Source organism: Coregonus clupeaformis, chromosome 11, assembly GCF_020615455.1.
Source record: "Coregonus clupeaformis isolate EN_2021a chromosome 11, ASM2061545v1, whole genome shotgun sequence".
Classification (NCBI taxonomy): Eukaryota; Metazoa; Chordata; class Actinopteri; order Salmoniformes; family Salmonidae; genus Coregonus; species Coregonus clupeaformis.
Genome location: NC_059202.1, coordinates 15,168,813 through 15,312,991, shown reverse-complemented (window position 1 = coordinate 15,312,991; position 144,179 = coordinate 15,168,813). Strand labels below are relative to the sequence as shown.

The 144,179-nt window shown below is 43.7% G+C and overlaps 2 protein-coding genes across 2 annotated transcripts; both read right to left on the bottom strand.

Moving 5' to 3' along the window:
- Positions 1–41,493: 41,493 nt before the first annotated feature.
- On the bottom strand, positions 41,494–56,790 carry LOC121577271 (alpha-2,8-sialyltransferase 8B-like). Its single transcript, XM_041891035.1, has 6 exons — positions 56,416–56,790; positions 52,764–52,820; positions 52,056–52,199; positions 51,703–51,960; positions 42,995–43,288; positions 41,494–41,861 (listed from the first exon to the last, which is right to left on the bottom strand). The coding sequence occupies exons 1-6, from the start codon at positions 56,511–56,513 to the stop codon at positions 41,576–41,578; spliced, it is 1,137 nt and encodes a 378-aa protein (XP_041746969.1). The 5' UTR covers positions 56,514–56,790; the 3' UTR covers positions 41,494–41,575.
- A 6,285-nt stretch (positions 56,791–63,075) lies between these two features.
- On the bottom strand, positions 63,076–129,208 carry LOC121576619 (solute carrier organic anion transporter family member 3A1). The gene is made up of 10 exons (XM_041889909.2): positions 128,482–129,208; positions 118,826–119,285; positions 72,694–72,792; positions 72,140–72,427; positions 70,647–70,811; positions 70,291–70,489; positions 69,890–70,025; positions 65,339–65,511; positions 65,131–65,195; positions 63,076–64,920 (listed from the first exon to the last, which is right to left on the bottom strand). The coding sequence occupies exons 1-10, from the start codon at positions 128,623–128,625 to the stop codon at positions 64,550–64,552; spliced, it is 2,100 nt and encodes a 699-aa protein (XP_041745843.1). The 5' UTR covers positions 128,626–129,208; the 3' UTR covers positions 63,076–64,549.
- Positions 129,209–144,179: the final 14,971 nt, after the last annotated feature.

Genomic DNA, 144,179 nt, shown 5'->3' with positions numbered 1-144,179 from the left:
ATGTAAAATGTGGCAAATAAAATTTGATTTGATAAAATGAACAGATATTTAGATGTCTAGATTGCTAAAATAATGTGGTCCCAAATATTACATTCCTATAGATTTCAGACAGCTACATGCAACTAACTATCTGAGTGAGAAGACTAGTGGTGCTTTCAAGACAACTGGGAACTGGGAAAAAGAGGTCAAATCATGACGTCAGTGAACTTCAGGTCAGAAAGTCGGAGCTCTATAAAGATGCCCAAGTTTCCGAGTTGGATGACCATTCAAAACGATTTTTCCCAGTTAGAGTTCCCAGTTGTCTTGAACACACTGAAGTCTGAGATTTTCGAGTTCCCAGTTGTTTTGAACGCCACATATCCAGCACCATCAGAAGGGTCATACAAGGATAGTTCACCCAAATTACGAAATGACATATTGGTTTCCTTACGATCTATAGACAAGGTATGACAGCAATCCATACTTTAGTTTTTCTGGCACTGTTTCCACATGCTAACGTTTTAGCATTTGTGGCACAAATACCATGACATGGGCTGATATTATCATTTATCATGCATCATGTTCAAATAATCAGTGACTTTGTTGAGTTTTTAAATTAATTGTGCGAAAAATGCTAATATCAATCCCATGACTTGAATGGGATTTGTGTTACAAATGCTAAACTGTTAGCATGTGGAAACAGTGCCAGGGAAACTAAACCAAAGCATGGATCACTGTCATACCTTGTCCATAGACTGCTTACAGAGTAAGGAATCCAATGTGTAATCTGGGTGAAATATCACTTTAAAGACATTTCAATCGATGTACTCTCAATATAAGGCTCCCTACTGATCAAAGTGTCTGGGGCGCCCACAATACTCAGAATGTTATGTTTGTCGCCTTTATTTAATGCATGAAAAAGAAAATGTCCAGATTCCCTCTCTCCAGCAGGGCTCCAGCATCATTTTAAAAACATTTTAGTCATTTTAGCAGACGCTCTTATCCAGAGCGACTTACAGTTAGTGAGTGCATAATTTTTTTTTTTTTCATACTGAACAGTTTTCGAACTACACATAACAGGGCTCAGTCTTCCAGCTGTAGATGATCCCCATTCCGTCTTCCCTGCAACATTCCAAATGAAATCAAGAAAGGATTGTAGGCTACATGGAGCAACGCGCCTTGACAGTACTGATTTTGCGCCGTTTCGTGGGGTCGTCACTATTTACCACAGCCACAAAGTCAGAAGGCCCGCCTACTCAACCAATCAGATGAGGGAGTGTGATGCGTATGCCCGCCGGTTTACAGGGGCAGATGAGGGACATTCATTTATTTTATCTAGTTATCCAGCAATGATTTGGTTATTTATTAGCTATAATAAAACCAACCGTTCTAAATGCAAAGTGGTAATCCGATGTGTTATTCAAATGTAGCTTGCAAGCTTATCATGATGTTTGCCCTTACTCATAGTTACTTGTCTCAACATTTACATTTTAGTCATTTAGCAGATGCTCTTATCCAGAGCGACTTACAGTTAGTGAGTGCATACATTTTCATACTGAAATAGGTTTACTCCAATATCTGCATTGTTTTTGGCATGTAGACAAACAAATCGACACATCTTGATTTTATTTTTATTTTCAAATTCAACAAGTAATCCACAAGTAAAACGTACACAGTTTCACAGAAATTGGTTGCTTTAAGATTGAACTTCAACACTGTTACTTTATTTGGCACCTAGGCACTTACTATAGTCACTTATTTATTTAACTTAACATAGCCTTGTAGTCTACCTTTTTGGTATTTTGTGCCAGTTTCTGTCTACAAAAGCATGGTCTTCAAGCTATGGAAGATGGCTAAACATTTAATAATAATAATTGATTGGACTCAGTGTAAGGGGAAACTCACCACCCTAACCCCACTTACATACTCTTTATTTTATTGTCCCATCCACCCCCCTCTTTTTACAGATATTTTGTTACATATACATTATTCAAACACTTTACACACATGGTACTTTTATACACAGTATTACATGATAGGAATACAGTTTGATATACATATTACACCTAAAATGGTACTCATCATTACATACTCTTGCAATAAGTGCCATGGGATCTTTAGTGACCACAGAGTTATGACAACCGTTTAAAGTCCCATCTTCTTAAATTTTATTGAGGAACATTCCATTTTTAGTTAGGAATTCAACATGATTACAATTCAATTAATGTTGTAAAAGTGTTTGGTATAAATTACAATGTTCAGTCTTTGAACTTACTGCCTTGTTCATTTCAGCAGGATATTTCTCTTTGGCTTTTGTTTGTCTCTTTCCCTTGGTGGCATTCATACGTCTTTGTGCCCTCAACTTGAAACAGAACACCATTGAATGGGAGACTTTTTTTTTTACCAAACACATGCCATTTTGATTGGTCAGGTAGGCGAGCCTTCTGAGCTGGCATACGCATCATCATACTCCCTCATCTGATTGGTTGGGTAGGCGAGCGTTCTGACTTTGTGGCTGTGGTAACTAGTGACGACCGTTTCGTGGCTGCTGCCATCTTGCTAGTTCCGGTTTTACTGGGACTACTCCACTCCGCCTGCGTAAGCAGCTTTTGGGCATTCTGCCAATGTTGCCATTGACGTGGATCTGCATGGCTACAACTAGTTAGGGAGAGGAAATCTGCTTTTTCACCACCAGTGGGGAAGGGGAAATCTGCAGGCACTACAACCACTCTAATGATGAAAAGTAATTTTGTGTATGCAGTTGTGTGCAAGTGTCAGGAGTGCTGTATGTGGAAGGTGCGGGAATCAGGCGCAGGACACAGAAGCTTCGTTCAACGGTCTTTAGTGAATCAATACGAGCAAAAGTGCCCGGAGACGAGCGATACGCACACAGGCGTAAACGAACAGGAAAAATACTAACGCGCACAACAAGTGCGAAAACCTCTCCTAAAACACAAGGAGGAAAAACCAAAACAGACACGAAGACAGGAAGCTCAATAACACACAACACATGACTAACAAAACGAGAACTTATAGGACACATAATCAACGCTAACTAACCACAGGTGTACAACAATCAGACAAAAGCAAACGAACATAGAAACATACAACGGTGGTAGCTAGTACTCCGGGGACGACGACCGCCGAAACCTGCCCGAGCAAGGAGGAGGAGCAGCCTCGGCAGATTCCGTGACAGTACCCCCCCCTTGACGCGCGGCTCCAGCCGTGCGCCGACCCCGGCCTCGGGGACGACCAGGAGGACGCGGTGCAGGGCGCGTAGGGTGACTATGGTGAAACTCAGTCAGGAGAGACGGATCTAGGATGTCCCTCCTCGGCACACAGCACCGCTCCTCCGGGCCGTACCCCTCCCACTCCACAAGATATTGGAGACCCCCCATCCGACGTCTCGAATCCAAGATGGACCGAACTGTGTACGCCGGAGCCCCCTCGATGTCCAATGGGGGCGGAGGAGTCTCTGCTATCTCACCTTCCTGGAGTGGACCAGCTACCACCGGCCTGAGAAGAGACACATGGAACGAGGGGTTAATATTCTTATACTCAATAGGTAGTAGTAACCTGTAACACACCTCGTTCAATCTCCTCAGGACTTTAAAGGGCCCTACAAACCGCCGACCCAGCTTCCGGCAGGGCAGGCGGAGGGGTAGGTTTCTGGTCGAGAGCCAGACTCGATCTCCAGGTGCGTACACCGGCCCCTCACTGCGGTGGAGATCGGCGCTCGCTTTTTGTCGACGGATGGCCCGCTGCAGATGGACGTGTGCAGCGTTCCACGTCTCCTCCGAGCGCCCTACCCACTCATCCACCGCAGGGGCCTCGATCTGGCTCTGATGCCACGGTGCCAGAACCGGCTGGTAACCTAACACACATTGGAAAGGGGTTAGGTTGGTGGAGGAGTGGCGAAGAGAATTCTGGGCCATCTCTGCCCAGGGAATATACCTCGCCCACTCCTCCGGCCGGCCCTGGCAATACGACCTCAGAAACCTACCCACATCCTGGTTCACACGTTCTACCTGCCCATTACTCTCCGGGTGGTACCCCGAGGTAAGGCTCACCGAGACCCCCAGGCGCTCCATGAACGCTCTCCAGACTCGGGAGGTGAACTGGGGACCTCGATCAGACACTATATCCTCGGGTACCCCGTAATGCCGGAAGACGTGGGTGAATAGTGCCTCAGCGGTCTGCAAGGCAGTGGGAAGACCTGGCATTGGGAGAAGACGACAGGCGGTTTAGAGAACCGATCCACAACGACCAGTATAGTGGTATTCCCCTGAGAGGGGGGAAGGTCTGTAACAAAGTCCACCGAGAGGTGAGACCAGGGTCGTTGTGGAACGGGCAGGGGTTGTAACTTACCCCTGGGCAGATGTCTGGGCGCCTTACACTGGGCGCACACCGAACAGGAGGAGACATAAACCCTCACATCCCTGGCTAACGTTGGCCACCAGTACTTAGCGCTAAGGCAGTGCACAGTCCGGCCAATACCTGGATGTCCAGAGGAGGGTGACGTGTGAGCCCAATAAATAAGTCGATCCCGAACCTCGAGCGGAACGTACGTCCGACCCACCGGACACTGTGGAGGGCTAGGGTCGGTACGCAACGCCCGCTCGATTTCAGCATCGACCTCCCACACTACCGGTGCTACTAGACAAGACTCCGGCAGTATGGAAGTGGGCTCAACGGACCTCTCCTCTGTGTCATACCGCCGGGACAGGGCGTCTGCCTTACCGTTCTGGGACCCAGGGATGTACGTGATTTTAAATACAAACCGGGTTAGAAACATGTTCCACCGAGCCTGGCGAGGGTTCAGTCTCCTAGCTGCCCGAATGTACTCCAGGTTACGGTGGTCAGTCAAAATGAGAAAAGGGTGTTGAGCCCCCTCAAGCCAATGTCTCCACACCTTTAGGGCTTGAACCACGGCTAACAGCTCCCTGTCTCCTACGTCATAATTACGCTCCGCAGGGCTGAGCTTTTTAGAGTAGAAAGCACAGGGGCGGAGTTTGGGTGGCGTGCCGGACCGTTGTGATAGCACAGCCCCTATACCGGCCTCAGACGCGTCCACCTCTACCTGAAATGGTAAGGCGGGATCCGGATGCGCAAGCACTGGAGCCGAGGTAAACAGGGCCTTCAGTCTCCCAAATGCCCCGTCCGCCTCCGCTGACCACTGCAATCGCACCGGACCCCCCTTCAGAAGAGACGTTATGGGAGCTGCCACCTGTCCAAAACCCCGGATAAACCTCCGGTAGTAATTCGCAAAACCCAAGAACTGCTGCACCTCTTTCACGGTGGTTGGGGTTTGCCAATTACGCACGGCTGACACCCGGTCAACCTCCATCTTCACCCCTGACGCGGACAACTGATAACCCAGAAAGGAGACCGACTCCTGGAAAAACAGACATTTCTCTGCCTTGACATACAGGTCGTGCTCCAACAGCCTACCCAACACACGACGCACCAGGGCTACATGCTCGTCTCGGGTAGGCGAGTAAACCAGGATGTCATCTATGTACACGACCACACCCTGCCCCTGCATGTCCCTGAAAATCTCATCCACGAAGGATTGGAAGACTGAAGGAGCATTCATCAACCCGTATGGCATGACGAGATACTCGTAATGACCCGAGGTGGTACTAAATGCCGTTTTCCATTCATCGCCCTCCTTAATGCGCACCAAGTTATATGCGCTCCTGAGATCCAGTTTCGTGAAGAAACGGGCTCCGTGCAAAGACTCAGTCATAGTCGCAATCAGAGGGAGTGGATAACTGTACTTCACAGTGATCTGATTGAGACTACGGTAATCTATGCACGGGCGCAACCCTCCATCCTTTTTCTTCACAAAAAAGAAGCTTGAGGACGCAGGAGAAGTGGAGGGCCGTATGTATCCTTGTCTTAGAGATTCGGCTATGTAAGTTTCCATAGCCCTCTTCTCCTCTTGGGACAGAGGATACACATGGCTCCGCGGAAGCGCTGCTCCTGCCTGGAGGTCTATCGCACAATCCCCCTGTCTATGAGGAGGCAAACGCGTTGCCCTCGATTTACTAAACACAAGTGCCAAATCCTCATACTCAGTGGGAATGCGCAGTGAGGACACCTGGTTTGGACTCTCCATCGAGGTCGCCCCCACGGAAACACCTAAACATCTCCTCTCACACTGGGCAGACCACTCCTTAAGAGCCCTCTCTTGCCACGAAATAGAAGGATCATGGGTACTCAACCAGGGAATTCCCAGCACCACCGGATACGCAGGAGAGTCGATAAGATATAGCTGGTTAGTCTCCTCATGACCCCCCTGCGTACACATCCTAAGTGGCGCTGTGACTTCCCTGATCAACCCCGATCCCAACGGACGGCTATCTAGGGCATGAACAGGAAATGGGATGTCAACAGGAAGTAGGGGAATCCCTAATTCTAAACAAAATTTACGATCAACAAAATTCCCAGCTGCGCCTGAATCTACTAGCACCTTATGCTGGGAATGAGGTGCAACCTGTGGAAATCGCACAGGTATACAGAAGTGCACAACAGAGAGCTCTGGGTAAGTGGGACGCCTACTCACCTGGAAGGACTCCCCAGTGCAGGGCCTGCCGTCCTCTCCCCTAGGAGACCCTCCCCAACACCTGGCCGCGGTGTGTCCTCCACGGCCACAGTTGGTGCAGGGGATGGCCCCCCTCGTGCTCCTTCCCCTCTTCTCTCTAGCGCCAGCACCCCCGAGCTCCATATGGCTCGGCTCGGAGGTGCTGGAGGGTGGAATGGACGAACCCCACTCGGAACGTCCGCAGGTGGCCAGCAGGGTGTCCAGCCGGATGGACATGTCCACCAACTGGTCGAACGTGAGACTGGTATCCCTGCAGGCCAGCTCTCGACGGACGTCCTCCCGAAGACTACAACGATAATGATCGATGAGGGCCCGCTCATTCCACCCTGCGTCAGCCGCTAGAGTCCGGAACTCCAGTGCAAATTCCTGGGCGCTCCTCCTCCCCTGCCGGAGGTAGAATAGACGCTCCCCCGCCGCTTTCCCCTCAGGTGGGTGGTCGAACACAGCCCTGAAGCGGCGGGAGAACTCCGCGTATGTGATCGTGGCGGCATCTATCCTCCTCCATTCGGCGTTGGCCCACTCCAACGCCTTGCCGGTGAGACAGGAGATGAGGGGCGGAAACGCTCTCGTGTCCCGAGGGCGCCGGGTGTACGGTGGCCAGGTATAGTTCCACCTGCAGGAGGAACCCTGACACCCGGCAGCGGTACCATCATACGCCCTCGGGAGCGAGAGCCGAATCCCACTGGGTTCCGGAGCTTGGATGGGCGGACTGGCCGATGGTGATGGCAAGGTAGGGGGAGATGTGGGTGCCCCTCTGTTCTCCCATCGGTGCAGAGTGTTTATTACGTCCTGAAGGGCGGTCCCGATGCGGTTGATCTGGTCGTTCTGCTCGCGGACGCGCTCCTCCAGGGACTCGGATGCTAGTGCTGCTCCTGCTGATTCCATCTTGGTGTGTTATTCTGTCAGGAGTGCTGTATGTGGAAGGTGCGGGAATCAGGCGCAGGACACAGAAGCTTCGTTCAACAGTCTTTAGTGAATCAATACGAGCAAAAGTGCCCGGAGACGAGCGATACGCACACAGGCGTAAACGAACAGGAAAAATACTAACGCGCACAACAAGTGCGAAAACCTCTCCTAAAACACAAGGAGGGAAAACCAAAACAGACACGAAGACAGGTAGCTCAATAACACACAACACATGACTAACAAAACGAGAACTTATAGGACACATAATCAACGCTAACTAACCACAGGTGTACAACAATCAGACAAAAGCAAACGAACATAGAAACATACAACGGTGGTAGCTAGTACTCCGGGGACGACGACCGCCGAAACCTGCCCGAGCAAGGAGGAGGAGCAGCCTCGGCAGATTCCGTGACAGCAAGTAACTTATTGAGGACTAAATCATACATGCTCTAGTTAGCACTACATGTGCACCTCAGGAGACCTAGCAGTTGTATGATACTTTCTATTCAACACAACGCAATCACAACAATACATGCCACTTGTTACAAAATGAAAAGTTGGTGAAAGAAGTTTCTGCAAAAGTTATGCCGTTATGATTTGCCTGGTAATAATTCGAGCTGTGTCCCAATTAATCAGTCAATTAATCAGTAAAGTTGTGTTGTATAACAACATTTACACAAATTGTAAATTAGACAGTATTTGATACAAGCGTTATGTACAAGTAGTATAATATACCAACTCCAGGATTCTATAAGACGCTCACAACATTATGTATTTACTGAGCCACTGACATTGTGAGTTATGACAGATATACTTTTTGCTGTGACATTAGGGGGTCCATCCTTTCTAACCCCTGCCAAGAGATCTCTTTGACCTGTCTTTTCAACATGAGTACAGCATGAGGTACTTTATTTCTGTCCTGCTATTCAAAAACAATCAAGTGCTTCAACAGAGTAAGAATGACAAAATAAAGAACCCCTTACAGAAGTGGAAGGTTGTGCATCCTGATGTAACTATATTCTAATCTGCTCCTACTTATATTAATTCGTTTGTATATGTTATCTCTAAATAGTTCAATAAAGTTTTCTACTTGTACTGGCCGCCTACTTGTTGTTTTCTTTCTTGTTCTACACAAATACCATCAAGACCTCCAATGGTGTCAGGTTACATACCGACTTCAGCTGGTCCACTGTATCAGTTCACCTCAGTTTATAAGAGAATGGAGTTTGACTTTTAACATTGCAGCCCTGAGGGATTGATGGAAGAGGAACTCCACTTTATACGACTACAGGATATGATTAGAGATTGGTCGGAGAGTTACAAAGCAATCACACCATAGAGTGGAAAATTCCACAGCTAATCTTTTCATATGTAATAACTGATAACTAATTATGAGCAGATATTAAACAATGAAACTGTTTAATAACCTGCCAGCTTCTAAGAAATACACACAACAATGTTAAAATGCAATAGCTAAAGGATTTGTGCATTAAAATGCTATTTTGTTTGTCTGGGTAGCAAATTGGCCAAATCAAGCGCAGATTGAGCAATGTTTCTGTTGTCCCCTCCAGAAATTGGACAGCTGAGCTGGTAATCCCTCTTCTCTGCATCTGGGGACATAGTGTCCATCAACAGGGCATGGATATCATCAGCCTGAAGGAGGAGGAGGAGTTACTAGGTGATAAGGGGTGATAAGGGGTTTCCCCAGGCATGCATGTAAAAATATATTGGATGGGAATTATAGTGAGCAGATTATGTCATTGTAAGTCAGAAATTTAGTTGTGCAACTAGAAAGAAATAACACATGCATACATCCACCATGTCTACCATTATGAGCAAAAAACATACACTGAGTATACAAAACATTAAGAACACCTGCTCTTTCCATGACATAGACTGACCAGGTGAATCCAGGTGAAAGCTATGATCCCTTATTGATGTCACTTGTTAAATCCACTTCAATCTGTGTAGATGAAGGGGAGGAGACAGGTTAAAGAAGGATTTTCAAGCCTTGACACAACTGAGACATATATTGTGTATATGTGCCATTCAGAGGGTGAATGGGCAAGACAAACTAATTAAGTGCCTTTGAACAGAGTATGGTAGTAGGTCTCAGGCGCATCGGTTTGTGTCAAGAACTGTAACACTGCTGGGTTTTTCATGCTCAACAGTTTCCCATGTGTATCAAGAATGGTCTACCACCCAAAGGACATCCAGCCAACTTGATACAACTGTGGGAAGCATTGGAGTCAACATTGGCCAGCATCCCTGTGGAACGCTTTCGACACCTTGTAGAGTCCATGCCCCGATGAATTGAGGCTGTTCTGAGGGCAAAAGGGGGTGCAACTCAATAATAGTAGGAAGGTATTCCAAATGTTTGGTATGCTCAGTGTATGAGAGCTCTCTTGCTTATGTTGAGAATCATCAGAGAATACTGAACACTTGTGTAGGTGGAGTTGGAGTGAGTAGTCATGCTGTACTTCGCTCCGCAGGTAATATGACACACATTACATTACAATGGAACGATTTGATTAGTGTAATGTTAGCTAGCTACAGAGTTGTCTTTGTATCAAAGATAAAGGTGTAGTATAGAGAAACTATCGAGGTTAGCTAGCCAGCTACATTCGTTCGCAGTGATGCCGTTTTTCAAACAAAGTCAACACCGCAGTCATCGCTAGCTAGCCAACACTACCAGCTACCAGTACTGTAGCAACTAAATACAATATCATTTTTAGTCAATGAGAATTTTACAACGTAAAGCTTCACTTTCTGAACATTTGAGATGTGTAGTCCACTTGTGTACATAGCATGACTGACTTTGTGCTAGCTAGCCAACGTTTAATTATTTCTGCGTTGTGAAAGGACACAAATTATCTGTTTAGTGTGTTAACTCTCTATTGGTAGTTTGTTGTAACCAAGTATTGGTGCTAAACCGTGTGTTATTGGATGCTAGCATGCTAGTTAGCTATGGCGTCATAGGATACGTTGCCCTGGGCGGTTTTCACGGAAGAATACTGTACCAAGTTAGCTAGCTGAATAAACTAAGTTAGAGTCTATTCCTAGAAAACATTGAACCGCTGTAGTTTGCAACAATTATAATTTCTAAAGTGGAAGTTGGGAGAGTTATATTTGAGTGTTTCAGTGAAAGGTAAGTGAGGGAGGCCCCGTTCTTTCGCTTCCCCAGATGTTTAGTTAATTTTATTCCGATCTCTTTTGCATCATTGTAGCCTTTTATGTAGCCTGTCAACTATGTGTCTGTCTATCCCTGTTCTCTCCTCTCTGCCCAGGCCATACAAACGCTTCACACCTCGTGGCTGCTGCCACAATAATCTGGTGGTCCTTGCACGCACGACCCATTTGGAGTTCCAGGTCTCCGGCAGCCTCTGGAACTGCTGTTCTGCGACCAACAAGGCAGTGTTCATCTCAGCCTATGCTACCCTCCAGTCCCTTGACTTCTTGGCGCTGACGGAAACATGGATTACCACAGAAAACACTGCTACTCCTACTGCTCTTTCCTCATCTGATCATGTGTTTTCGCATACCCCGAGAGCATCTGGTCAGCGCGGCAGTGGCACAGGAATCCTCATCTCTCCCAAGTGGACATTCTCTCTTTTCCCCCTGACTCATCTGCCTATCTCCTCATTTGAATTCCATGCTGTCACAGTCACTAGCCCATTCAAGCTTAACATCCTTATCATTTATCGCCCTCCAGGTTCCTTTGGAGAGTTCATCAATGAGCTTGACGCCTTGATAAGTTCCTTTCCTGAGGATGGCTCACCCCTCACAGTTCTGGGTGACTTTAACCTCCCTACGTCTGCCTTTGACTAATTTCTCTCTGCCTCCTTCTTTCCACTCCTTTCCTCCAATACGCTTGACCTCATCTTTACTAGATGCTGTTCTTCTACTATTCTCACTGCAACTCCCCTCCAAGTCTCCGACCACTACTTTGTATCCTTTTCTCTCTTGCTCTCCTCCAACACTACTCACTCTGCCCCTACTCAGATGGTAATGTGCAGTCGCAACCTTCACTCTCTCTCTCCCACTACTTTCTCCTCTTCCATCCTATCATCTCTTCCCTCTGCTAAATCCTTCTCCCTCCGATCTCCTGATTCTGCCTCCTCAACCCTCCTCTCCTCCCTTTCTGCATCTTTTGACTCTCTATGTCCCCTATCCTCCTGGCCGGCTCAGTCCTCCCCTCCTGCTCCGTGGCTTGATGACTCATTGCGAGCTCACAGAACAGGGCTCCGGGCAGCCAAGCAGAAATGGAGGAAAACTAGGCTCCCTGCAGACCTGTCATCTTTTCACTCCCTCCTCTCTACATTTTCTTCCTCTGTTTCTGCTGCTAAAGCCACTTTCTACCACTCTAAATTTCAAGCCTCTGCCTCTAACCCTAGGAAGCTCTTTGCCACCTTCTCCTCCCTGCTGAATCCTCCTTGTCCTCCCCCCTCCCTCCTCCCTCTCTGTGGATGACATCCGATCCTCATTTATTAAGTCAAATGACACCGCTGGTCCTGCTCACACTGCCCTACCCTATGCGTTGACTTCTTTCTCCCCTCTCTCTCCAGATGAAATCTTGCGACTTGTGATGGCCGGCCGCCCAACAACCTGCCCGCTTGACCCTATCCCCTCCTCTCTTCTCCAGACCATTTCCGGAGACCTTCTCCCTTACCTCACCTCGCTCATCAACTCATCCTTGACCGCTGGCTATGTCCCTTCCGTCTTCAAGAGAGCGAGAGTTGCACCCCTCCTCAAAAAACCTACACTCGATCCATCCGATGTCAACAACTACAGACCAGTATCCCTTCTTTCTTTACTCTCCAAAACTCTTGAGCGTGCCGTCTCTAGCCAACTCTCCTGCTATCTCTATCAGAATTACCTTCTTGATCCAAACCAGTCAGGTTTCAAGACTGGTCATTCAACTGAGACTGCTCTTCTCTGTGTCACGGAGGCTCTCCACACTGCTGAAGCTAACTCTCTCTTCTCTGCTCTTATCCTTCTAGACCTATCTGCTGCCTTTGATACTGTGAACCATCAGATCCTCCTCTCCACCCTCTCCGAGTTGGGCATCTCCGCGCTGCTCACTCTTGGATTGCGTCCTACCTGACAGGTCGCTCCTACCAGGTGGCGTGGCGAGAATCTGTCTCTGCACCACGTGCTCTCACCACTGGTGTCCCACATGGCTCAGTTCTAGGCCCTCTCTTATTCTCTCTATACACCAAGTCACTTGGCTCTGTCATATCCTCACATGGTCTCTCCTATCATTGCTACGCAGACGACACACAATTAATTTTCTCCTTTCCCCCTTCTAATAACCAGGTGGCGAATCGCATCTCTGCATGTCTGGCATATCAGTGTGGATGTCGGATCACCACCTCAAGCTGAACCTCGGCAAGACGGAGCTGCTCTTCCTCCCAGGGAAGGACTGCCCGCTCCATGATCTCACCATCACGGTTGACAACTCCATTGTGTCCTCCTCCCAGAGTGCAAAGAACCTTGGCGAGACCCTGGACAACACCCTGTCGTTCTCCGCTAACATCAAAGCGGTGACCCGATCCTGCAGGTTCATGCTCTACAACATTCGCAGAGTACGACCCTACCTTAAACAGAAAGCGGCACAGGTCCTAATCCAGATACTTGTCGTCTCCCGTCTGGATTACTGCAATTCGCTGTTGGCTGGGCTCCCTGCCTGTGCCATTAAACCCCTACAACTTATCCAGAACGCTGCAGCCCGTCTGGTGTTCAACCTTCCCAAGTTCTCTCATGTCACCCCGCTCCTCCGCACACTCCACTGGCTTCCAGTTGAAGCTCACATCTACTACAAAACCATGGTGCTTGCCTACGGAGCTGTGAGGGGAACGGCACCTCCTTACCTTCAGGCTCTGATCAGACCCTACACCCAAACGAGGGCACTACGTTCATCCACCTCTGGCCTGCTAGCCCCCCTACCTCTACGGAAGCACAGTTCCCACTCAGCCCAGTCAAAGCTATTCGCTGCTCGGGCACCTCAATGGTGGAACAAGCTCCCCCACGATGCCAGGACAGCGGAGTCACTGACCATCTTCCGGAGACACTTGAAACCCTACCTCTTTAAGGAATACCTGGAATAGTATACCAGTAATCCTTCTACACACCCCTCCCCCAGTGGTGGTTGTCCCACTGGCTATCCTAAGTTGAATGCACCAATTTGTATGTCGCTCTGGATAAGAGCGTCTGCTAAATGACTTAAATGTAAATGTAAACACTTCATTTGAACTTGATCAGGAGGGCCGCGATGTCCACGTGCTGTAGAGGAGAGACAGGGGAGAGAAGTGACGGAGAGGAGTGACAGAGAGGAGAGGAGTGAGAGAGACAGAGGACCTGATTTAACCTCATCATGACTTGCCCAAAGACTGATGACATCCAAGCTGTTCCATATCTAGGCTTTCCACACGGTCACTTTCATCACAGTGTGGGTGTTTTCACAGAAACCGGTAGTCCAAATCAGAGTTACGAGTTGGATTATTTTCTTTAGGAAAGGGACCAACAACAGTTTTTAAATAACTTTTAGAAAACAGTATGTAAGATTTATGGATACCATTCTCAATAGTTTCTGTGTTATACTTCTAAAGCCATATGGTTATGCTTCTACTCAAAGCTCATAAAATATCTTAGATGCACACAAGCACCATTGTCAATCCAAATTTAGAGGAGAAAATAAAAGAGAATCTTTGTATTTAACCAAGACGCTATACTACTGTACCATTGAGAAACTGCTGCATGGTTTGTCGTATTGGATCCTCTGCTCAGCTGAGATGTGGCAACATCGCCTGGTGACGTTAGCGGCTTGCAGCCCCACTGTAGTCAGCCAGGTAGCTCTCTGGTTAGAGAGGCAAGGAATCAGCAGCGGCCGGCCTGGAACACACAAGTGGAATTTGATAAATAGCATGCGATTAACAACGTTAGCTGGAACACACAGGAAGACCTCAGGTAAGTGTCATGTGAAAACAAATGGTAAATGACACTCATGCCAATAAAGAAGTATGGAAAGAATTGCGGGCAAACTGGGATAGAGAGCGTGGGTTTGTCTGTATTGGGTTTAGATCCTCTCTGCTCAGCTGATGTGTGGGAACATTGTCTGGTGACGTCAGCAGCCTGCGGTGGCTGTGTTCAGGAACACAGGGGTGTCTTCAACAGCGTAAACATGATCTTTAATCTGACGCCATACTTTCCTCACATCCACTATCACAGCTATATCATTGTGATGTAGGCCTACATCTGACACACAACTGGTGTCATCATGCACATCCAGCATCACAGTGATATCGCTGTGATCAACATCTCCATAATCAACAAGTACCTCAACAATGTTACTTACACAGTAAGTTTGATCATGTGCAGCAGACACTTTCGAATGATCAGCGTTGCCACTTACCTCTGTACCTACAGTATTCATTCGTCTTTCCCTGGGGCATTGTGAATGCTTTTGAAGACAATCAGGGAAGGAGAAAATGGTGGGCACAGCAGAAGGGGTGAGGCGGACCTTTCCCTTGTCATCATGCTGAAAACACTCATCTTCAAAGTGATGGGCACAGAGACAAGAGTGTTGGGTTGGTTTCCAATTCATCCGCCTGACATTTGCTACAAACTGCTGCAGACTGGGCTTGTCATGAAATGGAAACCTGTGGAAAAAGGTAATGCAGCCAAGTGTAAACAGTAAACGACAAATATACTAATCAGCTGTTAAACATTGCACAAATAAAGTAGGCCAACATCCCTAGTGAGAAATTAAACACAGTGAAATGGTTTCTAGTAAAAGTTCAATAGTGTGTCTTTGTACATTTAAACATTAAAACCATTAAAAGAGATCGTTAGAGACCTATGAAAACCACATACACCACCAATTGAATCAACCACTACACCACCAATAGATGGCCTAGTTCAGGAGTTCTTCAATGTTTTCTGCACCACCAATAGATGGCCTAGTTCAGGAGTTCTTAAATGTTTTCTGCACACGACCCCAAATTATACTAGAAAATGCAGTGGACCCCACTTGGAGAAATGATATTCCCTAGTTAAAGCTGTATGTTCATATTCACTAAATGTTAGGTCCCACAGGACTCTTCCAACACAAAATAATAACCTGAAAGCACATTCTAATAGTGTAAACGGTCCTTAATTGACACTAAAAGGTTGTATTCTATACCCATTTGAAGATAAGAAAAATGTAATAATTTGTTTGATAAGATTACAGATCTTCTCAGGGGACCCCATTTGGAGAAGCCTGGCTTCACTTGGCCTCCATGAATACACGCCACTGGCTCCTTGACCTACATTACATTTATGCACGAGCAGGTCCCGATCAAGAGCTGGCTAGTTTTCCCTTCAGTGTGTGCATGTGACATAAGCTCGTCAATATCACAGCAATGATGGGCTGCAATGCCCATCATGCTGTGAAACATGTTTTCCAGTTTCTTGAAATATACTGAACAAAAATATAAATGCAACATGTAAAATGTTAGCCTCATGTTTCATGAGCTGAAATAAAAGATTCCAGAAATGTTCCATACGCACAAAAAGCTTATTTCTCTTACATTTTGTGAACAAATTTGTTTACATTCCTGTTAGTGAGAATTTCTCCTTTGCCAAGATAATCCATCCACCTGACAGATGTGGCATATCAAGAAGATGATTAAACAGCATGATCATTATACAGGTGCACCTTGTGCTGGGTACAATAAATGGCCACTCTAAAATGTGCAGTTGTGTCACACAACACAATGCCACAGATGTCTCAAATTTTGAGGGAGCGTGCAATTGGCATGCTGACTGCAGGAATGTCCACCAGAGCTGTTGCCAGATAATTGAATGTTAATTTCTCTACCATAAGCTGCCTCCAACTTCGTTTTAGAGAATTTGGTAGTATGTCCAACCGGCCTCACAAACGCAGACCACATAAAACCACGCCAACCAGGACCTCCACATCCGGCTTCTTACCTGCGGGATCGTCTTTGACCAGAGAGACAGCTGATGAAACTAAGGAGTATTTCTGTCTGTAATAAAACCCTTATGTGGAGAAAAACTCATTCTGACTGGCTGGGTCTGGCTCCCCAGTGGGTGGGCCTGGCTCCCAAGTCGGTGGGCCTATGTCCTCCCAGGCCCACCCATGGCTGCACCCCTGCCCAGTCATGTGAAATCCATAGATTAGGGTTTAATGAATTTATTCAAATTGACAGATTTCCTTATATGAATAGTAACGCCGTAAAATTGTGTTTATATTTTTGTTCAGTATACTTTGCAAATGCAACTTACTTACGTGAAAACTGAAACGGTCTACTCATTCCTTTCACATTTTAGTAGACGCTCTTATCCAGATCAACTTACAGTAGTGAGTGCATACATTTCTATACTGGTGGCCCGTGGGAGTTGAACCCACAACTCTAGTGTTTCAAGTGCCATGCTCTACCATCTGGGCCACATAATTATTTCTGCGTTGTGAAAGGACACAAATTATCTGTTTAGTGTGTTAACTCTCTATTGGTAGTTTGTTGTAACCAAGTATTGGTGCTAAACCGTGTGTTATTAGATGCTAGCATGCTAGTTAGCTATGGCGTCATAGGATACGTTGCCCTGGGCGGTTTTCACGGAAGAATACTGTACCAAGTTAGCTAGCTGAATAAACTAAGTTAGAGTCTATTCCTAGAAAACATTGAACCGCTGTAGTTTGCAACAATTATAATTTCTAAAGTGGAAGTTGGGAGAGTTATATTTGAGTGTTTCAGTGAAAGGTAAGTGAGGGAGGCCCCGTTCTTTCGCTTCCCCAGATGTTTAGTTAATTTTATTCCGATCTCTTTTGCATCATTGTAGCCTTTTATGTAGCCTGTCAACTATGTGTCTGTCTATCCCTGTTCTCTCCTCTCTGCACAGGCCATACAAACGCTTCACACCTCGTGGCTGCTGCCACAATAATCTGGTGGTCCTTGCACGCACAACCCATTTGGAGTTCCAGGTCTCCGGCAGCCTCTGGAACTGCTGTTCTGCGACCAACAAGGCAGTGTTCATCTCAGCCTATGCTACCCTCCAGTCCCTTGACTTCTTGGCGCTGACGGAAACATGGATTACCACAGAAAACACTGCTACTCCTACTGCTCTTTCCTCATCTGATCATGTGTTTTCGCATACCCCGAGAGCATCTGGTCAGCGCGGCGGTGGCACAGGAATCCTCATCTCTCCCAAGTGGACATTCTCTCTTTTCCCCCTGACTCATCTGCCTATCTCCTCATTTGAATTCCATGCTGTCACAGTCACTAGCCCATTCAAGCTTAACATCCTTATCATTTATCGCCCTCCAGGTTCCTTTGGAGAGTTCATCAATGAGCTTGACGCCTTGATAAGTTCCTTTCCTGAGGATGGCTCACCCCTCACAGTTCTGGGTGACTTTAACCTCCCTACGTCTGCCTTTGACTAATTTCTCTCTGCCTCCTTCTTTCCACTCCTTTCCTCCAATACGCTTGACCTCATCTTTACTAGATGCTGTTCTTCTACTATTCTCACTGCAACTCCCCTCCAAGTCTCCGACCACTACTTTGTATCCTTTTCTCTCTTGCTCTCCTCCAACACTACTCACTCTGCCCCTACTCAGATGGTAATGTGCAGTCGCAACCTTCACTCTCTCTCTCCCACTACTTTCTCCTCTTCCATCCTATCATCTCTTCCCTCTGCTAAATCCTTCTCCCTCCGATCTCCTGATTCTGCCTCCTCAACCCTCCTCTCCTCCCTTTCTGCATCTTTTGACTCTCTATGTCCCCTATCCTCCTGGCCGGCTCAGTCCTCCCCTCCTGCTCCGTGGCTTGATGACTCATTGCGAGCTCACAGAACAGGGCTCCGGGCAGCCAAGCAGAAATGGAGGAAAACTAGGCTCCCTGCAGACCTGTCATCTTTTCACTCCCTCCTCTCTACATTTTCTTCCTCTGTTTCTGCTGCTAAAGCCACTTTCTACCACTCTAAATTTCAAGCCTCTGCCTCTAACCCTAGGAAGCTCTTTGCCACCTTCTCCTCCCTGCTGAATCCTCCTTGTCCTCCCCCTCCCTCCTCCCTCTCTGTGGATGACATCCGATCCTCATTTATTAAGTCAAATGACACCGCTGGTCCTGCTCACACTGCCCTACCCTATGCGTTGACTTCTTTCTCCCCTCTCTCTCCAGATGAAATATTGCGACTTGTGATGGCCGGCCGCCCAACAACCTGCCCGCTTGACCCTATCCCCTCCTCTCTTCTCCAGACCATTTCCGGAGACCTTCTCCCTTACCTCACCTCGCTCATCAACTCATCCTTGACCGCTGGCTATGTCCCTTCCGTCTTCAAGAGAGCGAGAGTTGCACCCCTCCTCAAAAAACCTACACTCGATCCATCCGATGTCAACAACTACAGACCAGTATCCCTTCTTTCTTTACTCTCCAAAACTCTTGAGCGTGCCGTCTCTAGCCAACTCTCCTGCTATCTCTATCAGAATTACCTTCTTGATCCAAACCAGTCAGGTTTCAAGACTGGTCATTCAACTGAGACTGCTCTTCTCTGTGTCACGGAGGCTCTCCACACTGCTGAAGCTAACTCTCTCTTCTCTGCTCTTATCCTTCTAGACCTATCTGCTGCCTTTGATACTGTGAACCATCAGATCCTCCTCTCCACCCTCTCCGAGTTGGGCATCTCCGGCGCTGCTCACTCTTGGATTGCGTCCTACCTGACAGGTCGCTCCTACCAGGTGGCGTGGCGAGAATCTGTCTCTGCACCACGTGCTCTCACCACTGGTGTCCCACATGGCTCAGTTCTAGGCCCTCTCTTATTCTCTCTATACACCAAGTCACTTGGCTCTGTCATATCCTCACATGGTCTCTCCTATCATTGCTACGCAGACGACACACAATTAATTTTCTCCTTTCCCCCTTCTAATAACCAGGTGGCGAATCGCATCTCTGCATGTCTGGCATATCAGTGTGGATGTCGGATCACCACCTCAAGCTGAACCTCGGCAAGACGGAGCTGCTCTTCCTCCCAGGGAAGGACTGCCCGCTCCATGATCTCACCATCACGGTTGACAACTCCATTGTGTCCTCCTCCCAGAGTGCAAAGAACCTTGGCGAGACCCTGGACAACACCCTGTCGTTCTCCGCTAACATCAAAGCGGTGACCCGATCCTGCAGGTTCATGCTCTACAACATTCGCAGAGTACGACCCTACCTTAAACAGAAAGCGGCACAGGTCCTAATCCAGATACTTGTCGTCTCCCGTCTGGATTACTGCAATTCGCTGTTGGCTGGGCTCCCTGCCTGTGCCATTAAACCCCTACAACTTATCCAGAACGCTGCAGCCCGTCTGGTGTTCAACCTTCCCAAGTTCTCTCATGTCACCCCGCTCCTCCGCACACTCCACTGGCTTCCAGTTGAAGCTCACATCTACTACAAAACCATGGTGCTTGCCTACGGAGCTGTGAGGGGAACGGCACCTCCTTACCTTCAGGCTCTGATCAGACCCTACACCCAAACGAGGGCACTACGTTCATCCACCTCTGGCCTGCTAGCCCCCCTACCTCTACGGAAGCACAGTTCCCACTCAGCCCAGTCAAAGCTATTCGCTGCTCGGGCACCTCAATGGTGGAACAAGCTCCCCCACGATGCCAGGACAGCGGAGTCACTGACCATCTTCCGGAGACACTTGAAACCCTACCTCTTTAAGGAATACCTGGAATAGTATACCAGTAATCCTTCTACACACCCCTCCCCCAGTGGTGGTTGTCCCACTGGCTATCCTAAGTTGAATGCACCAATTTGTATGTCGCTCTGGATAAGAGCGTCTGCTAAATGACTTAAATGTAAATGTAAACACTTCATTTGAACTTGATCAGGAGGGCTGCGATGTCCACGTGCTGTAGAGGAGAGACAGGGGAGAGAAGTGACAGAGGAGAGGACAGGAGAGACAGGAGAGGAGTGACGGAGAGGAGTGACAGAGAGGAGAGGAGTGAGAGAGACAGAGGACCTGATTTAACCTCATCATGACTTGCCCAAAGACTGATGACATCCAAGCTGTTCCATATCTAGGCTTTCCACACGGTCACTTTCATCACAGTGTGGGTGTTTTGACAGAAACCGGTAGTCCAAATCAGAGTTACGAGTTGGATTATTTTCTTTAGGAAAGGGACCAACAACAGTTTTTAAATAACTTTTAGAAAACAGTATGTAAGATTTATGGATACCATTCTCAATAGTTTCTGTGTTATACTTCTAAAGCCATATGGTTATGCTTCTACTCAAAGCTCATAAAATATCTTAGATGCACACAAGCACCATTGTCAATCCAAATTTAGAGGAGAAAATAAAAGAGAATCTTTGTATTTAACCAAGACGCTATACTACTGTACCATTGAGAAACTGCTGCATGGTTTGTCGTATTGGATCCTCTGCTCAGCTGAGATGTGGCAACATCGCCTGGTGACGTTAGCGGCTTGCAGCCCCACTGTAGTCAGCCAGGTAGCTCTCTGGTTAGAGAGGCAAGGAATCAGCAGCGGCCGGCCTGGAACACACAAGTGGAATTTGATAAATAGCATGCGATTAACAACGTTAGCTGGAACACACAGGAAGACCTCAGGTAAGTGTCATGTGAAAACAAATGGTAAATGACACTCATGCCAATAAAGAAGTATGGAAAGAATTGCGGGCAAACTGGGATAGAGAGCGTGGGTTTGTCTGTATTGGGTTTAGATCCTCTCTGCTCAGCTGATGTGTGGGAACATTGTCTGGTGACGTCAGCAGCCTGCGGTGGCTGTGTTCAGGAACACAGGGGTGTCTTCAACAGCGTAAACATGATCTTTAATCTGACGCCATACTTTCCTCACATCCACTATCACAGCTATATCATTGTGATGTAGGCCTACATCTGACACACAACTGGTGTCATCATGCACATCCAGCATCACAGTGATATCGCTGTGATCAACATCTCCATAATCAACAAGTACCTCAACAATGTTACTTACACAGTAAGTTTGATCATGTGCAGCAGACACTTTCGAATGATCAGCGTTGCCACTTACCTCTGTACCTACAGTATTCATTCGTCTTTCCCTGGGGCATTGTGAATGCTTTTGAAGACAATCAGGGAAGGAGAAAATGGTGGGCACAGCAGAAGGGGTGAGGCGGACCTTTCCCTTGTCATCATGCTGAAAACACTCATCTTCAAAGTGATGGGCACAGAGACATGAGTGTTGGGTTGGTTTCCAATTCATCCGCCTGACATTTGCTACAAACTGCTGCAGACTGGGCTTGTCATGAAATGGAAACCTGTGGAAAAAGGTAATGCAGCCAAGTGTAAACAGTAAACGACAAATATACTAATCAGCTGTTAAACATTGCACAAATAAAGTAGGCCAACATCCCTAGTGAGAAATTAAACACAGTGAAATGGTTTCTAGTAAAAGTTCAATAGTGTGTCTTTGTACATTTAAACATTAAAACCATTAAAAGAGATCGTTAGAGACCTATGAAAACCACATACACCACCAATTGAATCAACCACTACACCACCAATAGATGGCCTAGTTCAGGAGTTCTTCAATGTTTTCTGCACCACCAATAGATGGCCTAGTTCAGGAGTTCTTAAATGTTTTCTGCACACAACCCCAAATTATACTAGAAAATGCAGTGGACCCCACTTGGAGAAATGATATTCCCTAGTTAAAGCTGTATGTTCATATTCACTAAATGTTAGGTCCCACAGGACTCTTCCAACACAAAATAATAACCTGAAAGCACATTCTAATAGTGTAAACGGTCCTTAATTGACACTAAAAGGTTGTATTCTATACCCATTTGAAGATAAGAAAAATGTAATAATTTGTTTGATAAGATTACAGATCTTCTCAGGGGACCCCATTTGGAGAAGCCTGGCTTCACTTGGCCTCCATGAATACACGCCACTGGCTCCTTGACCTACATTACATTTATGCACGAGCAGGTCCCGATCAAGAGCTGGCTAGTTTTCCCTTCAGTGTGTGCATGTGACATAAGCTCGTCAATATCACAGCATGATGGGCTGCAATGCCCATCATGCTGTGAAACATGTTTTCCAGTTTCTTGAAATATACTGAACAAAAATATAAATGCAACATGTAAAATGTTAGCCTCATGTTTCATGAGCTGAAATAAAAGATTCCAGAAATGTTCCATACGCACAAAAAGCTTATTTCTCTTACATTTTGTGAACAAATTTGTTTACATTCCTGTTAGTGAGAATTTCTCCTTTGCCAAGATAATCCATCCACCTGACAGATGTGGCATATCAAGAAGATGATTAAACAGCATGATCATTATACAGGTGCACCTTGTGCTGGGTACAATAAATGGCCACTCTAAAATGTGCAGTTGTGTCACACAACACAATGCCACAGATGTCTCAAATTTTGAGGGAGCGTGCAATTGGCATGCTGACTGCAGGAATGTCCACCAGAGCTGTTGCCAGATAATTGAATGTTAATTTCTCTACCATAAGCTGCCTCCAACTTCGTTTTAGAGAATTTGGTAGTATGTCCAACCGGCCTCACAAACGCAGACCACATAAAACCACGCCAACCAGGACCTCCACATCCGGCTTCTTACCTGCGGGATCGTCTTTGACCAGAGAGACAGCTGATGAAACTAAGGAGTATTTCTGTCTGTAATAAAACCCTTATGTGGAGAAAAACTCATTCTGACTGGCTGGGTCTGGCTCCCCAGTGGGTGGGCCTGGCTCCCAAGTCGGTGGGCCTATGTCCTCCCAGGCCCACCCATGGCTGCACCCCTGCCCAGTCATGTGAAATCCATAGATTAGGGTTTAATGAATTTATTCAAATTGACAGATTTCCTTATATGAATAGTAACGCCGTAAAATTGTGTTTATATTTTTGTTCAGTATACTTTGCAAATGCAACTTACTTACGTGAAAACTGAAACGGTCTACTCATTCCTTTCACATTTTAGTAGACGCTCTTATCCAGATCAACTTACAGTAGTGAGTGCATACATTTCTATACTGGTGGCCCGTGGGAGTTGAACCCACAACCCTAGTGTTTCAAGTGCCATGCTCTACCATCTGGGCCACATCATCACATCACATCCTCACAAACCACTTGCTGTGTCAATGTACTCAATTACTGTATTGTGCATTGTTTTTCCTTCATGGTGATGGAAAGTCTGCATGTACAAACCTAGATGACCAGCCTATGTACAATATAGTAATGTACAGTGCATTCAGAAATTGTTCAGACCACTTGACGTTTTTCACATTTTACAGCCTTATTAAAAAAAATAACATTCTCATCAATCTACACACAATACCCCATAATGACAAAGCAAAAATTGGTATTTTAGACATTTTTGCAAATTTATAAAAAATAAAAAAATGAAATATGACATTTACATAAATATTCAGACCATTTACTCAGTACTTTGTTGAAGCACCTTTGGCAGTGATTACAGCCTCGAGTCTTCTTGTGTATGATGCTACAAGCTTGGCACACCTTTATTTGGGGAGTTTCTCCCATTCTTCTCTGCAGATCCTCTCAAGCTCTGTCAGGTTGGATGGGGAGCGTCGCTGCACAGCTATTTTCAGGTCTCTCCAGAGATGTTCGATTGGGTTCAAGTCCGGGCTCTGGCTGGGCCACTCAAGGACATTCAGAGACTTGTCCCAAAGCCACTCCTGCGTTGTCTTGGCTGTGTGCTTAGGGTCAATATCCTGTTGGAAGGTGAACCTTCGCCCCAGTCTCAGGTCCTGAGCGCTCTGGAGCAGGTTTTCATCAAGGATCTCTCTGTACTTTGCTCCATTCATCTTTCCCTTGATCCTGACAAGTCTCCCAGTCCCTGCCGCTGAAAAACATCCCCACAGCATGATGCTGCCACCACCATGCTTCACCGTAGGGATGGTGCCAGGTTTCCTCCAGACGTGACGCTTGGCATTCAGGCCAAAGAGATCAATCTTGGTTTCATCAGACCAGAGAATCTTGTTTCTCATGGTCTGAGAGTCTTTAGGTGCCTTTTGGCAAACTCCAAGCGGGCTGTCATGTGCCTTTTACTGAGGAGTGGCCTCCGTCTGGCCACTCTGCAATAAAGGCCTGGTTGGTGGAGTGCTGCAGAGATGGTTGTCCTTCTGGAAAGTTCTCCCATCTCCACAGGGGAACTCTGGAGCTCAGTCAGAGTGACCATCAGGTTCTTGGTCACCTCCCTGACCAAGGCTCTTCTCACCCGATTGCTCAGTTTGGCCGGGCGGCCAGCTCAATTGAACTTACCACAGGTGGACTCCAATCAAGTTGTAGAAACATTTCAAGGATGATCAATGGAAGCATGATGCAACTGAGCTCAATTTCAAGTCTCATAGCAAAGGGTGGATGACGCAGGTGCTTCAACAAAGTACTGATTTAAGGTTCTGAATACTTATGTAAATGTTAATATGTCAGTTTTAAATTAATTAGAAATTATAATAAAAAAAAAAAAAAAAGTTTTTGCTTTGTCATTATGGGGTATTGTGTGTAGATTGATGAGGAAAAAAACAATTTAATCAATTTTAGAATAAGGTTTTAACGTAACAAAATGTGGAAAAGGTCAAGGGGTCTGAATACTTTCCGAAGGCACATGATTTGGAAAGGCACACAGGTGTGTACCTTTCCAAATAATGTCCAATCAATTGAATTTACCACAGGTGGACTCCAATCAAGTTGTAGAAACATCTCAAGGATGATCAATGGAAACAGGATGCACATGAGCTCAATTTCAAGTCTCATAGCAAGGGTCTATGACGCAGATGCTAAGCGACAGGACTGTTTTGCTAGCACAGACTGGAAAATGTTCGGGGATTCTTCCGATGGCATTGAGGAGTACACCACATCAGTCACTGGCTTCATCAATAAGTGCATATCGTCCCCACAGTGACCATACGTACATACCCCAACCTGAAGCCATGGATTACAGGCAACATCCGCACTGAGCTAAAGGGTAGAGCTGCCGCTTTCAAGGAGTGGGATTCTAACCTGGATGCTTATAAGAAATCCTGCTATGCCCTCCGACGACCCATCAATCAGGCAAAGAGTCAATATAGGACTAAGATTGAATCGTACTACACCGGCTCCGATGCTCGTCGGATGTGGCAGGGCTTGCAAACTATTAAGCACAGCCGCGAGCTGCCCAGTGACACGAGCCTACCAGACAAGCTAAATTACTTCTCGGCTCGCTTCGAGGCAAACAATACTGAAGCATGCGTGAGAGCATCAGCTGTTCCGGATGACTATGTGATCATGCTCTCCGTAGCCGATGTGAGTAAGACTTTTAAGCAGGTCAACATTCACAAGGCCGCAGGGCCAGAGGGATTACCAGGAGGCGTACTCCGAGCATGTGCTGACCAACTGGCAAGTGTCTTCACTGACATTTCCAACCTGTCCCTGACTGAGTCTGTAATACCAACATGTTTCAAGCAAACCACCACAGTCCCTGTGCCCAAGAACACTAAGATAACCTGCCTAAATGACTACCGACCCGTAGCACTCACGTCTGTAGCCATGAAGTGCTTTGAAAGGCTGGTCATGGCTCACATCAACACCATTATCCCAGAAACCCTAGACCCACTCCAATTTGCATACCGCCCCAACAGATCCACAGATTATGCAATCTCTATTGCATTCCACACTGCCCTTTCCCACCTGGACAAGAGGAACACCTACGTGAGAATGCTATTCATTGACTACAGCTCAGCGTTCAACACCATAGTGACCTCAAAGCTAAGCATAGTGCCCTCATCACTAAGCTAAGGACCCTGGAACTAAACACCTCCCTCTGCAACTGGATCCTGGACTTCCTGACGGGCCACTCCCAGGTGGTAAGGGTAGGTAACAACACATCTGCCACGCTGATCCTCAACACGTGGGCCCCTCAGGGGTGCGTGCTCAGTCCCCTCCTGTACTCCCTGTTCACCCATGACTGCATGGCCAGACACGACTCCAACACCATCATTAAGTTTGAGGACGACACAACAGCGGTAGGCCTGATCACCGACAATGATGAGACACCCTATAGGGAGGAGGTCAGAGACCTGGCCGTGTGGTGCCAGGCTAACAACCTCTCCTTCAACATGATCAAGACAAAGGAGATGATTGTGGACTTCAGGAAAAAAAAGAGGACTGAGCACGCCCACATTCTCATCGACGGGGCTGTAGTGGAACAGGTTGAGAGCTTCAAGTTCCTTGGTGTCCACATCACCAACAAACTATCATGGTCCAAACACACCAAGACATTTGTGAAGAGGGCACAACAAAGCCTATTCCCCCTCAGGAGACTGAAAAGATTTGTCATGGGTCCTCAGATCCTCAAAAAGTTATACAGCTGCGCCATCGAGAGCATCCTGACCGGTTGCATCACTGCCTGGTGTGGCAACTGCTCGGCCTCTGACCGCAAGGCACTACAGAGGGTAGTGCGTATGGCCCAGTACATCACTGGGGCCAAGCTTCCTGCCATCCAGGATCTCTATACCAGGCGGTGTCAGAGGAAGGCCCTAAAAATGGTCAAAGAATCCAGCCACCCTAGTCATAGACTGTTCTCTCTGCTACCGCAAGGCAAGCGGTACCGGAGCGTGAAGTTTAGGTCCAAAAGGCTTCTTACCAGCTTCTACCCCCAAGCCATCAGCTAATCATGGCTACCCGGACAATTTGCATTGTCCCCCCACCCCACCCCCTCTTTTACTCTGCTGCTACTCTCTGTTTATCATCTATGCATAGTCACTTTAACTCTACCCACATGTACATATTACCTCAATTACCTCGACTAACCTGTGCCCCCGCACATTGACTCTGTACCGGTACCCCCTATATATAGCCTCCCTACTGTTATTTTATTTCACTGTTGCTCTTTAATTATTTGTTATTTATATTTTTTTACTTAACACTTATTTTTTCTTAAAACTGCATTTTGGTTAAGGGCTTGTAAGTAAGCATTTCACTGTGAGGTCTACTCCTGTTGTATTCGGCGCATGTGGCAAAGAAAACTTGATTGGATTTGATAAGGTATTTCTGTTTTTTATTTGTAATACATTTGCAAAAATTAAAAAAAAAAACTGTTTTCGCTTTGTCATTATGGGGTATTGTGTGTAGATTGATGAGGACTTTACATTTAAAAAAAATCCATTTTAGAATAAGGCTGTAATGTAACAAAATGTGGAAAAAGTCAAGGGGTCTACTTTCGGAATGCATAGGTCCGCTATTACAGGACTAATAAAGGCCCAGTGCACTACTTTTGTGAAAAAATATTGTTTTCAAAAAATTTAAATTTTCTCCATATGTTTCAGGGGATGCTGCAGCATCCTCAGCACCCCTACTTCACGTGGCTATTGAAGGGTTATCTAAAAGGTTAAGGTTAGGGTTAGGTGATGGGTTAGCTAACATGCTAAGTAGTTGCTAATTAGCTAAAATGCTAAAATCGTCAGTGATGAGATTCAAATTCACAACCTTTGGGTTGCTAGGTTGCTAGACATTCACATTATATGCCCACCCATCTGTCTTATGTAACAATACCAAATGTAACAAATAATAGAAAGTTTAGTGTCTTATGTACGTTTACTATGTGACGTCTAGTATATGAGACCAGGCTGTCCAGACCGGAAGCCTGGCACCTTTTGCTTGACAGCAGCTAGGAGAAGCAGCGAGCAGCGAAAGAAGCAGTCCGCAAACATTCAGGAGATATTATTGTTGGGTTATACAGATGGATATTTACACCGTTTTATGGAATCGTTTAAATTTCGTTTGGCGAGCTGAGGCGCAATTTTAAACAGCTTTCCTGAGATGTCACAGAATATCATCATTGCATATCTTCAATCGCATATCTTCCTTGGCTTCGTGAAAGGAATTTAGATAGAAATAACAGACGATCATTTTCACAAGAAATTTGCTCTTATTCATTCAAGCAGGATGGTGTCAAACAGTTTCATATTCACTTTGGTTATTGCTGTGGCATGGGAAGTTATAGGTGAACCACAAACTCTACCTTCACCCTCAACGCAGATAAATTCAACATCATCCATCCACGGAGGAGATTTGTCAAATAATGGCACAGATCAGACCGAATCAAGAATTTCATCAATATTACAATATCTTCCTACTCTTAAAAATATTGTAATTATTATCTGCGCGCTAACAGCTGTTCTCATCACGTGCTTGGTAATCAAAGTGATCAGGTAGGCTGATTTATGTTTACACCAATAGGCTACCAATAACTCTATAGGCAACTGTATTATCCTAATTATATATATATATATATATATATATATATATATATATATATATATATATATATATATATATATATATATATATATATATATACTTCTACTGTAATATACTATACTATTCTTCTATGAAATCGAATTGAAGCATTCATAAAGATCTTACTTAGATAACCTAGTATGTGCGTCATTATTGATTCTGATCAGTCAGTATGTAATAGGCAAACAGGGGATGTGTCTTGGTGTTCTTTATATTGCAGCAACTATCATATTGTGTCAGTAATTGATTTGGTAATGTCTAAATATGTTAAACAACACTACATTAGGCTACATCAGCGATGCCATAATCAGTCCCCACACCAGGTGGGCAGTAGGCCTTAACCACAATGCAGGTTCACATTTATTGTCATGATTCTTACCCTGGAGGCACAACTGAGCGATTTCCGCTGGATGGGCCAGCTGCAAAGTAAAAATGGGCTATTTTGTAAAAATGCATGAAAACAAGCTTTTTGGTCTTAATTTAAGGTTAGGCATTAGGGTTAGCAGATTTCATGACTTTGTGGCTGTACCAGCTAGTGACCACTCTGCAGAGCTGCCTCCAGAACAAGATTCATGACGAAAAACGCTAACCTGCAACCACAATACACTACTTTAATCCTGTCCATATGGCAAAGTAGCCATGTCAGGTTCGTCTTGGTTCCAAGTGAGAAACTGCACACCGCGGCTGTGTTTACACAGGCAGCCCAATTCTGATCTTTTTTTCTCACAAATGTGTATTTTGACCGATCAGATCAGCTCTTCTGCCAATAATTGGGGAAAATATCAGAATTGGGCTGCCTGTGTAAATGCAGCCCTCTTGTCATCATGTCATTATCACAACCCTTCTCTGTTTTGTCATAGATCTGGAAGGAGAATCAGAAAAACACGAAAGTATGACATAATCACTACACCAGCAGAGCGAGTAGAGATGGCTCCTTTGAATGAGGAGAATGATGATGAAGAGGACTCCACCCTCTTTGATGTCAAGTACAGGTAGGCCTACTCTCATCAGTTCAAGGCGGTCTGAACTTGAAGTGAGGGAGCACCAAAACTTTTCACAAACCCACAAGAGTGGTATAGCCACTGTTTATGAGGATGCTTTGTATTTTTGACCTTTATTTATAGCTCACTGATTATTCCTGTTTCAGAAGTTTCACAAATATTTCAGTGTCATTGATTAACTCATTAGATTAATGTTATAGATATGTTTTTGTCAGATCCGTGAATGGGTAACTTTCTCTGTGATATGTTCAGTTCGTAATGCAAAACGCATGTGCACTGAGCCCTTCTTCATACTATCTCAGTTAAAAAACATAAGGACAAAATTAGAGCATACGGAAATGCGTCATATTGGCTTTTTTTGTGTAATCTCCACTACTTTCATTGCCAGTGCTTAAGCGAAATTAAACATTTTACAAGGTAACAATAATGTTCTTCCCTTAGATGTTTAATCATGAAAGGTTTCTGTGTGGAACTGCCACACACATTTCCCTTGCCATAATTGCAAATTTAGAAAATGTTTGAAACTGGGATATTTAGATTTTAGACGGTCTGCTTAATAAACACTAAATAACGATAAACATGAAAGTGGGAACTGTTTGAGCTCAACCTAATACGTTCAATATCATCCATCTAACATGGTTCGGGAAGTTCTTGGAGTTGACTGAAGCTATGGTTGCACTTTATTTCACGGTAAAGTATTTCATAGCTATTAGCTAAGAAATGACATACGAAAATGTTAATGACATAGTAATAATATATAAATTACATATGTTTCATTGTGAACAAGCACCACCATGTAACATTTGGTACCAGGTAGCCTAGTTCCAATGATACCAGTGTTAAATTATTTGAGGTAGCCTACTAGAAAGTATCCATTGCTACTAAAATACCAGGGATAATGGAAAAAGTACTGTAAAATAAAGTGCTACTGGTCTCTGCACAGCCTTACATATGTTGGGACTGCTCAGTCACATATGCTTTCATGTGTAGCAACATTTCAAGTGTTGACATTAGGGTTCTCCCATCCGTCCTTTCAATTGTTCTTTGACACAGTCCCAACTTCCTGTGAGGAAGATATGGCCTCCTGTTTACCTTACATTCTACAGTATGCTTATAAGTCAAACTCAGCTCAGCAAGGCTATTTCCTCCCACACCCAGTGGACAGTAGACTTACAAAAGCAAACAGATCAGTAGTAAATCAATAGGTGGTATTTCTAAACATTGTTCTTCTCCTGTAAGATTTTGGGTTTGTTAGAAACCTGATAGCTTATGTTGATTGAATAGGAAGCCAGGTCTGTCCGATTCCACAGTATTCACAACTTGGAATCATTTCACACTAAACTATATATGTAGGCTTATTCTGTATTTTCACTTGTTTTTCAGGTGAATGCCAGCATTAAACAGAGGATGTTGGATTTTGAAACCACCATTTTCTCCAGTGGGAACATAACCCAAGGATATGTGGCCTAAAGCTGTCTCCTAATCTATTCAGTCTTTGGTAACTTCTGTCAAGTCTAGTCAAGTTAAATCATCTCACCCAATATTTGCAGAAGAGGTTACCTCTGGGGATTTATTTTCTAGAATGTATTCTGATTGTGAACATGCTGGATTTACAATCCTTTTGTACACATCTTACACTTCTAACGCAGAACCCTCCTCATTAGAGGGATACTGCCCATAGCTAGCTCAGTAAATGCATTTATTCTTTAAGCTAAAACTAAATACATAGAGAACATTTGATGGCTTCTGCTTAAAGGCAATCCTCTGGCTGTCCTCTAATGCTTATCTTATATTATTCACTGTAATATTAGATGCATTCCTCAGATCATTATTTTCATATGTATGGTTTGCACACTGAAAAACAGTTATTTACTAGTTTGGTGCAAAAATAATTTTAATTGTCAACTATTCGGCTATTCCAAATATTACACTAACCACTAAAATGTGCATACACTGTATACTGTCTGAGGCTTTCTGTCCTCTGTCTCGTGGTTCGTTTGTGTGCATATCTTTTACTGTATGTGATTGAGAGTCTCTCATTTTGCTGCTATCTCTAACCTGGGGTTGGTTAAGGTTTTAAGTGCATATGTTTTGTCACAATGACAAACAAGTATAGTGGAAAACAGGTCATAGAATAGACTTTGCAGGGTTTTGAAAATAATTGTACGTTTCTCAAAAGCTGGATTGTAATATATATATATATATATATATATATACACACACACTACTGTTCAAAAGTTTGGGGTCACTTAGAAATTTCCTTGTTTTCGAAAGAAAAGCTATTTTTTCCCCCATTAAAATAACATCAAATTGATCAGAAATACAGTGTAGACATTGTTAATGTTGTAAATGGCTATTGTTGCTGGAAACGGCAGATTTTTAATGGAATATCTACATAGGCATACAGAGGCCCATTATCAGCAACCATCAGTCCTGTGTTCCAATGGCACGTTGTGTTTGCTAATCCAAGTTTATCATTTTAAAAGGCTAATTGATCATTAGAAAACCCTTTTGCAATTATGTTAGCACAGCTGAAAACTGTTGTGCTGATTAAATAAGCAATAAAACTGGCCTTCTTGAGACTAGTTGAGTACCTGGAGCATCAGCAACTGTGGGTTAGATTACAGGCTCAAAATAGCCAGAAACAAATAACTTTCTTCTGAAACCCGTCAGTCTATTCTTGTTCTGAGAAATGAAGGCTATTCCATGCAAGAAATTGCCAAGAAACTGAAGATCTCGTACAATGCTGTGTACTACTCCTTTCACAGAACAGCGCAAACTGGCTCTAACCAGAATAGAAGAGGAGTGGGAGGCCCCGGTGCACAACTGAGCAAGAGGACAAATACATTAGAGTGTCTAGTTTGAGAAACAGATGCCTCACAGATCCTCAACTGGCAGCTTCATTAAATAGTACCCGCAAAACACCAGTCTCAACATCAACGGTGAAGAGGCGACTCCGGGATGCTGACCTTCTAAGCAGAGTTGCAAAGAAAAAGCCATATCTCAGACTGGCCAATAAAAATAAAAGATTAAGATGGGCAAAAGAACACAGACACTGGACAGAGGAAGATTGGAAAAAAGTGTTATGGACAGACTAATAGAAGTTTGAGGTGTTCAGATCACAAAGAAGAACATTTGTGAGATGCAGACCAAATGAAAAGATGCTGGAGGAGTGCTTCATGCCATCTGTCAAGCATGGTGGAGGCAATGTGATGGTCTGGGGGTGCTTTGGTGGTGGTAAAGTGGTAGATTTGTACAGGGTAAAAGGGATCTTGAAGAAGGAAGGCTATCACTCCATTTTGCAACGCGATGCCATACCCTGTGGATGGCGCTTGATTGGAGCCAATTTCCTCCTACAACAGGACAATGACCCAAAGCACAGCTCCAAACAATGCAATAACTATTTAGGGAAGAAGCAGTCAGCTGGTATTCTGTCTTTAATGGAGTGGCCAGCACAGTCACCGGATCTCAACCCTATTGAGCTGTTGTGGGAGCAGCTTGACCGTATGGTACGTAAGACGTGCCTATCAAGCCAATCTAACTTGTGGGAGGTGCTTCAGGAAGCATGGGGTGAAATCTCTTCAGATTACCTCAACAAATTGACAACTAGAATGCCAAAGGTCTGCAAGGATGTAATTGCTGCAAATTGAGGATTCTTTGACGAAAGCAAAGTTTGAAGAACACAATTATTATTTATATTAAAAGTCATTATTTCTAACCTTGTCAATGACTACATTTCCTATGCATTTTGCTATATTTCCTATTCAAACTAATTTAATGTATGTTTTCATGGAAAAACAAGGACATTTCTAAGTGACCCCAAACTTTTGAACGGTGCATTCGGAAAGTATTCAGACTTCTTGACCTTTTCCACATTTTGTTACGTTACAGCCTTGTTCTAAAATTGATTAAATAGTTTTTTTCTACTTATCAATCTACACACAATACCCCATAATGACGAAGCAAAAACAGGTTTCTAGACATTTTTGCAAATGTATTAAAAATTAAAATCTGAAATATCATATTTACATAAGTATTCAGACCCTTTACTCAGTACTTTGTTGAAGCACCTTTGGCAGCGATTACAGCCTCAAGTCTTCTTGGGTATGATGCTACAAGCTTGGCACACCTTTATTTGGGGAGTTTCTCCCATTCTTCTCTGCAGATCCTCTCAAGCTCTGTCAGGTTGGATGGGGAGCGTCGCTGCACAGCTATTTTCAGGTCTCTCCAGAGATGTTTGATCGGGTTCAAGTCCGGGCTCTGGCTGGGCCACTCAAGGACATTCAGAGACTTGTCCTGAAGCCACTCCTGCATTGTAATGGCTCTGTGCTTAGGGTCGTTGTCCTGTTGGAAGGTGAACCTTCGCCCCAGTCTGAGGTCCTGAGCGCTCTGAGAAGGTTTTCATCAAGGATCTCTGTACTTTGCTCCGTACACCTTTCCCTCGATCCTGACTAGTCTCCCAGTCCCTGTCGCTGAAAAACATCCCCACAGCATGATGCTGCCTCCTCCATGCTTCACCATAAGGATGGTGCCTGGTTTCCTCCAGACGTGACGCTTGGCATTCAGGCCAAAGACTTCAATCTTGGTTTCATCAGACTTGAGAATCATGTTTCTCATGGTCTGAGAGTCCTTTAGGTGCCTTTTGGCAAACTCCAAGCGGGCTGTCATGTGCCTTTTTACTGAGGAGTGGCTTCCGTCTGGCCACTCTACCATAAAGGCCTGATTGGTGGAGTGTTGCAGAGATGGTTGTCCTTCTGGAAGGTTCTCCCATCTGTACAGAGGAACTCTGGAGCTCTGTCAGAGTGACCATTGGGTTCTTGGTCACCTCCCTGACCAAGGCCCTTTTCCCCCGATTGCTCAGTTTGGCCGGGTGGCCAGCTCTAGGAAGAGTATTGGTGGTTCCAATCTTCTTCCATTTTAGAATGATGGAGGCCACTGTGTTCTTGGGGACCTTCAATGCTGCAGAATTGTTTTGCTACACTTCCCCAGATCTGTGCCTCGACACAATCCTGTCTTGGAGCTCTACAGACAATTGCTTCGACCTCATGTCTTGGTTTTTGCTCTGACATGCACTGTCAACTGTGGGACCTTATCTAGACAGGTGTATGCCTTTCCAATTCATGTCCAATCAATTGAATTTACCACACGTGGATTCCAATGAAGTTGTAGAAACATCTCAAGGATGATCAATGGAAACAGGATGCACCTGAGCTAAATTTCGCATCTCATAGCAACGGGTCTAAATACTTATGGTATAAATAAGGTATTTCTGTTTTTTATTTGTAATACATTTTCAAAATGTTTTAAAATAAACCTGTTTTCACTTTGTCATTATGGGGTATTATGTGTAGATTGATGATGAACATTTTAATTTAATCCTTTTTAGAATAAGGCTGTAACGTAACAAAATGTGGAAAAGGTGAAGGGGTCTGAATATTTTCCGAATGCACTGTATATATGTATATTTGGATACACAAACAGTATTTCATATTTTTTTATCAATACGACCTTGCAAGACATGTTTCGAGTCCCCAAGGAATAGAGACAGGGTCATTTTGCATGTACAGTGCTTTTTAATTGGACCATACCTCAGTAAATGTACATTACCCCTAAACCTAAAACCCATTGTTGAACATAAATTACCATTGAACCTTGTCTGGTTAACCAGTTTTGTTATCTGAGAGCACACTACACTATCAACTACAGTACATATAGGGGTTTTCAGGCAACTCAAATGAATTCCATTTGAGCTGCCTGATAGTCATATCCTTGTATGCAAATAATGAACTTTCTTACATTTTTCAACAAGGTTAATGTGTAGTAACCAATATTGGATAGCAGCAGCGTTTTGCATACAATCATTACAAGTACATTTTCTATTATGAATATGTATAAAAAGCATATGTTATATTTTCAGAATACAATGTATTGGTTATATTCACTGTTATTATATGTTCAAAAGTAACACCATTAGGGAACATAACACTTTCTGTTCAGTCTTCCTATGCCACATTGACAGACGGCGCATGATTTAAAGCTGTTAACTTGTTTTCCATTTAGATTGATATATTTCAGCTTGCAGTTAAAATACATTACTATTGAAGATTGACAGTAAGATTCAAGTTTCCCATTGTATACTAATATAAAAAACTGGAGTCCAGCTTGGATAGCTATTTCATATTTCAGTCATCAGAGTATTTTTATTTAGATAATTTGTGTGTGATTAAGTTAGCTTCAGTTTTCAGTAATGTACAATTGGCGTTTTGTTTCTTTGATTGTATTCTTGATGTATTTGTTTTAGATATTTTGTTGCTGGAACATTTCCAACTTTATTGTCCCTCTCCTTCTCAGCAATTTATCTCTTCTACAATATCCTCTCCAAAAGGATAATAGTGTGAATGTTTTTGATCTTCAGTGCAGTGTTTGAATGTACAAGCAATTTATTTTTGGGCTTATGTCTTGTAACAATGTTCATTAGAACTTTATTGAAAACTTTTATTTGAAATTAATCATCTGGTTTAGGCAGCTTTTCCTCTTGTAAATGAAATTAAATCTGCCATGCTATATGTAGACCTTTGTTAATTGCCCTCATCCCAACTCTAAGCCAAAAAAGCCAAAGTAAGAAAACCAATGTTTAAAGCAAATTTTGTATACGCTTGGTTTTTCTGTCACAGTAAATGTAATTGTTATCAACCCACTGGCTGGCTCCATGGTTTTCCATTTATATAAAACATTAACCAAATAAAAATGACTCTCCCCTACCATCAACTATTGTCACGTACGTTAAGGAACGGGACGGACCAAGGTGCAGCGTGAAAGGTGTACATGTTTATTAAAGAATAAACACACGACACAGTAACCAAAATAACAAAACTTAACCGTGACGGTCCAAAGGCTAACACACAAGCCTAAACAGGAACACAACAAGATCCCACAACACAGGCAGGAAAACTGGCTGCCTAAGTATGATCCCCAATCAGAGACAATGAGCGACAGCTGCCTCTGATTGGGAACCACACCCGGCCAAACATAGAAATACAAACCTAGAATATTCACACCCTGACCAAACTAGCTAGAGTTCTATAGGCCAGGGCGTGACAGTACCCCCCCCAAAGGTGCGGACTCTGGCCGCACAAACCTGACTGAATAGGGGAGGGTCCGGGTGGGCTTCCAGCCTCGGTGGCGGCGCTGGCTCCGGAGTGGAGCCGCTGACCGGAGCTGGCTTGGGCACCGGTGGAACGGGCACGGGTCGTGCCGGACTGGCGACGCGCACCACTGGCTTGGTGCGAGGAGCAGGAACAGGCCGGGCCGGACTGGCGACGCGCACCACTGGCTTGGTGCGAGGCGCAGGAACAGGCTGGGCCGGACTGGGAACACACACCACTGGCTTGGTGCGAGGAGCAGGAACAGTCCGGACCGGACTGGGAACACGCACCACTGGCTTGGTGCGAGGAGCAGGAACAGGCCGGGCCGGACTGGGAACATGCACCACTGGCTTGGTGCGAGGAGCAGGAACAGGCCGGGCCGGACTGGGAACACGCACCACTGTTTTGGTGCGAGAAGCAGGAACAGGCCGGGCCGGACTGGGAACACGCACCACTGGCTTGGTGCAGGGAGCAGGTACGGGGTGTACCGGACTGGGAACCGGCGCTGGAGGTCTATGACTGTCTCCGTCCTTTACACTCCGCGCCCCGTCCTCCTCCAGTGAGGACTCCTCCTTGAGCCCCCACGAGTGCAGTGGTCAGGGCTCCTCTCTGTCGCTCCCCGACCACCCTTTTAGCCCCCCCAAATTTTTTTATTGGGGCTGTCTCTCCTTCTCCACCCTGATCCCTTTCAGGTCCTCCATCTGCCTTGCCAGATCCTCTCTTATCTCCCGCCAAGTCCATACTCTCTGCTCCTCCTGGGCACGCTGCTTGGTCCATTGGTGGTGGGATCTTCTGTCACGTACGTTAAGGAACGGGACGGACCAAGGTGCAGCGTGAAAGGCGTACATGTTTATTAAAGAATAAACACACGACACAGTAACCAAAATATGATCCCCAATCAGAGACAACGAGCGACAGCTGCCTCTGATTGGGAACCACACCCGGCCAAACATAGAAATACAAACCTAGAATATTCACACCCTGACCAAACTAGCTAGAGTTCTATAGGCCAGGGCGTGACAACTATCTCCTGTATTGGTCTGTCTGCTAAGACATGCCATTGTTTTTATTGAATAATTGTAGTGAAATGTGACAAATTTGTACTTGGTCTGTACACATTTTTGCTAAACCAGGGTTGTATATCAACAATACCCTCCCTTCCTCTCTTGGGACTCTGTCACCATGTTATACACCTTTCCATGAACTTTTCCTCCTTCCTGTAACATTTAAACCATTCCTGTGATACTATAGATTCACTTTCTTAGAATGAACCATTCTGTTTGAAATGAGCCTATTTCAACATAGATTTACAAAGGCAATTTTAGTATGGTGTCCTTCCAAAACAAAAAGCACTTTCAGATCCAACACAAGAATGTGCATCAAAGAAATTTTAACAAAAAGTTGACTGTGTGTTTCAGAGGGTGTATATATAGACTTCAGAAGGGAAAACCTCAAAATAGAATACCAAAGAATGATCATAATGATCACATTTCGACAGAAGGATATGTGAACATGTCTTCAGTATGTCCCACAAGCTGTGATCCCAAGGCCGTTTCAGGGGTAATTCATTTAGTAGTATTGGTCACAGACCGTTTCTATTTTTGCAAAACACAGACATTCTTTTAGGAATAAATGCGTCCATTACTCTGGATGGCCCTCTGACGTCTATAGTAAGACTATATCTATGTTTAACTTAATTGGCAGCGTAATAAGAGCAACATGTAATTCTACAGAAGCATCCTGTCAAAACAACACTTTTTTTGCAGACAGATCACATGTGTGAGCGCACATGAGAGGCTGCGACTGGAGTATGCCACACTACGAATATTTTAAATACTTCTACTAACTTCTATTAACAGAGGCATGTTCCCGCCGTGGAAGTAAACATTTTCTACAGTGTTGAACATCATGCCAAACCTTTGAAACGACTTTTAGAATTAAATATAACTTTCTTCAACACAGCTCCCATGAGCTAGAGTTGCAGATAAACATGGTAATTCTGCACAGACTGCAAAATATTTACACACATTTCATCTGAAGTCCCAGTTTTGTTAAGAAACAATTATTTCCTTGCCTGAAAGATGTTCACATTATATGTTGATAACAAGTCATCTGATGATTATGATGTCCAGTTGATGGAGATATATTCTTCTCCAACACAATACTATAAAACATTTTCACAGGAACAAATTCCTACTTATTGATGATTGGGGCATTTAGTAAAACAACCACAAAACAAGCACAACCTTCTGAATAACAGCAAAGCATTAGCCAATGTCAACCCAAGTTCTTAAACACACCTATATTTGGAAATTGTCTTAAGAGGCACATTCCAAAAAATACATGGTCAAAACCTGGTTGAAGATGTTTGCTGTTCCTGTGTTAACAGTAGTGTGTGAACAGCTGGGTGTGTTCCCTGTTGGACTGTGTTATCTCTTAAACTCTTTCCATACCAGTTGAGTGCCTCTTTTCAACATTACTGCGTTACACTGCCTCAGACTGAGCACCCTAGGTAAACTAATAATAGCCGATGTCTGCCCTGGATGACTGGAGTCCTGTGGCTTGAAGAGGTTCCTCTCACAAAGCAACTGGTTGTTGTCTACAACACTTGCTGTGGCCTTTGTAGATCCTCTATAGGATCAATTTAATAAGCTGTGAAGGTGCTGAAACCATCTTGTTTCTGTTTTGATTACAAATGTTCTTTCTTTTCAACCATTTAGCCATTTCTGTGTGCAGCTATTTCTTAACTCCAAATTGAATTAAATGAATACATTCATAAGTGAACACACTATATTCAAAGACTCATTATACACCAAACTCCAAACAGAACAGAAGGAAAGAAATGCAATTATGTCTTTCCCTGTAACACAAAAACAGTTTCCATGATGAGGAAGAAGTCAAGGCAAGATAAGAAACTAGGCCTACACCTACTGCTTCAATGATCAAATTCCCAATTTAAGGTGAGAGCTCACAAACCATCACAAATATGAAAATTATCATGTAGTTGAACCCATGTTCACTAATTAAAGGTACTATAGGTAACAATTCAACAATGAACTGTCTCTTGTTGTCAAATTGACTGGGGTCAGCAAATCTTGTGTTGTCAAATTGACTGGGGCCAGCAAATCTTGTGTTGTCAAATTGTCTGGGGCCAGAAAATCTATTTTCAAATTGACTGGTCCGTTGTTGAATTGACAACAAGAGATTTGCTGGTCCTAGTCAATTTGACAACGAGACGGTCTGTCTTTTATTGATCAATAGGAAGCCTGCACCATTAGAATGCAATTTTATGTGAGCCCAATAACATTTTTGGGGAAAATATTGTAAAACACTATCATTTCACTATTACTGTAGATATAGTAAGGATTATTTATTATGATGCAATTATATTACATATAGTTCCTTTAACAAATTATTGAGGATAAATGTACTGTTCATAATTTTCCCTGTGAAGAAGTGCTTCCATCTTGTGGTTCAACCAGTGCCCTGCAGGCTGGTGTTCCTGCCTTCAATCTGTCTAATATGATGTCATGATGTCTCCAACAGTACTGATGAAGTAGATTTATCGTATAATTCAAAGGAATAATGACCAAAATGTCAGGACAAATTATTGACAACTTAGTAGTTCAATTCACATTCACAATGCCCTTGGAGGAAGTCTTTATAAAAGTTGTAATTACATTAATTTTACATGACACACTCACCATGTAAATGCAGTAACATTTTCAGTCTTCTCATTGACACAAAAGCTGTCTACCAACAGCAATTAGGTTGATTTAACAATGAACAAAGCAACAAGTGTCTGTTTTAGGTAATTTTCACAGGTTACTGTAGAAATGTTTTAAAAATTATTCACTGCTCATGTCTCTTGTAGGGCAACAATGTGAGCAAATTAGACATGCAGTATCCTACATAGTGTCATTGAACTCAACTATAGCTTCATAAAAGTGTCCTGTAACAGTTTCATACAGGAAGTATTTCCTTTGAGATGTCAGTGTCTGACAGACATCAATTGAGCAAGAGGTATTTTCCCAGAAGCGTATGGGTCATTTTGATGGCAATATACACAGAGTATACAAAACATAATTATTTCCATGACAGACTGACTAGGTGATTCCAGGTGAAAGCTATGATCCCTTATTGATGTCACTTGTTAAATCCACTTAAATACGTGTAGATGAAGGGGAGGTGACAGGTTAAATTATTTTTAAGCCTTGAGACAATTGAGCCATGGATTGTGTATGTGTGCCATTCAGAGGGTGAATGGGCAAGACAAACAATGTAAGTGCCTTTGAATGGGGTATGGTAGTAGGTGCCAGGCGCACCGGTTTATGTCAAGAACTTCAACACTGCTGGGTTTTTCATGCTCAACAGTTTTCCTTGTGTATCAAGAATGGTCCACCACCAAAAGGACATCCAGCCAACTTGACACAATTGTAGGAAGCATTGGAGTCAACATGGGCCAGCATCCCTGTGGAATGCTTTCGACACCTTGTAGAGTGCATGCCCAGACTAATTGAGGCTTTTCTGAGGGCAAAAGTGGGATGGGGGGGGGGTTGGGTGCAACTCAATATTAGGAAGGTGTTCCTAATGTTTGGTATACTCAGTGTATATTCCTTGCTGCTTTTTTAGATTACATTCCTGCATCACAAGAGCCAGTGTTGAGCCGCAGCGCCCCCTGTCTGTGGAGTGAACTCAGTGTCCTGAACTCCAGTGGCATAGTATGTGGACTGGCATGGGATGTGTACTCGTAGGTCAGAGTGTCATAGTAATGGTACTTGACTGGTATCCCCTGTGAATCCCGAGGGAAAGGCCAGAAGCCGTACAGGTGGATCTCCTCACAGAAGCGGGTGGCCATGGTGTACATCAGCAGACCAGTGGTGGGTCTCTTGATCTGGACGTTGTTAGTCAGCCAATACCTGACGAGGAAGAATGAAGAGGGAGAGTAAACAATCAAAAGGTCTTTCATGGCACCCAAGAGACCTGACATCTGAGAAAGAAATCTCAGATGTCTTAAGAAGAATGTATAAAAATCTTAAGAATGTTTGTTTTAGGCTAGAGCTATTTCTTTATCAGTCAGTGTTCAAAATGTTCCTTAATATCTGAAAAATTATCTATAGAAACTATGAAACTAGCATACACTTGTAAAGACGCCACAGTCCTATGATGGGTAACACATTGCAATAATACAATAGTGCTAAAGACTATCTGGTAGACTTCATCCCTGATAAAGAGGATGAGTGCATTGAAGCCAATTTCCATTAGAAAGCACTGAACACTCTGCATTCTTAGCTCTACAATGGCAGTCCACTCACCATTGAATAAGCCCCTACAATAAGCACCCTTCCCTCCCTATGTGGTGGCTTTCACTCAGATTTCTGGGTGGATACATGCTTAGGGGCCAGTGGGCTCGAGTAGAGGAGCTGAATTGTGATAAGACAGAGGGGTCTGGGGCCTGCAGTAACAAAGCAAGCCCCATCTGGTCCTCTCACTCACAGCCTGGTCTACCAGGACCTATAGATACTCTCCTAGCAGTGGACTCTCTGGACTAGCAGGAGGTCAATGGTGGAGCCAAAGGATGATCTATTTAAAGGGCATCTTGTGCTCAGAGAAGCAGAAGCCCAGGGGAAAGTATTCAGTTTGGCATACTGAGCATTTATCAAAAACCACTATAGCTAAAATGTCATAGACATGCACTGCATTTCATTAGCGTTTTCCCTGCATTTCAAAACATGTATTGCCCTTTCAGAGAAGATTCCAGGCTTTTTGCCTAACTATACTACAGAAAATACCAGCCCTGCTGATCCTGGCTAACTGTCCTCCTCCTTCAAATCCAACAGCAGGCTGAGAGACCAGCAGCAGTAAACAGCAGTAAGTTGGTCACCAACGGCCTGTTGAGTAGCTCTAATGCTGTGTTTAAAAATAGCAGGGGACCTGTGAACTGCTACTAGATTAGTGGCTACCAGGCCCTGGATTGAGGAGTTCACAGGTGTACAGACAGAATACATGCTGCAGTGTCACAAAGGGCACATGTGTTCCCTCCTTGTTTTACCCTCTGACAGCATGGAGAAGGCGCAGTGAGGGGAAGGCGGTGTGCACATCCACCGTGTGCAGCAGGATGAGACGGATGGCCCACTCCACCCTCTCCTCTCCTCCCTTGGCCATGAAGGCTGGGATCCACAGTACGCTGCCGCTGAGGCCCCGGAGCCGCTGCAGGAAGCGCTCCCTCCACTGCTCACTGGCCAGGTCATGGAAGGCCCGCTGAACCACCGACGGGTTCATGGTCACCAGGTTGGTGCGCCGCCCCACATCCCCAGCATACTCCTCCACTGGCGCCAGGTTACATCTGCAAAGAGACATGCATATAAATTATTATGCTATCACTTAATCCATTTGATTAGTCTGCCAGAAATATTGAGGTCAAACCCCAGAAGTCATAAATTGGCCATATCCTACTGTCCTCCAGAAACTAAACTCTAAACTCCACATACACTCATTTAGGTAGCTTAGACATTGTTCAACATGCATTAGGGACATAATCAGTCAGCTAAAAATAACTCCATACCAAACACACCTAGCACAGGGTTGAAAACCTTAATGAATGTATTCCATGTCATGCTGCTGTGTATTGGTATGGTGTCCAAGGAAAGTTACTTGACTGACCTCAGTAAAAGTGATTACTATACAGTACCAATGCACAGAGAGATAATGACCTAAAATGAAATAAAATGTCCTATATCTATGAAAGTAGAATATGAGGCTACTGTGAGGCCAGAGGTGGGTGGAGCTGAGCACTGCTGTGAGTAGCGACATTATCTCCCTACCTGAATACCTCAGCAAATCCCTCATCACTCCCTCCCAGCTAACTGCCCTTGCTAAGCCATGTCTTTCTCTGCCAACTCATCCTGACCTGTCTTGCAATTTCCCTGTTTATCTGACACTCCAGCAGCAAGGGGGTTGGGGATTTACTCTTCAACCATAGATGGGTCGTTCCACGAAATTAGTGCCTTTTGCGTCCATTTGATAATGTATTAATTTTTTTTTACTTTTACCCCTTTTTCTCCCCAATTTTTGTGATATCCAATTGGTAGTTACAGTCTTGTCCTATCGCTGCAACTCCCCTACGGACTCGGGAGAGGCGAAGGTCGAGGGCCATGCGTCCTCCGATACAAAACCCTGCCAAGCCGCACTGCTACTTGACACACTGCTCGCTTAACCCGGAAGCCAGCCGCACCAATGTGTCGGAGGAAACACCGTCCAGCTGGTGACCGAAGTCAGCTTGCACCCAGCCTGACACAAGGAGTCACTAGAGAGCGATGGGACAAGGAAATCCCGGCCGGCCAACCCCTCCCCTAACCCGGATGACGCTGGGCCAATTGTGCGCCGCCTCATGGGTCTCCCAGTCACGACCGGCTGTGAAACAGCCTGGGATCGAACCCGGGTCTGTAGTGTTGCCTCAAGCACTGCGATGCAGTGCCTTAGACCGCTGCGCCACTCAGAAGGTGTTCCTTTGATATTTTAAGTAGAAATTGTGATATATTAATTCAATTAATCTGTTTTTTTTTTATATGATTAAAGGCTTGCTAAAGTGCCACAATTCAGCATTTTGACATGTCCCTTCATCAACCCTGTGTCACTCCTAGGAACATTTCCACTCACTTAATACAAAAATGTCTCCAAGTTTCACCATCATTGTAAAGCCCTAGTTATTTTGTTTCTTTGACAAAGTCAGTTCTGAAGAGTATTATTTATTTCATGTGATTTGTGATTCATTTATGTCTGTCCCTCATTTTAAGGTCAACCCTGTTACGTGAACTAAACTCTCGTTTTAATATGGTGAAAGTATTCCTTTTTAAATATTTTATTCAAAAGAAACATTGAACATTTAATAGTCAAATCATAGTGTAAAAGCAAATGAGCTGGTTCTCCTCTTTTCTGACATTTTCTGTTGTTTTGTGGTGAAAAACACATCAACCCTGTTACCCATAGATAGACAGGCTAGAAGTGTTACAGCAAATTCCATTTTTTGTGAAGCTTGTTTTGTGCAACAAGGAGTGGCAATTGAATACAAGCTTCACAAAAAAATGGAATTTGCTGTAACACTTCTAGCCTGTCTATCTATGGTTAACAGGGTTGATGTGTTTTGCTCGACCCGCTTAGTTTTTCACCACAAAACAACAGAAAATGTCAGAAAAGAGGAGAACCAGCTCATTTGCTTTCCATTCCCCGTGTTACATGGGGATTTATGGCTGATTTTAAGATGAAATCGTCAACCCTATTACAGTCAAACCTGTTACTTTATTTGGTTCTTAATAGGCACTTATTATAGCCTTTTTTTTTTTTACTTCTTGAGATGGGATAACTTGTTTTTATTAATTGAAGAAGTGCTCTTTATGACAGAATTTTTTTGACCAAGTTACACTTCTCAAAAGATACCGAATTGGTGGAACGACCCAGAGGCATATGGCTCTCAGTGGCGTGTATTCATGGTTGCCAAAAAACATCTAAAATAATGTATCTTTCGTCTCTCTGTGTTTCAAAAATGTTCTTCAATTCGCAAGAGGCTGAATGTACACTACCAGTCAAAAGTTTGGACACACCTACTCATTCAAGGTTTAAAAAAATAAATAAAAAATTGTTAAATTGTAGAATAATAGTGAAGACATCAAAACTATGAAATAACACATATGGAATCATGTAGTAACCAAAAAAGTGTTAAACAAATCAAAATAAATTTTATATTTGAGATTCTTCAAATAGCCACCCTTTGCCTTGATGACAGCTTTGCACACTCTTGGCATTCTCTCAACTAATGCATTTCAATTAACAGGTGTGCCTTCTTAAAAGTTAATTTGTGGAATTTCTTTCCTTCTTAATGCGTTTGAGCCAATCAGTTGTGTTGTGACAAGGTAGGGGTGGTATACAGAAGATAGCCCTATTTGGTAAAAGACCATATTATTAAGCAAAGAGAAATGACAGTCCATCATTACTTTAAGACATGAAGGTCAGTCAATATGCAGTCGCAAAAACCATCAAGCGCTATGATGAAACTAGCTCTCATGAGGACCGTCACAGGAATGGAAGACCCAGAGTTACCTCTGCTGCAGAGGATAAGTTCATTAGAGTTACCAGCCTCAGAAATTGTAGCCCAAATAAATGCTTCACAGAGTTCAAGTCACAGACACATCTCAACATCAACTGTTCAGAGGAGACTGTGTGACTCAGGCCTTCATGGTCGAATTGCTGCAAAGAAACCACTACTAAAGGACACCAATAATAAGAAGGGACCTGCTTCGGCCAAGAAACACGAGCAATGGACATTAGACCGGTGGAAATGTGTCCTTTGGTCTGGAGTCCAAATTGGAGATTTTTGGTATCAACCGCCGTGTCTTTGTGAGACGCGGTGTGGGTGAACGGATGATCTCTGCATGTGTAGTTCCCACCGTAAAGCATGGAGGAGGAGGTGTTACGGTGTGGGGGTGCTTTGCTGCTGTGATTTATTTAGAATTCAAGGCACACTTAACCAGCATGGCTACCACAGTATTCTGCAGCGATATGCCATCCCATCTGGTTTGGGCTTAGTGGGACTATCATTTGTTTTTCAACAGGACAATGACCCAACACATCTCCAGGCTGTGTAAGGGCTATTTTACCAAGAAGGAGAGTGATGGAGTGTTGCATCAGATGACCTGGCCTCCACAATCCCCTGACCTCAACCCAATTGAGATGGTTTGGGATGAGTCAGATGGCAGAGTGAAGGAAAAGCAGCCAACAAGTCCTCAGCATATGTGGGAACTCCTTCAAGACTGTTGGAAAAGCATTCCAGGTGAGAGGAGGATGGCATTGGCGTTTCTCTACAAGTAGGGCGAGTCAACATGTTGTTACTGTATTAGACTAAGCATAAGTGATTTGATGATGTTGAAATTATTAAGTTGAAATGGTGCTGGAATAGTGGAGGCAGCTCCTGTTTTCTTTGCGACTTGCGGTAACTCTCCGTGGTTCTAAATCAATAGTTATTAGTGGTCCAAAAATGTTGGAAACATTAACTTGTTGACCATGCTGTAGGTCATGTAACTGTTTGCTACATGCAATATGCTTTGTGGACTTCACCGGACAGAGGTTGCTCTTCGGTTTTGTGATGAAACAAAGGTGTGGTTTAATTTATTATTCTTATTGTCTCGGCCTTAGGCCTACAGTTGAAGTCGGAAGTTTACATCCACCTTAGCCAAATGCATTTAAACTCAGTTTTTCACAATTCCTGACATTTAATCCTAGTAAAAAATTCCCTGTCTTAGGTCTGTTAGGATCACCACTTTATTTTAAGAATGTGAAATGTCAGAATAGTAGTAGAGAGAATGATCTATTTCAGCTTTTATTTCATTCATCACATTCCCAGTGGGTCAGAAATGTAAATACACTCAATTAATATTTGGTAGCATTGCCTTTAAATTGTTTAACTTCGGTCAAATGTTTCGGGTAGCCTTCCACAAGCTCCACACAATAAGTTGGGTGAATTTTGGCCCATTCCCCCTGACAGAGCTGATGTGACTGAGTCAGGTTTGTAGGCCTCCTTGCTCGCACATGCTTTTTTATTTCTGCCCACAAATGTTCTATAGGATTGAGGTCAGGGCTTTGTGATGGCCACTCCAATACCTTGACTTTGTTGTCCTTAAGCCATTTTGCCACAACTTTGGAGTATGCTTGGGGTCATTGTCCATTTGGAAGACCCATTTGCGACCAAGCTTTAACTTCCTGACTGATGCCTTGAGATGTTGCTTCAATACAGTGGGGGAAAAAAAGTATTTAGTCAGCCACCAATTGTGCAGGTTCTCCCACTTAAAAAGATGAGAGAGGCCTGTAATTTGCATCATAGGTACACGTCAACTATGACAGACAAAATGAGAAAAAAAATCCAGAAAATCACATTGTAGGATTTTTAATGAATTTATTTGCAAATTATGGTGGAAAATAAGTATTTGGTCAATAACAAAAGTTTCTCAATACTTTGTTATATACCCTTTGTTGGCAATGACACAGGTCAAACGTTTTCTGTAAGTCTTCACAAGGTTTTCACACACTGTTGCTGGTATTTTGGCCCATTCCTCCATGCAGATCTCCTCTAGAGCAGTGATGTTTTGGGGCTGTCGCTGGGCAACACAGACTTTCAACTCCCTCCAAAGATTTTCTATGGGGTTGAGATCTGGAGACTGGCTAGGCCACTCCAGAACCTTGAAATGCTTCTTACGAAGCCACTCCTTCGTTGCCCGGGCGGTGTGTTTGGGATCATTGTCATGCTGAAAGACCAAGCCACGTTTCATCTTCAATGCCCTTGCTGATGGAAGGAGGTTTTCACTCAAAATCTCACGATACATGGCCCCATTCATTCTTTCCTTTACACGGATCAGTCGTCCTGGTCCCTTTGCAGAAAAACAGCCCCAAAGCATGATGTTTCCACCCCCATGCTTCACAGTAGGTATGGTGTTCTTTGGATGCAATTCAGCATTCTTTGTCCTCCAAACACGACCGAGTTGAGTTTTTACCAAAAAGTTCTATTTTGGTTTCATCTGACCATATGACATTCTCCCAATCCTCTTCTGGATCATCCAAATGCACTCTAGCAAACTTCAGACGGGCCTGGACATGTACTGGCTTAAGCAGGGGGACACGTCTGGCACTGCAGGATTTGAGTCCCTGGCGGCGTAGTGTGTTACTGATGGTAGGCTTTGTTACTTTGGTCCCAGCTCTCTGCAGGTCATTCACTAGGTCCCCCTGTGTGGTTCTGGGATTTTTGCTCACCGTTCTTGTGATCATTTTGACCCCACGGGGTGAGATCTTGCGTGGAGCCCCAGATCGAGGGAGATTATCAGTGGTCTTGTATGTCTTCCATTTCCTAATAATTGCTCCCACAGTTGATTTCTTCAAACCAAGCTGCTTACCTATTGCAGATTCAGTCTTCCCAGCCTAGTGCAGGTCTACAATTTTGTTTCTGGTGTCCTTTGACAGCTCTTTGGTCTTGGCCATAGTGGAGTTTGGAGTGTGACTGTTTGAGGTTGTGGACAGGTGTCTTTTATACTGATAACAAGTTCAAACAGGTGCCATTAATACAGGTAACGAGTGGAGGACAGAGGAGCCTCTTAAAGAAGAAGTTACAGGTCTGTGAGAGCCAGAAATCTTGCTTGTTTGTAGGTGACCAAATACTTATTTTCCACCATAATTTGCAAATAAATTCATAAAAAATCCTACAATGTGATTTTCTGGATTTTTCTTCCTCATTTTGTCTTTCATAGTTGACGTGTACCTATGATGAAAATTACAGGCCTCTCTCATCTTTTTAAGTGGGAGAACTTGCACAATTGGTGGCTGACTAAATACTTTTTTCCCCCACTGTATATCCACATAATTTTCCTTCCTCATGATGCCATCTATTTTGTGAAGTGCACCAGTCCCTCCTGCAGCAAAGCACCCCCACAGCATGATGATGCCACCCCCGTGCTTCATGGTTGGGATGGTGTTCTTCAGCTTGCAAGCCCCCCTCCCCCCTTTTCCTCCAAACATAACGATGGCCATTATGGACAGTTCTATTTTTGTTTCATCAGACCAGAGGACATTTCTCCAAAAAGTACAATCTTTGTCCCCATGTGCAGTTGCAAACCGTAGTCTGGCTTTTTTATGGCGGTTTTGGAGCAGTGGCTTCTTCCTTGCTCAGCGGCCTTTCAGGTTATGTCGATATAGGACTTGTTTTACTGTGGATATAGATACCTTTGTACCTGTTTCCTCCAGCATCTTCACAAGGTCCTTTGCTGTTGTTCTGGGAATTATTTGCACTTTTCGCACCAAAGTACGTTAATCTCTAGGAGACAGAACGCGTCTCCTTCCTGAGCGGTATGATGGCTGCGTGGTCCCATGGTGTTTATATTTGCGTACTATTGTTTGTACAGATGAATGTGGTACCTTCAGGCGTTTGGAAATTGCTCCCAAGGATGAAACAGACTTGTGGAGGTCTACAATTCTTTTTCTGAGGTCTTGGCTGATTTCTTTTGATTTTCCCATGATGTCAAGCAAAGAGGCACTGAGTTTGAAGGTAGGCCTTGAAACACATCCAAAAGGTACACCTCCAATTGCCTCAAATGATGTCAATTAGCCTATCAGAAGCTTCTAAAGCCATGACATCATTTTCTGGAATTGTCCAAGCTGTCGTAGCCGGCCGCGACCAGGAGACCCATGGGGCGGCGCACAATTGGTCCAGCGTCGTCCAGGGTAGGGGAGGGAATGGCTGGCTGGGATGTAGCTCAGTTGGTAGAGCATGGCGTTTGCAACGCCAGGGTTGTGGGTTCGATTCCCACGGGGGGCCAGTATGAAAAATAAAAATAATGTATGCACTCACTAACTGTAAGTCGCTCTGGATAAGAGCATCTGCTAAATGACTAAAAATGTAAAAAATATGTAAATGTTTAAAGGCACAGTCAACTTAGTGTATGTAAACTTCTGACCCACTGGAATTGTGATACAGTGAATTATAGGTGAAATAATCTGTCTGTAAACAATTGTTGGAAAAATTACTTGTGTCATGCACAAAGTAGATGTCCTAACCGACTTGCCAAAACTATAGTTTGCTAACAAAAAATGTGTGGAGTGGTTGAAAAATGAGTTTTAACGACTCCAACCTAAGTGTATGTAAACTTCCGACTTCAACTGTATATATCATGGTGGCAAGGCATATGAACTAACAGGTTATAGAGCAAACAACGCAATTATCACGTCACATAGGTTGTAATATGGCTTTTTTTCTGACTTGGCTTCTCCAGTGATTTTACCGACACATCTCTACTGATGGTTCTGCATATCCAGAGGATGGTAGATCAATGACACAAAGGCCCTGTAATAACAGCAGCGGCAGCAGCTGAAGTTACACAAGGAGGATGGGGAAAAATCCCATCCCAATGTGATTAGTCCCAATTATTGTACAGGAATCAAAAGATCAGAGATATGCTATGATTCCCCATCCAAACAATCCATGTACTATTGATATGGTTTCACATATTTCCCAATTCCCATTAGTTAGTTCAGATACCTTTCTCTTCATCATAATCACAATGCCTTGCTGTACTGGGGACACAGTAAGGCAAACTGGATTTCTTCCCCCTGTAACATTGCAATGCATATCTGTACTTTGTTGTTACTGACAGACAAACCGGTGAGTAGCAATAAATAACCCACTCACAGAAAGTTGTTTGCTGACACACTAGCACAGAGCAGCATTGACGGATGGTTTCAGACAGACATTCTCCCCTGGTAAATGAGTGTAGCAGTCCTAGGAATTAATGGCAGTGCTTCTCTAAAGCACCTCATTACATTTTGGGTAGATAGCAGTAGCTTTTTAAAATGTCACATTTACCCAGCAGATATTTAATTGCTGTAAGTATTGCTGCTCATTTCTAAAAGCCTGCAAATCATCAAACAAACTTGAAGGTAAAAAAAGTAGCAGGTATTTCAAAGGTGTGGACAATGTGTGTTCTAGCACAGTGTTCAATCCAAGGGACTGTACTTACATAAAAGTTAGATGAGTATAAAGATGAATAGTGCTTTATAGAGAGTGCCTCATTGCTATCCTGAATATTTCCCTGCAAATGCAGCGATAAATTAACTAATATTTCCCATTTATACAAGAAGATTGCTTGATTAAATGGAGATGCCTTAACGCACTACTGAAAATCACCTGTATCAATTCAATTTATGGAATAGCTGTTATGGGAACCTCACCTGATAACAAAGTCATGGGAGTCTATCTCTGGCCCACAGCTGCTGTTGAGTAGGATCCCAGAGTTCCCTACGATGGCACAGCGTCTGTGGTGCTGGTTCTTCATGGGGGACGCAGTGGGTAGCAACCGGTACAGGTTCTCTGAGATGTTGGTAGTGCTCTGACGGTCAAAGATGTAGTGGATGACATCTCCAGGTTTCAATGTGCCTTTCAGAATAGAGATGTCCCTCTCTGGGTCAAAGAACCTCAGGATGTTCTTCCTATAGAAGGAAGAAAGTAATCCATGATGGAATACCCAGTTTATGGGAGTGTGAGACCTAATGGAGACCAATACAGAAGAGGATTGTAGGCCTACCTGATGAGGCTGGAGAGGGTTCTGTTGAAGGTCCAGTTATCTGAAGAGAGCCTGGTGGTATTATTCAAACCTGAAGGAGAAGCAGGGCTCTTGTCCTCCCCTTCACTGATTAAAGGTGTAGGATTGGCTTTCACTGCTACATTTCTACAACAGGACAGCAAGGCATCCATTAGAAATTAAAGGCAACATGACTTTGATACATGTGATATGAGAACTCCTATCATCACTTGAAAAAGCAGTGTGAACGAACAACCATGTACTGTGTGTAAAGCCATCCAATGTGTAATGAAAGCCATATAGTCAATTTCATGCTTTTGTTAATTAGATACTTATTTTCAAACCCCAGGGAAGTTCTATGTTTCTATCACTTGTACATCAATTGTGTGATTTATCAATTATTTTAATTAGATACACACAATTCTGTAATCCATGCAGCTTTCCCAAATCCCATAGGTCTTACATGTTTCTATGGAAACAAGCAAATTCATGTTTTTTATTAGGTTTCTTTCTCTTGCTTTAGGGCAAAACCCAAACAGAGGGTAATGAAACTGCTGATATGTTCATGTGTATTAAGTCTGTTAATTATTTTACATGTCTGCAAGCATATGAGCTCAGAAGGGGAAGCAAATAAAAGGCTAGAATAACAGAATTGATGAGTATTATAAAACCAGAAGGCAATGGAAGAAGGAGCAGATCAGCCTGACAAACCTGTTGGGCTTGGGGATGAGGCTGTGCAAGTACAATGTTCTGGAACCTCCAATATTCCTAGACCAAGAAAAAAGTTATTATAGCCACCATCAGAATAATTCATAATATTATTGTCAGATGAATGGAATCGTGCAGAACATGAAGTGTGAGGGGCAAGAGGTGGTTTAATCAAATTCCAGGCATCACATATAACTCAGGCTGTCAGAATATGGTATCCATGACTATGCTCTTAATGTGTATCCAGATGAGCAGTAGGCTCATCACATTGACGTGAACGTGAAGGAGAAGAGCATGCATCAAAACGCAGTCAGACCGTGAAACAGAACAGCTATTACGTTGGTGTAACACTGAAACATGTGTGCTGAAGGCCATTCATGTCGTTAAAGAAGCATGTGAGCAAAACGTGTCATATGATCCCTGGTAGAGCTGGGTACCTCAATGTCTCAGGTGTCTTATGAATATACCTGAGGGGAAAAACAGGACATGCCAACTGATCTACCAATCTGACTGTTACCGGTGCTTGTGAGTTTGGATAAAGAGGTGTAGTTGGTCAACATTGCTTAAACATCCTCTATAAATATTGTATAGATCAACCTGAATTGTATATCATCGGTACACTATGAGTAGCATGGACTACTGCTCAAGATAAACTACATAATTATTGCCTTTTATGACCGCAACATAAATTTATTAAAGAAAATTCTATTAAGTTGGCTAACATATCTGCTTCAAAGTCCCAACTCTCACGGGGTGTGTAAAACTATAAAGCACCAGCAATTAAATTAGAGCAAGCACACAGTACCATAATACTACGGCTCAATTATGTCCAAAAGGAGGTTGCAAATGGAGTGTGTCTCAATTAAGTATGTACAATTGCATCTTGTGTTAGTTATTACAGAGGCAAGGAGAATCACTAATATGCCAGGCAGCGGACAAGGAGCCAGGAGCATTCAGTCTGCTCAAATGAAGGTGACAGGCCTAGCTGTGCTATCTGGGGAGCAACACAACTATTCTATTGTTCTTGGAGTGGAGAGATGTACCAATATAGGCAAGCTCCTTCATGAAACAAACTCATTCATAGGTTATTACTATGTAATTACCTTATACACATGATTATTATTGTGTAATTACCACCATCAATTTGTAATAAATACCTGGTCATCTCTCTACCGTAAAATAAAGTGCTACAGTACCAACTGTACCAGCTACTTAACATTTACAGCCACAAGAAGCTCGAGTCTTGTGCAATCAGAAGGCAGAACTGTATCTTCCAAGCTTCAAGAGTTGTATTTGTGTAAGATAGAGGATTTCTGATGCAGGGCTCAGTTATGTCTGGAGAAAGGCAAACTGTTTATTTAGTCTCCAGTCTGTTGCTCTCTCAGTAACAAATCAAACAGTAATCTCCTATCCACACATCCACCCACCAAACAGCCCTCTATACCATAACATGACTGGAGCTGGAGTGCAAACAGGATACACTGAAGTGTTGAACAAAACCACCAAGCGCATGCCATTTGTCAAGAAGCCCTGTGGTGCCTCAACTCAGCCTGATGATGCAATTGATTCAAGGTTTGATGTGGAAAGCAAAATGGGCTTCCAATTATTGGACTGGTTCCTTTTGATACAATGGCCTGGTCTATTGTGTTAGTACCTCTTCTAAAATAGTGACTATACACACTGTTTTTATTATGAAAATGCAATAGAATTAGAGCAAAATCCAGTTGACACAGCTGTTAGAGAGTACATGTCACGCCCTGGCTCTGGGGACTCTTAAATGTTGAGCCAGGGTGTGTAGTTTCTATGTTGTGTTTTCTATGTTTAGTTTCTAGATCGTTTAGATCTATGTTGGCCAGGGTGGTTCCCAATCAGAGGCAGCTGTAGCTCGTTGTCTCTGATTGGGGACCATACTTAGGTAGCCTGTTGGCACTAGTGGGTTGTGGGATCTTGTTCCGTGTAAGGTATGTTGTTTGTGTGCTACCTTGGACTTCACGTTTCGTTTGTTGTTTTGGTTGTGTGTTTATTCGTTAAATAAACATGTTGGCATATCACGCTGCGCCTTGGTCCTTCTCGTTCGTAAACGATCGTGACAGTACAGTATTCTTCTCTGAAGAGAGTTAACAGTGTAGAGTTACACTTGAAACTATCTGATTACCAGTCCATTCTCTCCATTCTAGGTAGCCTACTTTTGATTACATTTTACATTTTAGTCATTTAGCAGACGCTCTTATCCAGAGCGACTTACAGTTAGTGAGTGCATACATTTTTCATACATATTTTTTGATCCCATGTGTTAGGACTACCCTAGTTTTGTAGGAATTATTCCATCCATGCACCCCATAAGTAAAGTGCCAAGATTACACACGCACGCACGCACACACACACACACACACACACACACACACACACACACACACACACACACACACACACACACACACACACACACACACACACACACACACACACCTAGGATCTACTATATAATGCATGGAGGCTACACTGCAGACAAATTGGTCTTTGTAGATCCAGGTATAGAGCGTCTGTTGAACATATGTCGTCAATTGCATTAGGCTATTATACTGAGATATCACAAACAAAGGGAAAGCTAAAGTGAAAGGTTCGATTAAAAATGCAAGACTAGATGTACAGTAAAGAAATAGGAGTACAACGTATCAATACATGCACAGGGGTTTGTAACATTGAAATAGACACAAATTAAGAGTTTATTTCCAAAACGCTATATCCCCCAATTCTTCACATTTGTGTTTTTTTAACAGAAATGATTGCTCGTGTGTGTAAAATATTACTGTTCTCAGATGTTTTATTCATAGATTTTAAATGTGTATAATTGTATTTTTTGTTGTTGCAAAACGCTATATATCCATTGTTTAGCTGAAATTGAATGTTTGTATCCTGAATATTTGACTGTGATACTTTATGTGGTTGTCTCACCTAGCTATTTTAAGATGAATCCACTTACTGTAAGGCGTTCTGGATAAGAGCATCTGCTAAATGACAAACATTTCAAATGTAAATGTTTTACATACAGATCTCATATTACTGTATTATTATAAAAAATAATAAGAGTATTGATGTCACAAATGTAGCCTATCATTTGGTACATTTATTTGTTTAAATGTAGTTATTTGTTACATTTGACTGTGTAAAACCTAGCAGTACTACTTATTTATTTGAGAGTTAGGCTGATATATAGCATTTTGCAAAAAAAAACATGATAATCTGAAATGAAACCATCAAGCAATAGATTTTAAACAAATACATGTCTGTCATTGAACAACCCCATACCATGATTAGACAGTGAAAAAACACACATTAATCTCTTTCATAATATCTTTAAACAATAAAAGCTAATTTACCAACGTTTCAGAAAATGTATAGCGTGTTTGGAATGAAACTCTGCAAATGTATCCCAACTGCCTGCAGCCTACTGGAGAAATGTTAATGTTAGAGGAGCACTCAATGTCTTCTAAAGTTCTACTGAATGAGTGAAGATAACGCAGAATCTAACATAATTTGAACATGAACATAAGATTAAATTCCTTTGAATAATGCATTTTCAGATCTAGATAACACGTGTATTGTGCAACAGAATTCATGAACAAAACGAATCAGAAAGCACCGCTATACTTACGCAATTTCTTCCTCGATTTCAGTAATATCAGCAATGATCAGAAATATGACCAGCAGTGTTACAATTCCAAACATCACCGTTCGGAATTCTAACTGCATGACTGAGAAGGCTGCAGAACTAATCCAAGCGACGCTCAAAAATCTAAATCGATTGAATACATTATCCTTTTAATCTCTGAAATTTATAGATTTTACTCAATTAAACTAAATTACGTCAACCAATATTCTTCAACGTTAATCTTGAACGAAGACCATTTGTCTCGGAACAAATCCCAGGTTGATATATTTTTATAACGTCTTTTTTTCTCTCCCTTTTTCGCAACCGCAGCAGCACTGCTTTCATTCTCACCTCAATTCCCCAGTCAAACTTTGAAAGCTTGTGGTTGAAACTACATTGCGATTGAGATACGAACAATATGGAAAAGACCATAAACCTTAAAGGTACAGGCACTTTATGGCTTTCTACGGTAGGGTAGCCTAAGGCTGCTCTTGGAGGCTTTAGGCTGCTATTGGCTACTATCTATTACCTTTGTCTGATCATCATTGAATTGGGACTCAATATTGTTGCAGGACTTTGATAACCAGGATCAAGGGACCACCTGGCATTAATAGACTAACATATGTCATCAAATTAATATTCACCTTCTATATTCAACCATTCATCATGTGAATAGCATTATAATAGACACATAATAATATAATATGTCATTACTGCCTTTGTGAGCTCAGGTTTGTTGAGATAATGTAAAAAATAATAATCTCATTTTGTATCATAAAGAGGTTTATTAGGTAGCCTTCTGGTGTCATCATATCATAAATTGTCCTTTGAATAGCTTGCTGTCCTGTCTGAGTCTTATTACTGGCCTCGCTCCAATATGATCAATGCAAAACCTTTCAGCTTTCAACTGCATGGTTGTCTTGTCTTATTTATAGTCATGTTGAGTCGGTAAAAATTGTCAGGCAGATGGATGGGTGAGGGATTGAAGACCTAAGAGAGGAATTAAATAGAGCAGGTTCTCAGATCATAAACATTTGCATATACATTTTGCCACTTTACTGGCTCAGCGTACTGGTACTCTGTATTTTATTTATTTCATAAACCAATGGTGCTCTTTCAGCACAGCATTCCAATAAATCTGTAAAGTGACATTGGAAATGGAATGCTCCATAAAACCTTTTAAGGATTTTGTTGCATGGAGTGATATGGGTTGTATGGGCAGTGGTACTGAGGTAAATGCATATGATTTTCTACAACTGTGAGTCAGCACATACACATCCTGCAAAGTATTTCTAAAAGACTGACAAAAAGTGTCTCCAAATTATTCAAAACTTTCAGCATTCTGATATTAGCAGACAGCCTGTCAATACTGCACCACGTCCGTTTCTCTGTCTGGTTTTGCTTCAAGTCCACCACTTTGAACACAAACAATATAAGATATTCAGCTGTTGTCTGTTATGCAGTGGGAATAACAACACTGACCTTGATTTAAAGTCAGTTATAAAATATATTATTTTTCATCCTGTCATAAGAATAAGGACCAAAAAATCAATTGACATGTAAAATGCACAATCACTCAAGCCGAGCCTGGTTGATTCTTCAACAGCACCTACTTGGCAGACTCCCAAACAACACTTTTAGAGTGATCAGTTTGTATGCATCAAAGTCAAGAGCAGGTATTGGGTAGCAATCAGGGTTGTTGGGGGGAGTAACTGTTGGGGAGTAATTGTTTGCGGAGTTATTCTAAGCAAGAAAGTAATCTCAAGTTGTCACGATCGTCGTAATAAGTGGACCAAGGCGCAGCGTGATATGCGTACATCTTTTAATTAGTACTTTACCACTATGAACAAAACAACAAAACGAAACGTGAAGTCCTCGGTCATAAAACACAAACCTACACGGAACAAGATCCCACAAATGACAAGTGCACAACAGGCTGCCTAAGTATGGTTCCCAATCAGAGACAACAAGACACAGCTGCCTCCGATTGGGAACCACCCCGGCCAACACAGAAACACACGATCTAGAAAAGAACACATAGAAAACAAAACATAGACACTACACATATAAACTAACACCCTGGCTCAACATATAAGAGTCCCCAGAGCCAGGGCGTGACACAAGTTTGTTGTATAAATTCAAAGTTCTGTTGTAGGATAGTGGCTTGTTAATGGGAACTCTATACAAATGATCTCATCAGCTCAGAGCAGTGCATGGTGGAGTAGCAGCTGTTTAATGTGGAGGGAATTTCATGATTAATTAGCCTCATTCAGGAAAATGAAATTGAGTCAAAAGATTGAAATAGAAATTAAACGCAATCAGAGGAACTTTCATGGCTGACCCAGAGAACAGCCACTTTATTTCATTGTCTCATCGTCCTAGCTGTTGACAATTAAAATGGTCAAGGGGATACACCAGTAAGCATTTTACGTGTCAGTTGTACCTGTGTGACATAACCCTGGCTACAGCCAAGGGCTGCTGTAGGGATTAAAGTTGTGGATTAGCAGTGTCCTCATTAAAAGACTTGCTGTCTCTTTTAATGTGTGCAAACATTAAAATATATTTGGAATCACATGCTTCGGGATTTAAAACGGAGCAAACAAGGCTTTCCAGATGAGATTAACTTGATATGTGTTTTTGAGCTTGGTGACAAAATATTGCAGGCATTCTTCTTATTCTTCTTATTCTCTATGCATGTTGTGGTAACTTAAACTAGCTAAAGAGATAATTTAAGGCATTGTAGGTAAGGACAGGTCAATTTGTTGCCTACCAGTAGACCATGTACCAGCTCAACATGCTTGAACTCCATGTTTGAATCATGTTTAGACCCTGTTTGAATCCCAAAACACTCATAGACTAAAGAACTGCTTGAGGAGGCTGAACTTAATTAATGAGATTCATGGATCTGTTTTCCAAGAGAGGAGAGAAATGCCAGTACCACAGAGCATCAAGTGAATATCCAGCACTGTGGTCGACTGCAATTTCACATTTTCTCTGCTCAGTCTCCATTGTCTTTCACGCATGTCCATCCAATTGTACTCCAGGGAGCAATAGGCATTCATTTCTTCAACTGTAGCTCATAGACCACATCTGATTTCATGAGGCACTCGTCCCATGGCTCTAAAGCAGACTTGGATTCAAGAACCAGCAATAACAGATGCAGTACATCGCCCAAACCACATACTGTAGCCAAAAACAGAGTGATGAGTCTTTCTTTACATCGCAACAAAGCCAGTTTACAGAATTTTGTGGGCCATATCTCAACTATGCAAACCTCTCTGAAATCAGTCTCTGACCTCTACAGTAACCCAATTAACATCAACCTCTCTTTCTCCTTTCTATGTCACCCAGTCAAGCTCCATTGGGCCAAAATATAAACATTATTTTGAATATGAACGCCTGAATTTAAGTGTGATGCTAAAAATGGTAGTTTATCCTTATTTTTTGTTTGCACTTTGCAGTTTGAAACGGTCATGTTTTGTGATGCTGTGTTTGATTCACAAGGGGAAGCATTCATTCGCTTGATAGCACCGGATGGGATAAACAAGCCTGGAGACAGGAGGCTTGTCATGCATGGGTTTTACTTTCAAAATAAGTTTTGTTTGAAGAATGATAAGTGCGTTTGTGGGGCTTTGGTGTGTTTAACATCCCGAGTGTGATACATGTCGAGGAGTGTGTTCGTAATTGAGATGCCTATGATGCTGGAATCAATATCATTGGTATTCATGAGCCTCTCTCCTTTATTGAAGGGTCTCACTGGGGTGTCTGACAAAATGGTGGCTAAAACCCACAGTGGAGAAATCAACAATCTATATCAACAATTGGTTGGAATTACCAAAACATTTGACATGTTTACAGCAGCAATCAGTTGCTTTTAGCAGTGAACTCCAAGTTGAGAATATGATGATTGTTGTCCAAGGTAATGCACTGTGAGTGCACTCCTATAGCTCTTGACATTTGTAGCTCTTACAAATTATAATTACAATGAGATCTTTGATTACGAAAACACTTATCATAGCAGAAAATACTTAGTCAACAAAATCAAGGGGTTAATTAATGTAATTATCAGATACAATTGGGTGGTTTAAGATGTATTGTGTATGTGTAAAAAATACTAAAAACCAAGATAAAAGTTAGTGTTTGAAGAATATCCTGAAGATGAAATAGAATAGGCATTTACATTTAAAAAATGTTTTTTTGGGGGGGGTGATTTGCAATCATAAAAGGCCTGGAACTACTTCAATAGGCTAGACTTGAGGGATATACTTCTGCTACATTACAGAGGCAGTAGTTTGATTTATATAAAAAAATGAAATATAGCATATACTTTCACAAACTAGAGGCGCAGGTCTTTGGAGAAATTAGCTTCTACGATGAATCCCCAAATGAATTATGTGCAGTGTGATACAATAGCCTAGCAGCTGATGGATCACCACACACACACACACACACACACACACACACACACACACACACACACACACACACACACACACACACACACACACTGTTAAAATATTTTTTCTCAGAGACCATATTACTCTACAGTGTTGGATGTCCACGGTGTTGGATGTCCATTGTAATCCTCGATTGCATGCAGTTGTTTACTGTGGTACAAGGCCAATGGTTTACACCTGAGTGAAAAAGCAAGATATCTGTCAGCAGGACAAAAGAGCTATTCCTTCCTGTCGATTCTTACAGGAAAACACTTTATCTTAAACCAAAGCAAATGTGTATGTGTGTAGAACCAATGACTGAATCCAATGCTTTACAGATCCAGTGGTAACAGTGTTGTGTTCAATACTTATCTGTGTATTGTAGTCTGACCGTAACCCTAATTTCCTATGGGTCTGGTCTTGTTTGTCGTTGATAGGGATGACAGGAATTGATGATAGTGACAGTTTGTGCTATAAAAATAAATAGAGTCGCTCGCTCTATAAAGTGCATTCGGAAAGTATTCAGACCCCTTGACTTTTTCCACATTTTGTTTCGTTACAACCTTATTTTAAAATGGATTAAATTATTGTCAATCTACACACAATACCCCATAATGACAAAGCAAAAACAGGTTTCTAGACATTTTTGCAAATGTATAAAAATAAAAATAAACAGAAATATCACATTTACATAAGTATTCAGACCCTTTACTCAGTACTTTGTTATAATAATAATAATAATAATATGCCATTTAGCAGACGCTTTTATCCAAAGCGACTTACAGTCATTCGTGCATACATTTTTGTGTATGGGTGGTCCCGGGGATCGAACCCACTACCTTGGCGTTACAAGCGCCGTGCTCTACCAGCTGAGCTACAGCTACATTTGGCAGCGATTACAGCCTCAAGTCTTCTTGGGTATGACGCTACAAGCTTGCCACACCTGTATTTGGGGAGTTTCTACCATTCTTCTCTGCAGATCCTCTCAAGTTCTGTCAGGTTGAATGGAGATCATTGCTGCACAGCTATTTTCAGGTCTCTCCAGAGATGTTCGATCGGGTTCAAGTCCAGGCTCTGCCCGGGCAACTCAAGGACATTCAGAGACTTGTCCCGAAGCCACTCCTGCGTTGTCTTGGCTGTGTGCTTAGGGTCGTTGTCCTGTTGGAAGGTAAACCTTCGCCCAAGTCTGAGGTCCTGAGCGCTCTGGAGCAGGTTTTCATCAAGGATCTCTCTCTACTTTGCTCCGTTTATCTTTCCCTTGATCCTGACTAGTCTCCCAGTCCCTGCCGCATGATGCTGCCACCACCCTGCTTCACAGTAGGGATGGTGACAGGTTTCCTAAAGACGTGACGCTTGGCATTCAGAACAGAGACTTCAATCTTGGTTTCATCAGACCAGAGAATCTTGTTTCTCATGGTCTGAGAGTCCTTTAGGTGCCTTTTGGCAAACTCCAATGGAGTGAATGGAATGGTATTAAACTAATGGAAAACATGTTTGGTGAGTTCGACACCATTCCATTCATAGCGTTCCAGCCATTACTATGAGCCCGTCCTCCTCAATTAAGGTGCCACCAACCTCCTGTGATCTAGACTCTAAAAGGGTTCTTCGGCTGTCCCCATAGGATAACTCTTTGAAGAAACCTTTTTGGTTCCAGGTAGAAGCATTTTGGGTTTAACATAGAACCCTTTCCATAGAGGGTTCTACCTGAAACCAAAAATAGTTCCTATGGGAACAGCCAAAGAACCCTTTTGGAACTCTTTTCTAAGAGTGTAGAGTAGAGTGATGATTAGCTCTAGGGCGCCTGCCTTGCACTCTCTTCCCCTCCACCAGTGTTAACTCTGTTCATCTGTCATGGCTCAAAAGAGAATCTAAGCCATATCAATAAGAACTCTAATCTACTTAACAAGCAGACCAGATGAAAGCACTGTGCAGTTGTCCGTTCACATTTTCAAAAGACACTCAGCATAGATCAAGTACAAAGTACCAACACGTCATGCATATGCTCTCGGAAGCTATTTAAATATATTCTGACTGAAACCGCAATCAATCACTACACCTATATTTCTCAATCATTTTAGGACCTGGACATCAGTATAAAGAGGAGGACTGATTGAGTGCTTTAGACACATTAAATCTACAGATCATTCATTTCTCTGCCTACACGTACAGTGCATACGTTAGTACATACCTTTTCTCTGTAAATAAATAAAGTGAAAATGACACCATGTCTGGTTTATTTTCTGAAAAATATTTTTAATTCCAGAGTAAAATAAATGATATCTTGCCATACAAAAAAGTGTAAGAAAAGGGACAATGCCAAAACTTTAACTGTAGAGAAACTGGAAAATAAGAAGTTGTGCCATCAAGCCTTGAGGGTCTTCAAATAAATATGTCAAGGGATAACAAAATAAGATTATCACCCATTGCATGTAAATTACTCCAAGTACCTTTTGCTAGACTTCACATGCAGATTCTGCATGCCCTAAAGCAACAAGCAGTGCTACTCTGCCCTAGGAAAAGCACTGGTTTAGTTTTCTCTGCTCTTATTCATTGTTTGTTTCTTATTCCTTTCCTGTTATGACATTGGCTCCCATCTGATATGTGATGCAACTAAACATTTTTTAATAATTAAATCTCAAATGATTATATTATCATCTCAGTTTAGTTAACTCTAATAAAACATTCTGAACCTCACAAGTACAAATATATAAACTCTAATATGCATTGTTTAGCTTGAAGAGATACGGTATGTCATTATAACGCACACAGAAAGACTTGTTGATTTCTTATCTGGTAATCCCTCATATTAAGAAATATTAGGGTTTAATAAACTAAGCAAATAAAAAGTTAAGAAATGTTTACAACATGAAGACCCTTCAGAAATGAGTCTGCAAAAAGACAGACATACAGTATCTCTTTCACAATGATAGAAATGGATATGAATAATATAAGATAACTCATAGAAAGACTAACTGTATTCTATGTTCATATTCGAAAACAGTGTTTCTGTTCCAGCAAGAGCACTGTTTTTGTACAGTGTATGCTGACATTAACACCATTTCAGCTACTACCACTGAACTGCAATCTGACACTGAAAGCATACAGTAACTTTAGACTATCATCCTATATAAGCGTTCTACTTCCTCTACTATATAGAGTACATGAGAAAGCACTCTGTTCGTTTCATCAAAATAAAACGTAAATTACGCAACACCGAATGACACAACATCTCTTGATTTGTATATTCTTGGCAACGTGAAGAAACGTCCTATCATTTACACATATATATTGGTTCCCTGATGGAACGAGATGTAACACATAGTAATACTGACCGAACAGGACATGTCATTTTCACTGACTGGATCCATGTTATACTCGAGCAAGTATGGCGCCCATAACAGTAGCATAATACTGACCATCTAATCACCTAGGAGCAGGACAGAGCCAGACAGTAGTTCTCTTCTACTAACAATCACAACAGAGTTCACTGGCACTGGACGACATCCTCGCTGATAACACCTCTACAAACAAAATGGCCTCTATCAAAAGTTACCAATTTGGAGAAGAGAGCAGCAACAGTCTTCCAGGGCCTGGATAGGACTTCAGATAAAAAACGTTCTATCATTTAATACAGAAAGAAAGACGATAATCCTTCAAGAGAATTATGAATGTAGCAGATAGTCCTGTTGATGGTTCAGAAACTATAAAACCGACTCCATATTTTCGCACCACTCATGGTCCTCTAGGTTGTATATAAACTTTGTCCTGTTTGGGTTCTGACTCCCATCCTTCATGTTGTCCATTGTGAGACTGGAGGGGAACAGTTCGGTTGGTGTCGTATAGCCCTCATGATTTTTGATGTATTTCTTATAGTTCTTGCGTAAACAGTACCAGGTGGTGGTGTACAGAATGAAGGCGGTGACCTTAAGACCGATGGCCAGGCTCACGTACAGATGTCTGTAGGCGATATTGTCGTACAGCAGGCAGGCTCCCTTATCCCCACACTCTGTACTCCAGAAAAGGCATGTTGAGTCAATCCCAGCACCAAAGATCAGAGGAGGGGGGATGAATCCTACAAAACAAGTGAGGAGAGGATTAGAGCAGCAGCACAAGCTTTTCATCTCTACAGCTGGAGAAATCAATACTGTATCCTTGACATCACACCAGTATTTGTTAACAAACTGTAGCATCTGAAACCTCAGTATGTTTGATTTATAAACAAAATAATGTAATAGTGCAACCTGACTAGTTCAGATGCAAGTATAACGGTACTGTAACTTACCAAGTAGTCGCAGCAAGAGAAACAAAACTCCAAGAGCATATGATTTCAGCTCAGGGCTCACAGTCCTAGGAAGAGAAGAGACAACAGTATTTGTTAGACACAGGAAAGAGAGAGCTGTCTCTGAGTAATGTAAACCCTCTCTACATTTTGACTGGGTTCTACTGGGCAAGTTTTAGCATGGTGGTAAGGTGAGTGCAAGTTGTGTTACCTGATGAGGATGATGACGGAGGGTGTTTGAGCCATAGAGCCGATCATGCAGCAGGCACAGATGACACAGAGGAAGGTGAGGAAGGCCTCCTGGCAGCCTGGACTGGGACACTTCCCTGGGACAGCTGTGGCCATCTCGCTGTCACTGGATATACACGTACACCCTGTCAGATTCTGAAGACAGGGGAATAGGTGCATGTGACAATAAGCAAGATTAAAACAGAGACAACAAAACAGTCTCCCATCTCTCTATCTGTAGGTTGTTGGGGAAATGTGGATTCACCAATGGTGGTGGCTCTGTTTGTGCAGTGTTAATAAAAGCCCAGAGATTTTATCTGTATAAAGGTACTGCACATGATAACACAAAAAAAATACCTATAATTCATAAAAGTGAGACGGGTGTGATGCACACTGAATGTGATATGAATGTAAAGAACATTCATCCACAGCCTGCTTCGGTTCACTGCATGGGGAGAAGCATCTGACTACAGAGCAAGGTGTAACAATGGAGACCATATAGCCCAGGGATGGGCCACTTTGATGGGGGTGGGGGTCACAAAAGATCTGAACTCATCATGAGGGACCGCAGTGGCTCGCGGGTCTGTGTACCCACATCCATACCTACACATGCAGTCAACTGATTTGTGCAATCAATCTATTTGTGCAGTTAATCTACTTAACTCTCTTAGCTGCATAGAAAAAGTGTTGCAAGTTTTCTGCAGTTCTACATATTTTGGCATGGGGCGGAGATAAATTGGGCAATTTTATAAAAAATCTCATGCAATTCTACTAATTTTGCCATGGGGCAGAGATACTTTTCTTTCAGTTTTGTAGCTAATTTCCTGCAATTGTATCCATTTTACCATGAAGTGGAGACATTTTAGTAGTTCTAAAGCTAATTTCCTGCAATTCTACACATTTTGACATGACTTATGCCATGTTAATATGATATCTGAGTGAGAGTGTGTCACGTCTCCTCCTGTTGCTCCCCTCCGGCGCTCTGATTCGCTGGTCTACTGAGCCACCGGTCTGAGCGCACCACCTCGGCAACACCAGAATGGAAACCCAACACACCCTAATCACCTCCAGTGCACCTGCACCTCATCATCTCATCACCACCCCTATTTAGCCCTGGACTGTTCTGTATGATTGTTTAGCTTCGTGTCGTTTACTCTATGTTTGTTATTTCTCTTTCTTATTGTTAAGTAAACCTTGACCTTGTTAATTCCTTCGTCTGCCTCTTCGTATCCTCAGTACTCGTCACAGAATCACACACCAAACGGAAATTGATGCAGCAGGAGTTTCCCAGTGCCTCGACCAGCACCAGCAGCAGCTTGCCCAGTTGAACGCCACCATGCAGGAAGTGCTCCAAACTCTGCATAATCTACCCAGCGCTCCGCTTCCACCTCAGGGAGCGGCGAGTGCCCCCAATCCACCTGTTCCCGTGCTATCACCCACTTCTGCGGGAACCCTCGCCCTACCGGAGCACTATGACGGTAAAACTACTAAATGTAGCAGCTTCCTGCTACAGGTTTCACTTTATCTGGCGTGTCAGCCTGGGGCATATCCATCTGACCAAGCCAGGATAGCGCTGGTGATTTCGCTACTTAAAGGAAAGGCGCTGGATTGGGCCACGGCAGTCTGGGAAGGAGAGGAGGCAGTGGCGCTTCCCTACCCCACCTTACTCGCTCGGTTCAGGGCGGTGTTTGATCATCCCACGGAGGGAAAAGATGGGGGTGAGCGTCTCCATCTACAACAGCGAGAGGGGCCCGCGTCCGAGTACGCTCTGAGCTTTCGCACAGTGGTGGCGTCTTCCGGCTGGAATGAGCGTGCTCTGCGCACGGCCTTCAGGAGAGGCTTACGGGAGGACATCAAGACGGAACTCGCATGTCGGGACGACGAGATGGACCTTGATACCCTCATCACCACGTCCATCCGTCTTGACGACATGTTGAGAGAGAGACGGCGTTCCCAACACCTCCCGGAGCCTCGACGCTCACCCCATCTGAGCTATGGAAGCCGCCCTGCTTCTGAGTCCTCACCCATGGAGGTGGGCAGCACCTCCTACACCACCACGGACCACAGGTCTCCTGGCGGCTCCCTATCTAGGCAGTATGACTCCCGTCGCCGCTCCGTGAGTGTTACGTCAGCTCCTATCACAAAACCATTGTTTTTAGTTCCCATAACGGTGACTGTTTATTCCTGCTCTTCCACTTCTACTGCTATGATAGATTCCGGATCAGCGGGGAACCTTATAGATAGGGAACTGGTCTCTGAATGGGGGTTGCCCACCGTGCCACTGCCATCTCCGCTACACGTCACCTCACTGGACAATAAACCCCTTGGATCAGGCACCATTACGCACGTCACTCTCCCCATCACCATCACCATTCCCACACTACCGGAGCACCACGAGGAGCTGTCATTCCACATCGTCACATCACCCCTTCACCGGATCGTCTTGGGATTGCCCTGGCTCAGACTACACAACCCCACCATCAATTGGAACACCTCATGCCGAAAGACCTGCCTGCCGGTGGTTTGTTGTTCCACGTCAGTGGAGAGTCCGGCCTCCAGCCCAACATTCCACGTGAGTACGCAGATCTCTCTGATGTCTTCTCTTCATTAAAGGCTACGTGTCTCCCTCCTCACAGGCCCTGGGACTGCGCCATTGACCTGCTGGAGGGACAACACCCCCCGAAGAGTCGCATTTACCCCCTTTCCATGGCGGAGACTGAGGCCATAGAGAAGTATGTGGTGGAGACCCTGAAACAGGGGTTCATCAGACGCTCTACCTCTCCTGCCTCCACCAGCTTCTTCTTTGTGGCCAAAAAAGACGGAGGACTGAGACCATGCATTGACTACAGGGGGCTGAACGCAGTCACCACCAAGTACCGGTACCCCCTCCCTCTGGTTCCGTTGGCCATCGAGCAGCTACGAGGGGCCCGATACGTTACCAAGTTGGACCTGAGGAGTGCCTACAACCTGATCCGAATCCAGGAAGGAGATGAGTGGAAGGCGGCATTCAGCACTACCTCAGGCCACTATGAATACCTCGTCATGCCCTACGGCCTCGCCAACACACCTTCTGTGTTCCAGTCCTTCGTCAATGACGTGTTCCGGGACATGCTGAGTAGACAGGTGGTGGTGTACATCGACGATATCCTGATCTACTCGGCTACGTTCAAGGAGCACGTCAGGGACGTCCGACCTGTCCTACTCCGCCTCCGGGAACACAGCCTGTTGGTGAAGGGGGAGAAATGTGAATTCCTCCAACAGGCAATCTCCTTCCTGGTATACCGGATCAGTCCTCAGGGGGTGTTCATGGCAGGAGTGAAGACGGACGCCGTCAGGTCATGGCCAGTTCCCACCACCATCAAGGGCCTACAGAGCTTCCGGGGCTTCGCTAATTTCTACCGGTGTTTCATCAGGTCCTTCAGCTCCATAGCCGCCCGCTCACCTCTCTCCTTAAGGGTGGGCCTCAGAAGCTGGCCTGGAATCCTCAGGCTGACGCTGCCTTCAAGAGACTGAAGGAGAGGTTCACCACAGCGCCCATCCTAAAACACCTGGAGGAATGGAGACACTGGCTGGAGGGCGGAGGGCTCCTTCCCCCTCACTACCGTGTCTCACCCACTTTTCATGTGTCTCTCCTCAGGCCGGTGGTTCCTGGTCCTCTGGCGGATGCCGTCCCCCGGGGTACGCCTCCTCTGCCCCTGGACATTGACGGGAGTCCGGCGTATGCGGTGAGGGACCTGCTGGACTCCAGGTTCCATGGGGACGGCTCCATTACCTGGTGGACTGGGAGGGGTATGATCCTGAGGAGAGGAGCTGGGTTCCGGCTGGGGACGTTCTGGACCCCAACCTAATTAGAGACTTCGACCGGCCCGCTCCTCGTCCTCGGGGTCGTCCTCCTGGCCAACGACGTCCAGCGGCTGGAGCCGCGTGTCCAGGGTGGGTGGGGGGGTACTGTCACGTCTCCTCCCGTTGCTCCCCTCCGGCGCTCTGATTCGCCGGTATACTGAGCCACCGGTCTGAGTGCAACACCGGAATGGAAACCCAACGCACCCTAATCACCTCCAGCGCACCTGCACCTCATCTCATCACCACCCCTATTTAGTATTTAGCCCTGGACTGTTCTGTATGATGCTGTGTGTGATTGTTTAGCCTCTTGTCGATTACACTATGTTTGTTATTTCTTTCTCATTGTTAAGTAAACCTTGACCTTGTTAATTCCTGCGTCTGCGTCCTGCCTCTTCGTATACTCAGTACTCGTCACAGAGTGACTAACAAAATCAATGGGGCCCGGTCAGTATTCGGCCATAATGACTACAGGTTTAGATAGTCTAGCCAGCTAACTTACCAATCTAAAAATTGTTAGCTGACATGGCTAATTGAGTGACTGTCAGTGACTGACATAACAAGAGAAACTACTGATGTACAACCACAGTAAGTTGAGACCCTGACTAAGCTCCAAAAAACACAAAGGGAGATGAGGATGGAAGGCTTCCAGGGTTATGACCTAAGCCGGAGTGGGGTAGATGCCTGTACTTACTGTTGTAGTGCAGCCTGCGAAGCAGGAGGACAGGTAGGTGACTCCGTTAGAGCCGCACACTGGGCTGACTGAGGAGGTGTAGCAGTTACAGTTACTCATGCAGGGGACCTCTGGTTTCTCGCCCACCCGCAGTGTCCTGGAGAGGGGGAGAGAGAGCGCTGTTTAGACTATGCTGTGTACATATCAGGAAGGAATAAACAGCACACGTTTCTGTAGCTACTATATATCTAAATGAGCAGGTTTTAATTGGTGAAAAGCACATTTATGTGGAACTAGACAGAATAAGCTATTATGCAAAATGTGGCTGACCTTGTTCCCACTTTCATCAAACACCCTTCCCCCAACAGAAGCACTGCTATTACATATGCTAAACCAGTGGTGTAGGTACAGGCTGTTCTTACTCGTTGCCATAGGCGACGGTCACCCCAGCGACAGGCCCTGTGTCACAGCCAAGGAAGAGGAAGGAGACGTAGCAGGCAGTGGAGATCAGGTTGACCAGCATGGCCATGCGAATGGCCCCCAGCGCTGAGAGGTTCAGCTTCTTGACCAGAAGCCCCCCCAGGAATATCCCCAGACAAGCACAGGGGATGGCCGTCATACCTGGAGAGAGTTAATACCGCCAGGTTAACCTAATCTCCTTCTCATGTACTGTACTGCTCAATGTGTACTGTGTGGCACCAGGGGGTCTGGGGCTGTGTGTATGTGTTGCGTATGTTTGTGTGTGTGTGTCGTGCATGTGCTTGCAACTGGCCCTCACCTAGTAGTTGATTGGCTGAGGAGGTGGTAAGGTTAAACTGCTGCTCCAAGTACTTCCCCAGGAAGGCAGCGAAGCCAGCCACCACACCGATCTCCATACAGGCTGCCAGCGTGATGCAAGTGAACACCGGGTTTGACAGAAGGTGCTTGGTAACCTTAGGGATCACTGAGAAGAAAAGATGAAGAGATCCTTAATATCACAGTGCCACATGGACACAGACAACTGCTATCAAGTCTAACTATCTCTTGCTATTTCTGATATGCTTTAGAAAACAATATTCTGCCAGAGGATTTAATTCCCTTGCTTTTCTCATAACAGACAGCATAGATCATACACTACCCCAGATGGCTTATCAGAGAATAATCTATACCAGGGCTCTCCAACCCTGTTCCTGGAGAGCTACCCTCCTGTAGGTTTTCGCTCCATCCCCAGTTGTAACTAACCTGATTCAGTTCATCAACCAGCTAATTATTAGAATCAGGTTGGCTAGATTACGGTTGGAGTGAAAACCTACAGGACAGTAGCTCTCCAGGAACAGGGTTGGAGAGCCCTGGTCTATACTTTACAAAACAGCATCTGGAACTATGTTTTTTTAAATCTTCATTGCGGTTTTGAGAAAAACCATACATGCGGTAAAGAGGTCAATGGAACGCAGAATTGGCAGGCATTCAAAAAATGCATATTAGTCAAATCCATCATAATTGATGTGTTCTAACAGGCCCACAATGTGGTTACTAAAATCTGATTTTAATACATATGGCTTTTTTTGCTGCATAATATTTACAAGTTGTCCTTTTCAGGATTATAAAAAGGTCTGCTAAATGCTAACTCCCCTTCATTTAAACTGGTAGCATGGCTAGCCATATAGAATCGGTGGTGGTAGTTGAAGCTGTTTTTACGTGTCATGCAGTTGATTGGTGACATCCATACAAACAGATTTTTACCCCAACATTGAGTGAAATACACACATAAACAATAGCCTAAATGTAGGGTAATTTTGATGGGCAGCAATGAGGAGATGCTGAACCTTTCCCCCACGGGGAGATGCGTAAGTGGCGTTTCTATTGTTTTGGTCGAATTCCATTGATCTCTTTACCGCACATATTTTCATAAAATACTTTCTTTCCCCCTACTGCAGTGCCCCTGATATCACTGTTCTCCCAGGTAAACATTGGATTTGTTCTATCACCAAAGTAAGGTTAAACATTCCCATGCTCCCATTTAGTATCTCCTCTCTTGCACTGGTGTTAAATTCATACATAGTTTGTGGGGACTACAATATGTTTATTTGGCCTCATACTGAATGCTCCACCACTGACATGAGTACTGTATAGAACTATGTGTGGGCACGTAATAGCCAAACAAATCATGGTGGGATACAGATGGAGAACAAGTGATGTGCTACGGTATATACAATAGCATAACAAGTCTTAATTGAACTGCACAAATACTAAATGTACTATAAAGGGACAGAAAAAAGTATCCCCTCTCACCTCTGAGCTGCTGAAAGCAGGTGGGGCCATTGATAGGCTCATGGTTGTTGCGTCCCACCCCGTTGCTGGACTTGGGCATCTCAGTATAGTCCAGGGGCAGAGAGGTGGAGGGGAGCATGGCCTGCTCACTCTCCCCTCCACCGTCCCTGTCCTTCTCTCGGTCTGACAGGGTTTGGGGGAAGCCAAACATGAAGAGGGATGAGAAAAAGAGTAAGGCACCACACAGGAGGAAGCCCCCCCACCAGGCTCCGATCCACCGAGGGTCATCAGAGGTAATGTCCAGCTTACCTGTGGAGAGTGACAGAACAAACACATACAAGCATTATTAACATCAAAACACACATCACATCAATGTCAGTGATTTCCCCATAATCAATGTACAGATTAAAGTAATTTGGGGTAACCTTGAATAACACACTACTTAGCTCTAATTATGTGTCGCTAGTTCAATTAACTTCTTAATGAATGCAGTTTTTGTATAGTCTGTGTGGTGTTTGTGTTTTTTCCACAGTATTGGGGTGATGTGAGGTAGGTTGTATTTCCCAGTGACTTACTAGTGTCGATGAAGACAAAGTCCACATAGAACTTGGTGCAGAGGGACCCCAGGAGGAAACCACAGGCAGGTCCAAACACCAGAGTAGAAAAGACGATCCCTGGAATGACATGGAGAAATCAGTTCCGTAGACAACACAAGTGTGAACAAGTTATCACCAGTTCCTGGGTGAAATGTAACAATTCTTAATTTAACCACAAGGTGGCACACCTTGTTCACTAATCCACAGCCTTTTCCAGAGGGCAGCATAAGGCAAGCTCAGAGTGGATTCAAGGGACTATCTCATTGTACGGCTAAATGTTGGATTTAAGCATGCTATGTAAATAATTATGGACAACAAATGTATCAGAGTCAAGGAAGCTGAATTGAACTGCACTTGAATATGTGTATCACCTATGATCCTAACTAGCCAGATCTTGACAATCATCAACCCACTGATAATGCCATACAAATATATACTTGCGCTAGCTACATACATCATGAAAAAGATTCAGTTGACATACCAAAAGAAACATACTAAAGAACGCCCAAGTCTAACAGTGTGGACAGCTGGAGCAGCACTGTGTGACCACAAATCCTCATTAAAGTGCTGCCTGTCAGAGGGTGAGAGCCTGGCACAGGGAGTCAGACAGACAGGTGAAGACAAAGGGCCAGAGCTCATGAGGACCTGAGAGGCTCTATTTGGCCTCCAAATATCCTCTTTCACCTTTCAACACGTCTCATTTAGTGTAAATTGATTCATTCAAAGTGGAAAATAAAAACACATTTAAATGTGTTAGTGAGCCAGTGCTATACAAGGCATTGGATATTATGGATAACTTGGGTTAGAGCAGAAAGCTGCTCCTGGACCAACTGACACTTGCCAGACCCTCCTGCTGATCCCCCTCAGTCCTGCTCTGGCTTAGGCTCAGGCACAGGCCAGTCAGGTCTTATGCTGGGGAGGCTCAAAGCCCATGGTCATGTCATTACTGAAATAAAATCATGCTTTGCATAATACTGAGCTTTGGCAGGCGCTGTTTGAAATGCCTGACAGCCAGACAGACAATGGGAGGTGGGTAAACAGGCAGCACTTCAACTAACACAAGTCGATTCACAGCCAAAAAACTATAGATACTGTAAATGTCAGAAGATAGAAGTGTGGTTCTCTCAGTTTCATCAGGTCTGTACAAAATATAGTATGTTTGCAGATTGTGTTTCACCTTTCTCACTAATGCATGGTAGTCACATTATAAACTTGTATTTTTACAAATAATAAAATAAAATGTTTACTAATAATAGGTTACAGATGGTAAAAAGTATTTTCAGCCAAAAATGTTTAATATGCATTATGGGTTTAAGTCCTAAAATAGAGATGTTTTAAACCAGCAATGGGTTTACTGGAATTAAATTAGAAAATGGGCAAACAAAGAACAAATGTTCTTGATTATCACGTAACAATGCTCTCTAGCAAGTTCTGAAAACACTTAAGCGGAGGGTGTGGCATTAGGCCCTAGCTGGTTGACTAATTAGGATGATTCAGAGATGCTCAAAAGCAGTAGCACTCCTTGCTATCCCAGCTCCCTTTGCAGTTGTGCTCCATTAAAGTGAGGTGGTGGATAGGAACCACACACCTCGAGCAGCCAATGAATGGGTCAGTTTCATCATTCACTTAATTACACTGGCTCAGATCAAAGCTGTATATAATGTACATCACTGTGAACGCTGACAATGAGACCCTGCTTCCTGACCACACCACCATACTGCCCACCTATGTAGGAAATGAATATGCACATTCAAACACATTATATATCATTCTCAGTGGTCATTATATTCCACAGGCTATATGTTTAACTTTACTGCTTGTAAGGTTATCCTCTCAATAAATGACTATGTTTCTCCTAGGCAAGGGACAGCAATAAAGTACTGCACATTGTTCCTGTCCTAACACAGGACAAATCAGGTCACTTTCTCTGGATAAAGAGAGGGAAGTCTGGAGTGTTCGCTTTATGGTTGTCAAGTTGGGACAAAAATATATTGCTTCTTCCTGAGACCTAGGGCAAACCCCGGTTGTCCGGGAGGTTGGCGGTAAGGCCAACGTGGTCTGTTGGTTGAAGGCAAATATAGATACAGCCCACTGGGCAAAAACTGGTTCTGGGAAAAACTGGTTGAATCAACGTTGTTTCCATGTCATTTCAACCAACAAAATCTGTGATGACGTTGAGTCAATGTGGAAAACTGATTGGATTTGCAAAAAGTCATCAACATAAGGGCAATTCGTCTTTTTTTCACCCAACTTTTAACCTAAATCCAATGACATGGCGAAATGCTTTGTTGATTTCACGTTGAATTCACCTTAGTTGACAACTCAACCAAATGTAAATGAAAACTAGACGTTGAACTGACGTCTGTGCCTAGTGGGAGCTACTGTATGTGTACGTATCCCTAAAGCACTATTGTACAGCAGTATATTTTTCCTGTTCCAGAGTGACTATATCACTAAGTCAATCGTACAACATGTATCACATATAGGCCTCCTAGATGACTCTATGATCAATCACTTTGGTTGTAGTCTAGATGCTGACTCCCGTACAGTATGTTGTCTATTTCTCCAACCAGCTGTAAAACAACTCTTACTGGGATTGGATAGTCTAAAAGTCAATTCCAGTAAAACAATAATTTATGCACCAAATCATCACTGTTAGGTTCACCATGGTGTTCTACATTAAGTCTTAAAAATTACTACATGCATCTTGTGTATACATGCTAACTGGCCTGTTGTGCATCAAATTAATGCTGTGCAGGTGCTGTTTCAAGCGTTTCCTTAGAAACAGTGAGTGTTGTCTCCTTATAGCAACAACACCCCCATTGCTCTCACCACAGAAAACCTCAGAGGAAACTCAGTTAGTGAAATCACCTTCCAGGGGATGACGTTTAGAGTGAGTCCACAACCACCCACAGGCTAAAAGTTTCCACCAAACTCTCTCTCTGCCTCGGAGTGTTTACAGAAACACAGTACAGTCTCCTAATCACACTCAACTAACCTACAAATGTTGCACAGTACATGTCATGAACCTAACATATTTCAACCTTTCAAGGACCACACGTTCTGTGCATCTGACAGTTTCAATACCCTGTATTGAGAACATGTAATTGTCAACCTGCTGGTTTAAGCATTCCAGATGAGGGAAATAGCAGTGAACACAATATCTTCTTAGTGATAGGAAACTGGGACAGAAGCTACCCAGCTCTAGTCTGGCTAACACCTAACACAAAGTCCTGTGAGTCACAACAAAACACAGAGCTGCAGGACTTCTACAGTGCTCCAAGTCATTTCCCCCTCTTTTTGTCTCTGGGGTTTCAGCACTGTTCTCTCCCCACCAAGGGAGTCTTATATGGAAGACATTAGATGGCCAGATACTCAGGTCTAAGAGAGGTCAAAATTTTTTTAACTGTCATCCCCTAGAAGGTGATTTCACTAACTGAGTTTCCTCTTTGAGGTTTCCTGTAGTGAGAGCAATGATGGTGTTGTTGCTATGAGGAGACAACACTCGCTGTTTCTAAGGAAACGCTTGAAACAGCGCCTGCACAGCATTAATTTGATGCACAACAGGCCAGTTAGCATGTATACACAAGATGCTACAGTTTCTCCTAAAAAAGGCTGTCAGACTGCATAAACAACTTTATTGGTATATCTGCTCACTGTGCTAACTATCCTGTTTAAATTTTTTTTTAATGTACAACTCAGGTACTCTTTTGGACAAAGTTTTGTTCCATGTAGTATTTTTTAAGACTGCTACTTACTGTAGAACACCATGGTGAACCTTACATTGATGATTTGGGGCATAAGTTACTGTTTCACTGGAATTTACTTGTCGGCTATCCAATCCCAGTCAGAGATGGCTTCAGATCAGCAGTTGTTGTTACAGCTGGTTGGAGAAATAGACAACATACTGTACTGGAGTCAGCTTCTAGACTACAGCCAAAGTGATTGATCATAGAGTAATCTAGGAGGCCTATATGTGATATATGTTGTACGATTGATTTAGTGATATAGTCTCTCTCTCTCTCTCTCTCTCACACTCTATTTGTCATCTCATGACAGTACGTGAAAAGCAAGTGATCCTTTCCCCTGTTGCTGACATCAAGTGGATAGGCCTCATTTCTACCTATTACATTTCTCTATCTCTCGCTTTCTTTCTCTCTCTCTCGCTTTTGCTCAGTCAGTTATAAGGTCTACCGGTTGAACTCTGTGGGATGATGAATGTGGTGTGGCTGTATGGAGAGGTGTGATTTTGCATGGTTTATTTAGGAGATTCCCCACTAGGCCACTGACAAGCTTGTAAAGGTGTCAGCATGCTTCAGTTCGGCTGGCGCCTAACCGAACTCAGCTAGCCGAACCAAACGAGTGTGCTCACATACTCCCTTAAAAGACCTTCGCTTGAAAAATGTGTCAATTTTGAGACGCCGAAGACACTTCCTCAAAATAGTCAGAATTAATCTAAAATAAGTCAAGAAATCTGTCATTAATTTTGACGTTTTTGCAGAGGAGATTTTAGTTGCGCAATTTCACATCTAACAAAGATGTTTGGTGCAGTATTTCTCAATGAAAAAATGTGCATGAAAATGAGTCTTCTCTTGTTGAACGACAACAAATACTTTATTGAAGAATCCCTACTGTTGACCAATCACAAACTAAGGGGCGTAGACTTCGGTCCGAACTTCGGCTTGCCTCCAGAATTTTTTTGGTGTGCCCGAACAGCCGAAAAACCCCTCACTGAAGTCCAAAAAGAACAAATACATCACAAAATGTTGTCTTAATATATGCACAAACTCTTCCGAACTGTTTCGGCTGGGAAGCATGCAGACGCCTTTACATTTAGCATGGCCTCTGGTTATTCCCCACCCATCTTGTGGGTGAAGCAGCTCAAATGTTTCCAAACCTCAAGTCTTTCCACTAATTCTGAGCATTGCTAGATGAATGTGATAGCAAGCATTTTACTCTGCATGGGGAGGTTACAGTACAAGCAATTGAGAATGAAAATCAGACACGCCTTAAACTAAAAAAATACTTCCATTGATTTCAAGTTTTATGAAAGCTGTTAAGACAAAACTGCTATATTATACTATCCTAGGGAAGTGATAGGCATTTTCATTTAATGAAATAAATCTTAATTAAGGCCATAATCAGAGCCAAATAATCGCGTTTGTAATCGTCCATGATAAAATCACTCGCAGGCCTGTTGCTGACCCCTGCTGTAGAGCATGTCTGACATATTTCAATAAAAACGCTGGGCTCTAGTGTTTCTGTCTTCCACTAATTTGCTTAGCGAGCAACAGAACCAGGCTGCACTGCCTGCTGTCTATAAGTCACATCCTTTAGTGATATTAATTAACCCACTGGTCCATCCCACTGACCTACAGCACAGCACCGTAGTGCTGAGCGATTAGTGCTTTCTGAGGTCGGTTTGGTTCCAGTTCGATTATTTAAAAAAATTATCACGGTTTTCGATTTCGATTATTTTTTAAACATTAATTCACTACGCAATATGTGGGTTGAATGGTGTAACAACACTGAATAAAACAATTAATACAAGTCCCATGATGACAGTGACTGCCCATTACTGCTTATCACTTATTAACCATAATCTATTCACATTACTTTAATAAAATATTTGTTTATTTTTGATGACTTTATTATTTCATTCCAGGTCATCATCTCGTCTCAATCACTACAGTATTTTAGTAGTTCTTCAAAGTAAATAAGGCATACTTTTATGACTGCTGAATACCAACTATCAATCACTTACATCATGTATTATCAGGCTATTCCTCCTATTCCTGTCGATCACGCATTCTCTCTTCTCGTGTCTACTCTGCACAGACCAGACAAGTTTAAACAGGCGCGCAATAGATTATGGTCATTGCAGTTAATTACCACATTTTCTGCACTAAACTATGTAGAATATTGGCCTGTTGGAAACTACAACTCCCTACTACATTGCACAGTTCAGGCTTCATCTGATTTATTTCTACAGAAACTACATATGGTGCTCACAGAAAATAACAGAACGAAATGTAATTCAAATAATTGAACCGACATCGGTCAATTAGTTGTTTAAAAAACGAAAAATAACCGAAATTTCGGTTAATCACTCAGCACTACAGCATTGTATGCAACTACATTTCATATAATTGACGACAAACTTTTCTTCCAAACGTCCACTGAGCTACACAAAGACACTGTTCAAATGTGTGCAGACTCGTTAGAATTTCAGCTTTATCTCAAACTGATTTCGTCCGTATGACGAAAGAGAAAGTGGTCTTGTTTCAATTCTATAAAGTTATTTTGTATTTTTTCCCGCTGAGAGCTATAAATCCATCGGAGAACATCACATAGAGATTAAACTGATATTGTTGCATCAGCTAGACTCTCCCGTTTCATATGCGCTATTGCAGCTACGACATTCACAGGCACAGGAAATCGTTATTTTGTCTGGATAGGACAGAAAATGTGACGTAACGCTCCCTGTTCAAATAGACGATTCCCTGTGTCTATGAACCTCACAGCTGCGCTTGCAATAGTGCATATGAATCGGGACAACCAGCGCTTTTAGGCAGTGTAAAGCAATTGATGTTGGGCCATTCACAGAGGGCACTGTACACAGAAATATCAGTCGGGAACCGGTCCAGAACTGCTCAAAATCTCCTGTGTTTGATGTGTTTGATACCATTCCATTTATTACATTCCAGCCATTACTATGAGCCTGTCCTCACCAATTAAGGTGCCACCGGCCGCCTCTGCTCCAGAACCAACGTTTCAAAGCTATGCAACCATAAAACACATAAGTCTACACACTAGAGTTCTTCACGGGGACCCGTTCCGAAATGGACCCGTGGCTTTCCCACCCGACTCGATATGCATAAATGATAATTTTTTTAACGGACACACGTTCCGAATAGACCCGAGGGCAGTCAATCCCGTTCCGAAAAGGCCCATGGAAAACAGACCCAAACAGACCCGTGCTGGTTCAGATCCGAGAGACCCGGTCAGAAAGAGAGAGAAAAATAAACCTCAGACTGGGCGCTGCCAGCGCGATCAATAAACGAGCGATATTGGCAAAATGATCCACAGATACGTGTCCTTAAAAACTGCCTGTAACAAATAAAAAAATAAAACAAATGAATTATGTTTCGATGTGTAGCATATTCAAAACTTTATAGCCTATTGTTTTAATGGTTTTTACTTTCCTAAAACAATAATTGTCCACCTCACGGTTCAGCTTTCAGAGATTTGAGCGCTAAATGCATCAGGGCATTGCATGCATTTAGGCCTATAGACCTAGGCATCCACTGTATGATATTAATATTTAACAAATAAATATAAAGGAAAATAAGCTTAGGCCTAGCCCTAAAGAGACTGAGAGAAAGATAGAGATATGACAACTCCATGTTCCCGACACCGACATTTCTTTATACTTGTCAAGATAAACTACTACTGCTATACAGATACAGTTGAAGTCGGAGGTTTACATACACTTAGGTTGGAATCATTAAAACTCATTTTTTAACCACTCCACAAATTTCTTGTTAACAAACTATAGTTTTGGCAAGTCGGTTAGGACATCTACTTTGTGCATGACAAAAGTAATTTTTCTAACAGTTGTTAACAGACAGATTATTTCACTTATAATTCACTGTATCACAATTCCAGTGGGTCAGAAATTTACATACACCAAGTTGACTGTGCCTTTAAACAGCTTGGAAAATTCCAGCCTGTCATGGCTTTAGAACCTTCTGACAGGCTAATTGACATCATTTGAGTCAATTGGAGGTGTACCTGTGGATGTATTTCAAGGCCTACCTTCAATCTCAGTGCCTCTTTGCTTGACATGATGGGAAAATCTAAAGAAATCAGCCAAGACCTCAGAAAAAAAATTGTAGACCTCCACAAGTCTGGTTCATCCTTGGGAGCAATTACCAAACGCCTGAAGGTACCACGTTCATCTGTACAAACAATAGTACACAAGTATAAACACCATGGGATCACGCAGCCATCATACCACTCAGGAAGGAGATGCATTCTGTCTCCTAGAGATGAACGTACTTTGGTGCGAAAAGTGCAAATCAATCTCAGAACAACAGCAAAGGACCTTGTGAAGATGCTGGAGGAAACAGGTACAAAAGTATCTATATCCACAGTAAAATGAGTCCTATATCGACATAACCTGAAAGGTCGCTCAGCAAGGAAGAAGCCACTGCTCCAAAACCACCATGAAAAAAGCCAGACTACGGGTTGCAACTGCACATGGGGACAAAGATCTTACTTTTTGGAGCAATGTCCTCTGGTCTGATGAAACAGAAATAGAACTGTTTGGCCATAATGACCATCGTTATGTTTGGATGAAAAAGGGGGGCTTGCAAGCCAAAGAACACCATCCCAACCGTGAAGCACGGGGGTGACAGCATCATGCTGTGGGGGTGCTTTGCTGCAGTGGCCTGGTGTACTTCACAAAATAAATGGCATCATGAGGGAAGGAACATTATGTGGATATATTGAAGCAACATCTCAAGACATCAGTCAGGAAGTTAAAGTTTGGTCGCAAATGGGTCTTCCAAATGGACAATGACCCCAAGGATACTTCCAAAGTTGTGGCAAAATGGCTTAAGGACAACAAGTCAAGGTATTGGAGTGGCCATCACAAATCCCTGACCTCAATTCTATAGAACATTTGTGGGCAGAACTGAAAAAGTGTGTGCGAGCATGGAGACCTACAAACCTGACTCAGTTACACCCACTCTGTCAGGAGGAATTTGCCAAAATTCACCCAACTTATTGTGGGAAGCTTGTGGAAGGCTACCCGAAATGTTTGACCCAAGTTAAAAAAATGTAAAGGCAATGCTACCAAATACTAATTGAGTGTATGTCAACTTCTGACCCACTGGGAATGTGATGAAAGAAATAAACGCTGAAATAAATAATTCTCTCTACTATTATTCTGACATTTCACATTCTTAAAATAAAGTGGTGATCCTAACTGACCTAAGACAGGGAATTTGTACTATGATTAAATGTCAGGAATTGTGAAAAACTGAGTTTAAATGTATTTGGCTAAGGTGTATGTAAACTTCCGACTTCAGCTGTATACACTACCGGTCAAAAGTTTTAGAACACCTACTCATTCAAGGGGTTTTCTTTATTTGTACTATTTTCTACATAGTAGAACAATAGTGAAGACATCAAAACTATGAAATAACACATGGAATCATGTAGTAACCAAAAAAGTGTTAAACAAATCAAAATATATTTTATATTTGAGATTCTTCAAATAGCCACCCTTTGCCTTGATGACAGCTTTGCACACTCTTGGCATTCTCTCAACCAGCTTCATGAGGTAGTCACCAGGAATACATTTCAATTAACAGGTGTGCCTTGTTAAAAGTTAATTTGTGGAATTATTTTCCTTCTTAATGCATTTGAGCCAATCAGTTGTGTTGTGACAAGGTGGGGGGGGGGGGGGGGGTATACAGAAGGTAGCCCTATTTGGTAAAAGACCAAGTCCATATTATTGCAAGAACAGCTCAAATAAGCAAAGAGAAACGACAGTCCATCATTACTTTAAGATAAGAAGGTCAGTCAATACGGAAAATGTCAAGAACTTTGAAAGTTTCTTCAAGTGCAGTCGCAAAAACTATCAATTGCTATGATGAAACTGGCTCTCATGAGGACCGCCACATGAATGGAAGACCCAGAGTTACCTCTGCTGCAGAGGATAAGTTCATTAGAGTTACCAGCCTCAGAAATTGCAGCCCAAATAAATTATTCACAGAGTTCAAGTCACAGACACATCTCAACATCAACTGTTTAGAGGAGACTGTGTGAATCAGGCCTTCATGGTCAAATTGCTGCAAAGAAACGACTACTAAAGCTAAAGGGTAGAGCTGCCGCTTTCAAGGAGCTGGACTCTAACCCGGATGCTTATAAAAAATCCCGCTATGCCCTCCGTCGAACCATCAAACAGGCAATGCAGGACTAAGATTGAATCGTACTACACCGGCTCTGACGCTCGTCGGATGTGGCAGGGCTTGAAAACTATTACAGACTACAAAGGGAAGCACAGCCGCGAGCTGCCCAGTGACACAAGACTTCCAGACGAGCTAAACCACTTCTATGCTCGCTTCGAGGCAAGCAACACTGAAGCATGCATGAGAGCACCAACTGTTCCGGATGACAATGTGATCACGCTCTCCGTAGCCGATGTGAGTAAGACTTTTAAGCAGGTCAACATTCACAAGGCCGCAGGGCCAGACGGATTACCAGGACGTGTACTCCGAGCATGTGCTGACCAACTGGCAAGTGTCTTCACTGACATTTTCAACATGTCCCTGACTGAGTCTGTAATACCAACATGTTTCAAGCAGACCACCATAGTCACCGTGCCCAAGGACTCTAAGATAACCTGCCTAAATGACTACCGACCCGTAGCACTGACGTCTGTAGCGATGAAGTGATTTGATAGGCTGGTCATGGCTCACATCAACACCATTATCCCAGAAACCCTAGACCCACTCCAATTTGCATACCGCCCCAACAGATCCACAGATGATGCAATCTCTATTGCACTCCACACTGCCCTTTCCCACCTGGACAAGAGGAACACCTACGTGAGAATGCTATTCATTGACTACAGCTCAGCATTCAACACCATAGTGCCCTCAAAGATCATCACTAAGCTAAGGATCCTGGGACTAAACACCTCCCTCTGCAACTGGATCCTGGACTTCCTGACGGGCCACCCCCAGGTGGTAAGGGTAGGTAACAACACATCTGCCACACTGATCCTCAACATGGGGGCCCCTCAGGGGTGCGTGCTCAGTCCCCTCCTGTACTCCCTGTTCACCCATGACTGCATGGCCAGGCACGACTCCAACACCATCATTAAGTTTGCCGACGACACAACAGTGGTAGGCCTGATCACCGACAACGATGAGACAGCCTATAGGGAGGAGGTCAGAGACCTGGCCGTGTGGTGCCAGGAAAACAACCTCTCCCTCAACGTGACCAAGACAAAGGAGATGATTGTGGACTACAGGAAAAAAGAGGACTGAGCATGCCCCCATTCTCATCGACGGGGCTGTAGTGGAACAGGTTGAGAGCTTCAAGTTCCTTGGTGTCCACATCACCAACGAACTATCATGGTCCAAACACACCAAGACAGTCGTGAAGAGGGCACGACAAAGCCTATTCCCCCTCAGGAGACTGAAAAGATTTGGCATGGGTCCTCAGATCCTCAAAAAATTATACAGCTGCACCATCGAGAGCATCCTGACTGGTTGCATCACCGCCTGGTATGGCAACTGCTTGGCCTCCGACCGCAAGCCACTACAGAGGGTAGTACATCACTGGGGCAAAGCTTCCTGCCATCCAGGACCTCTATACCAGGCGGTGTCAGAGGAAGGCCCTCAAAATTGTCAAAGACTCCAGCCACCCTAGTCATAGACTGTTCTCTCTGCTACCGCACGGCAAGCGGTACCGGAGTGCCAAGTCTAGGTCCAAAAGACTTCTCAACAGCTTCTACCCCCCAAGCCATAAGACTCCTGAACAGCTAATCATGGCTACCCAGACTTTTGCACTGCCCCCCCACCCCATCTTTTTACGCTGCTGCTACTCTGTTAATAATTTATGCATAGTCACTTTAACTCTATCCACATGTACATATTACTTCAACTACCTCAACTAGCCGGTGCCCCCACACATTGACTCTGCACCGGTACCCCCTGTATATATAGCCTCCCTACTGTTATTTTATTTTACTTCTGCTCTTTTTTCTCAACACTTTTTTGTTGTTTTATTCTACTTTTTTATTTTAAATAAATGCACTGTTGGTTAAGGGCTGTAAGTAAGCATTTCACTGTAATGTCTGCACCTGTTGTATTCGGCGCATGTGGCCAATAAAATTTGATTTGATTTGATTTAAAGGACACCAATAATAAGAAGATACTTGCTTGGGCCAAGAAACATGAGCAATGGACATTAGACCAGTGGAAATTTGTCCTTTGGTCTGGAGTCCAAATTGGAGATTTCTGGTTCCAACCGCCATGTCTTTGTGAGACGCGGTGTGGGTGAACGGATGATCTCCGCATGTGTATTTCCCACCGTAAAGCATGGAGGAGGAGGTGTTATGGTGTGGGGGTGCTTTGCTGGTGAGACTGTCTGTGATTTATTTAGAATTCAAGGCACACTTAACCAGCATGGCTACCACAGCATTCTGCAGCGATATGCCATCCCGTCTGGTTTGGGCTTAGTTGGACTATCATTTGTTTTTCAACAGGACAATGACCCAACACACCTCCAGGCTGTGTACAGGCTATTTTACCAAGAAGGAGAGTGATGGAGTGCTGCATCAGATGACCTGGCCTCCACAATCCCAAGACCTCAACCAAATTGAGATGGTTTGGGATGAGTTGGACTGCAGCGTGAAGGAAAAGCAGCCAACAAATGCTCAGCATATGTTGGAACTCATTCAAGACTGTTGGAAAACCATTCCAGGTGAAGTTGGTTGAGAGAATGCCAAGAGTGTGTAAAGCTGTCATCAAGGCAAAGAATGGCTATTTGAGAATCTCAAATATAAAATATATTTTGATGTGTTTAACACTTTTTTGCTTACTACATAACTCAGTATGTGTTATTTCATAGTTTTGATGTCTTCACTATTATTCTACAATGTAGAAAATAGTAAAAATAAAGAAAAACCCTTGAATGAGTAGGTGTTCTAAAACTTTTGACCGGTAGTGTAGGTGTACAGAACGAGGCTAATTTGTACATTTTCGATCACAATATTTTTTTTATACATAATGCTTATATTGCAAGATTAAAAGAGTAACTGTGGTAGGCCTAAAACATTCTTCCTCACCTCAAGTTCAACTGTCAGAGTCAGTTGGAGCGCTGGTGTGCACAGCCTTCATAGGCCTGCAGTAGCTAAGCCTAATAATAGCCATACCACACCAAACCTTCACAAAAGGTTCTTAATTTTATTAGGGTAATATCAAAAGTAAGTCAAGTCATTGTGTATAGGGAAAATACAAACAGGTTATTATATTGTGGCATTAAATTACGTTTTGGATCTAGCCCTTTGGTATTTCCTTTTCATGGTTTGAGTGTGAGTAGCCCTATAATATGCCTACTGGTAATTATATTGCGGCAAACACAACATTACATCAACTGTTTAGAGGAGACTGTGTGAATCAGGCCTTCATGGTCGAATTGCCACTTTAAGAAATGGAACACTAGTCACTTTAATAATGTTTACATATCTTGCACTACTCATCTCATATGTATATACTGTATTATATTCTATACTATTCTACTGTATCTTAGTCCATGCCGCTCTGTCATTGCTTGTCCATAATATGTATATATTCTTAAATTCCATTCCCTACTAGTTTTGTGTATTGTATTGGGTATATGTTGTGAAATTGATAGATAAATTGTTAGATATTGTCTCCCGATTGGCGCAGTGGTCTAAGGCACTGCATCGCAGTGCTAGCTGTGCCACTAGAGATCCTGGTTCGAATCCAGGCTCTGTCGTAGCCGGCCGCGACCGGGAGACCCATGGGGCGGCGCACAATTGGCCCAGCGTCGTCCAGGGTAGGGGAGGGAATGGCCGGCAGGGATGTAGCTCAGTTGGTAGAGCATGGTGTTTGCAACGCCAGGGTTGTGGGTTTGATTCCCACGGGGGGCCAGTATTGAATAATAATAATAATACTAACTTAACTGTAAGTCGCTCTGGATAAGAGCGTCTGCTAAATGACGTAAATGTAATATTACTTGTTAGATATTACTGCACTGTCGGAGCTAGAAGCACAAGCATTTTGCTACACCCGCTATAACATCTGCTAAACACGTGTATGTGACAAATAACATTTGATTTGATTTTTACAGATGGAACTTAATTTGGCCAATAAAAATGGCTCAACAGAATTAAACAAAACACTTGTTGCATATTTAAAGAACTGGTTTAATCAATCACAAACGTTTTGAACAGGCTTATATTGAAGCAATGACCAACAAAGGCAAGTGCTTACCGTAGGCCTACCCAACAAATGACAACAATAGGCTAATGCTATTTATTTTAGAACAGGCCTACTTGTAACCTATCTTAAGCTAAATACGTAGTAAAACATGTAAAAGACAGTTCAAACTTAATTTAGCCAACAAAAATGTCTCAACACAATGAAATAAAACACATTTAGCATATTTAAAGAAATTGTTTAAATTCTTAAACAGCCCTATAATAATAAAAATAATGATACACAATAATAGTAATTATAAAACAAATGATAATAAATACAAAAATAACTAAATTAAAGTTAGAACATTTCATCAAACCTGAATAGCGAGTTACACACACGCAGTCCATCTTTGTCCACTACAATTGTAAAACTTGTCCCAGAGGACATTCCATTGTCGGCTTCTTTTCACTATACTCTTTCTCCTCTATCTTTCCCTTTCTTCAATGAAAAAGGCCTCCATCTTCGCAATCAACAGTAGCCTAGGACAAGGCTCCTTCACTCGCTGTCTCTCTCTCTCCTCAGCAGCAGGAGCACGTGAGGTGAGCAGCCAGAACCAGTTTCAGCTGGACATAAACTATACGTTCTCATCACCTCACACAAATTAAATTAACAGAGGACGGGTTCAATCGGGTCCAGTAAGTAAATCAATTTTAATTGCACATACCCAAGACCCGTGGCAATTACTCAGACCAGACCCAGATCTGAGACAAAAGTCCTAATTTAGGACCCGGACTTGCTCGGGTCCTGGGTCGGATCTCGGAATTTCGGGTCTGTTGGACCCGTGAAGACCTCTACTACAGACAAGCACTCACCATGCCGCAGGTACACTGTATCACAATCCAGTAGCATGTAAACCAGTACCATGTTCTGTGCCTGGATAGTACGTACAGTATGCTAATGATATATGACATGAAACCATATGCAGTGACATAGAGTTGAGTAACTGCCAAAAATATACTGAACAAAAATATAAACGCAACATGTATAGTGTTGGTCCCATGTTTCATGAGCTGAAATAAAAGACCCCAGAAATGTTCCATACGCACAAAAAGCGTATTTCTCTAAAATAAAATGTGTTTATATTCCTGTTAGTGGGCATTTCTCCTTTGCCAAGATAATCTATCCACCTGACAGGTGTGGCATATCAAGAAGCTGATTAAACAGCATGATCCTTACCCAGGTGCACCTTGTGCTGGGGACAATAAAAAGCCAATCTAAAATGTGCAGTTTTGTCACACAACACAGTGCCACAGATATCTCAAGCTTTGAGGGAGCGTGCAGTCGGCATGCTGACTGCAGGAACGTTCACCAGAGCTGTTGCCAGAGCATTGAACGTTCATTTCTCTACCATAAGCCGAATCCAACGTCGTTTTAGAGAATTTGGCATTACGTCCAAACGGCCTCACAACCGCAGACCACGTGTAACCATGCCAGCCCAGGACCTCCACATCTGGCTTCTTCACCTGCGGAATCATCTGAGACCAGCCACGCGGACAGCTGATGAAACTGAGGAGTATTTCTGTCTGTAATAAAGGCTTTTTGTGGGGGAAAACTAATTCTGATTGGCTGGGCCTGGCTCCCAAATGGTCCCAAATCAGTCAATTGAAATAAAATCATTAGGCCCTAATCTATGGATTTCACATGACTGGGCAGGGGTGCAGCCATGGGTGGGCCTGGGAGGTCATACAGTAGGCCCACCCATGGCTGCACCCCTGCCCAGTCATGTGAAATCCATAGATTAGGGCCTAATTATTTTTTTTCAATTGACTGATTTCCTTATATGAACTGTAACTCAGTAAAATTGTTGCGTTTATATTTTTGTTCATTATTTATTAGTAAGGCTAGTGATCATTAACCTACACGTTGGGGAGAAAGACAAGGAAGTGTGAACACAATAAAGGCTGCTGAACCTAATAGCCCGTAGAGCTTATGCCTTTATTACATTTTACATTTTAGTCATTTAGCAGACGCTCTTATCCAGAGTACATACTTTTTTTTTCAAATCTTTTTTTTCATACTGGCCCCCCGTGGGAATCGAACCCACAACAATGCCGTTGCAAGTGCCACGCTCTACCAATTGAGCTACACGGGGCCTCAGTTCATTTTCTTGCCTTGCTCTCTCTGCAGAGGGCAATCCTTGTTCCATCCATTAATCCTGCTCAAGTTTACTAAGCATCCAGGAGAGTAATCCTCCTGAGCCCTGTTAGAGCTTGGGGACACAGTGCAAGGTGGGAGGCCAAGCAACATCATGCCCAGCCCAGGACAATTTCACAGGGGACCAGATTGAGAGGCAGAGATAGAGATCATTGTTAAGCTAGTGCCAACTACCAGTGTTTCAGAGTGTGAGACCTTTCTGAGTTAGGGTACACACCGAACGGGTATCACAAAAAACAACAACACAATCTTCAGGAGAGGAAGGGCAGGAGGGCATTTGTACAACTGCCCGGACTGGACACAAAACACATGTTAGTTTACTGTAACATTGTTTGCTTCAGTAATATCACTTTCTATTGACCTTCAGATAAAGCCATGTGTGTTAAGTACAGTGAACCCCTGCTGCCTGGAGTGATTAAAGGGATACTTCAGGATCTTGGCAATTAAATTATCTACTTCCCCCAGATCAGATGAACTCATTGATAACATTTTTATGTCTGCATCAAGTATGAAGGAAGTTAGCGGTAGTTTCTCAAGCCAATGCTAACTAACGTTAGCATGCTAGCAGTTACCATAGACTTCTAGTCATTGCGCTAACCCTAGTTAGCAATTGCGATAATGCTAGTTAGCAACGTCCTTCACACTGCACGCAGAGACATACAAATGTTATCCACAAGTTCATCTGACTCTGGGGAAGTAGGGGTCAGGGACTTGTTAACACTGAGCTATGTGAGACGAGAAAGCGACATATTTTCTAGAGATGTCACATATAGTTTACACAATGTGCTCCCTGGTCTCGCCCAACACGTTTCCTCTTCCCTCTCTCCACTGAGCTAAATGTGCACTGAAATTGCACCTTATTGTTCTGTCAAGGCATTTTGTTAAGGGTAATCTCAGATGGGAAATGTAACTGAATACATTATGAGTCTTTGCTTTTCTAACAAGGAAAGGCAAAGCAATTGGGAAATGGGCAGTTGCCAAACTTCTGTATTCAACTGCTGCTGATGTTAGCTCTCCAACAATGCCCTACCTATGAAGTTATCTGTTGTCAAACAAAACATTTCCACCAATGTTATTCACATTCTAACAAGGGAAAATAGATATATTAAAAGCAAACTAAGACTCCTTCATTGAGTTACTGGATAATTGTCTTCAATCCCTCCATTTCTACCTGGTATACGCTATGTCCTGCTGCAAAAATACAGAGCAACATTGCAGTGCAATAACTTTGCAACATCTTAGGTATTGCTTATTGCCAAGAACGATAAAGCTAGTAACATAAATGTTGTTGTAGCCTACAGTTCTTTTGAACCTGGACCATTAAGGAGATGGGGTGTTTTCACATTTGCTTGAGTCTGTCCCATTCACTGGTGATTAAGTCAGCATCAGGCTTAGTGAAACATCGGTCTGTTTTCAGAGCTCACCAATGTATTAAGATATGTAAATCACACTGACATTGACTGTCAACACATAAGGCATCAAAAAGTCTAAACATCTCTGCATCATCTTCACATTACATAATTTACAAGCTGCTGCTCGCACCCTGGCTTTATTAGAAAATGTATTTCTATTTTCGATGGTCTTAGCAGCTCCACATTCAATCGTTTCTGAATGTGTCATTCATTAATAAGAAGGTGGAAGACGGTGTGATGCCATAACCTCTGGTTATCAAATGGTAGCCCCTAGAATAGTGTGGTAATATCAGTGCCGTTTCTAGACATAAGCGACATAAGCGACCGCTTTTGGGGTCTCAACTAACTGTTAGTTAGAATAGTAGAATAGACAACGTGCAACGTCCAACCAAATCTCGCTTAGGATACCCCAAAAAGCTACAAACAGCCCAAGATAATACCCATATTGGTTGGCACTTCAAATAGATTACTACACTGCTCAAAAAAATTAAGGGAACCCTTAAACAACACAATGTAACTCCAAGTCAATCACACTTCTGTGAAATCAAACTGTCCACTTAGGAAGCAACACTGATTGACAATACATTTCCCATGCTGTTGTGCAAATGGAATAGACAACAGGTGGAAATTATAGGCAATTAGCAAGACACCCCCAATAAAGGAGTGGTTCTGCAGGTGGTGACCACAGACCACTTCTCAGTTCCTATGCTTCCTGGCTGATGTTTTGGTCACTTTTGAATGCTGGCGGTGCTTTCACTCTAGTGGTAGCATGAGACGGAGTCTACAACCCACACAAGTGGCTCAGGTAGTGCAGCTCATCCAGGATGGCACATCAATGCGAGCTGTGGCAAGAAGGTTTGCTGTGTCTGTCAGCGTAGTGTCCAGAGCATGGAGGCGCTACCAGGAGACAGGCCAGTACATCAGGAGACGTGGAGGAGGCCATAGGAGGGCAACAACCCAGCAGCAGGACCACTACCTCCGCCTTTGTGCAAGGAGGAGCAGGAGGAGCACTGCCAGAGCCCTGCAAAATGACCTCCAGCATGGCACAAATGTGCATGTGTCTGCTCAAACGGTCAGAAACAGACTGCATGAGGGTGGTATGAGGGCCCGACGTCCACAGGTGGGGGTTGTGCTTACAGCCCAACACCGTGCAGGACGTTTGGCATTTGCCAGAGAACACCAAGATTGGCAAATTCGCCACTGGCGCCCTGTGCTCTTCACAGATGAAAGCAGGTTCACACTGAGCACGTGACAGAGTCTGGAGACGCCGTGGAGAACGTTCTGCTGCCTGCAACATCCTCCAGCATGACCGGTTTGGCGGTGGGTCAGTCATGGTGTGAGGTGGCATTTATTTGGGGGGCAGCACAGCCCTCCATGTGCTCGCCAGAGGTAGCCTGACTGCCATTAGGTACCGAGATGAGATACTCTGACCCCTTGTGAGACCATATGCTGGTGTGGTTGGCCCTGGGTTCCTCCTAATGCAAGACAATGCTAGACCTCATGTGGCTGGAGTGTGTCAGCAGTTCCTGCAAGAGGAAGGCATTGATGCTATGGACTGGCCCACCCGTTCCCCAGACCTGAATCCAATTGAGCACATCTGGGACATCATGTCTCGCTCCATCCACCAACGCCACGTTGCACCACAGACTGTCCAGGAGTTAGCGGATGCTTTAGTCCAGGTCTGGGAGGAGATCCCTCAGGAGACCATCCGCCACCTCATCAGGAGCATGCCCAGGCGTTGTAGGGAGGTCATACAGGCACGTGGAGGCCACACACACTACTGAGCCTCATTTTGACTTGTTTTAAGGACATTACATCAAAGTTGGATCAGCCTGTAGTGTGGTTTTCCACTTTAATTTTGAGTGTGACTCCAAATCCAGACCTCCATGGGTTGATACATTTGATTTCCATTGATAATTTTTGTGTAATTTTGTTGTCAGCACATTCAACTATGTAAAGAAAAAAGTATTTAATAAGATTATTTCATTCATTCAGATCTAGGATGTGTTATTTTAGTGTTCCCTTTATTTTTTTGAGCAGTGTATATTTGTGCAGTTGAGTCATACTGTACTGTAACATTTTGAAAGGAAACATCCTGTATGTCTTACCTGAAATACACTTGTCTACACACTGAGGGAGCAGGCTGGACCATCCCAGGAATCAGAACGGAATGAAAGCATTTTACTGCTGTTTGATACGAGGGCAAAGCAAACTGTCTTGAATCTTCCTATGGGAATGAGTGTGAGACTGTCCTGCCACTGGTGAGGTGATTCAGCAGCAACAACACTGTTTGGTAGACATAGATTTTTGATTGGGCTCTGTCTGTATGTTGCAGCTTCCGGCTGTCTTATTGATATTAGGAGATTCCCTGTTACTCATTAGCTATGCAAGGTCCCCTGACCAACCCCAAAGGATAGCTGTGCTCATTATAACAGGAATAGAGATGCTCATCTCATGCCCTGCTCAAGGACATAGGTATTCAGAGTTGCCACGCTCTCTGTCTCTCACAGTCGCTAGAATGGCTTCTCTCCTTTCTGTAACCTATATTGACCATTTCATACATACAACCAACCTGTCCAAGAACAGAGTACAGACTGAGGGAGATTGTCATTCAGTAGTTTGGCAAAAAGCAAAGCAGTGTATTTAGCTGAATTATCCCTTACAAAAAAAAGACTGCCGTTTTGAAACTGCAATAAAAGTGCAGTAACTGCAGTCGACTGTGGTATTTTGGACACAGTAATTGCAGAATAACTGTAGTGTACTGCAGTTGAACTGCAGTTATACTGCACTGTAACTGCAGGTTCACTGCAAAATGACCGCAGTAAATGTTGTATTTATTTTGGATGCAGTATTTGCAGCATACTGCAGTTATACGGCACTCTGACTGCAATATTTTTTCAGAAGGGATGTAAACAGTAACAGCTCAGACCAAGCAAACAGGACAAATAACGGACGAACCCGCTGAGTAAACTTAGGTGAGGACGTCTATTTTCATCGAGTACACCGTATAAGAGGGGATTAGGCCTAGCCCGATCTGCATCCTGTCCACCAGTCACAACTAACAGCATTACCCTGCCTGGACTGTAAAGCCTTCAGGCTATGGTGTATCACAATGTTAACATGTTGTTCTGCAGGCATCTGCTTTAAACAGAGCTAAACACAGGCAAATGTATCTTACTGATGTGTCCGGATATGCCTTCAGACACACATGGCCTTATACATATAGTCTGTGCAACAGTATCATTGTTTCAACAAAAGGATTTAGGTTGAGTTTCAGTCAGTTGTTTTGTAAACAGCACAGGTGTTAACTGAGAACTTCCTAACTGTACCATTTTGTGGTTGACTACACACCTTTTTCACATTTGGGATGATATGTTAATCAACTGTCATAATGTTACCAGTACAACACTCCACAACTATGTTGACCTAAATAACAAGCCAAAGAACTAAAGTAGGCTCTCAACTCATAGTCAAATGCCATTACAGTACATCAGGATAATCCTACTTACTGCCCCCCTAAAGACACCCCTCATGTCAAACCATCAGCATGTAAACCAGCCTACTGCTCAGATATGGTCACATTCCAGTTAGGGTGTTTTAGCTAGTTATTGTGTTGTATTGTGTTGGTCAGGAGGATGGGAGGGGGATGGAGGCTTTCTGTGGAAGTGATTGGTCTGGTATTTTATTTAGCTGACTGGAAAATAAAAGTGTAAATTTGAAATACATTTAAAAAAAAATCCAGATAAGCATACCTTTCAGCAAATGACCTGGCTGTCACGATCGTCTGAAGGAGGAGACCAATGCGCAGCGTTGCGAGTGAACATGATGACTTTATTAACTTAAAGCAACCACGAAGAAAACAACAAATGACGATCCGTGAAGTTCTATACTGAATACTACTAACAGCAACAAAGAAACAATAACCCACCACACAAAGTGAACTCACACAGTATAAATATGGCTCCCAATCAGAGATAACGAGCCGACAGCTGACACTCGTTACCTCCGATTGGGAGTCATACGACTAATCAAGAACAATTAACCAAACATAGAAAATGCACAACCAGAAATCCCCAACATAGAAATACACCCAAACAATGAAACTAAACAACCCTGGCTCAAATATCAAGGTCCGTGGAGCCAGAGTGTCACATTACCCCCCTAAAGGTGCGACCTCCGGGCGCACCAGCATACAGTCTCGGGGAGGGTCTGGGTGGGCGTCTGTCCCTGGTGGCGCTCTGGCCCAGGTCGTGGTCCCCACCCCACCTTAGTCACTATCCGCTTCCGTATACCCTTCCTCATGACCACCCCCCAACTAAACCCCCACTGGATTAAGGGGCGGCACCGGACTACGGGGCAGTACCGGACTAAGGGGCAGTACCTGACTAGATGGCGGATCCTGGCTGGCTGGCTCTGGCCCGGATCCTGGCGGGACGGCTCTGGCGGATCCTGGCTAGACGGTTCTGGCGGATCCTGGCTGGACAGCTCTGGCGGATCCTGGCTGGACGGCTCTGGCGGATCCTGGCAGGACGGCTCTGGCGGATCCTGGCTGGCTGACAGATCTGGCGGATCCTGGCGGGCTGACGGATCTGGCTGCTCATGGCTGGCTGACGGATCTGGCTGCTCATGGCTGGCTGACGGATCTGGCTGCTCATGGCTGGCTGACGGATCTGGCTGCTCATGGCTGGCTGACGGGTCTGGCTGCTCATGGCTGGCTGACGGGTCTGGCTGCTCATGGCTGGCTGACGGATCTGGTTGCTCGTGGCTGGCTGACGGATCTGGCTGCTCATGGCTGGCTGACGGATCTGGCTGCTCATGGCTGGCTGACGGGTCTGGCTGCTCGCGGCTGGCTGACGGGTCTGGCTGCTCGCGGCTGGCTGACGGATCTGGTTGCTCATGGCTGGCTGACGGATCTGGCTGCTCATGGCTGGCTGACGGATCTGGCTGCTCATGGCTGGCTGACGGATCTGGCTGCTCATAGCTGGCTGACGGATCTGGCTGCTCATAGCTGGCTGACGGATCTGGCTGCTCCTGTCTGGCGGAAGGCTCTGGCTGCTCCTGTCTGGCGGAAGGCTCTGGCTGCTCCTGTCTGGCGGAAGGCTCTGGCTGATCCTGTCTGGCGGAAGGCTCTGGCTGATCCTGTCTGGCGGAAGGCTCTGGCTGATCCTGTCTGGCGGAAGGCTCTGGCTGATCCTGTCTGGCGGAGAGCTCTAGCGGCTCCGGTCTGGCGGACGGCTCTGAAGGCTCATGGCAGACGGGCGGCTTTGCAGGCTCAGTACAGACGGGCAGTTCAGACGGCGTTGGGCAGACGGACAGTTCAGACGGCGTTGGGCAGACGGGCAGTTCAGACGGCGTTGGGCAGACGGGCAGTTCAGACGGGCGTTGGGCAGCCGGGCAGTTCAGGCGCCGTTGGGCAGACGGGCAGTTCAGACGGCGTTGGGCAGACGGGCAGTTCAGACGGCGTTGGGCAGACGGGCAGTTCAGGCGCCGTTGGGCAGACGGCCAGTTCAGGCCGGCTGGCGACGCACATCGTGGACCTGGTGCGTGGAGTAGGAACAGGCCGGACCGTACCGGGAACACCCACCACTGGCCTTAACTGGGGATCAAGAACGGACCGGACCAGACTGGGAACACACTTCAGTCTCTCATGCCGTGCCACAACAACTTCCCTCCCTCTACTCGCCAATGGCTCCCGTAATCCGATAGCCTTCTCTCCTTTTCTCCCTGTGGCAGCCTCCTGCTGCCCAGGCGCCTAAACCATGTGCCCCCCAAAAATGTTTTGGGGAGTAACCACGGGCTTCCAGCCTCGACTCCGCGCTTCCTCTTCATACCACCTCCTCTCGGCTGCAGCTGCCTCCAGCTCTTCACGAGGGCGGTGATATTCCTCCTCAGACCACCTCCTCTCGGCTGCAGCTGCCTCCAGCTCTTCACGAGGGCGATGATGTTCCTCCGGTTGTGCCCAAGGACCCTTTCCAGCCCGAATCTCCTCCCATGTCCAAAAGTCCTTAGGAGGCATCCATAACTCCTGTGTCCAGACCCCTTGCTCCTGGACGCGCTGCTTGGTCCTTTTTTGGTGGGTTATTCTGTCACGATCGTCTGAAGGAGGAGACCAATGCGCAGCGTTGCGAGTGAACATGATGACTTTATTAACTTAAAGCAACCACGAAGAAAACAACAAATGACGATCCGTGAAGTTCTATACTGAATACTACTAACAGCAACAAAGAAACAATAACCCACCACACAAAGTGAACTCACACAGTATAAATATGGCTCCCAATCAGAGATAACGAGCCGACAGCTGACACTCGTTACCTCCGATTGGGAGTCATACGACTAATCAAGAACAATTAACCAAACATAGAAAATGCACAACCAGAAATCCCCAACATAGAAATACACCCAAACAATGAAACTAAACAACCCTGGCTCAAATATCAAGGTCCGTGGAGCCAGAGTGTCACACTGGCGTAGACAATTTGTGAAACGTCACACAGACACACACATACTGCAACACTGTACAAAATGCTAGAGCTGGGACGATAAACCCCAAATTATCGACACCGACCATACTTATCGCAAGCGGTTTTGCTTATATTGTTCATTACGATAAGTCACCTATACTAAATGTGAAGTTTTAAATGCAATACGTCTGCTAATATGGGTGATTGTTAATGGGGCAATTGATGGCTACAACAATCAAACTAGTAGTCGTAGTTTAAAGGGTAATATAGAAAAAACTGTGGTGCACATGAATGTTATAAACGTATCGTTCTATTAATCATTATCGCATCAATTCAGCCAATTTATCAAAAATATATTCTATGTCCTACTAAAACAGCACACTCCAACATGCCATTCCCTTGTAGGGCTATGAGCCTACATATGCGAGTGCCTTTGAGTGTTATAGTTCTCTACAACTTGTACCAGCTTGTACTTCCTAAAAAGAAAGAGCACTTTTGTGCATTAGCCTGAGGACACAAGTCTGGTTCAGGAATTTTGGGTGGAGATTTCAGGTGTTGGGCCAAACTAACCAGTCTCCTGCAGGCCCCTGCAGTCCAGCAGGGCTGTCATCTTGAAAATGTTTCTGGGTGGATCTACTGTAAACCTCAAAGCGATCACAACCCTGAATGGGAGTTCGGTGTCATGCCTTGCTGATGGGTTGAAAGCATCACATCAAGTGGACAACATCAGCTATTTTAAGCCCATATGCAGCACAGAGCAGCAAATGCTAGTCTGACACTTATGACTGTGCCCCTGTGCATTCATCATGCACAGAGTAATTCAACAGGACATGAAACAAATCACTGTTGTAGACAACTAAATATCTAAAGCTTTATGCAATATAGCCAGTCAAATAAATATAGCCAGTCAAATAAATATATACCCTTCTGTAAACAGCTCTTTTAAAGGGCAAATATTTTTAGCCACTTGAACCAATGTCCCATTTGAGGTAACCTAAGGAGAGGGAACATTTAGTGTGGCCTATATTTTGTCAAAATAGCCCCTCAACTGATCAGGTCTCCAATCAAATCTATAGCCATGAAATGCTCACATCATCCCAGACACCCTGGACCCACTCCAATTCACATACAGCCCTAACAGATCCACAGATTAAGCAATCTCTATTACACTCCACACTGCCCTCACCCACCTGGACAAAAGTAATACCTATGTAAGAATGTGGTTCATTGACTACAGCTCAGCATTCAACACCATAGTCCCGTCCAAGCTCATCACCAAGCTCAGGACCCTGGGACTCAACACCTTCCTCTACAACTGGATCCTGGACTTCCTGACGGGCCGCCCCCAGGTGATGAGGGTAGGCAACAACACATCCACCACTATATACAGGTACTCCCTGTATATAGCCATGTTATTTTTACTCGTTATTGCTATTTGTTATTCACTGTTTATTTAGTCCTTGTGTCACTATTTCTATTTTTATTTTATATTTTTTTATCTTTAACTCTGCATTGTTGGAAAAGGACCCGTAAGTAAGAATTTCACTGTTAGTTACCACATGTTGTTTATGAATCATCTGACAAGTAAAATGTTATTTGAATCAGTCCTATTTCATTGTTTAGGGGATGCAACACCATAGCTTGTGACCATCTTATGACAGTGTGGATGTCAATAAAGAATAAAATCACTTAAGTAAGACACAATTTATCGAATGGACACATGACACACTCTAGGACATTGTCATGGCAATAAATGCTCTTTGGATCTATAAAAGACCCTGTCCACTGAAGTCATTCAGAGACAATGTGAGGCCATTGCATTAGGATGTATGATATTGATGTACTTTGTGTGGGGCTTCCTTTAAAGGAGAATAATAATACGTAACAGGGACAGAAGGATTATGTAGCACTTAGATCCAGAGCAAGACAGAAACAGAGTAGCAGGCACGTTTTGTCTATATCATATCTATGCTATGATTAGAATTCACCTTCGGGTTAACATTCTAAACGTGGACTGTCATTAACATTTAATCATCTTAACTACAGGGAGCTTTGTTCCAGTTTGGGCGAAGACAGAGCTTGACACCAGCAACACGACCCTGTATAAACCAGAGAGACCATTTAAGGACAATGGCTTGCAGTCCTAAGCCTTTCCTCCCCCCTCACTGATGAGACCCAGCTAAGAAATTGGTTCCCAGAATGTTTCTGTTTGTTTGGTTAGGGATAGCGTTCTGTGAGCCATGGTCTCATCCACACACCCGGCTGAGGAACTGGAGGGATGCTTCAGTCACACTGGCTCCGGAGATGAAAATGAGTCACCCAAGTGTCATCCTGTGTGTTAATCTGGGAGAGTATATACTAAACCACATAGTTCCTAATTTGGTATTTCAAAAAGGTGTTTGTCTATGTATGCGTACTGTATGTGTGTATATGTCTGTGTGCGTGTTTCTGTTTTGTTTGTTGTCTGCCTACATACGTGTGAAGAGTTCTATATTTTTCCACTGCTAAACACCGTAAGTCAACAGCATTAATCTACCTGACCCTGACATGTAGTTGGATAATCTGTGGGTCGTAACCTTGTGTCAACACACTCAGGGTTTCCGAAAATCGGTCCTGCCCTCCCCTAGCACTACACAGCTGATTCAAATAATCAAAGCTTGATGATGAGTTGGTTATTTCAATCAGCTGTGTAGTGCTATGGCAAAAAACAAAACGCGCACGTCCCTGCTGAGAAATACAAAAATATATATTCTCTTGTTTACAGCCTATGATTTGCAATTACTTCAATAATGCTAGGTTATATCCCTTTCACAATGATAATTATAGTATTTCTGTGCTGTAAGACTGCATAAACAGATTCAGCATGTTTGCAAACAGGGCATTGATGTGGAACTGGAACCTCGGTGGACTCTGCCAGACTGCCGCCTCTGTGTCAGCACCAGGTCAGGGAGGGAGGGGGCGAGAGAAGGAAGAGAGAGAGAGAGAGAGAGAGAGAGAGAGAGAGAGAGAGAGAGAGAGAGAGAGAGAGAGAGAGAGAGAGAGAGAGATGAAGAAGAAGGATATAGAGGGAGGAGGGCACAGTCTAACATCCATAGCAACCCTGTGCTGGGCCGTGTTGTAATTTGTGTGATCTGTTTGTTATGCTGACTCAGATGTTTTCCTGAGGCCTGGAGTGTGACACACACACAGTGGCCATTGTGCTTATGGGTGGAGGCAGGCAGGGCAGAACATCAGGCGGTCTATGGGAGGCTAAGGCGGGGTGCAGCGCTCTGCTCTCTTCTACTGGAGTGCCCCCAGCTGCCCCATAGAAGGAGAGAAGGAGCCAGTGCAGGGTAAAGGGATCAGTGACTGACTGCAGCTGGTAGCAGCTCCTTCAGCAGGTGGCTTGGCCTAATTACCAGGCTAGAGATGCCAACAGCATGGCTCCTCCTTCCTCAACCAGGCAAATATAATGAAGCTGCTTGGACGAGAGAATATCTGCCATAAAATACAATTAAGTAGTAATTGTTCTGCATCCTGAGGAAGAGGGTAAATTGATGGGGTTTGCCAAATGTGAGGCTTGTTCAATGGAGAGGGAGAGGTTGGCAGTGATCTGTAATGTGGAGAGCGTTCAGCGCTATTGACTATCCACAGTGAGCTCATTTTTGAAAGTGAAATATGGAAGCGATATCATAATGTGGTGAGGCCAGAATATTTTTCCCCAAGGCATTATTGAATGGAAAATAGATATGCCTATAGTTCATTAGGTTTTGTATCACGTATAATTTTTTCTCAGATGTAGGGATTACACATACTAAACTCCTGTGAATTCATTGAAAACCAACAGAATACAGGAAGCCAGCGAGAGAGACCTCCTGACCCTGGCTACTTAATAAAGGTTGATTCAATCAAACATCTGATTGTTTGTAATAACTATTGCCACCCTATTGATTCAAGTCCATTTAATTAGGCAATGTTATCCTGCGCTCCACGTCAGCATTGATACAGGGATAAAGTGCTGAACATGCTACTGGGTAATCCTAGGAGCCTGCAGAGCCACTACTTACAGACCACTCAATCAATGATGTTGGGGATTTGTGCTAATGCCAGGAGAGGACAGTGAATCTGCACATTTTGACCACCAACCACAAGGTCAACCTAACCTCAGAAAATGAACAGCTATTGTGCGTCCAAGAACTGATCTAACCAGAGGCCTGCGTGGATCTCGCGTTCTTCTAAAGCGGAAGGGCCAGTTCCTGGGCTGTAATTTGTGAACACTTCTCTATGTCACTGTGTTGTGAGCAGAGGCTCATTTCTCACATCAGCCTGAGCCCTCTGACAGCTGCATCCTTCCCAGCAGGCATAGGGCCAGAGCCGACAGCCGTGCCAGGGAAAGGCTGAGCATCTCAATCCAATAGTCAAAACCAGCTAGACAAACAGGTGTTTCCGTGGCAATGGCTTGCTGATGTTGTTGTGTTGATGATCTGCCTCCGCCCCCTCTTATCCACTTGACCCTCCCACCGACCGGAAATAAAATTCCCCTTTTTAATCAGCGGAAGGTGCACACAGCCAGAGAGGATGAGGCGAAGCGAGAGGTTTCAAATCTGTCCAAAATAAGCGTTTCTTTGGGCTTATTTTGGACATAAGCTTGTCACCTGCCTTCCCGCCTTTGGAACAACGACTCCCATTGTTAGGGCGGCGACATGAGCATCTCATCATTATATGCAGACCTCTGACACAGCACAGAAGGAGTGAAGGAGACGAGACCAAAAAGACAATATGAGAACAAGCGGACATAAACACTCAAAAAAATTAAGAATAATAAAAAACGTGATTCTTGCGATACAGGCATTTGTAATATCGCGCAAAAAAATAAATGCAAACTAATCAAATTAATTGTATATATCGGCCAGATCTACGACAGGGCCTGACCCAGATTGCCTTGAGAAGGCCGCATGGTGACAGGTTTACTGAGGCGATGGGACTAGAGACAGAGAGGGAGAGGATGAGGTTATGACGACCACCCCTCTGCCTAGCCCAACACACATCTACTCTACCTTCACTAAGCATTCAGACAAAGAGCTGGCCCGGGCCTTACAGTAACAGGGCTCAGAGTGATACAGTAGGGGCGGGGTGGTTTGGGAGGGGCAGTCACTCTGGAAGGGCAGTGAACCAGGCCACTGGCCCTACTCTCCGGTGCTGCAGATGGCGGCCTACACTGTACAGTGAGTGATATGCTGAGAGGCAGGCCATGAGTAGCAGGCAGCACACTGCTCTGGTGTTAACGTGTTAAGGCCTCCCTCTGGGGCTCTGGGCCACGTCTGTTATCCAACACTGACCCACTTCATTCAGAGGTCTGACCTATTTTGAGGCTTCAAACTCAACCTCCACATCCCTCTCCGGTGAGACCAGCTGGAATTCAAGGGACGGATGCATGGTGCTCATATGGCTTGCCCAGCGCCCGTGGGCCACACTGCAGCTTTTAGGCTCTGAGTAAAGTGGCTCAAAGTCTCAGAGGTCCACACTCTCCAAAGCAGAGATATGCCAGGGCATCTGGGCAGCAGCATGACTGGTGCAGCTCTTTCCTTTGCTCTGATGAAACTGCCCTGCCAAAGCACACACATGGGTCAGTGCTCAGTGCTCTGGGTCTGGTGAAGGCAGGGGAGCAGGGCATGGTCCCCACTGCAGACACCCTGTTAACACCAGTGCAACATGCTCTGGTCAGTCAACTGTAACTCTTCATGGTTGACTAGACTCTAACTCAAATGATAGAAGCACTAGCAAGAGCTACAAGGGAGATGACAGTATTGGCACACAGACAACCCTTTAAAGCATCATTCTAAGGCATGTTAAAGGACATCTTTTAGATACATAGCTATAAACATTGGCGATAAAGGTGCTGTGTTATATTGGCATCAATAAAGATATAGTAACATAAATGAATAAAGAAACCATCCAGCTCTTATCCCTAACCTTCAGCTAAATGTACACAGAGTACTGAGACATCATTGCTTGGGTGACAATTAATGCCCACATTTGTCATGCATTCATGGCCACTCAGAATGTATAGCCTTCACACAATGTGGTATCACATAAGGGACAACAGCAGAAAGAAGGTTCATACAGCGGATACAGGCCTTACTGCTGCAGCTACCCTTACATTTTTTTGATGATGCAGTTTCACATGTGAAAAAACTTTCACACGCAAAACCATATTTTCACATGTATTACATTTTGAGTTCACATGTTAACACCACCTTTTCACATGTGAAAAGTTTCATGTGAAATTGTTCATGTGATTTGTTCACATGTGTATTCTACTGATGGGGGAAAAAATCGATACAGTTACATATCGCAATATTATTTTGTGACGATATTATAGCGATATTTGACTCAATTATTGATTCGTAAAAAATACAACATTATTTTATTTGTATTTTTGCTACTGTAGGTAGCGTTAGCTAGCACTAGTCAGCTGTACCTGCGCCAATACTCTGGTATTTTTCATCCTATAGCTTGTTCTCCATCTTCTTTTTAAATAGTGAGTCTTTTATTTCCCTGATCAAACCTCGTTTTCTCATGCTCTCTCTTGTCTCTCTGTAGCAGACAAAATGTTTGGAACATCAAATCGCAATAAAATCGCAGTATCGAATCGCAATACATATATAATTGTGAGAATCGTGAGAATCACAATACATATCGTATCGGCACCTTAGTATCATGATAATAATGTATCGTGAGGTCCATGGCAATTCCCAGCCCTAGTGTGTTCCGAAAACCATGTGTTTTTTCCCGTGATTTTTCCATGTGGTTTTTTTGTAAGGGTATCCCAGGCTTCATCTCATTCAGAATCTGTGTATTAACAAGTATGCAGCAATACTGTGTCCAGACACCCTAACAGCACACAAAGACACATCTGACATTTAACTAAGAGCAGCCAAACCAGACACACAACAACAAAGTTGTGCCATAGGCATTTGTAATGAATCCTTTATAAACAATTGGCTTGTATAATCATAGTGTTGGAGAACTTAAGGATAACATGAAAAGGCCCAAATGGCAGCTGCTACACACTATATTATAGTCTATTCCTGCTTAATTGATACAGGGCACAGGAGATGACTCACTAGCACTGCATGGCATTTGTTTTGCTTCATCAGCAGACAGCATTGATAAATGCTATCATTATGTTCACGTAACGACATCAGAGTCAACTAATGAAAATGATGTTATCCTCCTGCTCTATTTTAATGACGACTCTTAATAATGGCTATCACTTATCAATCACTGTAGTACAGGTTGCCATTTACCAGCATGTGTGCTCTTTTGAGTACAAGATATCCTGCTTCTTATTGTCTTAAACACAACATTATGTGATTGCTTTCCATGATTTGATTTTCCAATGTATGTGTAGCTGTAATTTCTAGGCACTCTCCTGACATGCTAGCATGTTGTTGAGCAGTTAGATCCAATTGACATGGCTCATAAGGCCACTGTGCTCTGACAACTGTTGTGGAGTTACTATAGCGGTGCCTCTGAAGCATCCAGGGAATTATGCAGCCAAGCAGGTGGTGACAAGACTGCCATCAGGCTAGTGGAAGGGCAGGTCCACATAGAACAGAAAGATGAAGAGAACTTCTCTGCTGCCTGTTGATGAATCCATGCTGTTTATTGCCTTGGAATAAAACAAACTGGTGTTGCTAGGGCACTCTCAGCATGGAGCTTATCACAGAGATGGAAAAACCCATTTCGAATCTAATCCTTCAAGATGACATAACAGTGCTGAGTTTAAGTAGCTTTTAAACATGCCCTGCGGAAGCCACTGATTGGATTCAGAAAATTTTAGCAGAATGTTGACGTGTCTCTCTAGGATCCCTCCGAGGTTTATACCACTGCAACAACAGGCAGACTCCTTACAGAACCAAAGCCTACGTTGTGTCGCAAAATGTGATGGATGTTGATACTGTAAATACAGTACTATACTATATAGATACATTACAATATAAGAGTGAAATTGTCTGTGAAGTGACTTGATATCTCAGGAGAGTACAGTGCATTCAGAAAGTATTCAGACCCCTTGACCTTTTCCACATGTTGTTACATTACAGCCTTATTCTAAAATGGATTAAATTGTTTATTTCCCTCATCAATCTACACACAATACCCCATAATGACAAAGCAAAAACAGGTTGTTAGAAATTTTTGCAAATTCATTAAAAATAAAAAACGTAAATATCACATTTACATAAGTATTCAGACCCTTTACTCAGTATTTTGTTGAAGCACCTTTGGCAGCGATTACAGCCTTGAGTCTTCTTGGGTATGACGCTACAAGCTTGGCACACCTGTATTTGAGGAGTTTCTCCCAATCTTCTCAAGCTCTGTCAGGTTGGATGGGGAGCGTCGCTGCACAGCTATTTTCAGGTCTCTCCAGAGATGTTAGATCGGGTTGAAGTCCGGGCTCTGGCTGGGCCACTCAAGGACATTCAGAGACTTGTCCCGAAGCCACTCCTGCGTTGTCTTGGCTGTGTGCTTAGGGTTGTTGTCCTGTTGGAAGGTGAACCTTCATCCCAGTCTGAGGTCCTGAGCACTCTGGAGCAGAGCATTATGGATCTCTCTGTACTTTGCTCCGTTCATCTTTCCCTCGATCCTGACTAGTCTACCAGTCCCTGCCGCTGAAAAACATCCCCACAGCATGATGCTGCCACCACCATGCTTCACCGTAGGGATGGTGCCAGGTTTCGTCCAGACGTGACGCTTGGCATTCAGGCCAAAGACTTCAATCTTGGTTTCATCAGAACAGAGAATCTTGTTTCTCATGGTCTGAGAGTCTTTAGGTACCTTTTGGCAAACTGCAAGCGGGCTGTCATGTGCCTTTTACTTAAAAGTGGCTTCTGTCTGGCCACTCTTGGTGGAGTGCTGCATAGATGGTTGTCCTTCTGGAAGGTTCTCCCATCTCCACAGAGGAACTCTGGAGCTCTGTCAGTGACCATCGGGTTCTTGGTCACCTCTCTGACCAAGGCCCTTCTCCCCAGTTTGCTCAGTTTGGCCGGGCGGCCAGCTCTAGGAAGAGTCTTGGTGGTTCCAAACTTCTTCCATTTAAGAATGATGGAGGCCACTGTGTTCTTGGGGACCTTCAATGCTGCAGAAATTTTTTGGTACCCTTCCCCAGATCTGTACCTCGACACAATCCTGTCTCGGAGCTCTACGGACAATTCCTTCGACCTTATGGCTTGGTTTTTGCTCTGACATGCACTGTCAACTGTGGGACTTTATATAGACAGGTGTGTGCCTTTCCAAATCATGTCCAATCAATTGAATTTACCACAGGTGACTCCAATCAAGTTGTAGAAACATCTCAAGGATGATCAATGGAAACAGGATGCACCTGAGCTCAATTTCGAGTCTCATAGCAAAGGGTCTGAATACTTATGTAAATAAGGTATTTCTGTTTTTTATTTTTCATAAATGTTTTCACTTTGTCATTTTGGGGTATTGTGTGTAGATTGATTATATTTTTTATTTATTTAATACATTTTTTAATAAGGCTGTAACGTAAACAAAACGTGGAAAAAGTCAAGGGGTCTGAATACTTTCCGAATGCACTGTATATGTTTTTAAATAAGAAAGTGTTAAATTAAACAGAAATCTGTCTTGTCCTCAGAATGTTCATCATATGTAAACATCTCCTTCTTCCTCTTTGGGCGTGTTTTGAAGTGATTAATCCCAGGATGATTTGAAGTAAAGGTCTTGAGTTTAAATTTCAGAAACTATAATGTGAGGGACTAAAGTGGGAGTGTCTGCCAGTAAGCACAGGCAGATTGCTTAAAGCTGGAATCCTTAATGGTGAAACAGCCATGTCGGTTTGGGATATTACAACTACAACGAAGTTACTGCAAAAGACGAACACTGTGTTTTCCCCCTCGGACATCATTGCATGATAGAAGAGCAACAAAAACAATAACAACGGTGGTGGGGTGACCAGTGACACTGTCTTCCCCTAATGCGGATTCTATCTTTAAAGCTGCAAACATTCTCAGGTATGAATCGAATATTTGTGGCTTTCCACAGGGTGGACACTTGTTTTGTCTGCGGCCACAATAGAAAAATGACCTTTTTGTGTTCCCCTTCAGTAGCTAGTCTGTCATTTCTAGTTTGGCTTGACTTTCTGACAGAGCCCAGGGATTGTGCGTGTGTGTGCGGGTGTGAGCGTCTGTGTGTGTGTGCGGCCTGTGCCTGCACAGCTTGTGTTGGCCAGGGAGAGACTGGCGTACCTTATACGCTGGAACAGACAGAGCATTCTTCCCTTCTCCTGGTCTGCTCTGCTGGGGCCTCGGACTGAACATGAAGTCTCAAACTTCAGACCAAAGCCGATGTCACATGAAGCAATCTGGACACAATTTATGTTGATTGCAACAAAGTTGCATCTGGGTTGCTCAGTGTGTCACCCCACTATATTGCCTGCAACTTAGTCACATTGCATCCTATTTCACGCAACTGACGGTACAGTATGCAATGTCCAATCAGTGAGCTGAAAAAAGTTTACATGACTCGTCATATCGTTCCGTTTGGAACACCTACCCAGTTGTCATATCAACACAGCTGTCAGTGCTGCTGAAAACCACGACAAAAGATACATGCCAAATGGGATATGTAAACAATTATAGATACCATGGTTAGTCATGGTTTATGAACATGGTCGTCAATAAATGTAATTTGAAAAGTGAACCCAGACCCTTCTTTGTCCAGTTTCAACTGTCAATTTTCCAACATGAACTGCACTAGCTAGCTAGCTAGCTTGGCTCATCGCTAGCTTGGCTAGCTTGCTAGCTACAGTGCCTTCAGAAAGTATTCACACCCTTTGACTTTTTCTACATATTGTTGTGTTACAGCCTGAATTTAAAATGTATTACATTGAGCTTTTTTTGTCACTGACCTACACACAATATCCCATAATGTCAAAGTGGAATTATGTTTTTTGAAATTTGTACAAATAAATAAAAAATATAATCTGAAATGCCATAACAAAGGAGTTGAATACTTGTTGACTCAAGTCAATAAGTATTCAACCCCGTTGTTATGGCAAGCCTAAATAAGTTCAGGAGTACAAATGGGTTTAACAAGTCACATAATAAGTTGCCTGGACACAATAATAGTGTTTAACATGATTACCTCATCTCTGTACCCCACACATAGTGTCGAGAAGTGAATTTCAAACACAGATTCAACCACAAAGACCATGGGAGGTTTTCCAATGCCTTGCAAAGAAGGGCACCTATTGGTAGATGGGTCAAAATAAAAGAAACTGACATTGAATATCCCTTTGCACATGGTGATGTTATTAATTACGCTTTGGATGGTGTATCAATACACCCAGTCAATACAAAGATACAGGCGTAATTCCTAACTCAGTTGCCAGAGAGGAAGGAAACTGTTATGTTTGGGGCAAATCCAACACAACACATCACTGAGTACCACTCTTCATATTTTCAAGCATGGTGGTGGCTGCATCATGTTATGGGTTGGTTGTCATCGGCAAGGACTATGGAGTTTTTTATTTTTATAAAAAGAAATGGAATAATGCTAAGCACAGGCAAAATCCTAGAGGACCTGGTTAATTCTGCTTTCCAAAAAACACTGGGAGACAAATTCACCTTTCAGCAGGACAATAATCTAAAACACAAGGCAAAATATACACTGGAGTTGCTTACCAAGATGACATTGAATGATGCTGAGTGGCCTAGTTACAGTTTTGACTTAAATCTTGAAAATCTATGTCAAGGCTTGAAAATGGCGGTCTAGCAATGATCAACAACCAACTTGACAGAGCTTGATGAATTAAAAAAAAAATAATGTGCAAATGTCCATTTTGAATTCAGGCTATAACACAACAAAATGTAGAATAAGTCAAGGGGTATGAATACTTTCTGAAGGCACTGTAGCTTGGTAAAAAAGCTGAAGAATATAGATGCCTGATGAAGACCTAAGGGTCGAAACGTTGTTATAATAAAATCTCCTGGGAGTATGAGCAACAGTGTGCAGCGTTTTCCTTTTTATTTTACTCTAGCTTGGTAAAACATGGTTGGCAAATAGGCAACATTTTGGCTTACTATCGAAATTGTACAGTCAGCATTTTGTCTATATCGATGCTGTTACAATTACCAAACATTTGGTTAAACAAATCATTTATGAAACCATGATGTGATTTATGACAGGATTGCATGTTGCATTCAATTTCAATTGCATTTGAATTGCTTCGTGTATCAGCAAAGTTGCTTGAGATGATGTCACTTGCAACTAGCATCTGCAACAGAAATTGCGTCCAAATTGCTTAGTGTGACACAGGCTTAAGAGTGCCGATTTGACACACTCACACATTAATGGAATTGCATTTCAAAAGGCCACGTTTCACGACACCTCTCTGATAGAGGCTTTTGTTTGAACTTTATCTTTATCAATTAAAATGCATGAAGCATGAATTGAAAAAGACAAGATCGAAAAGATCCAAGCTTGAGTGTTCATCCTATTATGGCCTCCCCTCACATCTAGGAAAACATCTCTGAAACCTGTGAAGTTAATATGATCTTCAGTTACACGATGGAGAGCAGTGATAACACTTTTCCAATCATCAAACAACCATCTGTTATAGACCCCAGATCATAGAAATACAGCCTTTTAAAACGCACATCAATAATTGAGCCCATCATAACCAATTTATACATTGACACTGAATAAACTAATGTGATCCTTTCAGTCTTTATCTAGGTCCTCTCGTGTTACAGGAGATTACCCAGGCTGGAAAACGCCTCAAAAGCTGTGAGAGGTGGATGGGTGGGGTTAAATTAATGCTTTATGGAGGGAGCATCATTGCTAAGCCACAGTCTGTACATACATGTATGTATGTTTTTGCAACCTGAGGCTCTGTGGGAAGAGCCATAGTTAGAAGGTGATGGTGAAAGATCATAGTGCAGTGGGAACGGAGGGATATCCTGTTGACACTAACTCGCTAATCATATTTGTTTCCTTTGGCCCAAACGACATGGAAAACAAGATCATGTCGTAAAACACAGTGTTTATCCGCAGCACCACTTTCAACATCATGTCGTGATGGAAGCCATTTCACTCCTTCCTAGACAAATCCTTTCAACCCTCAGTATTGCATTTGAGCAAAATAATACAATGTTCTGTGGTCAACATGACTGGACCTGCAAATTCAACAGTGACAGATCACAAAACTGAAAGTAAAGAAATATATAAAATGCTAACATAGTTTGAATCCGTTTTATCTGCTGTTTAAGCACTATAAATCCTGCCTGGTAGACAGGCCAGCCCAGCCCTGTCGCCGAGTCAGTAGGAGTTGTTTTTCACAGAGATATGTAGTATGCATGTGCAGTCGGGCCGCTCAGACCCACCTCACATTGACTGGTTGGCATTCCTGCCTCACTCTGTAATTATGGCTCCACTCCTACAGACCACTGCTCTCTCTGCTCTCACTTCTCCATAGCACACTCTCACATTTACACAGGCCTTCCACTGATGTCATCCTGCCATTACCTGAACAGTTTATCCCAGTGGCTATTTACAGTGATCCAAGATGGCGTAGCAGTGTGGTCGTGTTCTTTGTTGTGTGTCCGTGTGAATAGCCTGTTTTTTGTATTTCTTTTGTATTTTTCGTACATATTTCCCTATCACACTTTTCATCCTTCTACTAAATATACTTTCCTGCAACCCGCCTCACTCAATGTGGAACGGATTATATTATTTACTCACCTTTATCTAGAATCTCCAGTTGAAACTAGCTAGCCAGCTAACTAGCTACTTGCTATTAGCCACCGTTAGCGGTTTTCACCCAGAACATCTGATTTTCTGCCGGAATAACTGAATCACTGGACCCTAACACCGGATCGCAACTAGCTAGCCGCAACCGAATGGATGTTGCTGTAGGCTAATCACCACTGCCCCCGAAGCAAGCACCAGTTAGCCTTGAGCCAGGCCCATATCCCGGCTATCTACCTCTTTGTCTACCGGACAGGAGTAGCCAGCTAACTAGCTACTTGCTATTAGCCACCGTTAGCGGTTTTTCACCATTGTCCGTGGCCTGCACTACCTACCAGCCAGCTCTAGCCTGGACTATTATCGGCCAGTCTGCACTGTCTGCACAGCGCGTTATCGACCCAGAACATATCGGATTTTCTGCCGGAATCACTAAATCACTGGACCTTTAACACCTGATCATCGCAACTAGCTAGCTGCAACCAAATGGATGTTGTTGTTGGCTAATCAGCCTTGAGCTAGCCTCGAGTTAGGCACATCTCCCGGGTATCTACCTCTCTATCAACCGGACGGGACCTCCTAGAGTCGACACGGAGCCCTGCCGATCCATCACGACTGGTCTGCCGACGTAATCGCCTGATGTGGTTTCAACAGGCTTCCCGTTGCAAAGACCACGAAGATCCATCTGCTAGCCCCGGCCCGCTAGCACACGCAAACAACAGCCGTGCTTCCTGCTCGCTGTGCTTTAGCACCAATTCGAACTGCTCTCGGACTCACATATTGCTGTTCACTGGACCTTATGATCACTCAGCTGCACAGCTGATGCCTGCTGGACTGTTCCTTTACACGGTACCCTGTCCTGTTTATCTCTTTAGCCTCAGCCCAAACTTTCATCGCCATTACCAGTTCTTGTCTTAGCTCTCTCTAATAACACCTGTGATTGCTTTATGCCTCTCTCCCATGTCAATATGCCTTGCCTATTGCTGTTCCAGTTAGTTCTTATTATACAATTTCAATATAGAACCCCAAGTCATTCTCAAACTGCCTCAAATAGCTCCTTTGTTCCACCCCCCATACACGCAGAGACCAGCTCAATCTGTGCCTCCAGTGATGCTATCTCTTTCATTGTTACCCAACGCTTAGGTTTACCTCCACTGTACTCATATCCTTCCATATCCTTGTCTGTACATAATGCCCTGAATCTATTCTACAACGCCCGGAAATCTGCCCCCTTTATTCTCTGTACCCAACGCTCTAGAAGACCAGTTCTTAAAGCCTTTAGCCGTATTCTTATTCTAGTCCTCCTCTGTTCCTCTGGTGTTGTAGAGGCTAACCCAGGCCCTGCAGCCCCCAGTATCACTCCTACTCCCCAGGAGTTATCATTTGTTGACTTCTGTAACCGTAAAAGCCTTGGTTTTCTGCACGTTAACATCAGAAGCCTCCTTCCTAAGTTTGAGTTATTCACTGCGTTAGCACACTCCGCCAACCCTGATGTTCTAGCAGTGTCTGAATCCTGGCTTAGGAAGGCCACCAAGAATTCAGAAATGTCCATCCCCAACTACAACATTTTCCGTCTAGATAGAACTGCCAAAGGGGGTGGAGTTGCAATATACTGTAGAGATAGCCTGCAGAGCTCTATCATACTATCCAGGTCTGTGCCCAAACAGTTTGAGCTCCTACTTCTAAAAATCCACCTTTCCAGAAATAAGTATCTCACTGTTGCCGCTTGCTACAAACCCCCCTCAGCACCCAGCTGTGCCCTGGACACCATATGTGAATTGATTGCCCCCCATCTATCCTCAGAGTTTGTACTGCTTGGTGACCTAAACTGGGATATGCTTAACACCCCGGCCATCCTACAATCCAAACTAGATGCCCTCAATCTCACAAAAATTATCCAGGTACAACCCTAAATCCGTAAACATGGGCACCCTCATAGATATCATCCTGACAACTTACCCTCTAAATACACCTCCGCTGTCTTCAACCAGGATCTCAGCGATCACTGCCTTATTGCCTGCGTCCGTAATGAGTCCGCGGTCAAACGACCACCCCTCATCACTGTCAAACGCTCCCTAAAACACTTTAGCGAGCAGGCCTTCCTAATTGACCTGGCCCAGGTATCCTGGATGGATATCGATCTCATTCCGTCAGTAGAGGATGCCTGGTTGTTCTTTAAAAGTGCTTTCCTCTCAATCTTAAATAAGCATGCCCCATTCAAAACATTCAGAACTAAGAACAGATATAGCCCCTGGTTCTCCTCAGACTTGACTGTCCTTGACCAGCACAAAAACATCCTGTGGCGTACAGCATTAGCATCGAATAGCCCCCGCGATATGCAACTTCTCAGGGAAGTTAGAAACCAATATACACAAGCACTTAGGAAAGCGAAGGCTAGCTTTTTCAAACAGAAATTTGCATCCTGTAGCACTAACTCAAAAAAGTTTTGGGACACGGTAAAGTCCATGGAGAATAAGAGCACCTCCTCCCAGCTGCCCACTGCACTGAGGCTAGGAAACACTATCACCACCGATAAATCTACAATAATCGAGAATTTCAACAAGCATTTTGCTACGGGCTGGCCATGCTTTCCACCTGGCTACCACTACCCCGGCCACCAGCTCTGCACCCTCCGCTGCAAATTCAGACAGCTGATGTTCTGAAAGAGCTGCAAAATCTGGACCCCTACAAATCATCTGGGCTAGACAATCTGGACCCTTTCTTTCTAAAATGAGCCGCCGAAATTGTCGCAACCCCTATTACTAGCCTGTTCAACCTCTCTTTCGTAATGTCTGAGATCCCCAGAGATTGGAAAGCTGCCGCGGTCACCCCCCTCTTGAAAGGAGGTGACACTCTAGATCCAAACTGTTACAGACCTATATCCATCCTGCCCTGCCTTTCGAACGTTTTTTAAAGCCAAGTTAACAAACAGATCACCGACCATTTCGAATCCCACCGTACCTTCTCCGCTATGCAATCCGGTTTCCGAGCTGGTCATGGGTGCACCTCAGCCATGCTCAAGGTCCTAAATGATATTATAACCGAGATCGATAATAGACAGTACTGTGCAGCCGTCTTCATCGACATGGCCAAGGCTTTCGACTCTGTCAACCACCGCATTCTTATTGGCAGACTAAATAGCCTTGGTTTCTCAAATGACTGCCTCGCCTGGTTCACCAACTACTTCTCAGATAGAGTTCAATGTGTCAAATCGGAGGGCCTGTTGTCTGGACCTATGGCAGTCTCTATGGGGGTGCCACAGGGTTCAATTCTTGGGCCGACTCTTTTCTCTGTGTATATCAATGAGGTCGCTCTTGCTGCTGGTGACTCTCAGATCCACCTCTACGCAGACGACACCATTTTGTATACATCTGGCCCTTCATTGGACACTGTGTTAACAAACCTCCAAACGAGCTTCAATGCCATACAACACTCCTTCCGTAGCCTCCAACTGCTCTTAAACACTAGTAAAACTAAATGCATGCTCTTCAATCGAACGCTGCTGGCACCCGCACACCCGACTAGAATCACTACTCTCGACGGGTCTGACCTAGAGTATGTGGACAACTACAAATACCTAGGTGTCTGGTTAGACTGTAAACTCTCCTTCCAGACTTACATTAAGTATCTCCAATCCAAAGTGAAATCTAGAATCGGCTTCCTATTTCGCAACAAAGCCTCCTTCACTCATGCTGCCAAACATGCCCTCGTAAAACGGACTATACATTCGACTTGACTTCGGCGATGTCATTTACAAAATAGCTTCCAACACTCTACTCAGCAAATTGGATGTAGTCTATCACAGTGCCATCAGTTTTGTCACCAAAGCCCTATATACTACCCACCACTGTGACCTGTACTCTCTTGTTGGCTGGTCCTCACTACATATTCGTCGCCAAACCCACTGGCTCCAGGCCATCTATAAATCACTGCTAGGCAAATCTCCACCTTATCTTAGCTCATTGGTCACCATAGCAGCACCCACCCGTAGTATGCGCTCCAGCAGGTATATCTCACTGGTCATCCCCAAAGCCAACACCTCCTTTGGCCGGCATTCCTTCCAGTTCTTTGCTGCCAATGACTGGAACGAACTGCAAAAATCTCTGAAGCTGGAGACTCTTATCTCCCTCACTAACTTTAAGCATCAGTTGTCAGAGCACCTTACCGATCACTGCACCTGTACACAGCCCTTCTGAAATTAACCCACTCAACTACCTCATCCCCATATTGTTATTTATTTTGCTCATTTGGACCCCTGTATCTCTATATGCACATCATCTCTTGCACATCTATCATTCCAGTGTTAATACTAATTGTAATTATTTTGCACTATGGCCTATTTATTGTCTTACCTCCATAACTTGCTCCATTTGCACACACTGTATATATATATTTTCTGTGGTATTTTTGACTTTATGTTTTGTTTTACCCCATATGTAACTCTGTGTTGTTGTTTTTATCGCACTGCTTTGCTTTATTTTGGCCAGGTCGCAGTTGTAAATGAGAACTTGTTCTCAACTGGCTTACCTGGTTAAATAAAGGTTAAATAAATAAAAAATATGTTATGCTATGCCTGGGGCTATAGGCGGTGTCATTGCCATCATCATCATCATCATCATCATCAGTTTGTGATGATGATCATTTAGAAATGAACATATCACAGCAGAACATTAATCTGAGCAGAGACTTCTATCAATGGTGTGATAGTGGTAGTATATTATTCTAATTAGCATAGTTTCACCTCACACACTGGGTCCCACTGCACTACGAGGAGACAAGGCAATGTGTTACTGTGAGCTGCAGATGAATATTCATGTCTCCTGACACATTGATGTACAGTATGAACTTGGTTGTGTCAGACTGAGAACAGACTCAATACAGTGATACATCTTGCAAGCAGCTTTCTTTAACATGTTCAAATAGCACATACGCCTTCATCACCCTTTACAAGGATCACACTGTATAGTTCTGCAAGAGTACTATCCTCTCTCACTGCTCTCTGACTGCCTATACTACTACCACCTCGTCCTCCTCTGTCAACTGTTTCTATGCCCTTTAACCCTTTAAATGCACCGCACTGCTCCATCCATTTCATGGACAGTATGTGAGGCTGTTAATTCAGGTTATCCTTACAGCATCAATGTATTGTAGTGAAATATAAAGAGTAAAATCTGACATAGCGAGCATGTAATAGAATTGTTCAGGCTGGACAGACGGACAGACAGACAGACAGACTGCGGGAGACGGGAGACTAGGGGGCTAAAGGGAAATCACTATGCTGACTGTCTGTTTTAGTCATTAAACATACAGAATCAATTAGGCTACCACAACACCAGCTATTAACCTTCATACCGTGGGCCATTTGGATGTATTAAGCCCATATAAAACAACATATTCAGCCTCCCCCGTGCAGGTGCTGTATGTTGAGGTGGTTTTTCTTTAGTAATGTCTATGGGTGTGTTTGGTCTACATTTGTCAACAATAATATATATCTGTATGTGGAAATATAGAAGCATCTACAGTATTTCAGCTTTTCGAGGCAGTGAAATTCAACGCTGTCATGCTGAATCCGGAGTGTCTTGTAAAAGTGTTAGAAAACTATTTAGCAAAGGAAAAAGACTGTAAATTACAACTAAAGTAAAACTTTATCTGATTACCTTAACAATGTGTATGTTCCCTGCGTACAATGATGTGTACATTAATGAACAATCATCGAATACATTATCAGCATGTGAAAATAAATCTTAGAGAGGTTCAGACAATCTCGTCCATTCATGCTGCTACAAGCACATGACATGCCCACAGCATGGGGATTAGAACGATCAGCTGAGCACATGCTCCCAACTCAATAACACATTGTTCTCCAACGCTCACCACTTGTTTTCCTCCAACTCTCCTTGCAGCTTATCTGAGGAGAACAGCACCAAATCTCCCTCTGTGCCTGCCAAACTTTAATCAATGAGAGTCCACTTCCTACTGTACAGTGTTAACAAGGCGCTGCAGTTCTGCCTTACGTCAAAGCTCTTTTGTTCTGCGCTTGTTTGTTTCTGTCACTTATAGAAAAACCACAACGTGCTGTGAAAAATAGCTAGGACTTGAAACAAAGTACATATGACTAAGAATGAAAGTTAGGGAGGTCTACGCTGTTGGCCTAAGATCACACAAGACACTGAAGGCCTTTATCCTTGAGTTTGACATTCACATCCTAGTTACACTAACAAATGTCATCCCCATTACTAATGTTGTGAGTGTTTCCGGAAGTTTGTTTGCAACGTGGACCTTGTCTCCTCTTCAGCCGTCCTTTCAGTCTGTTGTACTGCTGATATATCAAACATGGCCACGTATGCAGCCAGTAGCTGATACACAAAGCCACGTCGTCTCTATCCCATCAAAGGCTACTAATGTGCATGCAAGGACAACACGTTACAGCCATGCCTCTTTCAAAATAGGAAACCTGCTTGCTTTGATGAGAATTGGTGGCTGTATATACCAGGTTAACAATGCTATCTCTTTCATTATCAACAAAAAATACGGAAGAAAGAGCACATGTTGGGCGCAGTGGTCTAAGGCACTGCAGTGCTTGAGGCGTCACTACAGATCCCGATTCAATCCCGGGCTGTGTCGCAGCCGGCCATGACCGGGAGACCCATAAGGCGACGCACAATTGGCCCAGCGTCCGTGTTAGGGGAGGGTTTGGCCGGCCGAGACGCTCTAGCGTCTCCTGTGGCGGGCCGGGCGCATGCACGCTGACACGGTCGCCAGTTGTACAGTGTTTCCTCCGACACATTGGTGCGGCTGGCTTCCAGGTTAAGCGAGCAGTGTGTCAAGAAACAGTGCGGTTTGGCAGAGTCATGTTTTGGAGGACGCATGGCTCTCAACCTTCGCCTCTCCCGAGTCCGTACGGGAGTTGCAGCGATGGGACAAGACTGTAACTACCAATTGGATATCACAAAATTGGGGAGAAAAAGGGTGTAAAAAAAAACCTATATAATTACAAAAAAGAAAGAGCACATGTTGCAGGGAAATGTCCAATAATCCCTCAAAGATTTGTCACCTTGACAACTGTAGGTCTTCAAAGTGAGCTGCAGTCAGAGAAATTAGTTCTCAATTTGTAAGATGACTGTGAATTATCTCTGTAGGGGGTCTTCCTCTTGCAGCAGATTTGAGCCAGCAGCCTACATCTAGCCTAATGGCTGTGCTATAACATGCCCTGTGTACGCCCTTCAGCCAATCAGAATGGAGTATTAATCTATGGTGTGTAATTGTGATCATACAAGGTGGTCTCATGTTAAAATTACACACACTGAATGCTCAATGTACACCAGACAGCGTACAGCTAGGCAGAAACATATCAGTGATCATGTGCCTTCAACAATGTTGTCAAAACATGGGCCTTTACAGTATCCTTAAGGTACATTCACAAATAATAATCTGCTATTTAAGGTTATCTCAGAAAGTGCTTTGAATGCACTGTTAAAACCTTGAAAAGCCACATCAGCAGTGAAACACCTGTGTGAGAGAGCAAGCCAGCTGAGTGGAGATATTTTGCACATTAATGCTCCTTTGCCATCCCTGGCGTCTGCACTTGACTGTGATTCCAGCACAAATGTAATTGAGAATATAAACCCCTCACAGATCTGCTCACCTGGCGGTGAGCACAACACAGAGAATACATTCACGCTGTATTGACTCAAAGGCAAGGATGTGTAACCACTGTTAGTCCTTCCACCATACAGAAGTACCAATTTAGGTAGTCTTGTGAATCCCTTGGCGCTGGAACAAATTCATTTTGAAATGCCAGTGTGACAACAATCTCCTTCTCTTAAATATTATTTCAATATATAATATAATATATGCCATTTAGCTTTTATCAAAAGCGACTTACATGACGGACTGCGTGTTTACATTTTTTAAGTATGAGTGGTGCTGGAATTCGAACCCACTATCCTGGCATTACAAGAGCCTTACTCTACTGAGCTACTGAGGACCACACAACACTTCTTGCAGTTCTGAAGCAAATTTCCAGCAATTCTACACCGTTTGGCATGGAGCTGAGAGACAATTTTGCAGTTTTAAAGCTAATTTCCTGCAATTCTATGCATTTCTCCATGGCTAATACAGTGTTCCTCTGCTCAGACATTATAAGAAAACCAATGGGAATGTGCCCTGAATGCAAGGTTTTGGGAATTTTCAGATTCTCCCTGATTATTATTATTATTATTTATTTTTTTACGGACCCCCTGCAGTACCTCGGCAGACCCCAGTTTGAAAACCCCTGCATTCATGCATCTAACTCACTTACCTATATACAGAGAGGAGTCTTTCCTCTTCACATGGTCGTCTATGTATGACACACCCAGGGGCTGAACTGGGGTGGCTCCAATCCCCAGCAGCATCTGGGCCCCAATCAGCAACAGGTACATCATGTTGGTGTTGGCCTTGTTGGAACACATCTCCTCTATGTACTGCCCACCATTCCTGGTACTGTTGGCGCACCCATTCCTGCCCACCTCAGTCCTCCATGTCTGCCCTGGCTGGTACTCATATTGTTTGGTTAGAAATTCTGGCAGTGCTGACAGAAGAGCTCCTAGCGCCATGACGATACCCCCACAGCCAATCAACCTTGGCCGGTGTGCTTTGGCCCCGAAGTAGCTGACGAATAGGATGAGAGCCAGGTTGCCAATCTCAAAGCTGCTGGCGATCACACCCACGTCGGCACTTTGGAGGTTGAATCGTCGCTCCAGGGTGGTCAGGACACTTACCTGTGAAAGCAACAGCAGAGGAAATATGTTACTCATAAAAGGCAATCATAACTAACTTCCCAAAACTGATTAACTCCGTAAATTACAGGGTATTATCATTGTGAAGCTGAAATATTACCAGGCTTAAAGCCTATTGTTTTCACACTAGCTGAGAATTATGTCATTGAGAGGAACATGAAAACACCTAGCTTACAAATAGCAACTACAGTTTTACCATGAGTAAGAAAACTAGAGTCACTTGAAATATTTGATGCATTTGAATGAATGGCCTGTGGTATACTGAATCACATCACAGATGTGTGCAGTATTTTACAGTTGCCATTGAAAAACAAATAACCGAGACTGTAGGCCTAAACATTGAGAAAAAAAATACATTTGTATTTAGGGTATTTTTTAGGGGTGTAACGATTCGTTTTAACAACGATTCGATTTGTATCACGATTCGTGGTTGTCGATACGATTCAAGGACGATATTGGTTCATTTAGAACGATACGATCCGAAACGATTCAGTGACTTGAAATCGATTCAGTAACCTTTTAGCCAAAAATTCAACCAGTGTGACTGAAATAAATACCTGGATACTGGACAGTGCAGGTGAAGTTTCCTAGATTCCTGTTTCTTGTAAGGACCGCAATGGTGGCTTGATAATTTCTCGCTCGTCGGCTTCTCCTCTGTCGTCCGCCATGCTATGTTTTGTTGTCTTTGCGCCTTTGCGCTGCTGCTGGCGCGGGGCGATGACGTCACGGATAGGCAGACTGAATCGAGTAATGTTTAAAGCCTTTATCATTAAAAGTGCTAAGAAAAAACATCCATATAAAGTCTGACGTGCTTAAATCCAATGGGTTATTTCCTAGTATCGATACAATCGATTTATTACATTTTAAAACGATGTTAGATTGATATATGTTGTCCAAAAGGCCAACTCGCCGAGCACAGATCGATGTAGTTGGATCATAGGAATATAAATCGATACATCGATGTAGTAGATGGATCGTTACACCCCTAGTATTTTTGTATTTATTAATTCGGATTAAGTGTCATATCATTTTGGTTATTACAGAACAACGTTATATAAGTCAAATGAACTGTTTCTATATTATACATCTCTGAAATCATTGATTATACCAAATGTAATACAAAATAATTACATAAAACTCTACATATTGGAATTATAAGGGGTAAATTAGAAAAAAATAGGATATTATTTGCATGGTGGAATTTTGAATGAAGTAGCATGCAGACCACAAGAGGGTTTAGAGCAGATGAGAGAAATAAAGCACAGCCTTTTACATAATCCCTTTCCTTTGGATATACTGACTCACAGACCTCTTCAGATGTTTGTTATTGTGGTCCGAGTAAAATCCTGTCTGCCAAGATCCATCCCTGTATTTCATTAGTTGGGCACTGCAGCACTTGCAGCACTTACCTCTCTCTCTCTCTCTCTCTCTCTCTCTCTCTCTCTCTCTCTCTCTCTCTCTCTCTCTCTCTCTCTCTCTCTCTCTCTCTCTCTCTCTCTCTCTCTCTCTCTCTCTCTCTCTCTCTCTCTCTCTCTCTCTCTCTCTCTCTCTCTCTCTCTCTCTCTCTCTCTCTCTCTCTCTCTCTCTCTCTCTCTCTCTCTCTCTCTCTCTCTCTCTCTCTCTCTCTCTCTCTCTCTCTCTCTCTCCTCTCTCTCTCTCTCTCTCTCTCTCTCTCTCTCTCTCTCTCTCTCTCCAGCATTTAATGCATACCACTGTCTCTAGATGGAAGCTGGGGCAGCAGGGGATTTTGTCTCCCTTCTGCCATTGTTGGTATAATACATGGAAGTCAGACATTATGGATTGCATTTCAGTTCATCAGATAGGATCCTAACTAAGTATAATGATACAATGTATCTCCATTTCATTTAGATTTTTTTTCATGTGATATGCACCCCATCACAGACTTACCAAACCCAATTTGTAACTGCCACGAAAGCAGACAGTGAATCACCAGCTTTTTTATAAGACACTGATTTCCATGATGAACGCAACTTGAATGATAAACAACTTCACACAGGCTCAGGAGGACTGTACATAGTTTGATAGCAATGACCTTGGTGAATCTGGCCAACTGAGTCTTCTGTTTTTGGTACATGAATGTGGTTTAAGCCCAGATACCTGCATTGGTTGTCTCCTAATAGGGTAGAAAGATTCTTAAAGAACATAGCCAACCAACCACCCACACATATGTATCAACACTGTAAAGGCAACAACGATGTATGGAAAGACCAAGACAAGACTCTGAAACAGACATGCATGGAATACACACAAATGCTCTACCATAAAGAAGAGGAACAATATCCCTTACTCGGCAGGAAGTATAATATGCTGCCCATTCTCAAAGGAGTGGATCCTCCGATTTATCTAATTTTGCATGCAGCATCCTCGTCTGCCTTTACTTCAATTGGTAAGTATTGCCTGGAGGGATTTCACAAAAAATAATGTGGGTTTGTAATGTCTGAGAACCAACTGCTGAGCCATATCCCACCAGTCACATTTTCACAAATGTATCAAACTATTTTCAGATGTGTCCCAAAATGCCCTTGAAAGGGCATGGTCCTGTTCCATTCCCACAGCGATGTCGAACAGGCTAATAGGCTAAGTTAAGCTCCTCTAAGGACCTGTGGAGACAGGAAAACAACAGCTAACGTAGATGCCAGCAGGAAAATTGTTATTCTCTCTGTGACTACAAAGTGACTTAAATTACTTTAAATGGCAGGTGTGGCTGAGTAATAACTATACTAATACAACTAGCTACACTTTGATTAAATGTGAACACAACCACAGGTGGATCAATGTAGTGATGTCATCCTTTGCACAAGGCCTATTATTATAAAATGTTTTATTCTCTTAAAACTACAGCTCAGCAATAGGGATGCTATGTGTGTCCAAAATGGGCTTGCAGTCTCATTTGAGTTGCCAGAGAGTGTAACGTGGCTTCCCAGCAATACTGGAAGAGCGAAGAGCTGGGCTGGAAACATCACCATCTGCTCTTGTCCTCAGAGCCCATGCCAAGCCAATGCAACCTGTTCACGGCACAGCTGGAGCTCTCAGCACTCAGCAGAAACCAGCACAGGCTACTGAACCTCCACCTCACCACCACGCCACAGCAGAGGAATGGCAGCCAGGCCAGGTAGACCATGTCATGTCATCTTCTGCCCAGGCCAGCTTAGTGAGCCCTGAAAAGTGCAGTGAATTTAGAAGAGCACCCATCCCCTAAATTCCAATGTGTGTACATAGTTAAAGATAGACCTGGAACCTTGAACCCAGGACTAAACAGTCAGTCACGAAAGTTTGTTTTATTTATTGCAGCATGGTTACAATGCAAACTTGTCTGGCAGTGTTTTCATGAACAATGTGACTGTCGCATCAACATTACCTCAGAGGAGCCAAACCCCACACAAACATCCCTTTTTTAAACAATAGGATAAGGTTTGTGTAAGCACAGTATGAGACATAATTATAGCCGTTTGCTAAATAAAACTCTTGAAGTGTGTCTCAGGTTCCTATTCTGTCTAGACGCCCTTTCAAAAGGACAATTCAGTGTCTGTCAGAGGCCTTTTTCTGACAAAACCCTATCTAATTCCAAAACATGAAGTTGATCCCTTGGCAATTAAATATTTCACTGTTTGTCTGTACTCTCTAAACTTTACCAATCTGCAAATTGCAAGATTGGATACTGCATGGTAGTAACAACAAACTTTAACTATCGCTTAACCTGAATGGATTAAAGTCTCAAAAAAGTTGGTGTCTAATTAACATAATCAACTACTAAAGCTGGGTTCGAAAATCTAATATATGAGGGGGAAATGATAAAATACATAGATAGTTCAGCCTGTTTTCCAACGAGTAGATGGATCACATAACAGGAAACAAATTCACCACTGTCAATCATCACCACAACATACAAAATTGGACTACAAAGGCTGAAACCACATTCAGTTGAATTTCCGAGAACTGAGAACTAAAGGTAGGCCTACACACCATTTCCAGATAATTCTCAAAATAAACTAGGGAAGCTGACAGTCATATCACAACCCCACAGTTTTGAGAGTAATTGTCCATGCAGTTTTGTGCACTGACTATTTACCCAGAGACTATGTTGCCTGGAAAAGAGTCTGTCCATTGAAAGCGGCTAACGTGGAGCAAGAGCATAGGCCATGACCCATGACTTCCAGGCTGGCTCCCTGGCTGCACGCACACACTTTAAGTCGCCTCATCCTATCATAGACACAACAGTAGCTCTGACAGGAGAACATCTGATGAGGTCATGACAGGGTCATCAGCTTGTCCCTGTAGCTGGAGCTGGTGCCTGGTTTCCAGCCCATGCAAATGGGGCAGGTGCCATGTGAAAGAGACTAGCTGTGCTTACGGACGATAGAGCATTGCTGAAGTCCTGTTTGCTTACGCAAATCATGCGCATCCCTCTCTGATCCATCATTTGCAAATCCCTGCCTGACCCAGAGTATACTTTACAAGCAGACATACAGTTTAAGTCGGAAGTTTACATACACCTTAGCCAAATACATTTAAACTCTGTTTTTCACAATTCCTGATATTTAATCCTAGTAAAAATGTGGTTTTATGTCAGTTAGGATCACCACTTTATTTTAAGAATGTGAAATGTCAGAATAATAGTAGAGAGAATGATTTATTTCAGCTTTTATTTATTTCATCACATTCCCAGTGGGTCAGAAATGTACATACACTCAATTTGTATTTGGTAGCATTGCCTTTAAATTGTATAACTTGGGTCAAACGTTTTGGGTAGCCTTCCACAAGCTTCCCACAATAAGTTGGGTGAATTTTGGCCCATTCCTCCTGACAGAGCTGGTGTAACTGAGTCAGGTTTGTAGGCCTCCTTGCTCGCAGACGCTTTTTCAGTTCTGCCCACAAATGTTCTATTGGATTGAGGTCAGGGCTTTGTGATGGCCACTCCAATACCTTGACTTTGTTGTCCTTAAGCCATTTTGCCACAACGTTGGAAGTATGCTTGGGGTCATTGTCCATTTGGAAGACCCATTTGCGACCAAGCTTTAACTTCCTGTCTGATGTCTTGAGATGTTGCTTCAATATATCCACATAATTTTCCTTCCTCATGATGCCATCTATTTTGTGAAGTGCACCCGTTTCATCAGACCAGAGGACATTTCTCCAAAAAGTATGATCTTTGTCCCCATGTGCAGTTGCAAACCGTAGTCTGGCTTTTTTATGGCGGTTTTTGAGCAGTGGCTTCTTCCTTGCTGAGCGGCCTTTCAGGTTATGAGGATATAGGACTCATTTTACTGTGGATATAGATACTTTTGTACCTGTTTCCTCCAGCATCTTCACAAGGTCCTTTGCTGTTGTTCTGGGATTGATTTGCACTTTTCTCTAGGAGACAGAACGCGTCTCCCTCCTGAGCGGTATGATGGCTGTGTGGTCCCATGGTGTTTATACTTGCGTACTATTGTTTGTACATATGAACGTGGTACCTTCAGGCGTTTGGAAATTGTTCCCAAGGATGAACCAGACTTGTGGTCTACACTTTTTTTTCTGAGGTCTTGGCTCTTTTGATTTTCCCATGATGTCAAGCAAAGAGGCACTGAGTTTGAAGGTAGGCCTTGAAATACATCCACAGGTACACCTCCAATTGACTCAAATGATGTCAATTAGCCATGACATCATTTTCTGGAATTTTCCAAGCTGTTTAAAGGCAGAGTCAACTTAGTGTATGTAAACTTCTGACCCACTGGAATTGTGATACAGTGAATTATAAGTGAAATAATCTGTCTGTAAACAATTGTTGGAAAAATGACTTGTGTCATGCACAAAATAGATGTCCTAACCGACTTGCCAAAACTATAGTTTGTTAACAAGAAATTTGTGGAGTGGTTGAAAAACGAATTTTAATGACTCCAACCTAAGTGTATGTAAACTTCCGACTTCAACTGTACACTACCGGTCAAAGGTTTTAGAACACCTACTCATTCAAGGGTTATTATTTATTTTTACTATTTGTTACATTGTAGAATAATACTGAAGACATCAAAACTATGAAATAACACATATGGAATCATGTAGTAACCCAAAAAGTGTTAACAAATCAAAATATATTTGAGATTTGCCTTGATGACAGCTTTGCACACTCTTGGCATTCTCTCAACCAGCATCATGAGGTAGTCACCTGGAATGCATTTCAATTAACAGGTGTGCCTTGTTAAAAGTTAATTTGTGGAGTGGGGTATACAGAAGATAGCCCTATTTGGTAAAAGACCAAGTCCATATTATGGCAAAAATAGCTCAAATAAGCAAAGAGGGTCAGTCAATATGGAACATTTCAAGAACTTTGAAAGTTACTTCAAGTGCAGTCGCAAAAACCATCAAGCGCTATGATGAAACTGGATCTCATGACCACCACAGGAATGGAAGACCCAGAGTTACCTCTGCTGCAGAGGATAAGTTCATTAGAGTTACCAGCCTCAGAAATTGCAGCCCAAATAAATGCTTCACAGAGTTCAAGTAACAGACAAATCTCAACATCAACTGTTCAGAGGAGACTGTGTGAATCAGGCCTTCACGGTAGAATTGCTGCAAAGAAACCACTACTAAATAAGATGAAGAGACTTGCTTGGGCCAAGAAACACGAGCAATGGACATTAGACCGGTGGAAATTTGTCCTTTGGTCTGGAGTCCAAATTGGAGATTTTTGGTTCCAACCGCCGTGTCTTTGTGAGACGCAGAGTTGGTGAACGGATGATCTCCGCATGTGTATTTCCCACCGTAAAGCATGGAGGAGGAGGTGTTACGGATGGGTGTGCTTTGCTAGTGAGACTGTCTGTGATTTATTTAGAATTCAAGGCACACTTAACCAGCATGGCTACTACAGCATTCTGCAGAGCTACGCCATCCGATCTGGTTTGGGCTCAGTGGGACTATAATTTGTTTTTCAACAGGACAATGACCCAACACACCTCCAGGCTCTGTAAGGGCTATTTTACCAAAAAGGAGAGTGATGGAGTGCTGCATCAGATGACCTGACCTGGCCTCCACAATCACCCGACCTCAACCCAATTGAGATGGTTTGGGATGAATCGGACCGCAGAGTGAAGGAAAAGCAGCCAACAAATGCTCAGCATATGTGGGAACTCCTTCAAGACTGTTGGAAAAGCATTATAGGTGAAGCTGGTTGAGAGAATGCCAAAAGTGTGCAAAGCTGTCATCAAGGCAAAGGGTGGCTATTTGAAGAATCTCAAATATAAAACATATTTTGATTTGTTTAACACTTGTTTGGTTACTACATGATTCCATATGTGTTATTTCATAGTTTTGATGTCTTCACTATTATTCAACAATGTAGAAAATAGTAAAAAATAGAGAAAACCCCTTGAATGAGTAGGTGTTCTAAAACTTTTGACCGGTAGTGTACCTGCTTAGTGACTAGCCTCCCACCAACTCATCTTTGCTTACCAGTTTAAAGTAAACCCTTATTAGTTCAATGTTTGTTAACTTTCTATAGAATAACCTCCTGTAAAGTGTAGTTGAAAACATTGACATAGTAAAAGTGAAACAGGGCTTTAATGGTGTGTAAACATTCGAGCTAAGCTAAGCTATAAGTGCCTATGTATAAACAAGGACACAAAGCCATCAGTTCCGTGGAGGCACTGCTGCAGATGAGCCATATTCCATTTCAACTACATTTTAATGAAATGAGTCATGACTAGACCAATTATCACACAGAGGAATCCTGATAGACCCATTTCCCTGCCCCTGTGACTGGCAAGTAAATACATAGCAGAGACACATCACAGAAAAATGACTGCAATGTTCCATCCAAGTGAGAGAGGAAGGGTGGAGACTACTGTTTATAGGCCTAATTTCACAAGAACTTTACTTCACATGCATGTACTGTTATAAAGTTAGTCAATCCAAATAGATTTAAGAAACATGTTATAACAACATGCTCTAAAAAATATAATAAATAGATCGGGGAAAAAACAAAGTACCAAGTACTTGGGGAAACAATCCACTCAATAATTTGGGGTCATTAAACTCCATATCAAAAGCAGGATGTGATGGATTCTCATTAATTGTACTTTTGGCTCAAAAATCAAAGTCCAGGGGAAATTCTGACTGGATACCAACATGCTTCATCCACGTAGGCAACACTATTCCCATGGTCAGGAGGAGGCTTGTGGTTCAGTGCGACAGAATAGATAACATGTTCCACTCCAAATAAGGCTAAAGTATTTCAGGTTACATCTTTGAGTTCGCTGGGAAGTACTAGCCCAGCATGTGACCTAAAATAACCTACCATAAAATAATTAATTCACTCATCCATCATTTGTTGTTTCATTTGATATGAGAACTGTGGTAGAAATGTTGATCACCATAAAACCACTGAATTAGAGAAGTGAGTATGGAAAATAATTATGCACTGATGGCCTACAGGACTAAAACGATTTAAAAGCTTCAACCAAATAGGCCTATAGAATATCAGACGCATCAAGTTTGAACTAGAGATAAAAGAGTTGAATAGCCTTGCCTGCTCTTCTTAATCAAGATAGCATTGCTTTCAAGGGTGGCACTTTGATAATACAGGTATAATACAGGTACATTTCACTGATCTACATCAATAGATTGTGTTATTGCAGTACATTACACGTACTGTATATTACAGCTATAGGAGCCCTTTGCCGCATAGACTACTAACAAGTCACCTGTTCATTCTTGTCCTCTACGGAATCTGAGTGTTATTTTGGACAATTGGATTATTTAGGTGCGGCATTAGGAGATTAAATCATCATTAACGGTGTTGTTGACTGAGGGGATATAGGCTACGTTTGCTGTTGACAAATGGACAATGTTAAACTCTTCAACCAGACGAAAATGTGTTTCCAATTTAATATTGCATCTCCCACATGTGTATGGGCACTGGCTACTGCGTATTTAAAACACCCGTGGATGTCAAGCCTTCTTAAACCGGTTAGCTACAAATTATCTCACTAACGTTATGTCATAGCTGTTGCACGTTTCATGACAAACACTTTGCTTACATGCACATTACTGGCACGGATATAGAGTTATAGCTACGATAAAATGGCCCAAACTACTAAAATGCATATGAAACATGCGTCTGGCAAGATGTTCTCATGAGAGACATGACAGACAATGACACAGCTTAAAATGTTTCACTCACCAGGTAGGCTCCAACAGTGCCCTGTGCCAACATCAGGGCACATTCCGATATCAAGAATATCTTGATGTTTGAGAAGCATGATGACTTTTTACGAATGCCCTCTCCAGGGCTCATGTCCGAACCCATTTGTTTTTTCACCTGCATCCTTTGGAGCCGCTATTTTGTATCACAGCGAGAAACGAAAGCCAGAGGGTAACCGGCCAGCCCGGAGATAAACATAGAAGACACCGACTATGTTTCCACTGTAGGCTACATTAAGCGAGTGTCTGACGCACGGTCTCGGTCTATTTGCTAGTTCAACCTATGCTTTACATCTGACAAACTATGACTGTAAATATACAGCCAGACTCCAAAGGGCTTCCGCTCCACAAGCTTTAAACATTGCCACTTCGTCGAATAAGACACATGAACTCACCGACGATTTTCTCAAATGCTTACGAGAATTAGAGACGCCGGGATTTCTCTCAAATAACATGATTTCCGAATATTGACGGTCGTTCACCAATGTTAAGCTTAACAATGCATAGATTCAAAAAAAAATCGATAAGAATCTTGCCACAGCGTCGCTGCTCCAGCTTTACTTGGCATGGTCCTTGTAGCCTACTGTACAGTATGTGAGCATGCACTCACTCCCTTCACCACTTGTGTAGCCTACTAGTATGTTCTGACTCCGCGCCTCTTCCAACCACTGACAGCCGTGGCCTATAGTGGTCATGTGTAGCATGCACCAAATTCTATGCTAACTTGCGTTCGAATAGACTCTCTCTCTCGCTCCGCTCTCTCTCTCGCTCTCTCTCTCGCTCTCTCGCTCTCTCGCGCTCTAAAACATACACATTGAGATAGGGAATTTGTTCATTCTAATTTATAGGCCTATTTAAAATAATAATAATTACTATTATTATTTCACATATTGAGCTCAAAGCAAAAGGGCCATTTCAAAATATTATCAACACATTGTGTGTTGCCATGGATTACTTAATGTTGAACAGAAAATGTGAACGACATGATTAAGTAAATGGCCCACATGATGCCAACAATTACTATAACAAATCCTTCCTGTATGATATACATGCACACATTAAAACATCCATTCTATTATTCTGTTTGTCCACATAACTGAGTTCTGAGATGATTGTATTAGTTTTAGCTTAGTCAATGGTCTTTAAGCGAGAAGAAGTAGACAGGACTGAGGACCATGACCTTTTGCCTCTACGTGGTATCACAGCTGGCCTTCCATGAGCAAAAAAATACCAGTCTTATCTGACACTCCAGCAACCCCTAACCTCTACCTTTCACACTGTCATTATGTGTACCCAAGCCCCCAAGCAGTGGACATCCGTGTGTGCAACAGAGAGCCATATAACTAATATTTCATAAGGAAGCATGACAGGTAATAATCTACAAAGGGAAAATATATAGTCGTTTAGTCTTGGTGGTTCAGTAAACCTGGTCAGTATAACTACTGCTTGTTAAAGGGATAGTTCACCCAAATTGCAAAATGATACATTGGTTTCCTTACCCTGTAAGCGGTCTATGGACAAGGTATGAGTCACGACTTCGGCCGAGGCTGCCTCCCCTCCTTGTTCGGGCAGACTTCGGCGTTCGTCGTCACCGGAGTACTAACCACTGCCGCCCCAATCATCATCACAATTATCTTGTCTCGTTATCACACACACCTGGTTCTAATCCCCTAATTAGTCAGTGTATAAGTGTTCCCTCTGCCCCCGTGTCCTTGTGGGTGATTGTTTATTGTGAAGGTTAGTGAAGCTCGGTGGAGCTCGTGTATTTTGTTCGACGGGAGTATTTTCCTGTGTGCCTTGTATTTTCCAGTGCACCTGTTTTGTGCCCAGGAGTGTGTTTGACGCAGTTCTGCGTAAACCTGTATTTTGCGGATTAAAGCCTGTTATTCTGTGATATGGAGTAAGCGGGAGAAGAGCGCATGCCTGGAGTCGTGGCACGGGTCCAGGAGCATTCAACGATGCTGGCCAGCTTGGGGGAAGCGATGGATCGGGTTCTTCAGGTCGTCCAATGCCTGGAGAGGAGAGAACCCGATCTGTCGAGACCAGCTGGCCAACCGGATCCAGCCACCTACACCCCAGCACCTGGAAGGGATCCAGATATCCCGACCACGGGCGTTTGATGGGACGACGGCGCTGTGCCAGGGATTCCTCCTCCAATTGGAGCTTTACTTCGCCAGCATCAGGCCGGAACCATCGGAGCGGGAGAAGGTGTCCGTCCTCGTTTCCTGCCTCTGTGGGAAAGCCCTGGAGTGGGCCAACGCGGTGTGGAACAAAGGAGGAGCCGCATTGGAGGACTACAGGGAGTTCGCTCGCCTCTTTCGGGCGGTCTTCGATCACCCGCCCGAGGGTAGAGGCGGGTGAGCGACTGGTCCATCTGAGGCAGGGGACAAGGACCGCGCAGCGGGGTCCGGGTGGAACGAGCGGGCCCTGATCGACCATTTCCGGTGCCATCTGCAGGAGGACGTCCGACGGGAGCTAGCCTGCCGAGACACCATGTTGTCCTTCAAAAAAACTCGATGGACATCCGCCGAGAGAGCGGAGGAGGACAGCAACAGTGCCATTCTGGTGGCACGAAGGGACAATACACCACACGTCGTAGTCAACGTTCTTTTGGGCCGGGAGGTGGCAGGCAGGGCACTCACGCATCACCCCAGGTATCGAACACCCACACTTGTTCAGAGCCCTCTGCTGCGCACTGTACCCTACCTATCCACTTTCCCGATCTCATGGTAGTTCCCCAGTGTAAGGCGCTAGTCGATTCAGGCGCAGCTGGGAACTTTATGGGCATTCGCACGCCGTCAAGGCATAACATTGGTTCCCCTATCCATACCACTCCACATCAGAGCACTCGATAGTCGACCAATAGGGTCCGGGTTTGTTACGGAAGTCTCGATTTTTGAATATCCTGCTTTCCCTGTGGTGTTAGGTATCCCTTGGCTAGCACTCCACAACCCCACCTTCTCATGGCCGCAGAGGGCTCTCACGGGGTGATCGCGAGAGTGTCAAGGTAGGTGTCTAGATGTTTCCGTTGGTGCAACCACGGTGGAAAGTCCAGACAGTACCTCCACCATGCGCATTCCCCCTGAATACCTCGATCTGGAGCAAGCGTTCTCTAAAATGCAGGCGACTAAATTACCACCTCATCGGGCGGGGGATTGCGCGATAAACCTCCGGGTAGACGCTGTACCTTCCAGGAGTCATGTATACCCCCTGTCACAGGCTGAAACGGTGGCTATGGAAACCTATGTTAACGAGTCCCTGCGCCAGGGGTATATACGTCCCTCCACTTCACCCGCCTCCTTGAGTTTCTTCTTTGTGAAGAAGAAGGACGGAGGTCTGCGCCCGTGCATTGATTATCGACCACTGAACAGGGAGACGATAAGATTTAGTTATCCTCTCCCCCTCATTCCTTCGGTGATTGAATCAATGCATGGGGCGCGCTTCTTCACCAAATTAGATCTCAGGAGTGTGTACAACCTGGTGCATATCCAAGAGGGAGATGAGTGGAAGACAGCATTCAGCACAACCACGGGGCATTATGAATACCTGGTGATGCCCTATGGTTTGATGAATGCCCCCTCAGTTTTCCAGTCCTTTGTGAACGAGTTGTTTCGGGACATGCTTGGTTGCGGTGTAGTGGTCTACATCGATGACATCCTGGTTCTATTCCGCTACGCGCGCCGAGCATGTGTCCCTGGTTCGCAAGGTGCTGGCCCGACTGTTGGAGAATGACCGTTATGCTAAGGCAGAGAAGTGTATGTTTTTCCAGCAGTCCGTCTCCTTTCTTGGATACCACATTTCCACCTCAGGTGTGGAGATGGAGGGAGATCGCATTTCAGCCGTGCGTAATTGGCCGACTCCAACCACAGTTAAGGAGGTGAAGCGCTTCCTTGGCTTTGCCAGCTACTATCAGAGGTTTATCCGGGGCTTTGGCAAGGTCGCAGCTCCCATTACCTCCCTGTTGAAGGGTGGGCCGTCCCGGCTCCGCTGGTCTGCTGAGGCTGACCTGGCCTTCAGCAAACTGCGGGGTCTGTTCACCTCAGCCCCAGTACTGGCCCACCCCGATTCATCACTACCGTTCGTAGTGGAGGTGGATGTGTCCGATGTTGGGATAGAAGCTGTCCTGTCTCAACGCTCGGGTACGCCACCCAAGCTCTGTCCCTGTGCCTTCTTCTCTAAGAAGCTCAGCCCGGCGGAGCAGAACTATGACGTTGGTGATCGGGAGCTGTTGGCTGTTGTCCGAGCCTTGACCATGTGGAGGCTTTGGCTCGAAGGGGCGAAACACCCTTTCCTCATCTGGACGGACCACCGCAACCTGGAGTACATCCAGGCAGCGAGGAGGCTGAATCCTCGCCATACCCGGTTTGATTTTACACTGTCATACATTCTGTGTACGAAGAACGTGAAGGCAGACACACTGTCCCGGGTGAATGACACAGAGGAGAGGCCCAGAGACAACACCCCCATACTCCCGGCCTCCTGCATTGTGGCGCCGGTAGTATGGGCGATGGACTTGGATATAGAGCAGGCATTACGCACAGATCCATCTCCACCGCAGTGTCCAGCTGGGCTGCGGTACGTGCCTGCTCTTATCTGTGATCGTCTGATCTTCTGGGCACACACGTCACCCAGGTATCGGCCGTACAGTGCGCTGCTTGAGCGGAAAGTACTGGTGGCCTACCTTGGCTAAGGACGTGAGGGTGTACGTCTCCTCCTGCTCGGTGTGCGCCCAGAGTAAGGCACCTAGGCACCTCCCAACGGGTAAGCTACAACCATTACCAGTTCCACAATGACCATGGTCTCATCTTAGTATTGATTTTCTGGCTGATCTTCCCCTCTCCCAAGGTAACACCACCATCCTGGTCGTTGTGGACCGCTTCTCCAAATCCTGCCGCCTCCTTCCTCTGCCCAGTCTCCCCACGGCCCTGCAGACTGCGGAGGCCCTGTTTACTCACGTCTTCCGGCACTACGGGGTGCCAGAGGATATCGTGTCCGACCGAGTTCCCTAGTTCACGTCCAAGGTTTGGAAGGCGTTCATGAAAGTCTGGGGGTCTCGGTCAGCCTGACCTCTGGGTTCCACCCCGAGTCAAATGGGCAAGTGGAACGAGTAAATCAGGATGTGGGTAGGTTTCTGCGGTCCTTCTGCCAGGACCGGCCGGGGGAGTGGTCGGTGTTCATACCATGGGCAGAATATGCCCAAAACTCTCTCCGCCACTCCTCTACTAACCTAACACCATTCCAATGTGTTTTAGGTTACCAACCGGTTCTGGCACCGTGGCACCAGAGCCAGACCGAGGCTCCTGCGGTGGATGACTGGTTTCGGCACGCGGAGGAGACACTGCCCACGTTCACCTCCAGCTCGCCGTGCGTTGTCAGAAGGCCAATGCTGACCGTCACCGCAGTGAGGCCCGGTCTTCGAACCGGGGGATCAGGTCTGGCTCTCGACCCGGAATCTGCCCCTCCGCCTGCCCTGCCGGAAGCTGAGCCCGCGGTTTGTGGGGCCGTTCAAAGTCCTGAGGAGAATCAACGAGGTTACGTATAGGTTGTTATTTCCCCCTGATTACCGTATTAACCCCTCGTTCATGTGTCTCTCAGGCCGGTGGTGGTTGATTCGCTCCAGGAGTCTGAGGTGCAGGAGTTCTTCCACCTCCTCTGGACATCGAGGGGGCCCCGGCGTACTCTGTCCGTGCCATCCTGGATTCAAGGTGTCGAGTGGGGGTGCCTTCAGTACCTCGTGGAGTGGGAGGGGTACGGTCCGGAGGAACGGTGCTGGGTCCTGGTGAGGGATATCCTCGATCCCTCCCTGTTGCAGGATTTCCACCGTCGCCATCCGGCTCGCCCTGCTCCACATCCTCCTGGCCGTCCCCGAGACCGGGGTCGGCGCACTGCTGGAGCTGCGCGTCCGGGGGGGGGGGTACTGTCATGATTTCGGCCGAGGCTGCCTCCCCTCATTGTTCAGGCAGGCTTCGGCGTTTGTCGACACCGGAGTACTAACCACTGCCGCCCCAATCATCATCACAATTGTCTTGTCTCGTTATCACACACACCTGGTTCTAATCCCCTAATTAGTCCATGTATAAGTGTTCCCTCTGTCCTTGTGGGTGATTGTTTATTGTGAAGCTCGGTGGAGCTTGTGTATTTTGTTAGACGGGAGTATTTTCCAGTGCACCTGTTTTGTGCCCGGGAGTGTGTTTGACGCAGTTCTGCCTTAACCTGTATTTTGCGGATTAAAGCTTTACTCTCATGCGCCTGACTCCTTCAACACCACCTCATCACAGTATAACAGCAATCCATGCTTTGGTTTAGTTTCCACATGCTAACGTTTTAGCGTTTGTGGTACAAATCCCATTCAAGTCATGGGACCGATATTCTATATTTTTTTGCATCATGTCTAAATCATCTGAAAGTATCTCAAATTGATTGTGAAGCTCAACAAAGTCACTTATATTTTACATTTTTTGTCATTTAGCAGACGCTCTTATCCAGAGCGACTTACAGTTAGTGAGTGCATACATTTTCATACTGGCCCCCCGTGGGAAACGAACCCACAACCCTGGCGTTGCAAGCGCCATGCTCTACCAACTGAGCTACAGGGGACTTATAGATGATTTGAACATGATATGCAGAAAAAGCTAATATCGGTCCCATGACTTGTTTCTTTGTGAGGGATGTGATGAGCAGGGGCTTCAACAGTAGCATTTCATGGTGAGAGAAGTATACAAATGCTGGTTATCATTCTACAACAGTATATATCCATTGCTTTCCTGTGTGCCTGTTCCTAAATAATAATGCTCTGACCCTTTGACAGCACTCAAGGAAATGATAGAGATACGAATGGAATGTATGCAATTTAATTTACAATTCTATAGGTGAGATTTTGTAAATTAAAACAGTGTGTCACAGTCCAACTGAGATTATGTTCCACTGCTATGCCTGCCTATGTGTGATTTCACAGTGCGAGGTAATTTATTTTAATCTGTGTACAGTTCCTTCAGTGAAACATGTTGAAGCAAATGTTGCAAATAACGGTTTGAGACACTCAGACCACAAATCAATGCTGTAATTTAGAACACATGGACATCCTCCTTCCCTCTACCCTTTTTTCTGCATGAGTAACAACATCACTGAGGTGAATAGAGGGAGGTAATTTGTTTCTACCAGCAATTAATAATTGCCTGCACACCAGAAGATCATATTCTGTTGGATGCCCATTCATTCAAATTAAGTTATGGTGTAGAGGGCATGGAGAGAGAGGTGAAGTCAGGCAATGCTATATCATTTAAAACAAAACACAGGTGAAAGATTGACCTTCTTTAATAAACATTTCATGAACTCATTGCCAATTACTTGTGTATTTAAATCACTTACTCTGGGTCAACGTTTGGGAACATTTATCAAGTGGGACATCTATCAATATTCAACATATTCTGCATTTAGTTTTTCATTAATATAGAGTCCTCACAAGTGCTGTTCGATGACTAGCTTCTGGCAGTCATTTCACTTGTCAGGATCAACATTATTCAACTACAGTTAATCAATAAGAAGACACCAATAGATCATTTGGTGTGTCAATAATCAATCCATAGTTCCCTGATTTTGTCTGTCACTTAATCAATTTGTCATTTGTAATTTAACCTCTAATTTTAGAGGGTTAGACTTTCAGCTTGTTTGCTGTTGATGTTTGCTGCTTGTTTTAGTGGTTAGATGTATACATGTAATAGAGAAGATAATGAATGAATGAATGAATGAGAGTATGTAAAATCATAAGATAGTCTGTGTCTGTTTGCATATGGGTGTGGTATGCCTGCCTATTTGCCTGTGTGTTGTGTTCAAGCCACACACCCTTTACCAACAGTCTTTCTCAGAGCATGAGTCAGGTTGGAGGTGCAGAAGTGAGTGAGTGGACTTATAACATAACATGCCACTTAGCAGACGCTTTTATCCAAAGCGATTTACAGTCATGCGTGCATACATTTTTGTGTATGGGTGGTCCCGGGGATCAAACCCACTACCTTGGCGTTACAAGCGCTGTGCTCTACCAGCTGAGCTACAGAGGACCACACTGGTACTGCAAGGAATGTATGAATGGAAAATTGTGCTGCTCTTTGGAATAGCTGTTATTTATAGGATTTGGAAAAGGCAGACTGCCAAAGAACAGCCCTTCTGTCCGGTCCCATTAGGGAAAAGCAGGAAAGGGAGGAACAATGAGTAAATAAATACTCATAAAGTACTCTGAAAAACACAGTGATTTTACATACAATTGTAAGCTTAGAATTAATTAATCAACTAATTAATACATCCTCGGTCATTATTTGTTATTTAAAAAAACATAATAAACAGAACCAGAATTCCTAAACACAGTTGGTATTAACTTGCGCAGAGTTGTGTGGCAGCATGATCAATAATCAAAACAGCAAGATAGGTTGCAATGCATTGATTCTGTGAATGACATCACTGCTCTTATGTTATTGCTATGGTGGCTGTGGTTAATGTGCCCATGGGCTCTATATTTCAGCTGGAGTGTGAATGGGGAGAGAGCACTGAAATTGACATTTTCAGTGGCTTGCGAAAGTATTCACCCACCTTGGCATTTTTCCTATTTTGTTGCCTTACAACCTGGAATGAAAATTGATTTTTTGGGGTGTTTGTATCTTTTGATTTACACAATATGCCTACCACTTTGATGTTGCAAAATATTTTTTTATTGTGAAACCAACAAGAAATAAGACATAAAAACAGAAGACTTGAGCGTGCATAACTATTCACCCCCCCCCCAAAGAAAATCAATACTTTGTAGAGCCACCTTTTGCAGCAATTACAGCTGCAAGTTTCTTGGGGTCTCTATAAGCTTGGCACATCAAGCCACTGGGATTTCTGCCCATTCTTCAAGGCAAAACTGCTACAGCTCCTTCAAGTTGGATGGGTTCCGCTGGTGTACAGCAATCTGTATGAGAGGTGTTGGGTTTGCGCCAGACATAGCGTTTTCCTTGATGGCCAAAAAGCTCAATTTTAGTCTCATCTGACCAAAATACCTTCTTCCATATGTTTGGGGAGTCTCCAACATGCCTTATGGCGAACACCAAACGTGTTTGCTTATTTTTTTCTTTAGGCAATGGCTTTTTTCTGGCCACTCTTCCGTAAAGCCCAGCTCTGTGGAGTGTACGGCTTAAAGTGGTCCTATGGGCAGATACTCCAATCTCTGCTGTGGAGCTTTGCAGCTCCTTCAGGGTTATCTTTGGTCTCTTTGTTGCCTCTCTGATTAATGCCCTCCTTGCCTGGTCCGTGAGTTTTGGTGGGCGGCCCTCTCTTGGAAGGTTTGTTGTGGTGACATATTCTTTCAATTGATTTATAATGGATTTAATGGTGCTCCGTGGGATGTTCAAAGTTTCAGATATTTTTTTATAACCCTGATCTGTTCTTCTCCGCAACTTTGTCCCTGACCTGTTTGGAGAGCTCCTTGGTCTTCATGGTGTCGCTTGCTTTGATGGTGCCCCTTGCTTAGTGGTGTTGCAGACTCTGGCAGTGTTGCCAACTCCTCAGTAAGGAAAGTAGCTATTGGCTGTCCTAAAAGTCGCTAGATGTCGCTAAATGACGTCATCACATAATTTGCATAATATGCCATGTGCATGTAATTGTGATGGACGCTGTAGGAGAGAGGAATAACGTTGTGGGAGAGACAAAAAGTGAGTAAAAACACCCTACATTTACATCCCGCCCTGAATGTAAGCCAGGGCGGGATCAGCCAGCGGCGGCTTCCCACATGCGCGATTCATTTGCAGTCTGGACGCGGAGGGGTGAACATCTCCTGCTCTGACTGCAGCTGGGAGGGACTGCTGCGCGAGGACTGGGCCGCCTGTGAGTGCTTTGTGACGGGGGTAACAAAGCACCTGCTGCTCGTTGAGAAGAGTAAGAACGATACGTGCTTTCACGTCAGAGTCTCAAAAAGTCTCCAATAACACCAGAAAAAGTCGCTAGATTTATCGCTAGTCGCTTTTTTGAAAATGTGTCGCTAGCGGGGTCTGAAAACTCACTAAATATAGCGACAAAGTCGCTAAATTGGCAACACTGGACTCTGGGGCCTTTCAGAACAGTTTTATATATACTGAGATCATGTGACAGATCATGTGACACTTAGATTGCACACAGGTGGACTTTATTTAACTAATTATGTGACTTCTGAAGGTAATTGGTTTCACCAAATCTTATTTAGGGGCTTCATAGCAAATGGGGTGAATACATATGCACGCACCATTTTTCTGTTATTAATTTTTTTGCTTTTTTTGAAACAAGTAATTTTTTTCATTTCACTTCACCAATTTGGACTATTTTGTGTATGTCCATTACATGAAATCCAAATCCAAATCCATTTAAAGTACAGGTTGTAATGCAACAAAATAGGAAAAACGCCAAGGGGGGTGAATACTTTTGCAAGGCACTGTACTTCAATGATCTATGGCAATATGGGCCAAAGTAAGGTGCTCTTTATTGTATCACAGTTACCACACAGATTATGTGCTTCATTAAAATTATGAATTTAACATCATGAAAATCATTGCTACACACGAAGAAAAGAGGGTTCAAGGTTTCTTTGGGAAGGGTGATGGTTCTATGAGGAACCATAATGACTCAAATCATTGATTCCTCATAGAACCATCACCCTTCCCAAAGAACCCTTGAACCCTCTTTTCTTAGTGTGTAGCAATGGTTTTCATGATGTTAAGTTCTTCAATGGTTCTTTGCTGTCAACAAAAGGGTTCTTTGCTCTTTTTATGATAATTAAAATGTAGGGGTGGTGGCTCATTAGAATATTTGGGGGTTTGGTTTGCTCAAGGGTCTTTTTGTGCAACCGTGAGTGAGAGTGTCATTCCAGTTCATCTAATCTGTTGTGTTGTGCAACTAAGTCTCATATATAACTATGACCAGTGAAGGTGTTTTGTGAAAGACTGTCGTATGGCCTTGTGTCAGTTGAGAATGGTAGACTAAGTCAGTGGTTCTCAATTCTCTCCTCAGCAACCCCCAGCTGTTGCAGAGCTAGCATACCTAATTCAACTTGTCAATTAAAACAATAATAACACTTATGGAATTGTAACAATATAATATGGCTAACCAGAACAAAGTACCCTGTATGGTTCTTCAAAAGGATCTACAAAGAACCTTTGAGATTGAGAAATGTTTTTTATAGAACCATTCTCCATAAAGGCTCTATAAAGAACCAGAAAAAAATGGTTCTATATATTTTATGTAGCCCCAAAAAGGGTTGTAACCATAGCATAAACCTTTTTTAGTGCTATATAGAACCTTTTTTAAAGATTATTTATAGAACTTTAGGAAAGGGTTCTTTATAGCACCATACAGGTTCCATTTAGAACCTTATGAGCATGGTTCTTTATAGAACCTTCAAAAAAAGTTTATATAAAGCACCAAAAAGGGATCCTCTCTGGTTACAAGCCAAATAACCATTATTTGGTACTATATAGAACCATTTGTTTTTAGTGTGTATCTCCTTTTGATGGCATTTTGTGTTAAACATTGAAAGGGAAAAGGACATTTTTTAAAACTATGCCATAAAGTATGTAGGTAAGTAAGGCATTGTGATTCCCTGACTGCTCTCAGGCGGTGTCAGGTGAATTACTGTTGTCTTTATCTGCACGTCTCAGACTGATGCTGAAGAGAAGGCAATTCAACACAGTGCCTTTTGGGGTATTTTTCAGGAGCAGCATGACCCTGGAGATATGAAATTATAGAAGTTAATGCGTTCACAAAACACACTCTGCTTCTGAAGGTGTTTCTTATTCACACAGTCCCGGGGGCTGTAAAAGTAGTGCCAAGAAAAGCATGTATCCCCTTCTCACGGCATCAGTTGTTGTGGTCTATGTGCACACCCAAACCACTACCATACCTGTAAGATGATGCTTAACATGTCCTTACACTATTAATCAAATCAACATAACAAAGAGAGTATATTAAAGTGAATGCTTTATATTCAATTGCACAAGAGGAACAATAGATGGAAGTCAGGGATTGACAAACTACGGGATGTACTGTAACAGCCACTATTCTGAGATAACACAATGTGGAGTCTAGTCTATGCATGCATACTGTTTCTTATTATACAACGGGTGGGTCTAATCCTGAATGCTGATTGGTTAAAACCGCATTCCAGCCGGTGTCTATTCCACAAGTTACCACCGGCTAAATCTATGACGTTAAAATGCCTATTTACTCTGTTCCATCTGACTGCGCAATCCCCTGTCTCATTAGCCCAGCCAGGCAACTTATAAACTTGATCTCCACTATAAAAAGCATGTAGGCATTATCTCACATTTCTTTTAGAATAACATTTTGTTTTCAACAGCAGAGATTTGTATAAACCTTGCTGTCTGTCTCTCCAATATTTGCAACATTGTTTCAATATTCAAATTCGATTTCCTGATGTCCCATAGTAATGAACGTGTCGGGAGTCGGGACGAGACAGACAGGCAAGCAGCATTTCTCAGCCAGTAGAAATCATGAATCAGCTGGCATCATCTTTATGGATATATACAGAAACGCAGCTAATTTGCAGTCTTTCCAGCTTCAGTTTGAAGTGATTGTGTAGATCAGCTTAATATTGCAGATAGATTGTAACTTCCATCAATGTAATTGTCTGCATCACTTCCATTCCCCCATGTTTATATATATATATATATATATATATATATATATATATATATATATCATATATATATACAGTGGGGAGAACAAGTACTTGATACACTGCCGATTTTGCAGGTTTTCCTACTTACAAAGCATGTAGAGGTCTGTAATTTTTATCATAGGTACACTTCAACTGTGAGAGACGGAATCTAAAACAAAAATGCAGAAAATCACATTGTATGATTTTTAAGTAATTAATTTGCATTTTATTGCATGACATAAGTATTTGATCACCTACCAACCAGTAAGAATTCCAGCTCTCACAGACCTGTTAGTTTTTCTTTATGAAGTCCTCCTGTTCTCCACTCATTACCTGTATTAACTGCACCTGTTTGAACTCGTTACCTGTATAAAAGACACCTGTCCACACACTCAATCAAACAGACTCCAAGCTCTCCACAATGGCCAAGACCAGAAAGCTGTGTAAGGACATCAGGGATAAAATTGTAGACCTGCACAAGGCTGGGATGGGCTACAGGACAATAGGCAAGCAGCTTGGTGAGAAGGCAACAACTGTTGGCGCAATTATTTGAAAATGGAAGAAGTTCAAGATGACGGTCAATCACCCTCGGTCTGGGGATCCATGCAAGATCTCACCTCGTGGGGCATCAATGATCATGAGGAAGGTGAGGGATCAGCCCAGAACTACACGGCAGGACCTGGTCAATGACCTGAAGAGAGCTGGGACCACAGTCTCAAAGAAAACGATTAGTAACACACTACGCTGTCATGGATTAAAATCCTGCAGCGCACGCAAGGTCCCCCTGCTCAAGCCAGCGCATGTCCAGGCCCGTCTGAAGTTTGCCAATGACCATCTGGATGATCCAGAGGAGGAATGGGAGAAGGTCATGTGGTCTGATGAGACAAAAATAGAGCTTTTTGGTCTAAACTCCACTCGCCGTGTTTGGAGGAAGAAGAAGGATGAGTACAACCCCAAGAACACCATCCCAACCGTGAAGCATGGAGTTGGAAACATCATTCTTTGGGGATGCTTTTCTGCAAAGGGGACAGGACGACTGCACCGTATTGAGGGGAGGATGGATGGGGCCATGTATTGCGAGATCTTGGCCAATAACCTCCTTCCCTCAGTAAGAGCATTGAAGATGGGTCGTGGCTGGGTCTTCCAGCATGACAACGACCCGAAACACACAGCCAGGGCAACTAAGGAGTGGCTCCGTAAGAAGCATCTCAAGGTCCTGGAGTGGCCTAGCCAGTCAACAGACCTGAACCCAATAGAAAATCTTTGGAGGGAGCTGAAAGTCCGTATTGCCCAGCGACAGCCCCGAAACCTGAAGGATCTGGAGAAGGTCTGTATGGAGGAGTGGGCCAAAATCCCTGCTGCAGTGTGTGCAAACCTGGTCAAGACCTACAGGAAACGTATGATCTCTGTAATTGCAAACAAAAGTTTCTGTACCAAATATTAAGTTCTGCTTTTCTGATGTATCAAATACTGATGTCATGCAATAAAATGCAAATTAATTACTTAAAAATCATACAATGTTATTTTCTGGATTTTTGTTTTAGATTCCGTCTCTCACAGTTGAAGTGTACCTATGATAAAAATTACAGACTTCTACATGCTTTGTAAGTAGGAAAACCTGCAAAATCGGCAGTGTATCAAATACTTGTTCTCCCCACTGTATATATATATATATATATATATATATACACACACACACATACCTACATAGATACATACATACACATACATATCCTTTAAAAAATATATATTCCCCTTTATTACTTTCCAACCCCGCCACCCTTTGCCTACTTGGAGTAAACTAGTGAACAACAATGCTTAGGCCTCTATTTCCAGATTATACTTACTATCTACATTTTTTTACAATAATTATATATTTTGTTTGTTTTTTTCTCCTGAACTTCTTCTACTCTCAACCTCTCCGATCATTTTCATGATGTCCATCCGGTTTGCTTCTATATGCCATATCTTTCTAACTGTGCTCTTTCACAAAAGCTCCCAACCTACAACCTATATACTTATTATGGACACAGTGTGCTTACATTATTAGTTATCTTGTTATTATTTGTTGTTAGTTGTTATTAGTCCCATCCAACTCCATTCAACACCTCCCATCTATCTCTTAACACCATCCATATAGGATTTATATTTGCAATATATATTTCAACTGTACTGTGATGTCTTACAAAAGTTCTGAACCTTTCTATTCTCATTGTTTCTACAGATTGTGAATTGAAAATAAACATTTTTGCTAAAAGTATTATTATATTATTGATTGATTGACTATGACTTTTCAGATCACCCAGTAATGCTATCTGCAAGGTTAGCTCCAGGTAAATATTGCAATCCTTTAGCCATTCCTGGACCTGTGTCCAAAAACAAGCTACAAATGGACAGTACCAAAACAAATGATCGAATGATTCTGTCTCTTCGCAGCAAAATCTGCAGAGCTGGGAAGATTGTATCCCCCATATAAATAACATTCTATTGGTAGCAAGAATTTTATATAATAATTTAAATTGAAAGATTCTAAGTTTTGAATCCGGTGTCGTTTTGCGTATCAGTTCATAAACACTATGCCATGGGATCGGTACCGTCGAAATCTCTTCCCAACTATTTTGCAATCTATATGGGATGGCTGTCAATCCTTTGGTCCTTAAATGAAACTGATATACTTTTTTATTTATCACAGTTTCCCTTAACCAATTATGTTCTTTAATGCAAGGCCGACAGACAAGTTCTTTACTTTCTCCCCCTTCCACTTTCCTCTTCCATATTTGCAGTAAGGCTGCAATTATTTGGTTGTAATTTTGGGTAGAGCAGACATTTCCGTATGTTTTTGTTAGCTGCATGTGCGACATAACTCCACCAGTCCTACCGATGATATCATTTATGAAGATTATACCTTTTTTAAACATTTTGTCAAAAAAAAAAGTTTTTTTGTCAATTAGTATATTTGAGTTTAACCACAATATTTGTTGCATTATTTGTGCTGTCGTTTC

Coding starts and splice junctions, on each gene's coding strand:
- LOC121577271 (XM_041891035.1), bottom strand. CDS start 56,513: ATGCAGTTAGAATTCCGAACGGTGATGTTTGGAATTGTAACACTGCTG. Junction 52,821..56,415: donor GAAATCGAGGAAGAAATTGC/GTAAGTATAGCG, acceptor TTCTTGGTCTAG/GAATATTGGAGGTTCCAGAA. Junction 51,961..52,055: donor ACCCTCTCCAGCCTCATCAG/GTAGGCCTACAA, acceptor TTCCTTCTATAG/GAAGAACATCCTGAGGTTCT.
- LOC121576619 (XM_041889909.2), bottom strand. CDS start 128,625: ATGCAGGTGAAAAAACAAATGGGTTCGGACATGAGCCCTGGAGAGGGC. Junction 70,026..70,290: donor ACCGTCGCCTATGGCAACGA/GTAAGAACAGCC, acceptor CCCCCTCTCCAG/GACACTGCGGGTGGGCGAGA. Junction 65,196..65,338: donor TCCGTCATCATCCTCATCAG/GTAACACAACTT, acceptor TTCTCTTCCTAG/GACTGTGAGCCCTGAGCTGA.